We start from the raw sequence: 139,914 nt of genomic DNA on the forward strand, positions 1-139,914 counted from the left end.
TATAAGTTTACTAATCCATTGTATTAGTGAAAACAAAGCAGTAAAATTTGCATTAGAAACGAAAACTGCCATATTACCTATTATCCAGCAGGTGGCGTTGTTGCAGAGTCGTGGTGAAAACATGGTCCTGTTTCAGTGCCTTAGTAGATGTTAAAAACTGGAAAATGTAAGTTTCTCAACAAAGTAAATGTAATTAAATCAATTCCTGAGACGGAACCAGAAACCCAGAATCCAGGGGTAGAGAAGAGCAATCTGGAAGTCGCTTATGCCTCCACGTGACAGAGTCACCCTGAGGGGTTGCAGCTTTCAGCAACCGCGTGCTCTGGTTCGTGCCACTTAAGAGCTGTACTTGCAAGGGAGATTTAAAAATGACTCAGAAAAGAGCAAACCACGGGGGCAGAGACTATGCGGGCCTTTGGAGATTAAATCCACGTGGGGAGTCCAAGGCCGCCGCTGCAAGGCACAGGCGGCAGCTGAGGAAGGGAGGGCTCCTGCCTAGCCAAACTCGCGGCTGCCAAGCCGAACTCGCGGCTGCCAAGCCGAACTTGTGGCTGCCAAGCCGAACTCGCGGCTGCGAGCTGGGAAAGGAGAGGTTCTGAAACCAAACGTTGGGTGCCAAAATGAAGGCGTAAGTCACAAACAATGCCACACCAATTCGGGGTTATGATTATTAGGGTGGTATTTATTTAAAGGGGAAAAAACTTACAGATCACTGTCCCAGGCAACAGCCCTCTACGCAACCAGGAAAGGAGTCTAGTCACCGGCGGAGCAGGAAGTGAAGAAAGAGAGGAGAGGGAAGTGGCTGCTTTTTTAAAGGGAGAGAAACCATGCCCCAATGGGCTGGTACCTCAGCGGTGAGAGGCTGGAGGAGTGGGAGGACCTCCCGCAACAGTTGTTGCTGCACATTGATGAATATTCTTTTCTTTCTGGGGTGTGTTTGGCCCAGTTTGTGAGTTTAACTCAAAGTATAAAACCTACAACTATTAAAATCCAACCATCAACTATGGGATATTTCAAATCAGTAGCCGATTTACTGGTGTAATGAGAGGAAAAGCCGAAGAGCAATGAATAGCTTTGGGATACCCTGTAGCCATAAGACAAGGCAGGTTTAGAGGGCTATCAAGCATCCCACCTGCTCATAATTTCTAGAGCAGAGATTCTTTGCAAGGGACACACTGAAGAAAGCATCAGGAACCTGGGGAGACTATGTTATATTATAGAAAGTCATTGTTAAGCACATCAAAATTAGCCAAGGAAGACATTAAGCTTAGAGCTTAGAGTCATGATAGAATGCCCCGCCTACTAATTAGAGGGACTTTAGTTCTGCCTCCAAAATCACTGAATGAATAAACAAAATGAATAGAAGCTTGCAATATATCTCAGAGACAAGCATTCTAAGACCCTCAGCACCTCCATAAAGCCTGAGTTTGGTGGCACACATTTTTAAGACCAATACTGGGCAGTCTGAGACAGGTGGATCCACGGGACTCTCTCACCAACGAGCAGAATCTAATCTGTAATCTAATTTCTGGGCAGACCCTGTATCAAAAACAATAACCATTCCGTAGGCTGTTCTCTGAATTCTACATACACAAACACAAATGTGCAGGCTCATTGGTGCACATTCCTCCACACACATCGACACACGTGTGCAATTAATCAAAACATAAAGATCTGGTATCATGTAAACTTAGTGGAATTTCTAAACCTATTCTCACATGCACTCACCTGTACACAGACAAATAACTAAAATTAATAGAAATAAATATTTCTAAGTGATTATCATTTATAACATTAATGTTTCCGGAATATGTACTATTTTATTGTAGGTCATCTCATTTTTGTATTTTGTTCTGAAGATTTCCATTCTCACTGTTTATGTAGGGGTAGTTATGGATATTGTTATAGGGTCATTTAAACAAAATGAATTTTATTATACAAATTTCTAGCATCTACTTAAATAATGACCATCTGACAGAGTACCATGAAGTACTTGCATTTTGTCCAACTGGCATTTATTCATATGTGTTGATGTACTTTTAGTGTTGAGATAGCATATAATGAATTACTAATATGATATTTTTGTTTTTTAACTTTTTAGAATGCATATCCAAACAATCTATTTCTTAGATATTATATCATCTAATAAAATAACATAGATCTATGTATTTAAGATGAAACATTTTAACAAGAATAAAACAAGTTTATAACAGGATTGAGGCCTGGGATGGTACAACTTAAACTCATACAATTGCAGAAGCAATATATAATTTGTGGTGCATGAATAAAATTGGCCCATGTTTTTTTTATTCTTCGAGTATGGGAACAGAACTGGAGACTTGCTACATTTTAGTCCAACACTCTAGGCAGTGAACTATTAATTCCTACTCTACTAAACTTGGTTAGTAAAATTTTCAAGAGAAAAGAGATTGTAGACCATTTTTAAGCCTACTTAGCCTGTCTTTAAAGGCATAGTATAGACATATCTACAGTCATTGAAAGGTCTTAGAAACTATAGCGAAAGAGGAATATCACTCCAAGTTTGCCTGCTAAGAGTGCTGGAGTAAATAGCAACCTCTGGACAACACTCTTCTTGGCTGTAAATCTATGCTGTAGGTCCACGTAGAGTTATATCATGCACATAAGTACTCACATAGAAACATGTAAAGATTTTACAATTATACGCAAATTGGTAATTATTTAAAACTGCATCCATAGTAACTAATATTGACCTGGATTTTCATAAATAGTGAATAAAACTGCAGCAGCACTATTCTTGTCATGTGAAGACACCACACTTAAGTCTTGATTCTTTTCTTTTTAAGGTTTATTTATTTATTATGTTTACAGTTTCTATCTGCATGCGAGAAAAGGGAACCAGATCTTATTATAGATGGCTGTGAGTCAGTATATGATTGCTTGGAATTGAACTTAAGATTATGGAGACCAGTCAGTGCTCTTAACCCTGACCCATCTCTCCAGCCAAAAATATTAAGTTTTAGAGCACATGGCTCCTTTTATTTTCCTGGTCATAAATTCCTAGGAAGAGCTTTATTCAACCAAGGTTTGTTCATTATTGTCTTTCTTAAAGTATTAATTTATTTTTATGTATGTGGGTGTTTTTCATGCATATAGGACTGTGTACCACTTGTGTGCCTGGTACCTGTGGAAGCCAGAAGAAAGCTTCCATTTCCTGGAATGGGAGTTACAGATCCCTGAAAGCTGCCATGTGGGTGCTGAAAATCATGTTCTCTGTAAGAGCATCCCGGTCTATTAGCCACTGAGCAATCTGTTCAGGCCCTGTTTTTCTTCAGGATAAATGTCCAAAGGTAAGTCCAAGTGACAGTTCCAGCATGTTCTATTTTCCAGAATGAGAATAAAGAGGAACTTCCCTCATTGTAGCTGACAGTCCCACAGTCTCCAGTGCATCCTCCTTACTACAATATGTTCTCTACTTTTTAATCAGTGCTGGAATCCTAAGAACACACTGCAACTTAAGTATATCCCAACACCCAGGAACTCTAAAACTGAAAAATAAAATGACTTACAGTGTGTCATCAGGATAGAATCTAGAGAGACTGTCTCCAATAATCACAGGTGCATGGTAGCTTGAAATGCACTTTTTTGTATAGACTGCTCAGTGTCACTGAAGAAAGCTGCCTGGATCCTAACTAAAATGGGTTCTGTAACAATCCTTGTCATTCCACAGCCCTGTCTTTCAGTTTTGCTCCAGGATGACATCACTGAATCCATAAAATGTGCAAAGATTATTGTGCAAACACCACAAGCCATTAGAGCATTATATGTTAGAACTTTGGAAGGAGAAATTGCTAGTTCTGTTGATTTATGCTAGTCTTTCTGAGGCCCAAGTGTGATACAGGGCACCGCAGGTACAGGTGGGGCCTTTAGCAACATCATTGGTTTTAGGGAATTTCTCTAGATTGTGAGAATTCCCACATTTGACTACTCCCTCATCAAGCCTTCAGATTATTTGTAGATCAGTTCACTGTACCATGCGTGTGATGTCACATTGACATTGAGCATCTGTGCTCTGCTCATAGTCTGGAGAGACTCAAACTGCCATGTACACAGAGCTCTATCAGTTAGTAGTTTCTGGGTACAGCTCTAGCCTGTATTTCACATTAGATCTTGGCCCAGATGATAATCTTCCTAGTGTCAGTGGTAACACTATTTCTTTTCCCTGCCCCAAGGTTTTAGTATGTGTGTGACAGAAGAGTTCAGTGCAATCATTTCTTCCCTGTTTCACTTTTCCCCACACGTATCCATGGAGAACGCACTGTGAAAACCGAGATCTCACCAAGTATCTTCAGAAACGCACACTGTAACCACTGTGTGTTTCCACTGCAGGTCATTCTCTCTCTTTATTGCTCTGCCAGTAGTTACAGGAAAGGCCACACTTCCTTGGTTTCTTCTTCAAACACGCATGCTCTAAACAGAAACAGGAGCAAAAAGGAGGCTGTTTCCTAAGAGGCTTATGCTGACAACTGTATTCCCTGTTTTAAGCAAAGCCTCCGTTTTGTTTTTGTTTTTTTTTTTTTCAAGATAACCAATGCATCAGATTCTGGTGACAGTGGTCTAGCACTTTGGTCATCAAAGATTCTCAATACATCAGTTCTTCACCTATGAAGTAATTCACATTAAGTTTCGTCACAATTAATCTTCATGTCTCCCTGTTCAAAAGAATTAAAACAGTTATTTACAGGAAACAAGATATTCTTGGGTAAAATGGCAGCTGTTTGAGCTCCAACGTCTTGTATGTAAGCCCAGCTCCCAGATAGTTAGAACAGCCACTGTGTGGGGGCAAGGTGGGTTATTAAAGGAACAGAACTCTGAGTGGATACAACTGAGACTACCTCAACTCTGAAACTTCTCCTCATGAAGAGGAGACCTTTTTAAAAAGTATTTTCTCAGAACTCACCCATTTACACTGCTTAAAAAACAAATTCTCAAGTCATGTGTCAGCCTGTTTTAACCGTTGAGAGAATGGCCCTATTCCTTTTGCTGATCATGAAGTACTCAGGACAGATTAGTGTCTGTGCTAGCCATTAACTTTCTTAAAGTAGCTTCTTGCAAATCAGATAACTCTGAGGCAGATGAGCTTGGATCAGCAAAACTAAGAGCATTGTAAAAGCTACAAATTGCATTAAATCATTTCAATGCATACCTTGTCTGTGTTTATTCTCATATTCTCTGGGGAAATTGTTTATATATTGCGAAAAAAAAGATGGCACTCTCAATATGATCTTCTTCCTCACATGTAATTAGCCAGCATCTACATCCTCACCTACACCTAAACAGCATCTATATCCTCAGCTACACATAACCAATGTTTACATCCTCACCTACACATAACAAGCATCAACTAGCCCAGCTACACATAACAAGCATCTAAATCCTCACCTACATAAAGCCTGAGGCTCTATTGTCATCTACAGATAGCCATTGATTTCATCCATATCAACACATATCAACTGCTTATAACTTCACCTACATAGAGTCATTGCCTACACTCTCAAAATATACATGCATCCAGATGAATATTGATGTTGGATTCCCCTCCGTATGCTATAAACATACGGACTTTGATTACCACTGGTTAATAAAGAAGCTGGTTTGGCCTATGGTGCAGCAGAATGTAACAAGGCAGGAAATCTAAGCAGAGACAGAGGAGGAAAGAAGCCCAAATCAAGGAGATGCCATGTAGCTGCCTGAGAAGCAAGACATAAGAAGCCGGAAGCCTCATCGTAAAATATAAAATGACAGAAATAGGTTAATTTAAGAGATAAAATTGAGCTAGAAATATGCCTGAGTCATCAGCAAAACAGTATTGTAATTAATATAGTTTTGTGTGAATATTTAGGTCTGGGTGGTCAGGAAATGAAAAGAAGTCTCTGTTTACAAATGATGCCCACTGTCTAAGCACGGATTGACATAAGACTGAAAAAGCTTAAGAAAAAAAAGGAATTTTAGTCCCACAAAAATGGAGCCAAACATGCCTTCTTTATAGCTGAATTTTTTTTTATGGACACGGTTTGCTGGTGCAAACAGGGGTGAGATTCTTTAAAATTAAAAACAGGATTCTGCTTAGTGCTCGTAGCACAAGTGGTTCTGGTTCTTTAAGGAGGCCTTACTATGGAGTATTTCAATGGGGTTAGTGGGCAGCATGCTGCAAGTTACTTGGTGATGGTGTGGGGCAACTGTTTCAAAGATTGGGGTGATAAGCATGGTTCACAGAGCAAGTGGTAAATTGACCTCTGTCATGTTGGAAAGTCAAGCAAGGTGGACAAACAGGCACAGAGCCACTCTGCTCCCTGCCATGACACTTAAAAATTTAAAACAGTGATCAGAAAAAGATTTCAGATACACAATAGAACAGATTTAGCCATCAATGACCTCTAAATTGGACAGAGTATGTTTTTTAAGCGTCTCTACCACCCATTTGGGACATCACATCTTCGAGTTGTCCTCCTTTTTTTACTCTCAAAACTTTATTATACTCTGCTAAACACAACTCTCACAACTCTGTTTATCTCTACAGGTTTTGAGTGCTTGGACACTGGGACCTTGAAATCCAGGACTTCTCAAAAGAGTGGGACTAAGGCTGTTTTCTTCACACCTGTTATCATTCCCTAACGGGATACAATCTGCGGGGTCTCTCAACCCTTGGAAAATATGTCCTCCCTATTTGTCGACTGAATAGTAAACACACACACACACACACACACACACACACACACAAGTACATTCAAATAAACGCACACACACACAGATGCACATTTTCCTTTTAAGTTTTGTTTTTGACATTGATTTCTGGTGTCTTTGTTTTTATTTAGATTTAGACACTCTTCTTTCAATTTTACGTTTTGGTTCTTAGGGAGTGCATGCATACGTGCCTGCATACCGAATTTCCATCATAGATTGTGTATCAATTATTTATGTTCCTAGGTGTCCAAAAGTCTATGTATTTTTGTCTTCATATAAATCTATATTTGGGCCTCTCTCTCTCTCTCTCTCCCCCCTCTCTACATGTAACAGAATCTAGAAATTATGAATAAACTTAGACGCCAAGGATCTATGTATCGATATACTCAATCTTTATTATGATATGTATACTTCTTAAAATAAATAAATAAATAGATAGATAGATAAATAAATAAATATCCATATTTAGAGAGAAAGGTATGGGAGCCCATTTGCATAAGAAGAGGACTGCCCCAATCCTACATCCACACGTGTGTTCAAACAAAACCCTCTGGTGCTAGTTGTGTGCTTTCACAGTCGACACGTCTTGTATGGCGACAGGGAAAAATGTCTAAGGTGTGAAAGCTGAGGGGAAGGAGTCATGTCCAAGGCCAGCAAGAGGCTGGCTGTGAAGTTTCCCAGGTCAAGGAATAGTTCTTTCAAGGGTGGGGCCGGCACTCCTTAAGGGTGTGGCAGCGGAGTTGAGGAGAGGCTGAAATCAACATCCATCTATCCAGTCTTGATTGAAAATTCACTGCAGGTGTGAATGAAGACGTTCAGTGCGTCTGTCTGCAAAAGGGTCCCAAAGGAAGCTAAAGGCAAAGGTCTGAGGTCTTGGGGCTCCTTTTTCTTTGCTTTGAAGCCAAGGCCTTGAGCACTTGAGTCCTTGGCTAGCAGACAGTTGGGTGTTGGGGAATTTCCAAAGTGGAGTGATTCCCCTGGGAAGCCATGGTCTGTTGTCTATGTGGTCTAAGGCACTCCCAAAGAGGTTGAACCTGAGTTGGCTCTTGGGGCCTGGCTGGATTTGGAGTTGGGTGGGTCCCTGGGGATTGGAGGTGGCTGTCCAGGCTTCTCTGGGAAGAGAGCAGCCATGAGTTAGGACCAAGGGATCATTTGGCAATCCTGAGCTGGCTATTGGGCTTGCCTGTTGTAAGAGAGGGGAGAGAGCAGATCTGCTCCTGAGTGAGCAGTTGCCAGCAATCCCGGGGCAGAGAGCATCCTCAGTTCACCTCCTAGAATACCTGTTCTTGTAATCTCTGAGGGACTTGGCCATGAGAGGGGCGCTTTTCTTCAGCTGGGTCTTGTTGCTGGGGCCCAAGGGCAGGCAGGGAGCCCTCTGCTGTGGGCCAGGGGCCAAGGCTCCAGGAAGATTGTTCTCTTTGGAGGGGGCTCCCCCTCCCCCTGCGTGTCCAGAGGCAGCCTGCTGGCTTTGGCTGGCGACATGGGCAGGGAAGGGGATCATCTGGGTCTGGAGAGCTTGGCTCTTCTTGGCTTGGGCCCTTTGGATGCGCTCTCTCAGGCCTTGCAGCATGAGCTCGCGGGCCTCCTGCTGCTGGAGGTGTGTCTGCCTCTCAGCCTGGGCCTGAGTCTTCTGGCCATGGCAGATCTGGGGCCTGCACACCTCCTCTTGTGCCTCTGCCGGTTGGCTGGAGCAGTTGGGCTTAGCAAGGCACACTTGGTGCAGTTTGGGCAGGAGACGAGGGCCAGGGACGCGACCCGAACAGACTGGGGTTTTCGAGTTCACCCTGCAGGCCCAAGGGGCGGCTTCTTGCTTGCTCTGCAAGGAAGAAGAGTCCTGGCCATGCGAGGGAAAGCAGGCTTGGCGACTGGAGCTCAGCTCTGGAAAGCGACTGGCAGGCAGGAGACTCTGCTCCTTGCAGTTTGGAGACTGGCTCCGAGGAACCTTGGCTCCACCACTCTGGGCCTGAGCTTTCCAAGGGCGTTTCCTCTTCTTCCCCTTGCCCAGACGCAGTGTCCCGGAAGAAGAAGGGCAGTCATAGTTGAGGCAAGCCTCGAAAGAACCGGCCGGGTACGAGTCCGGGTTCCTCTGTGGGCTCCTCCTGCTGCCCCCCACGACCTCTCTGGCATCTCCCGCACGTGCCCGAGAAGCAGCAGGCTCATGCGCCTTGTCCTCTGCTGCGGGCTTTCGGGGTGCCTGCTCTCTTGTCAGTCTCATCTGCAAGGCAAGGTCCTGTGGCTCCGCCTCGGCCTGGCGCTCCAAGGGTGACCTCTCTGACCACTTGGAGGCAAAGTCCTTGGCAAAGGGGAACAGGAGCTGCTCTCTCCTCAGCAGCTCGATGGTCTGCCTGAAGCCAATCTCCGCCAGGGTGTCGCACAGGATGGGCACTGAAGAGAGTTCCTTCAGGGTTTTGTAGAGTTTGTCTGGCTCTGTCTCTGTGTGCAGGCGCTCCCGCAACTTCCGCAGGGCTTTTAGGTGCTTGGCGGACCCCTCCATCTCCAATGTGGGGACTGGACCTTCGGGGGCAAGCGAAAGCAGCACGCTCCCTCCAGTGCTCTAGAACCCTGCCTGGGGACGCGCTTAGCACTCTGCAGGCAGAGGACAGGACCCAGGACCTCTGGGCTGGCCCTACTGTCAGCTGCCTCTCTTTCACCTCTGTGCAGGGCTGCTCTGCTCACCTTTATTGGAAGCTGGTGGGTGGGGAAAGCGTCCTCACACCTGCCCAACCAACCAGCAGCCTAGGCTGCTTCTCCTGGACACGCCCTTTTCCTGCTTACAGCTCCGCTAGACACGCCCACTCTTCAGCTCCTGCCTGCCTCCCCCTGCTTCCCAAAACCCCATGGCCACTGAAGTCTGCCCCCCTCACTCCATCTCTCCCCCACCCCCACCCCCCACCGCCGCACACACACTTACTGCTGAGCCCTAACACTTGGGAGCCTCTTTAAGTCCTCTGGTCTGTCACACATCTGCTGACTCTCCAGCAAGTCAGATCAACAGTGCGGAATGCCCCCCCCCCCCCATGCATTTACACACTCACACAGCAGGAACAAGAAAAGGATGGAATCCCATCTCCTGCCTGTTTCTGGGCAATGCAAAATGGCTAGGGTGGCACCTCACCTGAGCCTCATTAAGGCAAGAGCTTTTCCTTGCTGACCTTGAAGTTCACAAGACTTGTGTTCCATCAACTGTCAAGCAGAACAGGCAGTCTCCTTCTTCCCCCAACTTGTAATGCTTGCCCCACAGGCCAGTTGCACAAAGATGGCTAAAGCAGGTGCATATACAAGTACCCTGGACACCACCACTTTTCATTGTGCTTTCCCACTTGACCTGTGGCTCTTTATTTCCAAATTTATCCTGTTATTCCAATTCATTCTCTCTCTTTCTGTTTGTCCCTCCTTGTCTGGCTGGCTGCCTGGCTCTTCTCCTTTTGTCCTCATTGTCTCTCCTAAGCACACTCGAGCGCGCGCACACACACAAACACACACACAGGTAGACACGTTAAGCGTTTCTACCACCCATTCGGTACATCACATCTTCCAGTTGTCCTCCTTTCTCTTATTCTCAAAACTTTGTTATACTCTGCTAAACACAACTCTGTTTATCTCTACAGGTTTTGAGTGCTTGGACACTGGGACCTTGAAATCCAGGACTTCTCAAAAGAGTGGGACTAAGGCTGTTTTCTTCACACCTGTTATCATTCCCTAACGGGATACAATCTGCGGGGTTCTCAACCCTTGGAAAATATGTCCTCCCTATTTGTCTACTGAATAGAAAACACACACACACACACACACACACACACAAGCACATTCAAATAAACGCGCACACACACAGATGCACATTTTCCTTTTAAGTTTTGTTTTTGACATTGATTTCCGGTGTCTTTGTTTTTATTTAGATTTAGACACTCTTCTTTCAATTTTACCTTTTGGTTCTTGGGGAGTGCATGCATACATGCCTGCATGCCGAATTTTCATCATAGATTGTGTATCAATTATTTATGTTCCTAGGTGTCCAAAAGTCTATGTATTTTTGTCTTTATATAAATCTATATTTGGGCCCCTCTCTCTCTCTCTCTCTCTCTCTCTCTCTCTCTCTCCCCTCTCTAGATGTAACAGAATCTAGAAATTATGAATAAACTTAGACGCCAAGGATCTATGTATCGATATACTCAATCTTTATTACGATATGTATACTTCTTAAAATAAATAAATAAATAGATAGATAAATAAATAAATAAATATCCATATTTAGAGAGAAAGGTATAGGAGCCCCTTTGCATAAGAAGAGGACTGCCCCAATCCTACATCCACACGTGTGTTCAAACAAAACCCTCTGGTGCTAGTTGTGTGCTTTCACAGTCGACACGGCTTGTATGGCGACATGGAAAAATGTCTAAGGTGTCAAAGCTGAGGGGACTGAGTCATGTCCAAGGCCAGCAAGAGGCTGGCTGTGAAGTGTCCCAGGTCAAGGAATAGTTCTTTCAAGGGTGGGGCCGCCACTCCCGAAGGGTGTGGCGGGGGAGTTGAGGAGAGGCTGAAATCAACATCCATCTATCCAGTCTTGATTGAAAATTCACTGCAGGTGTGAATGAAGACGTTCAGTGCGTCTGTCTGCAAAAGGGTCCCAAAGGAAGCTAAAGGCAAAGGTCTGAGGTCTTGGGGCTCCTCTTTCTTTGCTTTGAAGCCAAGGCCTTGAGCACTTGAGTCCTTGGCTAGCAGACAGTTGGGTGTTGGGGAATTTCCAAAGTGGAGTGATTCCCCTGGGAAGCCATGGTCTGTTGGCTATGAGATCTAAGGCACTCCCAAAGAGGTTGAACCTGAGTTGGCTCTTGGGGCCTGGCTGGATTTGGAGTTGGGTGGGTCCCTGGGGATTGGAGGTGGCTGTCCAGGCTTCTCTGGGAAGAGAGCAGCCATGAGTTAGGAGCAAGGGATCATTTGGCAATCCTGAGCTGGCTATTGGGCTTGCCTGTTGTAAGAGAGGGGAGAGAGCAGATCTGCTCCTGAGTGAGCAGTTGCCAGCAATCCCGGGGCAGAGAGCATCCTCAGTTCACCTCCTAGAATACCTGTTCTTGTAATCTCTGAGGGACTTGGCCATGAGAGGGGCGCTTTTCTTCAGCTGGGTCTTGTTGCTGGGGCCCAAGGGCAGGCAGGGAGCCCTCTGCTGTGGGCCAGGGGCCAAGGCTCCAGGAAGATTGTTCTCTTTGGAGGGGGCTCCCCCTCCCCCTGCGTGTCCAGAGGCAGCCTGCTGGCTTTGGCTGGCGACATGGGCAGGGAAGGGGATCATCTGGGTCTGGAGAGCTTGGCTCTTCTTGGCTTGGGCCCTTTGGATGCGCTCTCTCAGGCCTTGCAGCATGAGCTCGCGGGCCTCCTGCTGCTGGAGGTGTGTCTGCCTCTCAGCCTGGGCCTGAGTCTTCTGGCCATGTCAGATCTGGGGCCTGCACACCTCCTCTTGTGCCTCTGCCGGTTGGCTGGAGCAGTTGGGCTTAGCAAGGCACCCTTGGTGCAGTTTGGGCAGGAGACGAGGGCCAGGGACGCGACCCGAACAGACTGGGGTTTTCGAGTTCACCCTGCAGGCCCAAGGGGCGGCTTCTTGCTCGCTCTGCAAGGAAGAAGAGTCCTGGCCATGCGAGGGAAAGCAGGCTTGGCGACTGGAGCTCAGCTCTGGAAAGCGACTGGCAGGCAGGAGACTCTGCTCCTTGCAGTTTGGAGACTGGCTCCGAGGAACCTTGGCTCCACCACTCTGGGCCTCAGCTTTCCAGGGGCGTTTCCTCTTCTTCCCCTTGCCCAGAAGCAGTGTCCCGGAAGAAGAAGGGCAGTCATAGTTGAGGCAAGCCTCGAAAGAACCGGCCGGGTACGAGTCCGGGTTCCTCTGTGGGCTCCTCCTGCTGCCCCCCACGACCTCTCTGGCATCTCCCGCACGTGCCCGAGAAGCAGCAGGCTCATGCGCCTTGTCCTCTGCTGCGGGCTTTCGGGGTGCCTGCTCTCTTGTCAGTCTCATCTGCAAGGCAAGGTCCTGTGGCTCCGCCTCGGCCTGGCGCTCCAAGGGTGACCTCTCTGACCACTTGGAGGCAAAGTCCTTGGCAAAGGGGAACAGGAGCTGCTCTCTCCTCAGCAGCTCGATGGTCTGCCTGAAGCCAATCTCCGCCAGGGTGTCGCACAGGATGGGCACTGAAGAGAGTTCCTTCAGGGTTTTGTAGAGTTTGTCTGGCTCTGTCTCTGTGTGCAGGCGCTCCCGCAACTTCCGCAGGGCTTTTAGGTGCTTGGCGGACCCCTCCATCTCCAATGTGGGGACTGGACCTTCGGGGGCAAGCGAAAGCAGCACGCTCCCTCCAGTGCTCTAGAACCCTGCCTGGGGACGCGCTTAGCACTCTGCAGGCAGAGGACAGGACCCAGGACCTCTGGGCTGGCCCTACTGTCAGCTGCCTCTCTTTCACCTCTGTGCAGGGCTGCTCTGCTCACCTTTATTGGAAGCTGGTGGGTGGGGAAAGCGTCCTCACACCTGCCCAACCAACCAGCAGCCTAGGCTGCTTCTCCTGGACACGCCCTTTTCCTGCTTACAGCTCCGCTAGACACGCCCACTCTTCAGCTCCTGCCTGCCTCCCCCTGCTTCCCAAAACCCCATGGCCACTGAAGTCTGCCCCCCTCACTCCATCTCTCCCCCACCCCCACCCCCCACCGCCGCACACACACTTACTGCTGAGCCCTAACACTTGGGAGCCTCTTTAAGTCCTCTGGTCTGTCACACATCAGCTGACTCTCCAGCAAGTCAGGTCATCAGTGGGGAATGCCCCCCCCCCCCATGCATTTACACACTCACACAGCAGGAACAAGAAAAGGATGGAATCCCATCTCCTGCCTGTTTCTGGGCAATGCAAAATGGCTAGGGTGGCACCTCACCTGAGCCTCATTAAGGCAAGAGCTTTTCCTTGCTGACCTTGAAGTTCACAAGACTTGTGTTCCATCAACTGTCAAGCAGAACAGGCAGTCTCCTTCTTCCCCCAACTTGTAATGCTTGCCCCACAGCCCAGTTGCACAAAGATGGCTAAAGCAGGTGCATATACAAGTACCCTGGACACCACCACTTTTCATTGTGCTTTCCCACTTGACCTGTGGCTCTTTATTTCCAAATTTATCCTGTTATTCCAATTCATTCTCTCTCTTTCTGTTTGTCCCTCCTTGTCTGGCTGGCTGCCTGGCTCTTCTCCTTTTGTCCTCATTGTCTCTCCTAAGCACACTCGAGCGCGCGCACACACACAAACACACACACAGGTAGGCACGTTAAGTGTTTCTACCACCCATTCGGTATATCACATCTTCCAGTTGTCCTCCTTTCTCTTATTCTCAAAACTTTGTTATACTCTGCTAAACACAACTCTGTTTATCTCTACAGGTTTTGAGTGCTTGGACACTGGGACCTTGAAATCCAGGACTTCTCAAAAGAGTGGGACTAAGGCTGTTTTCTTCACACCTGTTATCATTCCCTAACGGGATACAATCTGCGGGGTTCTCAACCCTTGGAAAATATGTCCTCCCTATTTGTCTACTGAATAGAAAACACACACACACACACACACACACACACAAGCACATTCAAATAAACGCGCACACACACAGATGCACATTTTCCTTTTAAGTTTTGTTTTTGACATTGATTTCCGGTGTCTTTGTTTTTATTTAGATTTAGACACTCTTCTTTCAATTTTACCTTTTGGTTCTTGGGGAGTGCATGCATACATGCCTGCATGCCGAATTTTCATCATAGATTGTGTATCAATTATTTATGTTCCTAGGTGTCCAAAAGTCTATGTATTTTTGTCTTTATATAAATCTATATTTGGGCCCCTCTCTCTCTCTCTCTCTCTCTCTCTCTCTCCCCTCTCTAGATGTAACAGAATCTAGAAATTATGAATAAACTTAGACGCCAAGGATCTATGTATCGATATACTCAATCTTTATTACGATATGTATACTTCTTAAAATAAATAAATAAATAGATAGATAAATAAATAAATAAATATCCATATTTAGAGAGAAAGGTATAGGAGCCCCTTTGCATAAGAAGAGGACTGCCCCAATCCTACATCCACACGTGTGTTCAAACAAAACCCTCTGGTGCTAGTTGTGTGCTTTCACAGTCGACACGGCTTGTATGGCGACATGGAAAAATGTCTAAGGTGTCAAAGCTGAGGGGACTGAGTCATGTCCAAGGCCAGCAAGAGGCTGGCTGTGAAGTGTCCCAGGTCAAGGAATAGTTCTTTCAAGGGTGGGGCCGCCACTCCCGAAGGGTGTGGCGGGGGAGTTGAGGAGAGGCTGAAATCAACATCCATCTATCCAGTCTTGATTGAAAATTCACTGCAGGTGTGAATGAAGACGTTCAGTGCGTCTGTCTGCAAAAGGGTCCCAAAGGAAGCTAAAGGCAAAGGTCTGAGGTCTTGGGGCTCCTCTTTCTTTGCTTTGAAGCCAAGGCCTTGAGCACTTGAGTCCTTGGCTAGCAGACAGTTGGGTGTTGGGGAATTTCCAAAGTGGAGTGATTCCCCTGGGAAGCCATGGTCTGTTGGCTATGAGATCTAAGGCACTCCCAAAGAGGTTGAACCTGAGTTGGCTCTTGGGGCCTGGCTGGATTTGGAGTTGGGTGGGTCCCTGGGGATTGGAGGTGGCTGTCCAGGCTTCTCTGGGAAGAGAGCAGCCATGAGTTAGGAGCAAGGGATCATTTGGCAATCCTGAGCTGGCTATTGGGCTTGCCTGTTGTAAGAGAGGGGAGAGAGCAGATCTGCTCCTGAGTGAGCAGTTGCCAGCAATCCCGGGGCAGAGAGCATCCTCAGTTCACCTCCTAGAATACCTGTTCTTGTAATCTCTGAGGGACTTGGCCATGAGAGGGGCGCTTTTCTTCAGCTGGGTCTTGTTGCTGGGGCCCAAGGGCAGGCAGGGAGCCCTCTGCTGTGGGCCAGGGGCCAAGGCTCCAGGAAGATTGTTCTCTTTGGAGGGGGCTCCCCCTCCCCCTGCGTGTCCAGAGGCAGCCTGCTGGCTTTGGCTGGCGACATGGGCAGGGAAGGGGATCATCTGGGTCTGGAGAGCTTGGCTCTTCTTGGCTTGGGCCCTTTGGATGCGCTCTCTCAGGCCTTGCAGCATGAGCTCGCGGGCCTCCTGCTGCTGGAGGTGTGTCTGCCTCTCAGCCTGGGCCTGAGTCTTCTGGCCATGTCAGATCTGGGGCCTGCACACCTCCTCTTGTGCCTCTGCCGGTTGGCTGGAGCAGTTGGGCTTAGCAAGGCACCCTTGGTGCAGTTTGGGCAGGAGACGAGGGCCAGGGACGCGACCCGAACAGACTGGGGTTTTCGAGTTCACCCTGCAGGCCCAAGGGGCGGCTTCTTGCTCGCTCTGCAAGGAAGAAGAGTCCTGGCCATGCGAGGGAAAGCAGGCTTGGCGACTGGAGCTCAGCTCTGGAAAGCGACTGGCAGGCAGGAGACTCTGCTCCTTGCAGTTTGGAGACTGGCTCCGAGGAACCTTGGCTCCACCACTCTGGGCCTCAGCTTTCCAGGGGCGTTTCCTCTTCTTCCCCTTGCCCAGAAGCAGTGTCCCGGAAGAAGAAGGGCAGTCATAGTTGAGGCAAGCCTCGAAAGAACCGGCCGGGTACGAGTCCGGGTTCCTCTGTGGGCTCCTCCTGCTGCCCCCCACGACCTCTCTGGCATCTCCCGCACGTGCCCGAGAAGCAGCAGGCTCATGCGCCTTGTCCTCTGCTGCGGGCTTTCGGGGTGCCTGCTCTCTTGTCAGTCTCATCTGCAAGGCAAGGTCCTGTGGCTCCGCCTCGGCCTGGCGCTCCAAGGGTGACCTCTCTGACCACTTGGAGGCAAAGTCCTTGGCAAAGGGGAACAGGAGCTGCTCTCTCCTCAGCAGCTCGATGGTCTGCCTGAAGCCAATCTCCGCCAGGGTGTCGCACAGGATGGGCACTGAAGAGAGTTCCTTCAGGGTTTTGTAGAGTTTGTCTGGCTCTGTCTCTGTGTGCAGGCGCTCCCGCAACTTCCGCAGGGCTTTTAGGTGCTTGGCGGACCCCTCCATCTCCAATGTGGGGACTGGACCTTCGGGGGCAAGCGAAAGCAGCACGCTCCCTCCAGTGCTCTAGAACCCTGCCTGGGGACGCGCTTAGCACTCTGCAGGCAGAGGACAGGACCCAGGACCTCTGGGCTGGCCCTACTGTCAGCTGCCTCTCTTTCACCTCTGTGCAGGGCTGCTCTGCTCACCTTTATTGGAAGCTGGTGGGTGGGGAAAGCGTCCTCACACCTGCCCAACCAACCAGCAGCCTAGGCTGCTTCTCCTGGACACGCCCTTTTCCTGCTTACAGCTCCGCTAGACACGCCCACTCTTCAGCTCCTGCCTGCCTCCCCCTGCTTCCCAAAACCCCATGGCCACTGAAGTCTGCCCCCCTCACTCCATCTCTCCCCCACCCCCACCCCCCACCGCCGCACACACACTTACTGCTGAGCCCTAACACTTGGGAGCCTCTTTAAGTCCTCTGGTCTGTCACACATCAGCTGACTCTCCAGCAAGTCAGGTCATCAGTGGGGAATGCCCCCCCCCCCCATGCATTTACACACTCACACAGCAGGAACAAGAAAAGGATGGAATCCCATCTCCTGCCTGTTTCTGGGCAATGCAAAATGGCTAGGGTGGCACCTCACCTGAGCCTCATTAAGGCAAGAGCTTTTCCTTGCTGACCTTGAAGTTCACAAGACTTGTGTTCCATCAACTGTCAAGCAGAACAGGCAGTCTCCTTCTTCCCCCAACTTGTAATGCTTGCCCCACAGCCCAGTTGCACAAAGATGGCTAAAGCAGGTGCATATACAAGTACCCTGGACACCACCACTTTTCATTGTGCTTTCCCACTTGACCTGTGGCTCTTTATTTCCAAATTTATCCTGTTATTCCAATTCATTCTCTCTCTTTCTGTTTGTCCCTCCTTGTCTGGCTGGCTGCCTGGCTCTTCTCCTTTTGTCCTCATTGTCTCTCCTAAGCACACTCGAGCGCGCGCACACACACAAACACACACACAGGTAGGCACGTTAAGTGTTTCTACCACCCATTCGGTATATCACATCTTCCAGTTGTCCTCCTTTCTCTTATTCTCAAAACTTTGTTATACTCTGCTAAACACAACTCTGTTTATCTCTACAGGTTTTGAGTGCTTGGACACTGGGACCTTGAAATCCAGGACTTCTCAAAAGAGTGGGACTAAGGCTGTTTTCTTCACACCTGTTATCATTCCCTAACGGGATACAATCTGCGGGGTTCTCAACCCTTGGAAAATATGTCCTCCCTATTTGTCTACTGAATAGAAAACACACACACACACACACACACACACACACACAAGCACATTCAAATAAACGCGCACACACACAGATGCACATTTTCCTTTTAAGTTTTGTTTTTGACATTGTTTTCCGGTGTCTTTGTTTTTATTTAGATTTAGACACTCTTCTTTCAATTTTACCTTTTGGTTCTTGGGGAGTGCATGCATACATGCCTGCATGCCGAATTTTCATCATAGATTGTGTATCAATTATTTATGTTCCTAGGTGTCCAAAAGTCTATGTATTTTTGTCTTTATATAAATCTATATTTGGGCCTCTCTCTCTCTCTCTCTCTCTCTCTCTCTCCCCTCTCTAGATGTAACTGAATCTAGAAATTATAAATAAACTTAGACGCCAAGGATCTATGTATCGATATACTCAATCTTTATTACGATATGTATACTTCTTAAAATAAATAAATAGATAGATAAATAAATAAATAAATATCCATATTTAGAGAGAAAGGTATAGGAGCCCCTTTGCATAAGAAGAGGACTGCTCCAATCCTACATCCACACGTGTGTTCAAACAAAACCCTCTGGTGCTAGTTGTGTGCTTTCACAGTCGACACGGCTTGTATGGCGACATGGAAAAATGTCTAAGGTGTCAAAGCTGAGGGGACTGAGTCATGTCCAAGGCCAGCAAGAGGCTGGCTGTGAAGTGTCCCAGGTCAAGGAATAGTTCTTTCAAGGGTGGGGCCGCCACTCCCGAAGGGTGTGGCGGGGGAGTTGAGGAGAGGCTGAAATCAACATCCATCTATCCAGTCTTGATTGAAAATTCACTGCAGGTGTGAATGAAGACGTTCAGTGCGTCTGTCTGCAAAAGGGTCCCAAAGGAAGCTAAAGGCAAAGGTCTGAGGTCTTGGGGCTCCTCTTTCTTTGCTTTGAAGCCAAGGCCTTGAGCACTTGAGTCCTTGGCTAGCAGACAGTTGGGTGTTGGGGAATTTCCAAAGTGGAGTGATTCCCCTGGGAAGCCATGGTCTGTTGGCTATGAGATCTAAGGCACTCCCAAAGAGGTTGAACCTGAGTTGGCTCTTGGGGCCTGGCTGGATTTGGAGTTGGGTGGGTCCCTGGGGATTGGAGGTGGCTGTCCAGGCTTCTCTGGGAAGAGAGCAGCCATGAGTTAGGAGCAAGGGATCATTTGGCAATCCTGAGCTGGCTATTGGGCTTGCCTGTTGTAAGAGAGGGGAGAGAGCAGATCTGCTCCTGAGTGAGCAGTTGCCAGCAATCCCGGGGCAGAGAGCATCCTCAGTTCACCTCCTAGAATACCTGTTCTTGTAATCTCTGAGGGACTTGGCCATGAGAGGGGCGCTTTTCTTCAGCTGGGTCTTGTTGCTGGGGCCCAAGGGCAGGCAGGGAGCCCTCTGCTGTGGGCCAGGGGCCAAGGCTCCAGGAAGATTGTTCTCTTTGGAGGGGGCTCCCCCTCCCCCTGCGTGTCCAGAGGCAGCCTGCTGGCTTTGGCTGGCGACATGGGCAGGGAAGGGGATCATCTGGGTCTGGAGAGCTTGGCTCTTCTTGGCTTGGGCCCTTTGGATGCGCTCTCTCAGGCCTTGCAGCATGAGCTCGCGGGCCTCCTGCTGCTGGAGGTGTGTCTGCCTCTCAGCCTGGGCCTGAGTAGTCTGGCCATGGCAGATCTGGGGCCTGCACTCCTCCTCTTGTGCCTCTGCCGGTTGGCTGGAGCAGTTGGGCTTAGCAAGGCACCCTTGGTGCAGTTTGGGCAGGAGACGAGGGCCAGGGACGCGACCCGAACAGACTGGGGTTTTCGAGTTCACCCTGCAGGCCCAAGGGGCGGCTTCTTGCTCGCTCTGCATGGAAGAAGAGTCCTGGCCATCTGGGGGCAAGCAGGCTTGGCGACTGGAGCTCAGCTCTGGAAAGCGACTGGCAGGCAGGAGACTCTGCTCCTTGCAGTTTGGAGACTGGCTCCGAGGAACCTTGGCTCCACCACTCTGGGCCTCAGCTTTCCAGGGGCGTTTCCTCTTCTTCCCCTTGCCCAGACGCAGTGTCCCGGAAGAAGAAGGGCAGTCATAGTTGAGGCAAGCCTCGAAAGAACCGGCCGGGTACGAGTCCGGGTTCCTCTGTGGGCTCCTCCTGCTGCCCCCCACGACCTCTCTGGCATCTCCCGCACGTGCCCGAGAAGCAGCAGGCTCATGCGCCTTGTCCTCTGCTGCGGGCTTTCGGGGTGCCTGCTCTCTTGTCAGTCTCATCTGCAAGGCAAGGTCCTGTGGCTCCGCCTCGGCCTGGCGCTCCAAGGGTGACCTCTCTGACCACTTGGAGGCAAAGTCCTTGGCAAAGGGGAACAGGAGCTGCTCTCTCCTCAGCAGCTCGATGGTCTGCCTGAAGCCAATCTCCGCCAGGGTGTCGCACAGGATGGGCACTGAAGAGAGTTCCTTCAGGGTTTTGTAGAGTTTGTCTGGCTCTGTCTCTGTGTGCAGGCGCTCCCGCAACTTCCGCAGGGCTTTTAGGTGCTTGGCGGACCCCTCCATCTCCAATGTGGGGACTGGACCTTCAGGGGCAAGCGAAAGCAGCATGCTCCCTCCAGTGCTCTAGAACCCTGCCTGGGGACGCGCTTAGCACTCTGCAGGCAGAGGACAGGACCCAGGACCTCTGGGCTGGCCCCACTGTCAGCTGCCTCTCTTTCACCTCTGTGCAGGGCTGCTCTGCTCACCTTTATTGGAAGCTGGTGGGTGGGGAAAGCGTCCTCACACCTGCCCAACCAACCAGCAGCCTAGGCTGCTTCTCCTGGACACGCCCTTTTCCTGCTTACAGCTCCGCTAGACACGCCCACTCTTCAGCTCCTGCCTGCCTCCCCCTGCTTCCCAAAACCCCATGGCCACTGAAGTCTGCCCCCCTCACTCCATCTCTCCCCCACCCCCACCCCCCACCGCAGCACACACACTTACTGCTGAGCCCTAACACTTGGGAGCCTCTTTAAGTCCTCTGGTCTGTCACACATCTGCTGACTCTCCAGCAAGTCAGATCAACAGTGGGGAATGCCCCCCCCCCCATGCATTTACACACTCACACAGCAGGAACAAGAAAAGGATGGAATCCCATCTCCTGCCTGTTTCTGGGCAATGCAAAATGGCTAGGGTGGCACCTCACCTGAGCCTCATTAAGGCAAGAGCTTTTCCTTGCTGACCTTGAAGTTCACAAGACTTGTGTTCCATCAACTGTCAAGCAGAACAGGCAGTCTCCTTCTTCCCCCAACTTGTAATGCTTGCCCCACAGCCCAGTTGCACAAAGATGGCTAAAGCAGGTGCATATACAAGTACCCTGGACACCACCACTTTTCATTGTGCTTTCCCACTTGACCTGTGGCTCTTTATTTCCAAATTTATCCTGTTATTCCAATTCATTCTCTCTCTTTCTGTTTGTCCCTCCTTGTCTGGCTGGCTGCCTGGCTCTTCTCCTTTTGTCCTCATTGTCTCTCCTAAGCACACTCGAGCGCGCGCACACACACAAACACACACACAGGTAGACACGTTAAGCGTTTCTACCACCCATTCGGTATATCACATCTTCCAGTTGTCCTCCTTTCTCTTATTCTCAAAACTTTGTTATACTCTGCTAAACACAACTCTGTTTATCTCTACAGGTTTTGAGTGCTTGGACACTGGGACCTTGAAATCCAGGACTTCTCAAAAGAGTGGGACTAAGGCTGTTTTCTTCACACCTGTTATCATTCCCTAACGGGATACAATCTGCGGGGTTCTCAACCCTTGGAAAATATGTCCTCCCTATTTGTCTACTGAATAGAAAACACACACACACACACACACACACACACACAAGCACATTCAAATAAACGCGCACACACACAGATGCACATTTTCCTTTTAAGTTTTGTTTTTGACATTGTTTTCCGGTGTCTTTGTTTTTATTTAGATTTAGACACTCTTCTTTCAATTTTACCTTTTGGTTCTTGGGGAGTGCATGCATACATGCCTGCATGCCGAATTTTCATCATAGATTGTGTATCAATTATTTATGTTCCTAGGTGTCCAAAAGTCTATGTATTTTTGTCTTTATATAAATCTATATTTGGGCCTCTCTCTCTCTCTCTCTCTCTCTCTCTCTCTCTCTCTCTCTCTCCCCTCTCTAGATGTAACAGAATCTAGAAATTATGAATAAACTTAGACGCCAAGGATCTATGTATCGATATGCTCAATCTTTATTACGATATGTATACTTCTTAAAATAAATAAATAAATAGATAGATAAATAAATAAATAAATATCCATATTTAGAGAGAAAGGTATAGGAGCCCCTTTGCATAAGAAGAGGACTGCCCCAATCCTACATCCACACGTGTGTTCAAACAAAACCCTCTGGTGCTAGTTGTGTGCTTTCACAGTCGACACGGCTTGTATGGCGACATGGAAAAATGTCTAAGGTGTCAAAGCTGAGGGGACTGAGTCATGTCCAAGGCCAGCAAGAGGCTGGCTGTGAAGTGTCCCAGGTCAAGGAATAGTTCTTTCAAGGGTGGGGCCGCCACTCCCGAAGGGTGTGGCGGGGGAGTTGAGGAGAGGCTGAAATCAACATCCATCTATCCAGTCTTGATTGAAAATTCACTGCAGGTGTGAATGAAGACGTTCAGTGCGTCTGTCTGCAAAAGGGTCCCAAAGGAAGCTAAAGGCAAAGGTCTGAGGTCTTGGGGCTCCTCTTTCTTTGCTTTGAAGCCAAGGCCTTGAGCACTTGAGTCCTTGGCTAGCAGACAGTTGGGTGTTGGGGAATTTCCAAAGTGGAGTGATTCCCCTGGGAAGCCATGGTCTGTTGGCTATGAGATCTAAGGCACTCCCAAAGAGGTTGAACCTGAGTTGGCTCTTGGGGCCTGGCTGGATTTGGAGTTGGGTGGGTCCCTGGGGATTGGAGGTGGCTGTCCAGGCTTCTCTGGGAAGAGAGCAGCCATGAGTTAGGAGCAAGGGATCATTTGGCAATCCTGAGCTGGCTATTGGGCTTGCCTGTTGTAAGAGAGGGGAGAGAGCAGATCTGCTCCTGAGTGAGCAGTTGCCAGCAATCCCGGGGCAGAGAGCATCCTCAGTTCACCTCCTAGAATACCTGTTCTTGTAATCTCTGAGGGACTTGGCCATGAGAGGGGCGCTTTTCTTCAGCTGGGTCTTGTTGCTGGGGCCCAAGGGCAGGCAGGGAGCCCTCTGCTGTGGGCCAGGGGCCAAGGCTCCAGGAAGATTGTTCTCTTTGGAGGGGGCTCCCCCTCCCCCTGCGTGTCCAGAGGCAGCCTGCTGGCTTTGGCTGGCGACATGGGCAGGGAAGGGGATCATCTGGGTCTGGAGAGCTTGGCTCTTCTTGGCTTGGGCCCTTTGGATGCGCTCTCTCAGGCCTTGCAGCATGAGCTCGCGGGCCTCCTGCTGCTGGAGGTGTGTCTGCCTCTCAGCCTGGGCCTGAGTCTTCTGGCCATGTCAGATCTGGGGCCTGCACACCTCCTCTTGTGCCTCTGCCGGTTGGCTGGAGCAGTTGGGCTTAGCAAGGCACCCTTGGTGCAGTTTGGGCAGGAGACGAGGGCCAGGGACGCGACCCGAACAGACTGGGGTTTTCGAGTTCACCCTGCAGGCCCAAGGGGCGGCTTCTTGCTCGCTCTGCAAGGAAGAAGAGTCCTGGCCATGCGAGGGAAAGCAGGCTTGGCGACTGGAGCTCAGCTCTGGAAAGCGACTGGCAGGCAGGAGACTCTGCTCCTTGCAGTTTGGAGACTGGCTCCGAGGAACCTTGGCTCCACCACTCTGGGCCTCAGCTTTCCAGGGGCGTTTCCTCTTCTTCCCCTTGCCCAGACGCAGTGTCCCGGAAGAAGAAGGGCAGTCATAGTTGAGGCAAGCCTCGAAAGAACCGGCCGGGTACGAGTCCGGGTTCCTCTGTGAGCTCCTCCTGCTGCCCCCCACGACCTCTCTGGCATCTCCCGCACGTGCCCGAGAAGCAGCAGGCTCATGCGCCTTGTCCTCTGCTGCGGGCTTTCGGGGTGCCTGCTCTCTTGTCAGTCTCATCTGCAAGGCAAGGTCCTGTGGCTCCGCCTCGGCCTGGCGCTCCAAGGGTGACCTCTCTGACCACTTGGAGGCAAAGTCCTTGGCAAAGGGGAACAGGAGCTGCTCTCTCCTCAGCAGCTCGATGGTCTGCCTGAAGCCAATCTCCGCCAGGGTGTCGCACAGGATGGGCACTGAAGAGAGTTCCTTCAGGGTTTTGTAGAGTTTGTCTGGCTCTGTCTCTGTGTGCAGGCGCTCCCGCAACTTCCGCAGGGCTTTTAGGTGCTTGGCGGACCCCTCCATCTCCAATGTGGGGACTGGACCTTCAGGGGCAAGCGAAAGCAGCATGCTCCCTCCAGTGCTCTAGAACCCTGCCTGGGGACGCGCTTAGCACTCTGCAGGCAGAGGACAGGACCCAGGACCTCTGGGCTGGCCCCACTGTCAGCTGCCTCTCTTTCACCTCTGTGCAGGGCTGCTCTGCTCACCTTTATTGGAAGCTGGTGGGTGGGGAAAGCGTCCTCACACCTGCCCAACCAACCAGCAGCCTAGGCTGCTTCTCCTGGACACGCCCTTTTCCTGCTTACAGCTCCGCTAGACACGCCCACTCTTCAGCTCCTGCCTGCCTCCCCCTGCTTCCCAAAACCCCATGGCCACTGAAGTCTGCCCCCCTCACTCCATCTCTCCCCCACCCCCACCCCCCACCGCAGCACACACACTTACTGCTGAGCCCTAACACTTGGGAGCCTCTTTAAGTCCTCTGGTCTGTCACACATCTGCTGACTCTCCAGCAAGTCAGATCAACAGTGGGGAATGCCCCCCCCCCATGCATTTACACACTCACACAGCAGGAACAAGAAAAGGATGGAATCCCATCTCCTGCCTGTTTCTGGGCAATGCAAAATGGCTAGGGTGGCACCTCACCTGAGCCTCATTAAGGCAAGAGCTTTTCCTTGCTGACCTTGAAGTTCACAAGACTTGTGTTCCATCAACTGTCAAGCAGAACAGGCAGTCTCCTTCTTCCCCCAACTTGTAATGCTTGCCCCACAGCCCAGTTGCACAAAGATGGCTAAAGCAGGTGCATATACAAGTACCCTGGACACCACCACTTTTCATTGTGCTTTCCCACTTGACCTGTGGCTCTTTATTTCCAAATTTATCCTGTTATTCCAATTCATTCTCTCTCTTTCTGTTTGTCCCTCCTTGTCTGGCTGGCTGCCTGGCTCTTCTCCTTTTGTCCTCATTGTCTCTCCTAAGCACACTCGAGCGCGCGCACACACACAAACACACACACAGGTAGACACGTTAAGCGTTTCTACCACCCATTCGGTATATCACATCTTCCAGTTGTCCTCCTTTCTCTTATTCTCAAAACTTTGTTATACTCTGCTAAACACAACTCTGTTTATCTCTACAGGTTTTGAGTGCTTGGACACTGGGACCTTGAAATCCAGGACTTCTCAAAAGAGTGGGACTAAGGCTGTTTTCTTCACACCTGTTATCATTCCCTAACGGGATACAATCTGCGGGGTTCTCAACCCTTGGAAAATATGTCCTCCCTATTTGTCTACTGAATAGAAAACACACACACACACACACACACACACACAAGCACATTCAAATAAACGCGCACACACACAGATGCACATTTTCCTTTTAAGTTTTGTTTTTGACATTGTTTTCCGGTGTCTTTGTTTTTATTTAGATTTAGACACTCTTCTTTCAATTTTACCTTTTGGTTCTTGGGGAGTGCATGCATACATGCCTGCATGCCGAATTTTCATCATAGATTGTGTATCAATTATTTATGTTCCTAGGTGTCCAAAAGTCTATGTATTTTTGTCTTTATATAAATCTATATTTGGGCCTCTCTCTCTCTCTCTCTCTCTCTCTCTCCCCTCTCTAGATGTAACAGAATCTAGAAATTATGAATAAACTTAGACGCCAAGGATCTATGTATCGATATGCTCAATCTTTATTACGATATGTATACTTCTTAAAATAAATAAATAAATAGATAGATAAATAAATAAATAAATATCCATATTTAGAGAGAAAGGTATAGGAGCCCCTTTGCATAAGAAGAGGACTGCCCCAATCCTACATCCACACGTGTGTTCAAACAAAACCCTCTGGTGCTAGTTGTGTGCTTTCACAGTCGACACGGCTTGTATGGCGACATGGAAAAATGTCTAAGGTGTCAAAGCTGAGGGGACTGAGTCATGTCCAAGGCCAGCAAGAGGCTGGCTGTGAAGTGTCCCAGGTCAAGGAATAGTTCTTTCAAGGGTGGGGCCGCCACTCCCGAAGGGTGTGGCGGGGGAGTTGAGGAGAGGCTGAAATCAACATCCATCTATCCAGTCTTGATTGAAAATTCACTGCAGGTGTGAATGAAGACGTTCAGTGCGTCTGTCTGCAAAAGGGTCCCAAAGGAAGCTAAAGGCAAAGGTCTGAGGTCTTGGGGCTCCTCTTTCTTTGCTTTGAAGCCAAGGCCTTGAGCACTTGAGTCCTTGGCTAGCAGACAGTTGGGTGTTGGGGAATTTCCAAAGTGGAGTGATTCCCCTGGGAAGCCATGGTCTGTTGGCTATGAGATCTAAGGCACTCCCAAAGAGGTTGAACCTGAGTTGGCTCTTGGGGCCTGGCTGGATTTGGAGTTGGGTGGGTCCCTGGGGATTGGAGGTGGCTGTCCAGGCTTCTCTGGGAAGAGAGCAGCCATGAGTTAGGAGCAAGGGATCATTTGGCAATCCTGAGCTGGCTATTGGGCTTGCCTGTTGTAAGAGAGGGGAGAGAGCAGATCTGCTCCTGAGTGAGCAGTTGCCAGCAATCCCGGGGCAGAGAGCATCCTCAGTTCACCTCCTAGAATACCTGTTCTTGTAATCTCTGAGGGACTTGGCCATGAGAGGGGCGCTTTTCTTCAGCTGGGTCTTGTTGCTGGGGCCCAAGGGCAGGCAGGGAGCCCTCTGCTGTGGGCCAGGGGCCAAGGCTCCAGGAAGATTGTTCTCTTTGGAGGGGGCTCCCCCTCCCCCTGCGTGTCCAGAGGCAGCCTGCTGGCTTTGGCTGGCGACATGGGCAGGGAAGGGGATCATCTGGGTCTGGAGAGCTTGGCTCTTCTTGGCTTGGGCCCTTTGGATGCGCTCTCTCAGGCCTTGCAGCATGAGCTCGCGGGCCTCCTGCTGCTGGAGGTGTGTCTGCCTCTCAGCCTGGGCCTGAGTAGTCTGGCCATGGCAGATCTGGGGCCTGCACTCCTCCTCTTGTGCCTCTGCCGGTTGGCTGGAGCAGTTGGGCTTAGCAAGGCACCCTTGGTGCAGTTTGGGCAGGAGACGAGGGCCAGGGACGCGACCCGAACAGACTGGGGTTTTCGAGTTCACCCTGCAGGCCCAAGGGGCGGCTTCTTGCTCGCTCTGCATGGAAGAAGAGTCCTGGCCATCCGGGGGCAAGCAGGCTTGGCGACTGGAGCTCAGCTCTGGAAAGCGACTGGCAGGCAGGAGACTCTGCTCCTTGCAGTTTGGAGACTGGCTCCGAGGAACCTTGGCTCCACCACTCTGGGCCTCAGCTTTCCAGGGGCGTTTCCTCTTCTTCCCCTTGCCCAGACGCAGTGTCCCGGAAGAAGAAGGGCAGTCATAGTTGAGGCAAGCCTCGAAAGAACCGGCCGGGTACGAGTCCGGGTTCCTCTGTGGGCTCCTCCTGCTGCCCCCCACGACCTCTCTGGCATCTCCCGCACGTGCCCGAGAAGCAGCAGGCTCATGCGCCTTGTCCTCTGCTGCGGGCTTTCGGGGTGCCTGCTCTCTTGTCAGTCTCATCTGCAAGGCAAGGTCCTGTGGCTCCGCCTCGGCCTGGTGCTCCAAGGGTGACCTCTCTGACCACTTGGAGGCAAAGTCCTTGGCAAAGGGGAACAGGAGCTGCTCTCTCCTCAGCAGCTCGATGGTCTGCCTGAAGCCAATCTCCGCCAGGGTGTCGCACAGGATGGGCACTGAAGAGAGTTCCTTCAGGGTTTTGTAGAGTTTGTCTGGCTCTGTCTCTGTGTGCAGGCGCTCCCGCAACTTCCGCAGGGCTTTTAGGTGCTTGGCGGACCCCTCCATCTCCAATGTGGGGACTGGACCTTCAGGGGCAAGCGAAAGCAGCACGCTCCCTCCAGTGCTCTAGAACCCTGCCTGGGGACGCGCTTAGCACTCTGCAGGCAGAGGACAGGACCCAGGACCTCTGGGCTGGCCCCACTGTCAGCTGCCTCTCTTTCACCTCTGTGCAGGGCTGCTCTGCTCACCTTTATTGGAAGCTGGTGGGTGGGGAAAGCGTCCTCACACCTGCCCAACCAACCAGCAGCCTAGGCTGCTTCTCCTGGACACGCCCTTTTCCTGCTTACAGCTCCGCTAGACACGCCCACTCTTCAGCTCCTGCCTGCCTCCCCCTGCTTCCCAAAACCCCATGGCCACTGAAGTCTGCCCCCCTCACTCCATCTCTCCCCCACCCCCACCCCCCACCGCAGCACACACACTTACTGCTGAGCCCTAACACTTGGGAGCCTCTTTAAGTCCTCTGGTCTGTCACACATCTGCTGACTCTCCAGCAAGTCAGATCAACAGTGGGGAATGCCCCCCCCCCCCATGCATTTACACACTCACACAGCAGGAACAAGAAAAGGATGGAATCCCATCTCCTGCCTGTTTCTGGGCAATGCAAAATGGCTAGGGTGGCACCTCACCTGAGCCTCATTAAGGCAAGAGCTTTTCCTTGCTGACCTTGAAGTTCACAAGACTTGTGTTCCATCAACTGTCAAGCAGAACAGGCAGTCTCCTTCTTCCCCCAACTTGTAATGCTTGCCCCACAGGCCAGTTGCACAAAGATGGCTAAAGCAGGTGCATATACAAGTACCCTGGACACCACCACTTTTCATTGTGCTTTCCCACTTGACCTGTGGCTCTTTATTTCCAAATTTATCCTGTTATTCCAATTCATTCTCTCTCTTTCTGTTTGTCCCTCCTTGTCTGGCTGGCTGCCTGGCTCTTCTCCTTTTGTCCTCATTGTCTCTCCTAAGCACACTCGAGCGCGCGCACACACACAAACACACACACAGGTAGACACGTTAAGCGTTTCTACCACCCATTCGGTATATCACATCTTCCAGTTGTCCTCCTTTCTCTTATTCTCAAAACTTTGTTATACTCTGCTAAACACAACTCTGTTTATCTCTACAGGTTTTGAGTGCTTGGACACTGGGACCTTGAAATCCAGGACTTCTCAAAAGAGTGGGACTAAGGCTGTTTTCTTCACACCTGTTATCATTCCCTAACGGGATACAATCTGCGGGGTTCTCAACCCTTGGAAAATATGTCCTCCCTATTTGTCTACTGAATAGAAAACACACACACACACACACACACACACACAAGCACATTCAAATAAACGCGCACACACACAGATGCACATTTTCCTTTTAAGTTTTGTTTTTGACATTGTTTTCCGGTGTCTTTGTTTTTATTTAGATTTAGACACTCTTCTTTCAATTTTACCTTTTGGTTCTTGGGGAGTGCATGCATACATGCCTGCATGCCGAATTTTCATCATAGATTGTGTATCAATTATTTATGTTCCTAGGTGTCCAAAAGTCTATGTATTTTTGTCTTTATATAAATCTATATTTGGGCCTCTCTCTCTCTCTCTCTCTCTCTCTCTCTCTCCCCTCTCTAGATGTAACAGAATCTAGAAATTATGAATAAACTTAGACGCCAAGGATCTATGTATCGATATGCTCAATCTTTATTACGATATGTATACTTCTTAAAATAAATAAATAAATAGATAGATAAATAAATAAATAAATATCCATATTTAGAGAGAAAGGTATAGGAGCCCCTTTGCATAAGAAGAGGACTGCCCCAATCCTACATCCACACGTGTGTTCAAACAAAACCCTCTGGTGCTAGTTGTGTGCTTTCACAGTCGACACGGCTTGTATGGCGACATGGAAAAATGTCTAAGGTGTCAAAGCTGAGGGGACTGAGTCATGTCCAAGGCCAGCAAGAGGCTGGCTGTGAAGTGTCCCAGGTCAAGGAATAGTTCTTTCAAGGGTGGGGCCGCCACTCCCGAAGGGTGTGGCGGGGGAGTTGAGGAGAGGCTGAAATCAACATCCATCTATCCAGTCTTGATTGAAAATTCACTGCAGGTGTGAATGAAGACGTTCAGTGCGTCTGTCTGCAAAAGGGTCCCAAAGGAAGCTAAAGGCAAAGGTCTGAGGTCTTGGGGCTCCTCTTTCTTTGCTTTGAAGCCAAGGCCTTGAGCACTTGAGTCCTTGGCTAGCAGACAGTTGGGTGTTGGGGAATTTCCAAAGTGGAGTGATTCCCCTGGGAAGCCATGGTCTGTTGGCTATGAGATCTAAGGCACTCCCAAAGAGGTTGAACCTGAGTTGGCTCTTGGGGCCTGGCTGGATTTGGAGTTGGGTGGGTCCCTGGGGATTGGAGGTGGCTGTCCAGGCTTCTCTGGGAAGAGAGCAGCCATGAGTTAGGAGCAAGGGATCATTTGGCAATCCTGAGCTGGCTATTGGGCTTGCCTGTTGTAAGAGAGGGGAGAGAGCAGATCTGCTCCTGAGTGAGCAGTTGCCAGCAATCCCGGGGCAGAGAGCATCCTCAGTTCACCTCCTAGAATACCTGTTCTTGTAATCTCTGAGGGACTTGGCCATGAGAGGGGCGCTTTTCTTCAGCTGGGTCTTGTTGCTGGGGCCCAAGGGCAGGCAGGGAGCCCTCTGCTGTGGGCCAGGGGCCAAGGCTCCAGGAAGATTGTTCTCTTTGGAGGGGGCTCCCCCTCCCCCTGCGTGTCCAGAGGCAGCCTGCTGGCTTTGGCTGGCGACATGGGCAGGGAAGGGGATCATCTGGGTCTGGAGAGCTTGGCTCTTCTTGGCTTGGGCCCTTTGGATGCGCTCTCTCAGGCCTTGCAGCATGAGCTCGCGGGCCTCCTGCTGCTGGAGGTGTGTCTGCCTCTCAGCCTGGGCCTGAGTCTTCTGGCCATGGCAGATCTGGGGCCTGCACTCCTCCTCTTGTGCCTCTGCCGGTTGGCTGGAGCAGTTGGGCTTAGCAAGGCACCCTTGGTGCAGTTTGGGCAGGAGACGAGGGCCAGGGACGCGACCCGAACAGACTGGGGTTTTCGAGTTCACCCTGCAGGCCCAAGGGGCGGCTTCTTGCTCGCTCTGCAAGGAAGAAGAGTCCTGGCCATCCGGGGGCAAGCAGGCTTGGCGACTGGAGCTCAGCTCTGGAAAGCGACTGGCAGGCAGGAGACTCTGCTCCTTGCAGTTTGGAGACTGGCTCCGAGGAACCTTGGCTCCACCACTCTGGGCCTCAGCTTTCCAGGGGCGTTTCCTCTTCTTCCCCTTGCCCAGATGCAGTGTCCGGGAAGAAGAAGGGCAGTCATAGTTGAGGCAAGCCTCGAAAGAACCGGCCGGGTACGAGTCCGGGTTCCTCTGTGGGCTCCTCCTGCTGCCCCCCACGACCTCTCTGGCATCTCCCGCACGTGCCCGAGAAGCAGCAGGCTCATGCGCCTTGTCCTCTGCTGCGGGCTTTCGGGGTGCCTGCTCTCTTGTCAGTCTCATCTGCAAGGCAAGGTCCTGTGGCTCCGCCTCGGCCTGGCGCTCCAAGGGTGACCTCTCTGACCACTTGGAGGCAAAGTCCTTGGCAAAGGGGAACAGGAGCTGCTCTCTCCTCAGCAGCTCGATGGTCTGCCTGAAGCCAATCTCCGCCAGGGTGTCGCACAGGATGGGCACTGAAGAGAGTTCCTTCAGGGTTTTGTAGAGTTTGTCTGGCTCTGTCTCTGTGTGCAGGCGCTCCCGCAACTTCCGCAGGGCTTTTAGGTGCTTGGCGGACCCCTCCATCTCCAATGTGGGGACTGGACCTTCGGGGGCAAGCGAAAGCAGCACGCTCCCTCCAGTGCTCTAGAACCCTGCCTGGGGACGCGCTTAGCACTCTGCAGGCAGAGGACAGGACCCAGGACCTCTGGGCTGGCCCCACTGTCAGCTGCCTCTCTTTCACCTCTGTGCAGGGCTGCTCTGCTCACCTTTATTGGAAGCTGGTGGGTGGGGAAAGCGTCCTCACACCTGCCCAACCAACCAGCAGCCTAGGCTGCTTCTCCTGGACACGCCCTTTTCCTGCTTACAGCTCCGCTAGACACGCCCACTCTTCAGCTCCTGCCTGCCTCCCCCTGCTTCCCAAAACCCCATGGCCACTGAAGTCTGCCCCCCTCACTCCATCTCTCCCCCACCCCCACCCCCCACCGCCGCACACACACTTACTGCTGAGCCCTAACACTTGGGAGCCTCTTTAAGTCCTCTGGTCTGTCACACATCAGCTGACTCTCCAGCAAGTCAGGTCAACAGTGGGGAATGCCCCCCCCCCCCAATGCATTTACACAGTCACACAGCAGGAACAAGAAAAGGATGGAATCCCATCTCCTGCCTGTTTCTGGGCAATGCAAAATGGCTAGGGTGGCACCTCACCTGAGCCTCATTAAGGCAAGAGCTTTTCCTTGCTGACCTTGAAGTTCACAAGACTTGTGTTCCATCAACTGTCAAGCAGAACAGGCAGTCTCCTTCTTCCCCCAACTTGTAATGCTTGCCCCACAGGCCAGTTGCACAAAGATGGCTAAAGCAGGTGCATATACAAGTACCCTGGACACCACCACTTTTCATTGTGCTTTCCCACTTGACCTGTGGCTCTTTATTTCCAAATTTATCCCGTTATTCCAATTCATTCTCTCTCTTTCTGTTTGTCCCTCCTTGTCTGGCTGGCTGCCTGGCTCTTCTCCTTTTGTCCTCATTGTCTCTCCTAAGCACACTCGAGCGCGCGCACACACACAAACACACACACAGGTAGACACGTTAAGCGTTTCTACCACCCATTCGGTATATCACATCTTCCAGTTGTCCTCCTTTCTCTTATTCTTAAAACTTTGTTATACTCTGCTAAACACAACTCTGTTTATCTCTACAGGTTTTGAGTGCTTGGACACTGGGACCTTGAAATCCAGGACTTCTCAAAAGAGTGGGACTAAGGCTGTTTTCTTCACACCTGTTATCATTCCCTAACGGGATACAATCTGCGGGGTTCTCAACCCTTGGAAAATATGTCCTCCCTATTTGTCTACTGAATAGAAAACACACACACACACACACACACACACACACACAAGCACATTCAAATAAACGCGCACACACACAGATGCACATTTTCCTTTTAAGTTTTGTTTTTGACATTGATTTCCGGTGTCTTTGTTTTTATTTAGATTTAGACACTCTTCTTTCAATTTTACCTTTTGGTTCTTGGGGAGTGCATGCATACATGCCTGCATGCCGAATTTTCATCATAGATTGTGTATCAATTATTTATGTTCCTAGGTGTCCAAAAGTCTATGTATTTTTGTCTTTATATAAATCTATATTTGGGCCTCTCTCTCTCTCTCTCTCTCTCTCTCTCTCCCCTCTCTAGATGTAACAGAATCTAGAAATTATGAATAAACTTAGACGCCAAGGATCTATGTATCGATATGCTCAATCTTTATTACGATATGTATACTTCTTAAAATAAATAAATAAATAGATAGATAAATAAATAAATAAATATCCATATTTAGAGAGAAAGGTATAGGAGCCCCTTTGCATAAGAAGAGGACTGCCCCAATCCTACATCCACACGTGTGTTCAAACAAAACCCTCTGGTGCTAGTTGTGTGCTTTCACAGTCGACACGGCTTGTATGGCGACATGGAAAAATGTCTAAGGTGTCAAAGCTGAGGGGACTGAGTCATGTCCAAGGCCAGCAAGAGGCTGGCTGTGAAGTGTCCCAGGTCAAGGAATAGTTCTTTCAAGGGTGGGGCCGCCACTCCCGAAGGGTGTGGCGGGGGAGTTGAGGAGAGGCTGAAATCAACATCCATCTATCCAGTCTTGATTGAAAATTCACTGCAGGTGTGAATGAAGACGTTCAGTGCGTCTGTCTGCAAAAGGGTCCCAAAGGAAGCTAAAGGCAAAGGTCTGAGGTCTTGGGGCTCCTCTTTCTTTGCTTTGAAGCCAAGGCCTTGAGCACTTGAGTCCTTGGCTAGCAGACAGTTGGGTGTTGGGGAATTTCCAAAGTGGAGTGATTCCCCTGGGAAGCCATGGTCTGTTGGCTATGAGATCTAAGGCACTCCCAAAGAGGTTGAACCTGAGTTGGCTCTTGGGGCCTGGCTGGATTTGGAGTTGGGTGGGTCCCTGGGGATTGGAGGTGGCTGTCCAGGCTTCTCTGGGAAGAGAGCAGCCATGAGTTAGGAGCAAGGGATCATTTGGCAATCCTGAGCTGGCTATTGGGCTTGCCTGTTGTAAGAGAGGGGAGAGAGCAGATCTGCTCCTGAGTGAGCAGTTGCCAGCAATCCCGGGGCAGAGAGCATCCTCAGTTCACCTCCTAGAATACCTGTTCTTGTAATCTCTGAGGGACTTGGCCATGAGAGGGGCGCTTTTCTTCAGCTGGGTCTTGTTGCTGGGGCCCAAGGGCAGGCAGGGAGCCCTCTGCTGTGGGCCAGGGGCCAAGGCTCCAGGAAGATTGTTCTCTTTGGAGGGGGCTCCCCCTCCCCCTGCGTGTCCAGAGGCAGCCTGCTGGCTTTGGCTGGCGACATGGGCAGGGAAGGGGATCATCTGGGTCTGGAGAGCTTGGCTCTTCTTGGCTTGGGCCCTTTGGATGCGCTCTCTCAGGCCTTGCAGCATGAGCTCGCGGGCCTCCTGCTGCTGGAGGTGTGTCTGCCTCTCAGCCTGGGCCTGAGTCTTCTGGCCATGGCAGATCTGGGGCCTGCACTCCTCCTCTTGTGCCTCTGCCGGTTGGCTGGAGCAGTTGGGCTTAGCAAGGCACCCTTGGTGCAGTTTGGGCAGGAGACAAGGGCCAGGGACGCGACCCGAACAGACTGGGGTTTTCGAGTTCACCCTGCAGGCCCAAGGGGCGGCTTCTTGCTCGCTCTGCAAGGAAGAAGAGTCCTGGCCATCCGGGGGCAAGCAGGCTTGGCGACTGGAGCTCAGCTCTGGAAAGCGACTGGCAGGCAGGAGACTCTGCTCCTTGCAGTTTGGAGACTGGCTCCGAGGAACCTTGGCTCCACCACTCTGGGCCTCAGCTTTCCAGGGGCGTTTCCTCTTCTTCCCCTTGCCCAGATGCAGTGTCCGGGAAGAAGAAGGGCAGTCATAGTTGAGGCAAGCCTCGAAAGAACCGGCCGGGTACGAGTCCGGGTTCCTCTGTGGGCTCCTCCTGCTGCCCCCCACGACCTCTCTGGCATCTCCCGCACGTGCCCGAGAAGCAGCAGGCTCATGCGCCTTGTCCTCTGCTGCGGGCTTTCGGGGTGCCTGCTCTCTTGTCAGTCTCATCTGCAAGGCAAGGTCCTGTGGCTCCGCCTCGGCCTGGCGCTCCAAGGGTGACCTCTCTGACCACTTGGAGGCAAAGTCCTTGGCAAAGGGGAACAGGAGCTGCTCTCTCCTCAGCAGCTCGATGGTCTGCCTGAAGCCAATCTCCGCCAGGGTGTCGCACAGGATGGGCACTGAAGAGAGTTCCTTCAGGGTTTTGTAGAGTTTGTCTGGCTCTGTCTCTGTGTGCAGGCGCTCCCGCAACTTCCGCAGGGCTTTTAGGTGCTTGGCGGACCCCTCCATCTCCAATGTGGGGACTGGACCTTCGGGGGCAAGCGAAAGCAGCACGCTCCCTCCAGTGCTCTAGAACCCTGCCTGGGGACGCGCTTAGCACTCTGCAGGCAGAGGACAGGACCCAGGACCTCTGGGCTGGCCCCACTGTCAGCTGCCTCTCTTTCACCTCTGTGCAGGGCTGCTCTGCTCACCTTTATTGGAAGCTGGTGGGTGGGGAAAGCGTCCTCACACCTGCCCAACCAACCAGCAGCCTAGGCTGCTTCTCCTGGACACGCCCTTTTCCTGCTTACAGCTCCGCTAGACACGCCCACTCTTCAGCTCCTGCCTGCCTCCCCCTGCTTCCCAAAACCCCATGGCCACTGAAGTCTGCCCCCCTCACTCCATCTCTCCCCCACCCCCACCCCCCACCGCCGCACACACACTTACTGCTGAGCCCTAACACTTGGGAGCCTCTTTAAGTCCTCTGGTCTGTCACACATCAGCTGACTCTCCAGCAAGTCAGGTCAACAGTGGGGAATGCCCCCCCCCCCCAATGCATTTACACAGTCACACAGCAGGAACAAGAAAAGGATGGAATCCCATCTCCTGCCTGTTTCTGGGCAATGCAAAATGGCTAGGGTGGCACCTCACCTGAGCCTCATTAAGGCAAGAGCTTTTCCTTGCTGACCTTGAAGTTCACAAGACTTGTGTTCCATCAACTGTCAAGCAGAACAGGCAGTCTCCTTCTTCCCCCAACTTGTAATGCTTGCCCCACAGGCCAGTTGCACAAAGATGGCTAAAGCAGGTGCATATACAAGTACCCTGGACACCACCACTTTTCATTGTGCTTTCCCACTTGACCTGTGGCTCTTTATTTCCAAATTTATCCTGTTATTCCAATTCATTCTCTCTCTTTCTGTTTGTCCCTCCTTGTCTGGCTGGCTGCCTGGCTCTTCTCCTTTTGTCCTCATTGTCTCTCCTAAGCACACTCGAGCGCGCGCACACACACAAACACACACACAGGTAGACACGTTAAGCGTTTCTACCACCCATTCGGTATATCACATCTTCCAGTTGTCCTCCTTTCTCTTATTCTTAAAACTTTGTTATACTCTGCTAAACACAACTCTGTTTATCTCTACAGGTTTTGAGTGCTTGGACACTGGGACCTTGAAATCCAGGACTTCTCAAAAGAGTGGGACTAAGGCTGTTTTCTTCACACCTGTTATCATTCCCTAACGGGATACAATCTGCGGGGTTCTCAACCCTTGGAAAATATGTCCTCCCTATTTGTCTACTGAATAGAAAACACACACACACACACACACACACACACACAAGCACATTCAAATAAACGCGCACACACACAGATGCACATTTTCCTTTTAAGTTTTGTTTTTGACATTGATTTCCGGTGTCTTTGTTTTTATTTAGATTTAGACACTCTTCTTTCAATTTTACCTTTTGGTTCTTGGGGAGTGCATGCATACATGCCTGCATGCCGAATTTTCATCATAGATTGTGTATCAATTATTTATGTTCCTAGGTGTCCAAAAGTCTATGTATTTTTGTCTTTATATAAATCTATATTTGGGCCTCTCTCTCTCTCTCTCTCTCTCTCTCTCTCTCCCCTCTCTAGATGTAACAGAATCTAGAAATTATGAATAAACTTAGACGCCAAGGATCTATGTATCGATATGCTCAATCTTTATTACGATATGTATACTTCTTAAAATAAATAAATAAATAGATAGATAAATAAATAAATAAATATCCATATTTAGAGAGAAAGGTATAGGAGCCCCTTTGCATAAGAAGAGGACTGCCCCAATCCTACATCCACACGTGTGTTCAAACAAAACCCTCTGGTGCTAGTTGTGTGCTTTCACAGTCGACACGGCTTGTATGGCGACATGGAAAAATGTCTAAGGTGTCAAAGCTGAGGGGACTGAGTCATGTCCAAGGCCAGCAAGAGGCTGGCTGTGAAGTGTCCCAGGTCAAGGAATAGTTCTTTCAAGGGTGGGGCCGCCACTCCCGAAGGGTGTGGCGGGGGAGTTGAGGAGAGGCTGAAATCAACATCCATCTATCCAGTCTTGATTGAAAATTCACTGCAGGTGTGAATGAAGACGTTCAGTGCGTCTGTCTGCAAAAGGGTCCCAAAGGAAGCTAAAGGCAAAGGTCTGAGGTCTTGGGGCTCCTCTTTCTTTGCTTTGAAGCCAAGGCCTTGAGCACTTGAGTCCTTGGCTAGCAGACAGTTGGGTGTTGGGGAATTTCCAAAGTGGAGTGATTCCCCTGGGAAGCCATGGTCTGTTGGCTATGAGATCTAAGGCACTCCCAAAGAGGTTGAACCTGAGTTGGCTCTTGGGGCCTGGCTGGATTTGGAGTTGGGTGGGTCCCTGGGGATTGGAGGTGGCTGTCCAGGCTTCTCTGGGAAGAGAGCAGCCATGAGTTAGGAGCAAGGGATCATTTGGCAATCCTGAGCTGGCTATTGGGCTTGCCTGTTGTAAGAGAGGGGAGAGAGCAGATCTGCTCCTGAGTGAGCAGTTGCCAGCAATCCCGGGGCAGAGAGCATCCTCAGTTCACCTCCTAGAATACCTGTTCTTGTAATCTCTGAGGGACTTGGCCATGAGAGGGGCGCTTTTCTTCAGCTGGGTCTTGTTGCTGGGGCCCAAGGGCAGGCAGGGAGCCCTCTGCTGTGGGCCAGGGGCCAAGGCTCCAGGAAGATTGTTCTCTTTGGAGGGGGCTCCCCCTCCCCCTGCGTGTCCAGAGGCAGCCTGCTGGCTTTGGCTGGCGACATGGGCAGGGAAGGGGATCATCTGGGTCTGGAGAGCTTGGCTCTTCTTGGCTTGGGCCCTTTGGATGCGCTCTCTCAGGCCTTGTAGCATGAGCTCACGGGCCTCCTGCTGCTGGAGGTGTGTCTGCCTCTCAGCCTGGGCCTGAGTAGTCTGGCCATGGCAGATCTGGGGCCTGCACTCCTCCTCTTGTGCCTCTGCCGGTTGGCTGGAGCAGTTGGGCTTAGCAAGGCACCCTTGGTGCAGTTTGGGCAGGAGACAAGGGCCAGGGACGCGACCCGAACAGACTGGGGTTTTCGAGTTCACCCTGCAGGCCCAAGGGGCGGCTTCTTGCTCGCTCTGCAAGGAAGAAGAGTCCTGGCCATCCGGGGGCAAGCAGGCTTGGCGACTGGAGCTCAGCTCTGGAAAGCGACTGGCAGGCAGGAGACTCTGCTCCTTGCAGTTTGGAGACTGGCTCCAAGGAACCTTGGCTCCACCACTCTGGGCCTCAGCTTTCCAGGGGCGTTTCCTCTTCTTCCCCTTGCCCAGACGCAGTGTCCTGGAAGAAGAAGGGCAGTCATAGTTGAGGCAAGCCTCGAAAGAACCGGCCGGGTATGAGTCCGGGTTCCTCTGTGGGCTCCTCCTGCTGCCCCCCACGACCTCTCTGGCATCTCCCGCACGTGCCCGAGAAGCAGCAGGCTCATGCGCCTTGTCCTCTGCTGCGGGCTTTCGGGGTGCCTGCTCTCTTGTCAGTCTCATCTGCAAGGCAAGGTCCTGTGGCTCCGCCTCGGCCTGGCGCTCCAAGGGTGACCTCTCTGACCACTTGGAGGCAAAGTCCTTGGCAAAGGGGAACAGGAGCTGCTCTCTCCTCAGCAGCTCGATGGTCTGCCTGAAGCCAATCTCCGCCAGGGTGTCGCACAGGATGGGCACTGAAGAGAGTTCCTTCAGGGTTTTGTAGAGTTTGTCTGGCTCTGTCTCTGTGTGCAGGCGCTCCCGCAACTTCCGCAGGGCTTTTAGGTGCTTGGCGGACCCCTCCATCTCCAATGTGGGGACTGGACCTTCGGGGGCAAGCGAAAGCAGCACGCTCCCTCCAGTGCTCTAGAACCCTGCCTGGGGACGCGCTTAGCACTCTGCAGGCAGAGGACAGGACCCAGGACCTCTGGGCTGGCCCCACTGTCAGCTGCCTCTCTTTCACCTCTGTGCAGGGCTGCTCTGCTCACCTTTATTGGAAGCTGGTGGGTGGGGAAAGCGTCCTCACACCTGCCCAACCAACCAGCAGCCTAGGCTGCTTCTCCTGGACACGCCCTTTTCCTGCTTACAGCTCCGCTAGACACGCCCACTCTTCAGCTCCTGCCTGCCTCCCCCTGCTTCCCAAAACCCCATGGCCACTGAAGTCTGCCCCCCTCACTCCATCTCTCCCCCACCCCCACCCCACACCGCCGCACACACACTTACTGCTGAGCCCTAACACTTGGGAGCCTCTTTAAGTCCTCTGGTCTGTCACACATCTGCTGACTCTCCAGCAAGTCAGATCAACAGTGGGGAATGCCCCCCCCCCATGCATTTACACACTCACACAGCAGGAACAAGAAAAGGATGGAATCCCATCTCCTGCCTGTTTCTGGGCAATGCAAAATGGCTAGGGTGGCACCTCACCTGAGCCTCATTAAGGCAAGAGCTTTTCCTTGCTGACCTTGAAGTTCACAAGACTTGTGTTCCATCAACTGTCAAGCAGAACAGGCAGTCTCCTTCTTCCCCCAACTTGTAATGCTTGCCCCACAGGCCAGTTGCACAAAGATGGCTAAAGCAGGTGCATATACAAGTACCCTGGACACCACCACTTTTCATTGTGCTTTCCCACTTGACCTGTGGCTCTTTATTTCCAAATTTATCCTGTTATTCCAATTCATTCTCTCTCTTTATGTTTGTCCCTCCTTGTCTGGCTGGCTGCCTGGCTCTTCTCCTTTTGTCCTCATTGTCTCTCCTAAGCACACTCGAGCGCGCGCACACACACAAACACACACACAGGTAGACACGTTAAGCGTTTCTACCACCCATTCGGTACATCACATCTTCCAGTTGTCCTCCTTTCTCTTATTCTCAAAACTTTGTTATACTCTGCTAAACACAACTCTGTTTATCTCTACAGGTTTTGAGTGCTTGGACACTGGGACCTTGAAATCCAGGACTTCTCAAAAGAGTGGGACTAAGGCTGTTTTCTTCACACCTGTTATCATTCCCTAACGGGATACAATCTGCGGGGTTCTCAACCCTTGGAAAATATGTCCTCCCTATTTGTCTACTGAATAGAAAATACACACACACACACACACACACAAGCACATTCAAATAAACGCGCACACACACAGATGCACATTTTCCTTTTAAGTTTTGTTTTTGACATTGATTTCCGGTGTCTTTGTTTTTATTTAGATTTAGACACTCTTCTTTCAATTTTACCTTTTGGTTCTTGGGGAGTGCATGCATACATGCCTGCATGCCGAATTTTCATCATAGATTGTGTATCAATTATTTATGTTCCTAGGTGTCCAAAAGTCTATGTATTTTTGTCTTTATATAAATCTATATTTGGGCCTCTCTCTCTCTCTCTCTCTCTCTCTCTCTCTCTCTCTCCCCTCTCTAGATGTAACAGAATCTAGAAATTATGAATAAACTTAGACGCCAAGGATCTATGTATCGATATGCTCAATCTTTATTACGATATGTATACTTCTTAAAATAAATAAATAAATAGATAGATAAATAAATAAATAAATATACATATTTAGAGAGAAAGGTATAGGAGCCCCTTTGCATAAGAAGAGGACTGCCCCAATCCTACATCCACACGTGTGTTCAAACAAAACCCTCTGGTGCTAGTTGTGTGCTTTCACAGTCGACACGGCTTGTATGGCGACATGGAAAAATGTCTAAGGTGTCAAAGCTGAGGGGACTGAGTCATGTCCAAGGCCAGCAAGAGGCTGGCTGTGAAGTGTCCCAGGTCAAGGAATAGTTCTTTCAAGGGTGGGGCCGCCACTCCCGAAGGGTGTGGCGGGGGAGTTGAGGAGAGGCTGAAATCAACATCCATCTATCCAGTCTTGATTGAAAATTCACTGCAGGTGTGAATGAAGACGTTCAGTGCGTCTGTCTGCAAAAGGGTCCCAAAGGAAGCTAAAGGCAAAGGTCTGAGGTCTTGGGGCTCCTCTTTCTTTGCTTTGAAGCCAAGGCCTTGAGCACTTGAGTCCTTGGCTAGCAGACAGTTGGGTGTTGGGGAATTTCCAAAGTGGAGTGATTCCCCTGGGAAGCCATGGTCTGTTGGCTATGAGATCTAAGGCACTCCCAAAGAGGTTGAACCTGAGTTGGCTCTTGGGGCCTGGCTGGATTTGGAGTTGGGTGGGTCCCTGGGGATTGGAGGTGGCTGTCCAGGCTTCTCTGGGAAGAGAGCAGCCATGAGTTAGGAGCAAGGGATCATTTGGCAATCCTGAGCTGGCTATTGGGCTTGCCTGTTGTAAGAGAGGGGAGAGAGCAGATCTGCTCCTGAGTGAGCAGTTGCCAGCAATCCCGGGGCAGAGAGCATCCTCAGTTCACCTCCTAGAATACCTGTTCTTGTAATCTCTGAGGGACTTGGCCATGAGAGGGGCGCTTTTCTTCAGCTGGGTCTTGTTGCTGGGGCCCAAGGGCAGGCAGGGAGCCCTCTGCTGTGGGCCAGGGGCCAAGGCTCCAGGAAGATTGTTCTCTTTGGAGGGGGCTCCCCCTCCCCCTGCGTGTCCAGAGGCAGCCTGCTGGCTTTGGCTGGCGACATGGGCAGGGAAGGGGATCATCTGGGTCTGGAGAGCTTGGCTCTTCTTGGCTTGGGCCCTTTGGATGCGCTCTCTCAGGCCTTGCAGCATGAGCTCGCGGGCCTCCTGCTGCTGGAGGTGTGTCTGCCTCTCAGCCTGGGCCTGAGTCTTCTGGCCATGTCAGATCTGGGGCCTGCACACCTCCTCTTGTGCCTCTGCCGGTTGGCTGGAGCAGTTGGGCTTAGCAAGGCACCCTTGGTGCAGTTTGGGCAGGAGACGAGGGCCAGGGACGCGACCCGAACAGACTGGGGTTTTCGAGTTCACCCTGCAGGCCCAAGGGGCGGCTTCTTGCTCGCTCTGCATGGAAGAAGAGTCCTGGCCATCCGGGGGCAAGCAGGCTTGGCGACTGGAGCTCAGCTCTGGAAAGCGACTGGCAGGCAGGAGACTCTGCTCCTTGCAGTTTGGAGACTGGCTCCGAGGAACCTTGGCTCCACCACTCTGGGCCTCAGCTTTCCAGGGGCGTTTCCTCTTCTTCCCCTTGCCCAGACGCAGTGTCCGGGAAGAAGAAGGGCAGTCATAGTTGAGGCAAGCCTCGAAAGAACCGGCCGGGTACGAGTCCGGGTTCCTCTGTGGGCTCCTCCTGCTGCCCCCCACGACCTCTCTGGCATCTCCCGCACGTGCCCGAGAAGCAGCAGGCTCATGCGCCTTGTCCTCTGCTGCGGGCTTTCGGGGTGCCTGCTCTCTTGTCAGTCTCATCTGCAAGGCAAGGTCCTGTGGCTCCGCCTCGGCCTGGCGCTCCAAGGGTGACCTCTCTGACCACTTGGAGGCAAAGTCCTTGGCAAAGGGGAACAGGAGCTGCTCTCTCCTCAGCAGCTCGATGGTCTGCCTGAAGCCAATCTCCGCCAGGGTGTCGCACAGGATGGGCACTGAAGAGAGTTCCTTCAGGGTTTTGTAGAGTTTGTCTGGCTCTGTCTCTGTGTGCAGGCGCTCCCGCAACTTCCGCAGGGCTTTTAGGTGCTTGGCGGACCCCTCCATCTCCAATGTGGGGACTGGACCTTCGGGGGCAAGCGAAAGCAGCACGCTCCCTCCAGTGCTCTAGAACCCTGCCTGGGGACGCGCTTAGCACTCTGCAGGCAGAGGACAGGACCCAGGACCTCTGGGCTGGCCCCACTGTCAGCTGCCTCTCTTTCACCTCTGTGCAGGGCTGCTCTGCTCACCTTTATTGGAAGCTGGTGGGTGGGGAAAGCGTCCTCACACCTGCCCAACCAACCAGCAGCCTAGGCTGCTTCTCCTGGACACGCCCTTTTCCTGCTTACAGCTCCGCTAGACACGCCCACTCTTCAGCTCCTGCCTGCCTCCCCCTGCTTCCCAAAACCCCATGGCCACTGAAGTCTGCCCCCCTCACTCCATCTCTCCCCCACCCCCACCCCCCACCGCCGCACACACACTTACTGCTGAGCCCTAACACTTGGGAGCCTCTTTAAGTCCTCTGGTCTGTCACACATCTGCTGACTCTCCAGCAAGTCAGATCAACAGTGGGGAATGCCCCCCCCCCCATGCATTTACACACTCACACAGCAGGAACAAGAAAAGGATGGAATCCCATCTCCTGCCTGTTTCTGGGCAATGCAAAATGGCTAGGGTGGCACCTCACCTGAGCCTCATTAAGGCAAGAGCTTTTCCTTGCTGACCTTGAAGTTCACAAGACTTGTGTTCCATCAACTGTCAAGCAGAACAGGCAGTCTCCTTCTTCCCCCAACTTGTAATGCTTGCCCCACAGGCCAGTTGCACAAAGATGGCTAAAGCAGGTGCATATACAAGTACCCTGGACACCACCACTTTTCATTGTGCTTTCCCACTTGACCTGTGGCTCTTTATTTCCAAATTTATCCTGTTATTCCAATTCATTCTCTCTCTTTCTGTTTGTCCCTCCTTGTCTGGCTGGCTGCCTGGCTCTTCTCCTTTTGTCCTCATTGTCTCTCCTAAGCACACTCGAGCGCGCGCACACACACAAACACACACACAGGTAGACACGTTAAGCGTTTCTACCACCCATTCGGTATATCACATCTTCCAGTTGTCCTCCTTTCTCTTATTCTCAAAACTTTGTTATACTCTGCTAAACACAACTCTGTTTATCTCTACAGGTTTTGAGTGCTTGGACACTGGGACCTTGAAATCCAGGACTTCTCAAAAGAGTGGGACTAAGGCTCTTTTCTTCACACCTGTTATCATTCCCTAACGGGATACAATCTGCGGGGTTCTCAACCCTTGGAAAATATGTCCTCCCTATTTGTCTACTGAATAGAAAACACACACACACACACACACACACACACACACACAAGCACATTCAAATAAACGCGCACACACACAGATGCACATTTTCCTTTTAAGTTTTGTTTTTGACATTGATTTCCGGTGTCTTTGTTTTTATTTAGATTTAGACACTCTTCTTTCAATTTTACCTTTTGGTTCTTGGGGAGTGCATGCATACATGCCTGCATGCCGAATTTTCATCATAGATTGTGTATCAATTATTTATGTTCCTAGGTGTCCAAAAGTCTATGTATTTTTGTCTTTATATAAATCTATATTTGGGCCTCTCTCTCTCTCTCTCTCTCTCTCTCTCTCCCCTCTCTAGATGTAACTGAATCTAGAAATTATGAATAAACTTAGACGCCAAGGATCTATGTATCGATATACTCAATCTTTATTACGATATGTATACTTCTTAAAATAAATAAATAAATAGATAGATAAATAAATAAATAAATATCCATATTTAGAGAGAAAGGTATAGGAGCCCCTTTGCATAAGAAGAGGACTGCCCCAATCCTACATCCACACGTGTGTTCAAACAAAACCCTCTGGTGCTAGTTGTGTGCTTTCACAGTCGACACGGCTTGTATGGCGACATGGAAAAATGTCTAAGGTGTCAAAGCTGAGGGGACTGAGTCATGTCCAAGGCCAGCAAGAGGCTGGCTGTGAAGTGTCCCAGGTCAAGGAATAGTTCTTTCAAGGGTGGGGCCGCCACTCCCGAAGGGTGTGGCGGGGGAGTTGAGGAGAGGCTGAAATCAACATCCATCTATCCAGTCTTGATTGAAAATTCACTGCAGGTGTGAATGAAGACGTTCAGTGCGTCTGTCTGCAAAAGGGTCCCAAAGGAAGCTAAAGGCAAAGGTCTGAGGTCTTGGGGCTCCTCTTTCTTTGCTTTGAAGCCAAGGCCTTGAGCACTTGAGTCCTTGGCTAGCAGACAGTTGGGTGTTGGGGAATTTCCAAAGTGGAGTGATTCCCCTGGGAAGCCATGGTCTGTTGGCTATGAGATCTAAGGCACTCCCAAAGAGGTTGAACCTGAGTTGGCTCTTGGGGCCTGGCTGGATTTGGAGTTGGGTGGGTCCCTGGGGATTGGAGGTGGCTGTCCAGGCTTCTCTGGGAAGAGAGCAGCCATGAGTTAGGAGCAAGGGATCATTTGGCAATCCTGAGCTGGCTATTGGGCTTGCCTGTTGTAAGAGAGGGGAGAGAGCAGATCTGCTCCTGAGTGAGCAGTTGCCAGCAATCCCGGGGCAGAGAGCATCCTCAGTTCACCTCCTAGAATACCTGTTCTTGTAATCTCTGAGGGACTTGGCCATGAGAGGGGCGCTTTTCTTCAGCTGGGTCTTGTTGCTGGGGCCCAAGGGCAGGCAGGGAGCCCTCTGCTGTGGGCCAGGGGCCAAGGCTCCAGGAAGATTGTTCTCTTTGGAGGGGGCTCCCCCTCCCCCTGCGTGTCCAGAGGCAGCCTGCTGGCTTTGGCTGGCGACATGGGCAGGGAAGGGGATCATCTGGGTCTGGAGAGCTTGGCTCTTCTTGGCTTGGGCCCTTTGGATGCGCTCTCTCAGGCCTTGCAGCATGAGCTTGCGGGCCTCCTGCTGCTGGAGGTGTGTCTGCCTCTCAGCCTGGGCCTGAGTAGTCTGGCCATGGCAGATCTGGGGCCTGCACTCCTCCTCTTGTGCCTCTGCCGGTTGGCTGGAGCAGTTGGGCTTAGCAAGGCACCCTTGGTGCAGTTTGGGCAGGAGACAAGGGCCAGGGACGCGACCCGAACAGACTGGGGTTTTCGAGTTCACCCTGCAGGCCCAAGGGGCGGCTTCTTGCTTGCTCTGCAAGGAAGAAGAGTCCTGGCCATCCGGGGGCAAGCAGGCTTGGCGACTGGAGCTCAGCTCTGGAAAGCGACTGGCAGGCAGGAGACTCTGCTCCTTGCAGTTTGGAGACTGGCTCCGAGGAACCTTGGCTCCACCACTCTGGGCCTCAGCTTTCCAGGGGGGTTTCCTCTTCTTCCCCTTGCCCAGACGCAGTGTCCGGGAAGAAGAAGGGCAGTCATAGTTGAGGCAAGCCTCGAAAGAACCGGCCGGGTACGAGTCCGGGTTCCTCTGTGGGCTCCTCCTGCTGCCCCCCACGACCTCTCTGGCATCTCCCTCACGTGCCCGAGAAGCAGCAGGCTCATGCGCCTTGTCCTCTGCTGCGGGCTTTCGGGGTGCCTGCTCTCTTGTCAGTCTCATCTGCAAGGCAAGGTCCTGTGGCTCCGCCTCGGCCTGGCGCTCCAAGGGTGACCTCTCTGACCACTTGGAGGCAAAGTCCTTGGCAAAGGGGAACAGGAGCTGCTCTCTCCTCAGCAGCTCGATGGTCTGCCTGAAGCCAATCTCCGCCAGGATGTCGCACAGGATGGGCACTGAAGAGAGTTCCTTCAGGGTTTTGTAGAGTTTGTCTGGCTCTGTCTCTGTGTGCAGGCGCTCCCGCAACTTCCGCAGGGCTTTTAGGTGCTTGGCGGACCCCTCCATCTCCAATGTGGGGACTGGACCTTCGGGGGCAAGCGAAAGCAGCACGCTCCCTCCAGTGCTCTAGAACCCTGCCTGGGGACGCGCTTAGCACTCTGCAGGCAGAGGACAGGACCCAGGACCTCTGGGCTGGCCCCACTGTCAGCTGCCTCTCTTTCACCTCTGGGCAGGGCTGCTCTGCTCACCTTTATTGGAAGCTGGTGGGTGGGGAAAGCGTCCTCACACCTGCCCAACCAACCAGCAGCCTAGGCTGCTTCTCCTGGACACGCCCTTTTCCTGCTTACAGCTCCGCTAGACACGCCCACTCTTCAGCTCCTGCCTGCCTCCCCCTGCTTCCCAAAACCCCATGGCCACTGAAGTCTGCCCCCCTCACTCCATCTCTCCCCCACCCCCACCCCCCACCGCCGCACACACACTTACTGCTGAGCCCTAACACTTGGGAGCCTCTTTAAGTCCTCTGGTCTGTCACACATCTGCTGACTCTCCAGCAAGTCAGATCAACAGTGGGGAATGCCCCCCCCCCATGCATTTACACACTCACACAGCAGGAACAAGAAAAGGATGGAATCCCATCTCCTGCCTGTTTCTGGGCAATGCAAAATGGCTAGGGTGGCACCTCACCTGAGCCTCATTAAGGCAAGAGCTTTTCCTTGCTGACCTTGAAGTTCACAAGACTTGTGTTCCATCAACTGTCAAGCAGAACAGGCAGTCTCCTTCTTCCCCCAACTTGTAATGCTTGCCCCACAGGCCAGTTGCACAAAGATGGCTAAAGCAGGTGCATATACAAGTACCCTGGACACCACCACTTTTCATTGTGCTTTCCCACTTGACCTGTGGCTCTTTATTTCCAAATTTATCCTGTTATTCCAATTCATTCTCTCTCTTTCTGTTTGTCCCTCCTTGTCTGGCTGGCTGCCTGGCTCTTCTCCTTTTGTCCTCATTGTCTCTCCTAAGCACACTCGAGCGCGCGCACACACACAAACACACACACAGGTAGACACGTTAAGTGTTTCTACCACCCATTCGGTATATCACATCTTCCAGTTGTCCTCCTTTCTCTTATTCTCAAAACTTTGTTATACTCTGCTAAACACAACTCTGTTTATCTCTACAGGTTTTGAGTGCTTGGACACTGGGACCTTGAAATCCAGGACTTCTCAAAAGAGTGGGACTAAGGCTGTTTTCTTCACACCTGTTATCATTCCCTAACGGGATACAATCTGCGGGGTTCTCAACCCTTGGAAAATATGTCCTCCCTATTTGTCTACTGAATAGAAAACACACACACACACACACACACACACACACACAAGCACATTCAAATAAACGCGCACACACACAGATGCACATTTTCCTTTTAAGTTTTGTTTTTGACATTGATTTCCGGTGTCTTTGTTTTTATTTAGATTTAGACACTCTTCTTTCAATTTTACCTTTTGGTTCTTGGGGAGTGCATGCATACATGCCTGCATGCCGAATTTTCATCATAGATTGTGTATCAATTATTTATGTTCCTAGGTGTCCAAAAGTCTATGTATTTTTGTCTTTATATAAATCTATATTTGGGCCTCTCTCTCTCTCTCTCTCTCTCTCTCTCTCTCTCTCTCCCCTCTCTAGATGTAACTGAATCTAGAAATTATGAATAAACTTAGACGCCAAGGATCTATGTATCGATATACTCAATCTTTATTACGATATGTATACTTCTTAAAATAAATAAATAAATAGATAGATAAATAAATAAATAAATATCCATATTTAGAGAGAAAGGTATAGGAGCCCCTTTGCATAAGAAGAGGACTGCCCCAATCCTACATCCACACGTGTGTTCAAACAAAACCCTCTGGTGCTAGTTGTGTGCTTTCACAGTCGACACGGCTTGTATGGCGACATGGAAAAATGTCTAAGGTGTCAAAGCTGAGGGGACTGAGTCATGTCCAAGGCCAGCAAGAGGCTGGCTGTGAAGTGTCCCAGGTCAAGGAATAGTTCTTTCAAGGGTGGGGCCGCCACTCCCGAAGGGTGTGGCGGGGGAGTTGAGGAGAGGCTGAAATCAACATCCATCTATCCAGTCTTGATTGAAAATTCACTGCAGGTGTGAATGAAGACGTTCAGTGCGTCTGTCTGCAAAAGGGTCCCAAAGGAAGCTAAAGGCAAAGGTCTGAGGTCTTGGGGCTCCTCTTTCTTTGCTTTGAAGCCAAGGCCTTGAGCACTTGAGTCCTTGGCTAGCAGACAGTTGGGTGTTGGGGAATTTCCAAAGTGGAGTGATTCCCCTGGGAAGCCATGGTCTGTTGGCTATGAGATCTAAGGCACTCCCAAAGAGGTTGAACCTGAGTTGGCTCTTGGGGCCTGGCTGGATTTGGAGTTGGGTGGGTCCCTGGGGATTGGAGGTGGCTGTCCAGGCTTCTCTGGGAAGAGAGCAGCCATGAGTTAGGAGCAAGGGATCATTTGGCAATCCTGAGCTGGCTATTGGGCTTGCCTGTTGTAAGAGAGGGGAGAGAGCAGATCTGCTCCTGAGTGAGCAGTTGCCAGCAATCCCGGGGCAGAGAGCATCCTCAGTTCACCTCCTAGAATACCTGTTCTTGTAATCTCTGAGGGACTTGGCCATGAGAGGGGCGCTTTTCTTCAGCTGGGTCTTGTTGCTGGGGCCCAAGGGCAGGCAGGGAGCCCTCTGCTGTGGGCCAGGGGCCAAGGCTCCAGGAAGATTGTTCTCTTTGGAGGGGGCTCCCCCTCCCCCTGCGTGTCCAGAGGCAGCCTGCTGGCTTTGGCTGGCGACATGGGCAGGGAAGGGGATCATCTGGGTCTGGAGAGCTTGGCTCTTCTTGGCTTGGGCCCTTTGGATGCGCTCTCTCAGGCCTTGCAGCATGAGCTTGCGGGCCTCCTGCTGCTGGAGGTGTGTCTGCCTCTCAGCCTGGGCCTGAGTAGTCTGGCCATGGCAGATCTGGGGCCTGCACTCCTCCTCTTGTGCCTCTGCCGGTTGGCTGGAGCAGTTGGGCTTAGCAAGGCACCCTTGGTGCAGTTTGGGCAGGAGACGAGGGCCAGGGACGCGACCCGAACAGACTGGGGTTTTCGAGTTCACCCTGCAGGCCCAAGGGGCGGCTTCTTGCTTGCTCTGCAAGGAAGAAGAGTCCTGGCCATCCGGGGGCAAGCAGGCTTGGCGACTGGAGCTCAGCTCTGGAAAGCGACTGGCAGGCAGGAGACTCTGCTCCTTGCAGTTTGGAGACTGGCTCCGAGGAACCTTGGCTCCACCACTCTGGGCCTCAGCTTTCCAGGGGGGTTTCCTCTTCTTCCCCTTGCCCAGACGCAGTGTCCGGGAAGAAGAAGGGCAGTCATAGTTGAGGCAAGCCTCGAAAGAACCGGCCGGGTACGAGTCCGGGTTCCTCTGTGGGCTCCTCCTGCTGCCCCCCACGACCTCTCTGGCATCTCCCGCACGTGCCCGAGAAGCAGCAGGCTCATGCGCCTTGTCCTCTGCTGCGGGCTTTCGGGGTGCCTGCTCTCTTGTCAGTCTCATCTGCAAGGCAAGGTCCTGTGGCTCCGCCTCGGCCTGGCGCTCCAAGGGTGACCTCTCTGACCACTTGGAGGCAAAGTCCTTGGCAAAGGGGAACAGGAGCTGCTCTCTCCTCAGCAGCTCGATGGTCTGCCTGAAGCCAATCTCCGCCAGGGTGTCGCACAGGATGGGCACTGAAGAGAGTTCCTTCAGGGTTTTGTAGAGTTTGTCTGGCTCTGTCTCTGTGTGCAGGCGCTCCCGCAACTTCCGCAGGGCTTTTAGGTGCTTGGCGGACCCCTCCATCTCCAATGTGGGGACTGGACCTTCGGGGGCAAGCGAAAGCAGCACGCTCCCTCCAGTGCTCTAGAACCCTGCCTGGGGACGCGCTTAGCACTCTGCAGGCAGAGGACAGGACTCAGGACCTCTGGGCTGGCCCCACTGTCAGCTGCCTCTCTTTCACCTCTGTGCAGGGCTGCTCTGCTCACCTTTATTGGAAGCTGGTGGGTGGGGAAAGCGTCCTCACACCTGCCCAACCAACCAGCAGCCTAGGCTGCTTCTCTTGGACACGCCCTTTTCCTGCTTACAGCTCCGCTAGACACGCCCACTCTTCAGCTCCTGCCTGCCTCCCCCTGCTTCCCAAAACCCCATGGCCACTGAAGTCTGCCCCCCTCACTCCATCTCTCCCCCACCCCCACCCCCCACCGCCGCACACACACTTACTGCTGAGCCCTAACACTTGGGAGCCTCTTTAAGTCCTCTGGTCTGTCACACATCTGCTGACTCTCCAGCAAGTCAGATCAACAGTGGGGAATGCCCCCCCCCCCATGCATTTACACACTCACACAGCAGGAACAAGAAAAGGATGGAATCCCATCTCCTGCCTGTTTCTGGGCAATGCAAAATGGCTAGGGTGGCACCTCACCTGAGCCTCATTAAGGCAAGAGCTTTTCCTTGCTGACCTTGAAGTTCACAAGACTTGTGTTCCATCAACTGTCAAGCAGAACAGGCAGTCTCCTTCTTCCCCCAACTTGTAATGCTTGCCCCACAGCCCAGTTGCACAAAGATGGCTAAAGCAGGTGCATATACAAGTACCCTGGACACCACCACTTTTCATTGTGCTTTCCCACTTGACCTGTGGCTCTTTATTTCCAAATTTATCCTGTTATTCCAATTCATTCTCTCTCTTTCTGTTTGTCCCTCCTTGTCTGGCTGGCTGCCTGGCTCTTCTCCTTTTGTCCTCATTGTCTCTCCTAAGCACACTCGAGCGCGCACACACACACAAACACACACACAGGTAGGCACGTTAAGCGTTTCTACCACCCATTCGGTACATCACATCTTCCAGTTGTCCTCCTTTCTCTTATTCTCAAAACTTTGTTATACTCTGCTAAACACAACTCTGTTTATCTCTACAGGTTTTGAGTGCTTGGACACTGGGACCTTGAAATCCAGGACTTCTCAAAAGAGTGGGACTAAGGCTGTTTTCTTCACACCTGTTATCATTCCCTAACGGGATACAATCTGCGGGGTTCTCAACCCTTGGAAAATATGTCCTCCCTATTTGTCTACTGAATAGAAAACACACACACACACACACACACACACAAGCACATTCAAATAAACGCGCACACACACAGATGCACATTTTCCTTTTAAGTTTTGTTTTTGACATTGATTTCCGGTGTCTTTGTTTTTATTTAGATTTAGACACTCTTCTTTCAATTTTACCTTTTGGTTCTTGGGGAGTGCATGCATACATGCCTGCATGCCGAGTTTTCATCATAGATTGTGTATCAATTATTTATGTTCCTAGGTGTCCAAAAGTCTATGTATTTTTGTCTTTATATAAATCTATATTTGGGCCTCTCTCTCTCTCTCTCTCTCTCTCTCTCTCTCTCTCCCCTCTCTAGATGTAACAGAATCTAGAAATTATGAATAAACTTAGACGCCAAGGATCTATGTATCGATATGCTCAATCTTTATTACGATATGTATACTTCTTAAAATAAATAAATAAATAGATAGATAAATAAATAAATAAATATCCATATTTAGAGAGAAAGGTATAGGAGCCCCTTTGCATAAGAAGAGGACTGCCCCAATCCTACATCCACACGTGTGTTCAAACAAAACCCTCTGGTGCTAGTTGTGTGCTTTCACAGTCGACACGGCTTGTATGGCGACATGGAAAAATGTCTAAGGTGTCAAAGCTGAGGGGACTGAGTCATGTCCAAGGCCAGCAAGAGGCTGGCTGTGAAGTGTCCCAGGTCAAGGAATAGTTCTTTCAAGGGTGGGGCCGCCACTCCCGAAGGGTGTGGCGGGGGAGTTGAGGAGAGGCTGAAATCAACATCCATCTATCCAGTCTTGATTGAAAATTCACTGCAGGTGTGAATGAAGACGTTCAGTGCGTCTGTCTGCAAAAGGGTCCCAAAGGAAGCTAAAGGCAAAGGTCTGAGGTCTTGGGGCTCCTCTTTCTTTGCTTTGAAGCCAAGGCCTTGAGCACTTGAGTCCTTGGCTAGCAGACAGTTGGGTGTTGGGGAATTTCCAAAGTGGAGTGATTCCCCTGGGAAGCCATGGTCTGTTGGCTATGAGATCTAAGGCACTCCCAAAGAGGTTGAACCTGAGTTGGCTCTTGGGGCCTGGCTGGATTTGGAGTTGGGTGGGTCCCTGGGGATTGGAGGTGGCTGTCCAGGCTTCTCTGGGAAGAGAGCAGCCATGAGTTAGGAGCAAGGGATCATTTGGCAATCCTGAGCTGGCTATTGGGCTTGCCTGTTGTAAGAGAGGGGAGAGAGCAGATCTGCTCCTGAGTGAGCAGTTGCCAGCAATCCCGGGGCAGAGAGCATCCTCAGTTCACCTCCTAGAATACCTGTTCTTGTAATCTCTGAGGGACTTGGCCATGAGAGGGGCGCTTTTCTTCAGCTGGGTCTTGTTGCTGGGGCCCAAGGGCAGGCAGGGAGCCCTCTGCTGTGGGCCAGGGGCCAAGGCTCCAGGAAGATTGTTCTCTTTGGAGGGGGCTCCCCCTCCCCCTGCGTGTCCAGAGGCAGCCTGCTGGCTTTGGCTGGCGACATGGGCAGGGAAGGGGATCATCTGGGTCTGGAGAGCTTGGCTCTTCTTGGCTTGGGCCCTTTGGATGCGCTCTCTCAGGCCTTGCAGCATGAGCTCGCGGGCCTCCTGCTGCTGGAGGTGTGTCTGCCTCTCAGCCTGGGCCTGAGTCTTCTGGCCATGGCAGATCTGGGGCCTGCACACCTCCTCTTGTGCCTCTGCCGGTTGGCTGGAGCAGTTGGGCTTAGCAAGGCACCCTTGGTGCAGTTTGGGCAGGAGACGAGGGCCAGGGACGCGACCCGAACAGACTGGGGTTTTCGAGTTCACCCTGCAGGCCCAAGGGGCGGCTTCTTGCTCGCTCTGCAAGGAAGAAGAGTCCTGGCCATCCGGGGGCAAGCAGGCTTGGCGACTGGAGCTCAGCTCTGGAAAGCGACTGGCAGGCAGGAGACTCTGCTCCTTGCAGTTTGGAGACTGGCTCCGAGGAACCTTGGCTCCACCACTCTGGGCCTCAGCTTTCCAGGGGCGTTTCCTCTTCTTCCCCTTGCCCAGACGCAGTGTCCGGGAAGAAGAAGGGCAGTCATAGTTGAGGCAAGCCTCGAAAGAACCGGCCGGGTACGAGTCCGGGTTCCTCTGTGGGCTCCTCCTGCTGCCCCCCACGACCTCTCTGGCATCTCCCGCACGTGCCCGAGAAGCAGCAGGCTCATGCGCCTTGTCCTCTGCTGCGGGCTTTCGGGGTGCCTGCTCTCTTGTCAGTCTCATCTGCAAGGCAAGGTCCTGTGGCTCCGCCTCGGCCTGGCGCTCCAAGGGTGACCTCTCTGACCACTTGGAGGCAAAGTCCTTGGCAAAGGGGAACAGGAGCTGCTCTCTCCTCAGCAGCTCGATGGTCTGCCTGAAGCCAATCTCCGCCAGGGTGTCGCACAGGATGGGCACTGAAGAGAGTTCCTTCAGGGTTTTGTAGAGTTTGTCTGGCTCTGTCTCTGTGTGCAGGCGCTCCCGCAACTTCCGCAGGGCTTTTAGGTGCTTGGCGGACCCCTCCATCTCCAATGTGGGGACTGGACCTTCGGGGGCAAGCGAAAGCAGCACGCTCCCTCCAGTGCTCTAGAACCCTGCCTGGGGACGCGCTTAGCACTCTGCAGGCAGAGGACAGGACCCAGGACCTCTGGGCTGGCCCTACTGTCAGCTGCCTCTCTTTCACCTCTGTGCAGGGCTGCTCTGCTCACCTTTATTGGAAGCTGGTGGGTGGGGAAAGCGTCCTCACACCTGCCCAACCAACCAGCAGCCTAGGCTGCTTCTCCTGGACACGCCCTTTTCCTGCTTACAGCTCCGCTAGACACGCCCACTCTTCAGCTCCTGCCTGCCTCCCCCTGCTTCCCAAAACCCCATGGCCACTGAAGTCTGCCCCCCTCACTCCATCTCTCCCCCACCCCCACCCCCCACCGCCGCACACACACTTACTGCTGAGCCCTAACACTTGGGAGCCTCTTTAAGTCCTCTGGTCTGTCACACATCTGCTGACTCTCCAGCAAGTCAGATCAACAGTGGGGAATGCCCCCCCCCATGCATTTACACACTCACACAGCAGGAACAAGAAAAGGATGGAATCCCATCTCCTGCCTGTTTCTGGGCAATGCAAAATGGCTAGGGTGGCACCTCACCTGAGCCTCATTAAGGCAAGAGCTTTTCCTTGCTGACCTTGAAGTTCACAAGACTTGTGTTCCATCAACTGTCAAGCAGAACAGGCAGTCTCCTTCTTCCCCCAACTTGTAATGCTTGCCCCACAGGCCAGTTGCACAAAGATGGCTAAAGCAGGTGCATATACAAGTACCCTGGACACCACCACTTTTCATTGTGCTTTCCCACTTGACCTGTGGCTCTTTATTTCCAAATTTATCCTGTTATTCCAATTCATTCTCTCTCTTTCTGTTTGTCCCTCCTTGTCTGGCTGGCTGCCTGGCTCTTCTCCTTTTGTCCTCATTGTCTCTCCTAAGCACACTCGAGCGCGCGCACACACACAAACACACACACAGGTAGACACGTTAAGCGTTTCTACCACCCATTCGGTACATCACATCTTCCAGTTGTCCTCCTTTCTCTTATTCTCAAAACTTTGTTATACTCTGCTAAACACAACTCTGTTTATCTCTACAGGTTTTGAGTGCTTGGACACTGGGACCTTGAAATCCAGGACTTCTCAAAAGAGTGGGACTAAGGCTGTTTTCTTCACACCTGTTATCATTCCCTAACGGGATACAATCTGCGGGGTTCTCAACCCTTGGAAAATATGTCCTCCCTATTTGTCTACTGAATAGAAAACACACACACACACACACACACACACACAAGCACATTCAAATAAACGCGCACACACACAGATGCACATTTTCCTTTTAAGTTTTGTTTTTGACATTGATTTCCGGTGTCTTTGTTTTTATTTAGATTTAGACACTCTTCTTTCAATTTTACCTTTTGGTTCTTGGGGAGTGCATGCATACATGCCTGCATGCCGAATTTTCATCATAGATTGTGTATCAATTATTTATGTTCCTAGGTGTCCAAAAGTCTATGTATTTTTGTCTTTATATAAATCTATATTTGGGCCTCTCTCTCTCTCTCTCTCTCTCTCTCTCTCTCTCCCCTCTCTAGATGTAACAGAATCTAGAAATTATGAATAAACTTAGACGCCAAGGATCTATGTATCGATATGCTCAATCTTTATTACGATATGTATACTTCTTAAAATAAATAAATAAATAGATAGATAAATAAATAAATAAATATCCATATTTAGAGAGAAAGGTATAGGAGCCCCTTTGCATAAGAAGAGGACTGCCCCAATCCTACATCCACACGTGTGTTCAAACAAAACCCTCTGGTGCTAGTTGTGTGCTTTCACAGTCGACACGGCTTGTATGGCGACATGGAAAAATGTCTAAGGTGTCAAAGCTGAGGGGACTGAGTCATGTCCAAGGCCAGCAAGAGGCTGGCTGTGAAGTGTCCCAGGTCAAGGAATAGTTCTTTCAAGGGTGGGGCCGCCACTCCCGAAGGGTGTGGCGGGGGAGTTGAGGAGAGGCTGAAATCAACATCCATCTATCCAGTCTTGATTGAAAATTCACTGCAGGTGTGAATGAAGACGTTCAGTGCGTCTGTCTGCAAAAGGGTCCCAAAGGAAGCTAAAGGCAAAGGTCTGAGGTCTTGGGGCTCCTCTTTCTTTGCTTTGAAGCCAAGGCCTTGAGCACTTGAGTCCTTGGCTAGCAGACAGTTGGGTGTTGGGGAATTTCCAAAGTGGAGTGATTCCCCTGGGAAGCCATGGTCTGTTGGCTATGAGATCTAAGGCACTCCCAAAGAGGTTGAACCTGAGTTGGCTCTTGGGGCCTGGCTGGATTTGGAGTTGGGTGGGTCCCTGGGGATTGGAGGTGGCTGTCCAGGCTTCTCTGGGAAGAGAGCAGCCATGAGTTAGGAGCAAGGGATCATTTGGCAATCCTGAGCTGGCTATTGGGCTTGCCTGTTGTAAGAGAGGGGAGAGAGCAGATCTGCTCCTGAGTGAGCAGTTGCCAGCAATCCCGGGGCAGAGAGCATCCTCAGTTCACCTCCTAGAATACCTGTTCTTGTAATCTCTGAGGGACTTGGCCATGAGAGGGGCGCTTTTCTTCAGCTGGGTCTTGTTGCTGGGGCCCAAGGGCAGGCAGGGAGCCCTCTGCTGTGGGCCAGGGGCCAAGGCTCCAGGAAGATTGTTCTCTTTGGAGGGGGCTCCCCCTCCCCCTGCGTGTCCAGAGGCAGCCTGCTGGCTTTGGCTGGCGACATGGGCAGGGAAGGGGATCATCTGGGTCTGGAGAGCTTGGCTCTTCTTGGCTTGGGCCCTTTGGATGCGCTCTCTCAGGCCTTGCAGCATGAGCTCGCGGGCCTCCTGCTGCTGGAGGTGTGTCTGCCTCTCAGCCTGGGCCTGAGTCTTCTGGCCATGGCAGATCTGGGGCCTGCACACCTCCTCTTGTGCCTCTGCCGGTTGGCTGGAGCAGTTGGGCTTAGCAAGGCACCCTTGGTGCAGTTTGGGCAGGAGACGAGGGCCAGGGACGCGACCCGAACAGACTGGGGTTTTCGAGTTCACCCTGCAGGCCCAAGGGGCGGCTTCTTGCTCGCTCTGCATGGAAGAAGAGTCCTGGCCATCCGGGGGCAAGCAGGCTTGGCGACTGGAGCTCAGCTCTGGAAAGCGACTGGCAGGCAGGAGACTCTGCTCCTTGCAGTTTGGAGACTGGCTCCGAGGAACCTTGGCTCCACCACTCTGGGCCTCAGCTTTCCAGGGGCGTTTCCTCTTCTTCCCCTTGCCCAGACGCAGTGTCCGGGAAGAAGAAGGGCAGTCATAGTTGAGGCAAGCCTCGAAAGAACCGGCCGGGTACGAGTCCGGGTTCCTCTGTGGGCTCCTCCTGCTGCCCCCCACGACCTCTCTGGCATCTCCCGCACGTGCCCGAGAAGCAGCAGGCTCATGCGCCTTGTCCTCTGCTGCGGGCTTTCGGGGTGCCTGCTCTCTTGTCAGTCTCATCTGCAAGGCAAGGTCCTGTGGCTCCGCCTCGGCCTGGCGCTCCAAGGGTGACCTCTCTGACCACTTGGAGGCAAAGTCCTTGGCAAAGGGGAACAGGAGCTGCTCTCTCCTCAGCAGCTCGATGGTCTGCCTGAAGCCAATCTCCGCCAGGGTGTCGCACAGGATGGGCACTGAAGAGAGTTCCTTCAGGGTTTTGTAGAGTTTGTCTGGCTCTGTCTCTGTGTGCAGGCGCTCCCGCAACTTCCGCAGGGCTTTTAGGTGCTTGGCGGACCCCTCCATCTCCAATGTGGGGACTGGACCTTCGGGGGCAAGCGAAAGCAGCACGCTCCCTCCAGTGCTCTAGAACCCTGCCTGGGGACGCGCTTAGCACTCTGCAGGCAGAGGACAGGACCCAGGACCTCTGGGCTGGCCCCACTGTCAGCTGCCTCTCTTTCACCTCTGTGCAGGGCTGCTCTGCTCACCTTTATTGGAAGCTGGTGGGTGGGGAAAGCGTCCTCACACCTGCCCAACCAACCAGCAGCCTAGGCTGCTTCTCCTGGACACTCCCTTTTCCTGCTTACAGCTCCGCTAGACACGCCCACTCTTCAGCTCCTGCCTGCCTCCCCCTGCTTCCCAAAACCCCATGGCCACTGAAGTCTGCCCCCCTCACTCCATCTCTCCCCCACCCCCACCCCCCACCGCCGCACACACACTTACTGCTGAGCCCTAACACTTGGGAGCCTCTTTAAGTCCTCTGGTCTGTCACACATCTGCTGACTCTCCAGCAAGTCAGATCAACAGTGGGGAATGCCCCCCCCCCATGCATTTACACACTCACACAGCAGGAACAAGAAAAGGATGGAATCCCATCTCCTGCCTGTTTCTGGGCAATGCAAAATGGCTAGGGTGGCACCTCACCTGAGCCTCATTAAGGCAAGAGCTTTTCCTTGCTGACCTTGAAGTTCACAAGACTTGTGTTCCATCAACTGTCAAGCAGAACAGGCAGTCTCCTTCTTCCCCCAACTTGTAATGCTTGCCCCACAGGCCAGTTGCACAAAGATGGCTAAAGCAGGTGCATATACAAGTACCCTGGACACCACCACTTTTCATTGTGCTTTCCCACTTGACCTGTGGCTCTTTATTTCCAAATTTATCCTGTTATTCCAATTCATTCTCTCTCTTTCTGTTTGTCCCTCCTTGTCTGGCTGGCTGCCTGGCTCTTCTCCTTTTGTCCTCATTGTCTCTCCTAAGCACACTCGAGCGCGCGCACACACACAAACACACACACAGGTAGACACGTTAAGCGTTTCTACCACCCATTCGGTACATCACATCTTCCAGTTGTCCTCCTTTCTCTTATTCTCAAAACTTTGTTATACTCTGCTAAACACAACTCTGTTTATCTCTACAGGTTTTGAGTGCTTGGACACTGGGACCTTGAAATCCAGGACTTCTCAAAAGAGTGGGACTAAGGCTGTTTTCTTCACACCTGTTATCATTCCCTAACGGGATACAATCTGCGGGGTTCTCAACCCTTGGAAAATATGTCCTCCCTATTTGTCTACTGAATAGAAAACACACACACACACACACACACACACACACAAGCACATTCAAATAAACGCGCACACACACAGATGCACATTTTCCTTTTAAGTTTTGTTTTTGACATTGATTTCCGGTGTCTTTGTTTTTATTTAGATTTAGACACTCTTCTTTCAATTTTACCTTTTGGTTCTTGGGGAGTGCATGCATACATGCCTGCATGCCGAATTTTCATCATAGATTGTGTATCAATTATTTATGTTCCTAGGTGTCCAAAAGTCTATGTATTTTTGTCTTTATATAAATCTATATTTGGGCCTCTCTCTCTCTCTCTCTCTCTCTCTCTCTCTCTCTCTCTCTCCCCTCTCTAGATGTAACAGAATCTAGAAATTATGAATAAACTTAGACGCCAAGGATCTATGTATCGATATGCTCAATCTTTATTACGATATGTATACTTCTTAAAATAAATAAATAAATAGATAGATAAATAAATAAATAAATATCCATATTTAGAGAGAAAGGTATAGGAGCCCCTTTGCATAAGAAGAGGACTGCCCCAATCCTACATCCACACGTGTGTTCAAACAAAACCCTCTGGTGCTAGTTGTGTGCTTTCACAGTCGACACGGCTTGTATGGCGACATGGAAAAATGTCTAAGGTGTCAAAGCTGAGGGGACTGAGTCATGTCCAAGGCCAGCAAGAGGCTGGCTGTGAAGTGTCCCAGGTCAAGGAATAGTTCTTTCAAGGGTGGGGCCGCCACTCCCGAAGGGTGTGGCGGGGGAGTTGAGGAGAGGCTGAAATCAACATCCATCTATCCAGTCTTGATTGAAAATTCACTGCAGGTGTGAATGAAGACGTTCAGTGCGTCTGTCTGCAAAAGGGTCCCAAAGGAAGCTAAAGGCAAAGGTCTGAGGTCTTGGGGCTCCTCTTTCTTTGCTTTGAAGCCAAGGCCTTGAGCACTTGAGTCCTTGGCTAGCAGACAGTTGGGTGTTGGGGAATTTCCAAAGTGGAGTGATTCCCCTGGGAAGCCATGGTCTGTTGGCTATGAGATCTAAGGCACTCCCAAAGAGGTTGAACCTGAGTTGGCTCTTGGGGCCTGGCTGGATTTGGAGTTGGGTGGGTCCCTGGGGATTGGAGGTGGCTGTCCAGGCTTCTCTGGGAAGAGAGCAGCCATGAGTTAGGAGCAAGGGATCATTTGGCAATCCTGAGCTGGCTATTGGGCTTGCCTGTTGTAAGAGAGGGGAGAGAGCAGATCTGCTCCTGAGTGAGCAGTTGCCAGCAATCCCGGGGCAGAGAGCATCCTCAGTTCACCTCCTAGAATACCTGTTCTTGTAATCTCTGAGGGACTTGGCCATGAGAGGGGCGCTTTTCTTCAGCTGGGTCTTGTTGCTGGGGCCCAAGGGCAGGCAGGGAGCCCTCTGCTGTGGGCCAGGGGCCAAGGCTCCAGGAAGATTGTTCTCTTTGGAGGGGGCTCCCCCTCCCCTTGCGTGTCCAGAGGCAGCCTGCTGGCTTTGGCTGGCGACATGGGCAGGGAAGGGGATCATCTGGGTCTGGAGAGCTTGGCTCTTCTTGGCTTGGGCCCTTTGGATGCGCTCTCTCAGGCCTTGCAGCATGAGCTCGCGGGCCTCCTGCTGCTGGAGGTGTGTCTGCCTCTCAGCCTGGGCCTGAGTCTTCTGGCCATGGCAGATCTGGGGCCTGCACACCTCCTCTTGTGCCTCTGCCGGTTGGCTGGAGCAGTTGGGCTTAGCAAGGCACCCTTGGTGCAGTTTGGGCAGGAGACGAGGGCCAGGGACGCGACCCGAACAGACTGGGGTTTTCGAGTTCACCCTGCAGGCCCAAGGGGCGGCTTCTTGCTCGCTCTGCAAGGAAGAAGAGTCCTGGCCATCCGGGGGCAAGCAGGCTTGGCGACTGGAGCTCAGCTCTGGAAAGCGACTGGCAGGCAGGAGACTCTGCTCCTTGCAGTTTGGAGACTGGCTCCGAGGAACCTTGGCTCCACCACTCTGGGCCTCAGCTTTCCAGGGGCGTTTCCTCTTCTTCCCCTTGCCCAGACGCAGTGTCCCGGAAGAAGAAGGGCAGTCATAGTTGAGGCAAGCCTCGAAAGAACCGGCCGGGTACGAGTCCGGGTTCCTCTGTGGGCTCCTCCTGCTGCCCCCCACGACCTCTCTGGCATCTCCCGCACGTGCAGCAGGCTCATGCGCCTTGTCCTCTGCTGCGGGCTTTCGGGGTGCCTGCTCTCTTGTCAGTCTCATCTGCAAGGCAAGGTCCTGTGGCTCCGCCTCGGCCTGGCGCTCCAAGGGTGACCTCTCTGACCACTTGGAGGCAAAGTCCTTGGCAAAGGGGAACAGGAGCTGCTCTCTCCTCAGCAGCTCGATGGTCTGCCTGAAGCCAATCTCCGCCAGGGTGTCGCACAGGATGGGCACTGAAGAGAGTTCCTTCAGGGTTTTGTAGAGTTTGTCTGGCTCTGTCTCTGTGTGCAGGCGCTCCCGCAACTTCCGCAGGGCTTTTAGGTGCTTGGCGGACCCCTCCATCTCCAATGTGGGGACTGGACCTTCGGGGGCAAGCGAAAGCAGCACGCTCCCTCCAGTGCTCTAGAACCCTGCCTGGGGACGCGCTTAGCACTCTGCAGGCAGAGGACAGGACCCAGGACCTCTGGGCTGGCCCCACTGTCAGCTGCCTCTCTTTCACCTCTGGGCAGGGCTGCTCTGCTCACCTTTATTGGAAGCTGGTGGGTGGGGAAAGCGTCCTCACACCTGCCCAACCAACCAGCAGCCTAGGCTGCTTCTCCTGGACACGCCCTTTTCCTGCTTACAGCTCCGCTAGACACGCCCACTCTTCAGCTCCTGCCTGCCTCCCCCTGCTTCCCAAAACCCCATGGCCACTGAAGTCTGCCCCCCTCACTCCATCTCTCCCCCACCCCCACCCCCCACCGCCGCACACACACTTACTGCTGAGCCCTAACACTTGGGAGCCTCTTTAAGTCCTCTGGTCTGTCACACATCTGCTGACTCTCCAGCAAGTCAGATCAACAGTGGGGAATGCCCCCCCCCATGCATTTACACACTCACACAGCAGGAACAAGAAAAGGATGGAATCCCATCTCCTGCCTGTTTCTGGGCAATGCAAAATGGCTAGGGTGGCACCTCACCTGAGCCTCATTAAGGCAAGAGCTTTTCCTTGCTGACCTTGAAGTTCACAAGACTTGTGTTCCATCAACTGTCAAGCAGAACAGGCAGTCTCCTTCTTCCCCCAACTTGTAATGCTTGCCCCACAGCCCAGTTGCACAAAGATGGCTAAAGCAGGTGCATATACAAGTACCCTGGACACCACCACTTTTCATTGTGCTTTCCCACTTGACCTGTGGCTCTTTATTTCCAAATTTATCCTGTTATTCCAATTCATTCTCTCTCTTTCTGTTTGTCCCTCCTTGTCTGGCTGGCTGCCTGGCTCTTCTCCTTTTGTCCTCATTGTCTCTCCTAAGCACACTCGAGCGCGCGCACACACACAAACACACACACAGGTAGACACGTTAAGCGTTTCTACCACCCATTCGGTACATCACATCTTCCAGTTGTCCTCCTTTCTCTTATTCTCAAAACTTTGTTATACTCTGCTAAACACAACTCTGTTTATCTCTACAGGTTTTGAGTGCTTGGACACTGGGACCTTGAAATCCAGGACTTCTCAAAAGAGTGGGACTAAGGCTGTTTTCTTCACACCTGTTATCATTCCCTAACGGGATACAATCTGCGGGGTTCTCAACCCTTGGAAAATATGTCCTCCCTATTTGTCTACTGAATAGAAAACACACACACACACACACACACACACACAAGCACATTCAAATAAACGCGCACACACACAGATGCACATTTTCCTTTTAAGTTTTGTTTTTGACATTGATTTCCGGTGTCTTTGTTTTTATTTAGATTTAGACACTCTTCTTTCAATTTTACCTTTTGGTTCTTGGGGAGTGCATGCATACATGCCTGCATGCCGAATTTTCATCATAGATTGTGTATCAATTATTTATGTTCCTAGGTGTCCAAAAGTCTATGTATTTTTGTCTTTATATAAATCTATATTTGGGCCTCTCTCTCTCTCTCTCTCTCTCTCTCTCTCTCTCTCTCTCCCCTCTCTAGATGTAACAGAATCTAGAAATTATGAATAAACTTAGACGCCAAGGATCTATGTATCGATATGCTCAATCTTTATTACGATATGTATACTTCTTAAAATAAATAAATAAATAGATAGATAAATAAATAAATAAATATCCATATTTAGAGAGAAAGGTATAGGAGCCCCTTTGCATAAGAAGAGGACTGCCCCAATCCTACATCCACACGTGTGTTCAAACAAAACCCTCTGGTGCTAGTTGTGTGCTTTCACAGTCGACACGGCTTGTATGGCGACATGGAAAAATGTCTAAGGTGTCAAAGCTGAGGGGACTGAGTCATGTCCAAGGCCAGCAAGAGGCTGGCTGTGAAGTGTCCCAGGTCAAGGAATAGTTCTTTCAAGGGTGGGGCCGCCACTCCCGAAGGGTGTGGCGGGGGAGTTGAGGAGAGGCTGAAATCAACATCCATCTATCCAGTCTTGATTGAAAATTCACTGCAGGTGTGAATGAAGACGTTCAGTGCGTCTGTCTGCAAAAGGGTCCCAAAGGAAGCTAAAGGCAAAGGTCTGAGGTCTTGGGGCTCCTCTTTCTTTGCTTTGAAGCCAAGGCCTTGAGCACTTGAGTCCTTGGCTAGCAGACAGTTGGGTGTTGGGGAATTTCCAAAGTGGAGTGATTCCCCTGGGAAGCCATGGTCTGTTGGCTATGAGATCTAAGGCACTCCCAAAGAGGTTGAACCTGAGTTGGCTCTTGGGGCCTGGCTGGATTTGGAGTTGGGTGGGTCCCTGGGGATTGGAGGTGGCTGTCCAGGCTTCTCTGGGAAGAGAGCAGCCATGAGTTAGGAGCAAGGGATCATTTGGCAATCCTGAGCTGGCTATTGGGCTTGCCTGTTGTAAGAGAGGGGAGAGAGCAGATCTGCTCCTGAGTGAGCAGTTGCCAGCAATCCCGGGGCAGAGAGCATCCTCAGTTCACCTCCTAGAATACCTGTTCTTGTAATCTCTGAGGGACTTGGCCATGAGAGGGGCGCTTTTCTTCAGCTGGGTCTTGTTGCTGGGGCCCAAGGGCAGGCAGGGAGCCCTCTGCTGTGGGCCAGGGGCCAAGGCTCCAGGAAGATTGTTCTCTTTGGAGGGGGCTCCCCCTCCCCTTGCGTGTCCAGAGGCAGCCTGCTGGCTTTGGCTGGCGACATGGGCAGGGAAGGGGATCATCTGGGTCTGGAGAGCTTGGCTCTTCTTGGCTTGGGCCCTTTGGATGCGCTCTCTCAGGCCTTGCAGCATGAGCTCGCGGGCCTCCTGCTGCTGGAGGTGTGTCTGCCTCTCAGCCTGGGCCTGAGTCTTCTGGCCATGGCAGATCTGGGGCCTGCACACCTCCTCTTGTGCCTCTGCCGGTTGGCTGGAGCAGTTGGGCTTAGCAAGGCACCCTTGGTGCAGTTTGGGCAGGAGACGAGGGCCAGGGACGCGACCCGAACAGACTGGGGTTTTCGAGTTCACCCTGCAGGCCCAAGGGGCGGCTTCTTGCTCGCTCTGCAAGGAAGAAGAGTCCTGGCCATCCGGGGGCAAGCAGGCTTGGCGACTGGAGCTCAGCTCTGGAAAGCGACTGGCAGGCAGGAGACTCTGCTCCTTGCAGTTTGGAGACTGGCTCCGAGGAACCTTGGCTCCACCACTCTGGGCCTCAGCTTTCCAGGGGCGTTTCCTCTTCTTCCCCTTGCCCAGACGCAGTGTCCGGGAAGAAGAAGGGCAGTCATAGTTGAGGCAAGCCTCGAAAGAACCGGCCGGGTACGAGTCCGGGTTCCTCTGTGGGCTCCTCCTGCTGCCCCCCACGACCTCTCTGGCATCTCCCGCACGTGCCCGAGAAGCAGCAGGCTCATGCGCCTTGTCCTCTGCTGCGGGCTTTCGGGGTGCCTGCTCTCTTGTCAGTCTCATCTGCAAGGCAAGGTCCTGTGGCTCCGCCTCGGCCTGGCGCTCCAAGGGTGACCTCTCTGACCACTTGGAGGCAAAGTCCTTGGCAAAGGGGAACAGGAGCTGCTCTCTCCTCAGCAGCTCGATGGTCTGCCTGAAGCCAATCTCCGCCAGGGTGTCGCACAGGATGGGCACTGAAGAGAGTTCCTTCAGGGTTTTGTAGAGTTTGTCTGGCTCTGTCTCTGTGTGCAGGCGCTCCCGCAACTTCCGCAGGGCTTTTAGGTGCTTGGCGGACCCCTCCATCTCCAATGTGGGGACTGGACCTTCGGGGGCAAGCGAAAGCAGCACGCTCCCTCCAGTGCTCTAGAACCCTGCCTGGGGACGCGCTTAGCACTCTGCAGGCAGAGGACAGGACCCAGGACCTCTGGGCTGGCCCTACTGTCAGCTGCCTCTCTTTCACCTCTGTGCAGGGCTGCTCTGCTCACCTTTATTGGAAGCTGGTGGGTGGGGAAAGCGTCCTCACACCTGCCCAACCAACCAGCAGCCTAGGCTGCTTCTCCTGGACACGCCCTTTTCCTGCTTACAGCTCCGCTAGACACGCCCACTCTTCAGCTCCTGCCTGCCTCCCCCTGCTTCCCAAAACCCCATGGCCACTGAAGTCTGCCCCCCTCACTCCATCTCTCCCCCACCCCCACCCCCCACCGCCGCACACACACTTACTGCTGAGCCCTAACACTTGGGAGCCTCTTTAAGTCCTCTGGTCTGTCACACATCTGCTGACTCTCCAGCAAGTCAGATCAACAGTGGGGAATGCCCCCCCCCATGCATTTACACACTCACACAGCAGGAACAAGAAAAGGATGGAATCCCATCTCCTGCCTGTTTCTGGGCAATGCAAAATGGCTAGGGTGGCACCTCACCTGAGCCTCATTAAGGCAAGAGCTTTTCCTTGCTGACCTTGAAGTTCACAAGACTTGTGTTCCATCAACTGTCAAGCAGAACAGGCAGTCTCCTTCTTCCCCCAACTTGTAATGCTTGCCCCACAGGCCAGTTGCACAAAGATGGCTAAAGCAGGTGCATATACAAGTACCCTGGACACCACCACTTTTCATTGTGCTTTCCCACTTGACCTGTGGCTCTTTATTTCCAAATTTATCCTGTTATTCCAATTCATTCTCTCTCTTTCTGTTTGTCCCTCCTTGTCTGGCTGGCTGCCTGGCTCTTCTCCTTTTGTCCTCATTGTCTCTCCTAAGCACACTCGAGCGCGCGCACACACACAAACACACACACAGGTAGACACGTTAAGCGTTTCTACCACCCATTCGGTACATCACATCTTCCAGTTGTCCTCCTTTCTCTTATTCTCAAAACTTTGTTATACTCTGCTAAACACAACTCTGTTTATCTCTACAGGTTTTGAGTGCTTGGACACTGGGACCTTGAAATCCAGGACTTCTCAAAAGAGTGGGACTAAGGCTGTTTTCTTCACACCTGTTATCATTCCCTAACGGGATACAATCTGCGGGGTTCTCAACCCTTGGAAAATATGTCCTCCCTATTTGTCTACTGAATAGAAAACACACACACACACACACACAAGCACATTCAAATAAACGCGCACACACACAGATGCACATTTTCCTTTTAAGTTTTGTTTTTGACATTGATTTCCGGTGTCTTTGTTTTTATTTAGATTTAGACACTCTTCTTTCAATTTTACCTTTTGGTTCTTGGGGAGTGCATGCATACATGCCTGCATGCCGAATTTTCATCATAGATTGTGTATCAATTATTTATGTTCCTAGGTGTCCAAAAGTCTATGTATTTTTGTCTTTATATAAATCTATATTTGGGCCTCTCTCTCTCTCTCTCTCTCTCTCTCTCTCTCTCTCCCCTCTCTAGATGTAACAGAATCTAGAAATTATGAATAAACTTAGACGCCAAGGATCTATGTATCGATATGCTCAATCTTTATTACGATATGTATACTTCTTAAAATAAATAAATAAATAGATAGATAAATAAATAAATAAATATCCATATTTAGAGAGAAAGGTATAGGAGCCCCTTTGCATAAGAAGAGGACTGCCCCAATCCTACATCCACACGTGTGTTCAAACAAAACCCTCTGGTGCTAGTTGTGTGCTTTCACAGTCGACACGGCTTGTATGGCGACATGGAAAAATGTCTAAGGTGTCAAAGCTGAGGGGACTGAGTCATGTCCAAGGCCAGCAAGAGGCTGGCTGTGAAGTGTCCCAGGTCAAGGAATAGTTCTTTCAAGGGTGGGGCCGCCACTCCCGAAGGGTGTGGCGGGGGAGTTGAGGAGAGGCTGAAATCAACATCCATCTATCCAGTCTTGATTGAAAATTCACTGCAGGTGTGAATGAAGACGTTCAGTGCGTCTGTCTGCAAAAGGGTCCCAAAGGAAGCTAAAGGCAAAGGTCTGAGGTCTTGGGGCTCCTCTTTCTTTGCTTTGAAGCCAAGGCCTTGAGCACTTGAGTCCTTGGCTAGCAGACAGTTGGGTGTTGGGGAATTTCCAAAGTGGAGTGATTCCCCTGGGAAGCCATGGTCTGTTGGCTATGAGATCTAAGGCACTCCCAAAGAGGTTGAACCTGAGTTGGCTCTTGGGGCCTGGCTGGATTTGGAGTTGGGTGGGTCCCTGGGGATTGGAGGTGGCTGTCCAGGCTTCTCTGGGAAGAGAGCAGCCATGAGTTAGGAGCAAGGGATCATTTGGCAATCCTGAGCTGGCTATTGGGCTTGCCTGTTGTAAGAGAGGGGAGAGAGCAGATCTGCTCCTGAGTGAGCAGTTGCCAGCAATCCCGGGGCAGAGAGCATCCTCAGTTCACCTCCTAGAATACCTGTTCTTGTAATCTCTGAGGGACTTGGCCATGAGAGGGGCGCTTTTCTTCAGCTGGGTCTTGTTGCTGGGGCCCAAGGGCAGGCAGGGAGCCCTCTGCTGTGGGCCAGGGGCCAAGGCTCCAGGAAGATTGTTCTCTTTGGAGGGGGCTCCCCCTCCCCTTGCGTGTCCAGAGGCAGCCTGCTGGCTTTGGCTGGCGACATGGGCAGGGAAGGGGATCATCTGGGTCTGGAGAGCTTGGCTCTTCTTGGCTTGGGCCCTTTGGATGCGCTCTCTCAGGCCTTGCAGCATGAGCTCGCGGGCCTCCTGCTGCTGGAGGTGTGTCTGCCTCTCAGCCTGGGCCTGAGTCTTCTGGCCATGGCAGATCTGGGGCCTGCACACCTCCTCTTGTGCCTCTGCCGGTTGGCTGGAGCAGTTGGGCTTAGCAAGGCACCCTTGGTGCAGTTTGGGCAGGAGACGAGGGCCAGGGACGCGACCCGAACAGACTGGGGTTTTCGAGTTCACCCTGCAGGCCCAAGGGGCGGCTTCTTGCTCGCTCTGCAAGGAAGAAGAGTCCTGGCCATCCGGGGGCAAGCAGGCTTGGCGACTGGAGCTCAGCTCTGGAAAGCGACTGGCAGGCAGGAGACTCTGCTCCTTGCAGTTTGGAGACTGGCTCCGAGGAACCTTGGCTCCACCACTCTGGGCCTCAGCTTTCCAGGGGCGTTTCCTCTTCTTCCCCTTGCCCAGACGCAGTGTCCGGGAAGAAGAAGGGCAGTCATAGTTGAGGCAAGCCTCGAAAGAACCGGCCGGGTACGAGTCCGGGTTCCTCTGTGAGCTCCTCCTGCTGCCCCCCACGACCTCTCTGGCATCTCCCGCACGTGCCCGAGAAGCAGCAGGCTCATGCGCCTTGTCCTCTGCTGCGGGCTTTCGGGGTGCCTGCTCTCTTGTCAGTCTCATCTGCAAGGCAAGGTCCTGTGGCTCCGCCTCGGCCTGGCGCTCCAAGGGTGACCTCTCTGACCACTTGGAGGCAAAGTCCTTGGCAAAGGGGAACAGGAGCTGCTCTCTCCTCAGCAGCTCGATGGTCTGCCTGAAGCCAATCTCCGCCAGGGTGTCGCACAGGATGGGCACTGAAGAGAGTTCCTTCAGGGTTTTGTAGAGTTTGTCTGGCTCTGTCTCTGTGTGCAGGCGCTCCCGCAACTTCCGCAGGGCTTTTAGGTGCTTGGCGGACCCCTCCATCTCCAATGTGGGGACTGGACCTTCGGGGGCAAGCGAAAGCAGCACGCTCCCTCCAGTGCTCTAGAACCCTGCCTGGGGACGCGCTTAGCACTCTGCAGGCAGAGGACAGGACCCAGGACCTCTGGGCTGGCCCTACTGTCAGCTGCCTCTCTTTCACCTCTGTGCAGGGCTGCTCTGCTCACCTTTATTGGAAGCTGGTGGGTGGGGAAAGCGTCCTCACACCTGCCCAACCAACCAGCAGCCTAGGCTGCTTCTCCTGGACACGCCCTTTTCCTGCTTACAGCTCCGCTAGACACGCCCACTCTTCAGCTCCTGCCTGCCTCCCCCTGCTTCCCAAAACCCCATGGCCACTGAAGTCTGCCCCCCTCACTCCATCTCTCCCCCACCCCCACCCCCCACCGCCGCACACACACTTACTGCTGAGCCCTAACACTTGGGAGCCTCTTTAAGTCCTCTGGTCTGTCACACATCTGCTGACTCTCCAGCAAGTCAGATCAACAGTGGGGAATGCCCCCCCCCATGCATTTACACACTCACACAGCAGGAACAAGAAAAGGATGGAATCCCATCTCCTGCCTGTTTCTGGGCAATGCAAAATGGCTAGGGTGGCACCTCACCTGAGCCTCATTAAGGCAAGAGCTTTTCCTTGCTGACCTTGAAGTTCACAAGACTTGTGTTCCATCAACTGTCAAGCAGAACAGGCAGTCTCCTTCTTCCCCCAACTTGTAATGCTTGCCCCACAGGCCAGTTGCACAAAGATGGCTAAAGCAGGTGCATATACAAGTACCCTGGACACCACCACTTTTCATTGTGCTTTCCCACTTGACCTGTGGCTCTTTATTTCCAAATTTATCCTGTTATTCCAATTCATTCTCTCTCTTTCTGTTTGTCCCTCCTTGTCTGGCTGGCTGCCTGGCTCTTCTCCTTTTGTCCTCATTGTCTCTCCTAAGCACACTCGAGCGCGCGCACACACACAAACAAACACACAGGTAGACACGTTAAGCGTTTCTACCACCCATTCGGTACATCACATCTTCCAGTTGTCCTCCTTTCTCTTATTCTCAAAACTTTGTTATACTCTGCTAAACACAACTCTGTTTATCTCTACAGGTTTTGAGTGCTTGGACACTGGGACCTTGAAATCCAGGACTTCTCAAAAGAGTGGGACTAAGGCTGTTTTCTTCACACCTGTTATCATTCCCTAACGGGATACAATCTGCGGGGTTCTCAACCCTTGGAAAATATGTCCTCCCTATTTGTCTACTGAATAGAAAACACACACACACACACACACACACACACACACAAGCACATTCAAATAAACGCGCACACACACAGATGCACATTTTCCTTTTAAGTTTTGTTTTTGACATTGATTTCCGGTGTCTTTGTTTTTATTTAGATTTAGACACTCTTCTTTCAATTTTACCTTTTGGTTCTTGGGGAGTGCATGCATACATGCCTGCATGCCGAATTTTCATCATAGATTGTGTATCAATTATTTATGTTCCTAGGTGTCCAAAAGTCTATGTATTTTTGTCTTTATATAAATCTATATTTGGGCCTCTCTCTCTCTCTCTCTCTCTCTCTCTCTCTCTCTCTCCCCTCTCTAGATGTAACAGAATCTAGAAATTATGAATAAACTTAGACGCCAAGGATCTATGTATCGATATGCTCAATCTTTATTACGATATGTATACTTCTTAAAATAAATAAATAAATAGATAGATAAATAAATAAATAAATATCCATATTTAGAGAGAAAGGTATAGGAGCCCCTTTGCATAAGAAGAGGACTGCCCCAATCCTACATCCACACGTGTGTTCAAACAAAACCCTCTGGTGCTAGTTGTGTGCTTTCACAGTCGACACGGCTTGTATGGCGACATGGAAAAATGTCTAAGGTGTCAAAGCTGAGGGGACTGAGTCATGTCCAAGGCCAGCAAGAGGCTGGCTGTGAAGTGTCCCAGGTCAAGGAATAGTTCTTTCAAGGGTGGGGCCGCCACTCCCGAAGGGTGTGGCGGGGGAGTTGAGGAGAGGCTGAAATCAACATCCATCTATCCAGTCTTGATTGAAAATTCACTGCAGGTGTGAATGAAGACGTTCAGTGCGTCTGTCTGCAAAAGGGTCCCAAAGGAAGCTAAAGGCAAAGGTCTGAGGTCTTGGGGCTCCTCTTTCTTTGCTTTGAAGCCAAGGCCTTGAGCACTTGAGTCCTTGGCTAGCAGACAGTTGGGTGTTGGGGAATTTCCAAAGTGGAGTGATTCCCCTGGGAAGCCATGGTCTGTTGGCTATGAGATCTAAGGCACTCCCAAAGAGGTTGAACCTGAGTTGGCTCTTGGGGCCTGGCTGGATTTGGAGTTGGGTGGGTCCCTGGGGATTGGAGGTGGCTGTCCAGGCTTCTCTGGGAAGAGAGCAGCCATGAGTTAGGAGCAAGGGATCATTTGGCAATCCTGAGCTGGCTATTGGGCTTGCCTGTTGTAAGAGAGGGGAGAGAGCAGATCTGCTCCTGAGTGAGCAGTTGCCAGCAATCCCGGGGCAGAGAGCATCCTCAGTTCACCTCCTAGAATACCTGTTCTTGTAATCTCTGAGGGACTTGGCCATGAGAGGGGCGCTTTTCTTCAGCTGGGTCTTGTTGCTGGGGCCCAAGGGCAGGCAGGGAGCCCTCTGCTGTGGGCCAGGGGCCAAGGCTCCAGGAAGATTGTTCTCTTTGGAGGGGGCTCCCCCTCCCCTTGCGTGTCCAGAGGCAGCCTGCTGGCTTTGGCTGGCGACATGGGCAGGGAAGGGGATCATCTGGGTCTGGAGAGCTTGGCTCTTCTTGGCTTGGGCCCTTTGGATGCGCTCTCTCAGGCCTTGCAGCATGAGCTCGCGGGCCTCCTGCTGCTGGAGGTGTGTCTGCCTCTCAGCCTGGGCCTGAGTCTTCTGGCCATGGCAGATCTGGGGCCTGCACACCTCCTCTTGTGCCTCTGCCGGTTGGCTGGAGCAGTTGGGCTTAGCAAGGCACCCTTGGTGCAGTTTGGGCAGGAGACGAGGGCCAGGGACGCGACCCGAACAGACTGGGGTTTTCGAGTTCACCCTGCAGGCCCAAGGGGCGGCTTCTTGCTCGCTCTGCAAGGAAGAAGAGTCCTGGCCATCCGGGGGCAAGCAGGCTTGGCGACTGGAGCTCAGCTCTGGAAAGCGACTGGCAGGCAGGAGACTCTGCTCCTTGCAGTTTGGAGACTGGCTCCGAGGAACCTTGGCTCCACCACTCTGGGCCTCAGCTTTCCAGGGGCGTTTCCTCTTCTTCCCCTTGCCCAGACGCAGTGTCCGGGAAGAAGAAGGGCAGTCATAGTTGAGGCAAGCCTCGAAAGAACCGGCCGGGTACGAGTCCGGGTTCCTCTGTGGGCTCCTCCTGCTGCCCCCCACGACCTCTCTGGCATCTCCCGCACGTGCCCGAGAAGCAGCAGGCTCATGCGCCTTGTCCTCTGCTGCGGGCTTTCGGGGTGCCTGCTCTCTTGTCAGTCTCATCTGCAAGGCAAGGTCCTGTGGCTCCGCCTCGGCCTGGCGCTCCAAGGGTGACCTCTCTGACCACTTGGAGGCAAAGTCCTTGGCAAAGGGGAACAGGAGCTGCTCTCTCCTCAGCAGCTCGATGGTCTGCCTGAAGCCAATCTCCGCCAGGGTGTCGCACAGGATGGGCACTGAAGAGAGTTCCTTCAGGGTTTTGTAGAGTTTGTCTGGCTCTGTCTCTGTGTGCAGGCGCTCCCGCAACTTCCGCAGGGCTTTTAGATGCTTGGCGGACCCCTCCATCTCCAATGTGGGGACTGGACCTTCGGGGGCAAGCGAAAGCAGCACGCTCCCTCCAGTGCTCTAGAACCCTGCCTGGGGACGCGCTTAGCACTCTGCAGGCAGAGGACAGGACCCAGGACCTCTGGGCTGGCCCTACTGTCAGCTGCCTCTCTTTCACCTCTGTGCAGGGCTGCTCTGCTCACCTTTATTGGAAGCTGGTGGGTGGGGAAAGCGTCCTCACACCTGCCCAACCAACCAGCAGCCTAGGCTGCTTCTCCTGGACACGCCCTTTTCCTGCTTACAGCTCCGCTAGACACGCCCACTCTTCAGCTCCTGCCTGCCTCCCCCTGCTTCCCAAAACCCCATGGCCACTGAAGTCTGCCCCCCTCACTCCATCTCTCCCCCACCCCCACCCCCCACCGCCGCACACACACTTACTGCTGAGCCCTAACACTTGGGAGCCTCTTTAAGTCCTCTGGTCTGTCACACATCTGCTGACTCTCCAGCAAGTCAGATCAACAGTGGGGAATGCCCCCCCCCATGCATTTACACACTCACACAGCAGGAACAAGAAAAGGATGGAATCCCATCTCCTGCCTGTTTCTGGGCAATGCAAAATGGCTAGGGTGGCACCTCACCTGAGCCTCATTAAGGCAAGAGCTTTTCCTTGCTGACCTTGAAGTTCACAAGACTTGTGTTCCATCAACTGTCAAGCAGAACAGGCAGTCTCCTTCTTCCCCCAACTTGTAATGCTTGCCCCACAGGCCAGTTGCACAAAGATGGCTAAAGCAGGTGCATATACAAGTACCCTGGACACCACCACTTTTCATTGTGCTTTCCCACTTGACCTGTGGCTCTTTATTTCCAAATTTATCCTGTTATTCCAATTCATTCTCTCTCTTTCTGTTTGTCCCTCCTTGTCTGGCTGGCTGCCTGGCTCTTCTCCTTTTGTCCTCATTGTCTCTCCTAAGCACACTCGAGCGCGCGCACACACACAAACACACACACAGGTAGACACGTTAAGCGTTTCTACCACCCATTCGGTACATCACATCTTCCAGTTGTCCTCCTTTCTCTTATTCTCAAAACTTTGTTATACTCTGCTAAACACAACTCTGTTTATCTCTACAGGTTTTGAGTGCTTGGACACTGGGACCTTGAAATCCAGGACTTCTCAAAAGAGTGGGACTAAGGCTGTTTTCTTCACACCTGTTATCATTCCCTAACGGGATACAATCTGCGGGGTTCTCAACCCTTGGAAAATATGTCCTCCCTATTTGTCTACTGAATAGAAAACACACACACACACACACACACACACACACAAGCACATTCAAATAAACGCGCACACACACAGATGCACATTTTCCTTTTAAGTTTTGTTTTTGACATTGATTTCCGGTGTCTTTGTTTTTATTTAGATTTAGACACTCTTCTTTCAATTTTACCTTTTGGTTCTTGGGGAGTGCATGCATACATGCCTGCATGCCGAATTTTCATCATAGATTGTGTATCAATTATTTATGTTCCTAGGTGTCCAAAAGTCTATGTATTTTTGTCTTTATATAAATCTATATTTGGGCCTCTCTCTCTCTCTCTCTCTCTCTCTCTCTCTCTCTCTCTCTCCCCTCTCTAGATGTAACAGAATCTAGAAATTATGAATAAACTTAGACGCCAAGGATCTATGTATCGATATGCTCAATCTTTATTACGATATGTATACTTCTTAAAATAAATAAATAAATAGATAGATAAATAAATAAATAAATATCCATATTTAGAGAGAAAGGTATAGGAGCCCCTTTGCATAAGAAGAGGACTGCCCCAATCCTACATCCACACGTGTGTTCAAACAAAACCCTCTGGTGCTAGTTGTGTGCTTTCACAGTCGACACGGCTTGTATGGCGACATGGAAAAATGTCTAAGGTGTCAAAGCTGAGGGGACTGAGTCATGTCCAAGGCCAGCAAGAGGCTGGCTGTGAAGTGTCCCAGGTCAAGGAATAGTTCTTTCAAGGGTGGGGCCGCCACTCCCGAAGGGTGTGGCGGGGGAGTTGAGGAGAGGCTGAAATCAACATCCATCTATCCAGTCTTGATTGAAAATTCACTGCAGGTGTGAATGAAGACGTTCAGTGCGTCTGTCTGCAAAAGGGTCCCAAAGGAAGCTAAAGGCAAAGGTCTGAGGTCTTGGGGCTCCTCTTTCTTTGCTTTGAAGCCAAGGCCTTGAGCACTTGAGTCCTTGGCTAGCAGACAGTTGGGTGTTGGGGAATTTCCAAAGTGGAGTGATTCCCCTGGGAAGCCATGGTCTGTTGGCTATGAGATCTAAGGCACTCCCAAAGAGGTTGAACCTGAGTTGGCTCTTGGGGCCTGGCTGGATTTGGAGTTGGGTGGGTCCCTGGGGATTGGAGGTGGCTGTCCAGGCTTCTCTGGGAAGAGAGCAGCCATGAGTTAGGAGCAAGGGATCATTTGGCAATCCTGAGCTGGCTATTGGGCTTGCCTGTTGTAAGAGAGGGGAGAGAGCAGATCTGCTCCTGAGTGAGCAGTTGCCAGCAATCCCGGGGCAGAGAGCATCCTCAGTTCACCTCCTAGAATACCTGTTCTTGTAATCTCTGAGGGACTTGGCCATGAGAGGGGCGCTTTTCTTCAGCTGGGTCTTGTTGCTGGGGCCCAAGGGCAGGCAGGGAGCCCTCTGCTGTGGGCCAGGGGCCAAGGCTCCAGGAAGATTGTTCTCTTTGGAGGGGGCTCCCCCTCCCCTTGCGTGTCCAGAGGCAGCCTGCTGGCTTTGGCTGGCGACATGGGCAGGGAAGGGGATCATCTGGGTCTGGAGAGCTTGGCTCTTCTTGGCTTGGGCCCTTTGGATGCGCTCTCTCAGGCCTTGCAGCATGAGCTCGCGGGCCTCCTGCTGCTGGAGGTGTGTCTGCCTCTCAGCCTGGGCCTGAGTCTTCTGGCCATGGCAGATCTGGGGCCTGCACACCTCCTCTTGTGCCTCTGCCGGTTGGCTGGAGCAGTTGGGCTTAGCAAGGCACCCTTGGTGCAGTTTGGGCAGGAGACGAGGGCCAGGGACGCGACCCGAACAGACTGGGGTTTTCGAGTTCACCCTGCAGGCCCAAGGGGCGGCTTCTTGCTCGCTCTGCAAGGAAGAAGAGTCCTGGCCATCCGGGGGCAAGCAGGCTTGGCGACTGGAGCTCAGCTCTGGAAAGCGACTGGCAGGCAGGAGACTCTGCTCCTTGCAGTTTGGAGACTGGCTCCGAGGAACCTTGGCTCCACCACTCTGGGCCTCAGCTTTCCAGGGGCGTTTCCTCTTCTTCCCCTTGCCCAGACGCAGTGTCCGGGAAGAAGAAGGGCAGTCATAGTTGAGGCAAGCCTCGAAAGAACCGGCCGGGTACGAGTCCGGGTTCCTCTGTGGGCTCCTCCTGCTGCCCCCCACGACCTCTCTGGCATCTCCCGCACGTGCCCGAGAAGCAGCAGGCTCATGCGCCTTGTCCTCTGCTGCGGGCTTTCGGGGTGCCTGCTCTCTTGTCAGTCTCATCTGCAAGGCAAGGTCCTGTGGCTCCGCCTCGGCCTGGCGCTCCAAGGGTGACCTCTCTGACCACTTGGAGGCAAAGTCCTTGGCAAAGGGGAACAGGAGCTGCTCTCTCCTCAGCAGCTCGATGGTCTGCCTGAAGCCAATCTCCGCCAGGGTGTCGCACAGGATGGGCACTGAAGAGAGTTCCTTCAGGGTTTTGTAGAGTTTGTCTGGCTCTGTCTCTGTGTGCAGGCGCTCCCGCAACTTCCGCAGGGCTTTTAGGTGCTTGGCGGACCCCTCCATCTCCAATGTGGGGACTGGACCTTCGGGGGCAAGCGAAAGCAGCACGCTCCCTCCAGTGCTCTAGAACCCTGCCTGGGGACGCGCTTAGCACTCTGCAGGCAGAGGACAGGACCCAGGACCTCTGGGCTGGCCCCACTGTCAGCTGCCTCTCTTTCACCTCTGTGCAGGGCTGCTCTGCTCACCTTTATTGGAAGCTGGTGGGTGGGGAAAGCGTCCTCACACCTGCCCAACCAACCAGCAGCCTAGGCTGCTTCTCCTGGACACGCCCTTTTCCTGCTTACAGCTCCGCTAGACACGCCCACTCTTCAGCTCCTGCCTGCCTCCCCCTGCTTCCCAAAACCCCATGGCCACTGAAGTCTGCCCCCCTCACTCCATCTCTCCCCCACCCCCACCCCCCACCGCCGCACACACACTTACTGCTGAGCCCTAACACTTGGGAGCCTCTTTAAGTCCTCTGGTCTGTCACACATCTGCTGACTCTCCAGCAAGTCAGATCAACAGTGGGGAATGCCCCCCCCCCATGCATTTACACACTCACACAGCAGGAACAAGAAAAGGATGGAATCCCATCTCCTGCCTGTTTCTGGGCAATGCAAAATGGCTAGGGTGGCACCTCACCTGAGCCTCATTAAGGCAAGAGCTTTTCCTTGCTGACCTTGAAGTTCACAAGACTTGTGTTCCATCAACTGTCAAGCAGAACAGGCAGTCTCCTTCTTCCCCCAACTTGTAATGCTTGCCCCACAGGCCAGTTGCACAAAGATGGCTAAAGCAGGTGCATATACAAGTACCCTGGACACCACCACTTTTCATTGTGCTTTCCCACTTGACCTGTGGCTCTTTATTTCCAAATTTATCCTGTTATTCCAATTCATTCTCTCTCTTTCTGTTTGTCCCTCCTTGTCTGGCTGGCTGCCTGGCTCTTCTCCTTTTGTCCTCATTGTCTCTCCTAAGCACACTCGAGCGCGCGCACACACACAAACACACACACAGGTAGACACGTTAAGCGTTTCTACCACCCATTCGGTACATCACATCTTCCAGTTGTCCTCCTTTCTCTTATTCTCAAAACTTTGTTATACTCTGCTAAACACAACTCTGTTTATCTCTACAGGTTTTGAGTGCTTGGACACTGGGACCTTGAAATCCAGGACTTCTCAAAAGAGTGGGACTAAGGCTGTTTTCTTCACACCTGTTATCATTCCCTAACGGGATACAATCTGCGGGGTTCTCAACCCTTGGAAAATATGTCCTCCCTATTTGTCTACTGAATAGAAAACACACACACACACACACACACACACACACACACAAGCACATTCAAATAAACGCGCACACACACAGATGCACATTTTCCTTTTAAGTTTTGTTTTTGACATTGATTTCCGGTGTCTTTGTTTTTATTTAGATTTAGACACTCTTCTTTCAATTTTACCTTTTGGTTCTTGGGGAGTGCATGCATACATGCCTGCATGCCGAATTTTCATCATAGATTGTGTATCAATTATTTATGTTCCTAGGTGTCCAAAAGTCTATGTATTTTTGTCTTTATATAAATCTATATTTGGGCCTCTCTCTCTCTCTCTCTCTCTCTCTCTCTCCCCTCTCTAGATGTAACAGAATCTAGAAATTATGAATAAACTTAGACGCCAAGGATCTATGTATCGATATGCTCAATCTTTATTACGATATGTATACTTCTTAAAATAAATAAATAAATAGATAGATAAATAAATAAATAAATATCCATATTTAGAGAGAAAGGTATAGGAGCCCCTTTGCATAAGAAGAGGACTGCCCCAATCCTACATCCACACGTGTGTTCAAACAAAACCCTCTGGTGCTAGTTGTGTGCTTTCACAGTCGACACGGCTTGTATGGCGACATGGAAAAATGTCTAAGGTGTCAAAGCTGAGGGGACTGAGTCATGTCCAAGGCCAGCAAGAGGCTGGCTGTGAAGTGTCCCAGGTCAAGGAATAGTTCTTTCAAGGGTGGGGCCGCCACTCCCGAAGGGTGTGGCGGGGGAGTTGAGGAGAGGCTGAAATCAACATCCATCTATCCAGTCTTGATTGAAAATTCACTGCAGGTGTGAATGAAGACGTTCAGTGCGTCTGTCTGCAAAAGGGTCCCAAAGGAAGCTAAAGGCAAAGGTCTGAGGTCTTGGGGCTCCTCTTTCTTTGCTTTGAAGCCAAGGCCTTGAGCACTTGAGTCCTTGGCTAGCAGACAGTTGGGTGTTGGGGAATTTCCAAAGTGGAGTGATTCCCCTGGGAAGCCATGGTCTGTTGGCTATGAGATCTAAGGCACTCCCAAAGAGGTTGAACCTGAGTTGGCTCTTGGGGCCTGGCTGGATTTGGAGTTGGGTGGGTCCCTGGGGATTGGAGGTGGCTGTCCAGGCTTCTCTGGGAAGAGAGCAGCCATGAGTTAGGAGCAAGGGATCATTTGGCAATCCTGAGCTGGCTATTGGGCTTGCCTGTTGTAAGAGAGGGGAGAGAGCAGATCTGCTCCTGAGTGAGCAGTTGCCAGCAATCCCGGGGCAGAGAGCATCCTCAGTTCACCTCCTAGAATACCTGTTCTTGTAATCTCTGAGGGACTTGGCCATGAGAGGGGCGCTTTTCTTCAGCTGGGTCTTGTTGCTGGGGCCCAAGGGCAGGCAGGGAGCCCTCTGCTGTGGGCCAGGGGCCAAGGCTCCAGGAAGATTGTTCTCTTTGGAGGGGGCTCCCCCTCCCCTTGCGTGTCCAGAGGCAGCCTGCTGGCTTTGGCTGGCGACATGGGCAGGGAAGGGGATCATCTGGGTCTGGAGAGCTTGGCTCTTCTTGGCTTGGGCCCTTTGGATGCGCTCTCTCAGGCCTTGCAGCATGAGCTCGCGGGCCTCCTGCTGCTGGAGGTGTGTCTGCCTCTCAGCCTGGGCCTGAGTCTTCTGGCCATGGCAGATCTGGGGCCTGCACACCTCCTCTTGTGCCTCTGCCGGTTGGCTGGAGCAGTTGGGCTTAGCAAGGCACCCTTGGTGCAGTTTGGGCAGGAGACGAGGGCCAGGGACGCGACCCGAACAGACTGGGGTTTTCGAGTTCACCCTGCAGGCCCAAGGGGCGGCTTCTTGCTCGCTCTGCAAGGAAGAAGAGTCCTGGCCATCCGGGGGCAAGCAGGCTTGGCGACTGGAGCTCAGCTCTGGAAAGCGACTGGCAGGCAGGAGACTCTGCTCCTTGCAGTTTGGAGACTGGCTCCGAGGAACCTTGGCTCCACCACTCTGGGCCTCAGCTTTCCAGGGGCGTTTCCTCTTCTTCCCCTTGCCCAGACGCAGTGTCCGGGAAGAAGAAGGGCAGTCATAGTTGAGGCAAGCCTCGAAAGAACCGGCCGGGTACGAGTCCGGGTTCCTCTGTGGGCTCCTCCTGCTGCCCCCCACGACCTCTCTGGCATCTCCCGCACGTGCCCGAGAAGCAGCAGGCTCATGCGCCTTGTCCTCTGCTGCGGGCTTTCGGGGTGCCTGCTCTCTTGTCAGTCTCATCTGCAAGGCAAGGTCCTGTGGCTCCGCCTCGGCCTGGCGCTCCAAGGGTGACCTCTCTGACCACTTGGAGGCAAAGTCCTTGGCAAAGGGGAACAGGAGCTGCTCTCTCCTCAGCAGCTCGATGGTCTGCCTGAAGCCAATCTCCGCCAGGGTGTCGCACAGGATGGGCACTGAAGAGAGTTCCTTCAGGGTTTTGTAGAGTTTGTCTGGCTCTGTCTCTGTGTGCAGGCGCTCCCGCAACTTCCGCAGGGCTTTTAGGTGCTTGGCGGACCCCTCCATCTCCAATGTGGGGACTGGACCTTCGGGGGCAAGCGAAAGCAGCACGCTCCCTCCAGTGCTCTAGAACCCTGCCTGGGGACGCGCTTAGCACTCTGCAGGCAGAGGACAGGACCCAGGACCTCTGGGCTGGCCCCACTGTCAGCTGCCTCTCTTTCACCTCTGTGCAGGGCTGCTCTGCTCACCTTTATTGGAAGCTGGTGGGTGGGGAAAGCGTCCTCACACCTGCCCAACCAACCAGCAGCCTAGGCTGCTTCTCCTGGACACGCCCTTTTCCTGCTTACAGCTCCGCTAGACACGCCCACTCTTCAGCTCCTGCCTGCCTCCCCCTGCTTCCCAAAACCCCATGGCCACTGAAGTCTGCCCCCCTCACTCCATCTCTCCCCCACCCCCACCCCCCACCGCCGCACACACACTTACTGCTGAGCCCTAACACTTGGGAGCCTCTTTAAGTCCTCTGGTCTGTCACACATCTGCTGACTCTCCAGCAAGTCAGATCAACAGTGGGGAATGCCCCCCCCCCATGCATTTACACACTCACACAGCAGGAACAAGAAAAGGATGGAATCCCATCTCCTGCCTGTTTCTGGGCAATGCAAAATGGCTAGGGTGGCACCTCACCTGAGCCTCATTAAGGCAAGAGCTTTTCCTTGCTGACCTTGAAGTTCACAAGACTTGTGTTCCATCAACTGTCAAGCAGAACAGGCAGTCTCCTTCTTCCCCCAACTTGTAATGCTTGCCCCACAGGCCAGTTGCACAAAGATGGCTAAAGCAGGTGCATATACAAGTACCCTGGACACCACCACTTTTCATTGTGCTTTCCCACTTGACCTGTGGCTCTTTATTTCCAAATTTATCCTGTTATTCCAATTCATTCTCTCTCTTTCTGTTTGTCCCTCCTTGTCTGGCTGGCTGCCTGGCTCTTCTCCTTTTGTCCTCATTGTCTCTCCTAAGCACACTCGAGCGCGCGCACACACACAAACACACACACAGGTAGACACGTTAAGCGTTTCTACCACCCATTCGGTACATCACATCTTCCAGTTGTCCTCCTTTCTCTTATTCTCAAAACTTTGTTATACTCTGCTAAACACAACTCTGTTTATCTCTACAGGTTTTGAGTGCTTGGACACTGGGACCTTGAAATCCAGGACTTCTCAAAAGAGTGGGACTAAGGCTGTTTTCTTCACACCTGTTATCATTCCCTAACGGGATACAATCTGCGGGGTTCTCAACCCTTGGAAAATATGTCCTCCCTATTTGTCTACTGAATAGAAAACACACACACACACACACACACACACACACACACAAGCACATTCAAATAAACGCGCACACACACAGATGCACATTTTCCTTTTAAGTTTTGTTTTTGACATTGATTTCCGGTGTCTTTGTTTTTATTTAGATTTAGACACTCTTCTTTCAATTTTACCTTTTGGTTCTTGGGGAGTGCATGCATACATGCCTGCATGCCGAATTTTCATCATAGATTGTGTATCAATTATTTATGTTCCTAGGTGTCCAAAAGTCTATGTATTTTTGTCTTTATATAAATCTATATTTGGGCCTCTCTCTCTCTCTCTCTCTCTCTCTCTCTCCCCTCTCTAGATGTAACAGAATCTAGAAATTATGAATAAACTTAGACGCCAAGGATCTATGTATCGATATGCTCAATCTTTATTACGATATGTATACTTCTTAAAATAAATAAATAAATAGATAGATAAATAAATAAATAAATATCCATATTTAGAGAGAAAGGTATAGGAGCCCCTTTGCATAAGAAGAGGACTGCCCCAATCCTACATCCACACGTGTGTTCAAACAAAACCCTCTGGTGCTAGTTGTGTGCTTTCACAGTCGACACGGCTTGTATGGCGACATGGAAAAATGTCTAAGGTGTCAAAGCTGAGGGGACTGAGTCATGTCCAAGGCCAGCAAGAGGCTGGCTGTGAAGTGTCCCAGGTCAAGGAATAGTTCTTTCAAGGGTGGGGCCGCCACTCCCGAAGGGTGTGGCGGGGGAGTTGAGGAGAGGCTGAAATCAACATCCATCTATCCAGTCTTGATTGAAAATTCACTGCAGGTGTGAATGAAGACGTTCAGTGCGTCTGTCTGCAAAAGGGTCCCAAAGGAAGCTAAAGGCAAAGGTCTGAGGTCTTGGGGCTCCTCTTTCTTTGCTTTGAAGCCAAGGCCTTGAGCACTTGAGTCCTTGGCTAGCAGACAGTTGGGTGTTGGGGAATTTCCAAAGTGGAGTGATTCCCCTGGGAAGCCATGGTCTGTTGGCTATGAGATCTAAGGCACTCCCAAAGAGGTTGAACCTGAGTTGGCTCTTGGGGCCTGGCTGGATTTGGAGTTGGGTGGGTCCCTGGGGATTGGAGGTGGCTGTCCAGGCTTCTCTGGGAAGAGAGCAGCCATGAGTTAGGAGCAAGGGATCATTTGGCAATCCTGAGCTGGCTATTGGGCTTGCCTGTTGTAAGAGAGGGGAGAGAGCAGATCTGCTCCTGAGTGAGCAGTTGCCAGCAATCCCGGGGCAGAGAGCATCCTCAGTTCACCTCCTAGAATACCTGTTCTTGTAATCTCTGAGGGACTTGGCCATGAGAGGGGCGCTTTTCTTCAGCTGGGTCTTGTTGCTGGGGCCCAAGGGCAGGCAGGGAGCCCTCTGCTGTGGGCCAGGGGCCAAGGCTCCAGGAAGATTGTTCTCTTTGGAGGGGGCTCCCCCTCCCCTTGCGTGTCCAGAGGCAGCCTGCTGGCTTTGGCTGGCGACATGGGCAGGGAAGGGGATCATCTGGGTCTGGAGAGCTTGGCTCTTCTTGGCTTGGGCCCTTTGGATGCGCTCTCTCAGGCCTTGCAGCATGAGCTCGCGGGCCTCCTGCTGCTGGAGGTGTGTCTGCCTCTCAGCCTGGGCCTGAGTCTTCTGGCCATGGCAGATCTGGGGCCTGCACACCTCCTCTTGTGCCTCTGCCGGTTGGCTGGAGCAGTTGGGCTTAGCAAGGCACCCTTGGTGCAGTTTGGGCAGGAGACGAGGGCCAGGGACGCGACCCGAACAGACTGGGGTTTTCGAGTTCACCCTGCAGGCCCAAGGGGCGGCTTCTTGCTCGCTCTGCAAGGAAGAAGAGTCCTGGCCATCCGGGGGCAAGCAGGCTTGGCGACTGGAGCTCAGCTCTGGAAAGCGACTGGCAGGCAGGAGACTCTGCTCCTTGCAGTTTGGAGACTGGCTCCGAGGAACCTTGGCTCCACCACTCTGGGCCTCAGCTTTCCAGGGGCGTTTCCTCTTCTTCCCCTTGCCCAGACGCAGTGTCCGGGAAGAAGAAGGGCAGTCATAGTTGAGGCAAGCCTCGAAAGAACCGGCCGGGTACGAGTCCGGGTTCCTCTGTGGGCTCCTCCTGCTGCCCCCCACGACCTCTCTGGCATCTCCCGCACGTGCCCGAGAAGCAGCAGGCTCATGCGCCTTGTCCTCTGCTGCGGGCTTTCGGGGTGCCTGCTCTCTTGTCAGTCTCATCTGCAAGGCAAGGTCCTGTGGCTCCGCCTCGGCCTGGCGCTCCAAGGGTGACCTCTCTGACCACTTGGAGGCAAAGTCCTTGGCAAAGGGGAACAGGAGCTGCTCTCTCCTCAGCAGCTCGATGGTCTGCCTGAAGCCAATCTCCGCCAGGGTGTCGCACAGGATGGGCACTGAAGAGAGTTCCTTCAGGGTTTTGTAGAGTTTGTCTGGCTCTGTCTCTGTGTGCAGGCGCTCCCGCAACTTCCGCAGGGCTTTTAGGTGCTTGGCGGACCCCTCCATCTCCAATGTGGGGACTGGACCTTCGGGGGCAAGCGAAAGCAGCACGCTCCCTCCAGTGCTCTAGAACCCTGCCTGGGGACGCGCTTAGCACTCTGCAGGCAGAGGACAGGACCCAGGACCTCTGGGCTGGCCCCACTGTCAGCTGCCTCTCTTTCACCTCTGTGCAGGGCTGCTCTGCTCACCTTTATTGGAAGCTGGTGGGTGGGGAAAGCGTCCTCACACCTGCCCAACCAACCAGCAGCCTAGGCTGCTTCTCCTGGACACGCCCTTTTCCTGCTTACAGCTCCGCTAGACACGCCCACTCTTCAGCTCCTGCCTGCCTCCCCCTGCTTCCCAAAACCCCATGGCCACTGAAGTCTGCCCCCCTCACTCCATCTCTCCCCCACCCCCACCCCCCACCGCCGCACACACACTTACTGCTGAGCCCTAACACTTGGGAGCCTCTTTAAGTCCTCTGGTCTGTCACACATCTGCTGACTCTCCAGCAAGTCAGATCAACAGTGGGGAATGCCCCCCCCCCATGCATTTACACACTCACACAGCAGGAACAAGAAAAGGATGGAATCCCATCTCCTGCCTGTTTCTGGGCAATGCAAAATGGCTAGGGTGGCACCTCACCTGAGCCTCATTAAGGCAAGAGCTTTTCCTTGCTGACCTTGAAGTTCACAAGACTTGTGTTCCATCAACTGTCAAGCAGAACAGGCAGTCTCCTTCTTCCCCCAACTTGTAATGCTTGCCCCACAGGCCAGTTGCACAAAGATGGCTAAAGCAGGTGCATATACAAGTACCCTGGACACCACCACTTTTCATTGTGCTTTCCCACTTGACCTGTGGCTCTTTATTTCCAAATTTATCCTGTTATTCCAATTCATTCTCTCTCTTTCTGTTTGTCCCTCCTTGTCTGGCTGGCTGCCTGGCTCTTCTCCTTTTGTCCTCATTGTCTCTCCTAAGCACACTCGAGCGCGCGCACACACACAAACACACACACAGGTAGACACGTTAAGCGTTTCTACCACCCATTCGGTACATCACATCTTCCAGTTGTCCTCCTTTCTCTTATTCTCAAAACTTTGTTATACTCTGCTAAACACAACTCTGTTTATCTCTACAGGTTTTGAGTGCTTGGACACTGGGACCTTGAAATCCAGGACTTCTCAAAAGAGTGGGACTAAGGCTGTTTTCTTCACACCTGTTATCATTCCCTAACGGGATACAATCTGCGGGGTTCTCAACCCTTGGAAAATATGTCCTCCCTATTTGTCTACTGAATAGAAAACACACACACACACACACACACACACACACACACAAGCACATTCAAATAAACGCGCACACACACAGATGCACATTTTCCTTTTAAGTTTTGTTTTTGACATTGATTTCCGGTGTCTTTGTTTTTATTTAGATTTAGACACTCTTCTTTCAATTTTACCTTTTGGTTCTTGGGGAGTGCATGCATACATGCCTGCATGCCGAATTTTCATCATAGATTGTGTATCAATTATTTATGTTCCTAGGTGTCCAAAAGTCTATGTATTTTTGTCTTTATATAAATCTATATTTGGGCCTCTCTCTCTCTCTCTCTCTCTCTCTCTCTCTCTCCCCTCTCTAGATGTAACAGAATCTAGAAATTATGAATAAACTTAGACGCCAAGGATCTATGTATCGATATGCTCAATCTTTATTACGATATGTATACTTCTTAAAATAAATAAATAAATAGATAGATAAATAAATAAATAAATATCCATATTTAGAGAGAAAGGTATAGGAGCCCCTTTGCATAAGAAGAGGACTGCCCCAATCCTACATCCACACGTGTGTTCAAACAAAACCCTCTGGTGCTAGTTGTGTGCTTTCACAGTCGACACGGCTTGTATGGCGACATGGAAAAATGTCTAAGGTGTCAAAGCTGAGGGGACTGAGTCATGTCCAAGGCCAGCAAGAGGCTGGCTGTGAAGTGTCCCAGGTCAAGGAATAGTTCTTTCAAGGGTGGGGCCGCCACTCCCGAAGGGTGTGGCGGGGGAGTTGAGGAGAGGCTGAAATCAACATCCATCTATCCAGTCTTGATTGAAAATTCACTGCAGGTGTGAATGAAGACGTTCAGTGCGTCTGTCTGCAAAAGGGTCCCAAAGGAAGCTAAAGGCAAAGGTCTGAGGTCTTGGGGCTCCTCTTTCTTTGCTTTGAAGCCAAGGCCTTGAGCACTTGAGTCCTTGGCTAGCAGACAGTTGGGTGTTGGGGAATTTCCAAAGTGGAGTGATTCCCCTGGGAAGCCATGGTCTGTTGGCTATGAGATCTAAGGCACTCCCAAAGAGGTTGAACCTGAGTTGGCTCTTGGGGCCTGGCTGGATTTGGAGTTGGGTGGGTCCCTGGGGATTGGAGGTGGCTGTCCAGGCTTCTCTGGGAAGAGAGCAGCCATGAGTTAGGAGCAAGGGATCATTTGGCAATCCTGAGCTGGCTATTGGGCTTGCCTGTTGTAAGAGAGGGGAGAGAGCAGATCTGCTCCTGAGTGAGCAGTTGCCAGCAATCCCGGGGCAGAGAGCATCCTCAGTTCACCTCCTAGAATACCTGTTCTTGTAATCTCTGAGGGACTTGGCCATGAGAGGGGCGCTTTTCTTCAGCTGGGTCTTGTTGCTGGGGCCCAAGGGCAGGCAGGGAGCCCTCTGCTGTGGGCCAGGGGCCAAGGCTCCAGGAAGATTGTTCTCTTTGGAGGGGGCTCCCCCTCCCCCTGCGTGTCCAGAGGCAGCCTGCTGGCTTTGGCTGGCGACATGGGCAGGGAAGGGGATCATCTGGGTCTGGAGAGCTTGGCTCTTCTTGGCTTGGGCCCTTTGGATGCGCTCTCTCAGGCCTTGCAGCATGAGCTCGCGGGCCTCCTGCTGCTGGAGGTGTGTCTGCCTCTCAGCCTGGGCCTGAGTAGTCTGGCCATGGCAGATCTGGGGCCTGCACTCCTCCTCTTGTGCCTCTGCCGGTTGGCTGGAGCAGTTGGGCTTAGCAAGGCACCCTTGGTGCAGTTTGGGCAGGAGACGAGGGCCAGGGACGCGACCCGAACAGACTGGGGTTTTCGAGTTCACCCTGCAGGCCCAAGGGGCGGCTTCTTGCTCGCTCTGCAAGGAAGAAGAGTCCTGGCCATCCGGGGGCAAGCAGGCTTGGCGACTGGAGCTCAGCTCTGGAAAGCGACTGGCAGGCAGGAGACTCTGCTCCTTGCAGTTTGGAGACTGGCTCCGAGGAACCTTGGCTCCACCACTCTGGGCCTCAGCTTTCCAGGGGCGTTTCCTCTTCTTCCCCTTGCCCAGAGGCAGTGTCCAGGAAGAAGAAGGGCAGTCGTAGATGAGGCAAGCCTCGAAAGAACCGGCTGGGTACGAGTCCGGGTTCCTCTGTGGGCTCCTCCTGCTGCCCCCCACGACCTCTGAGGGACTTGGCCATGAGAGGGGCTCTTTTTTTCAGCTGGTTCCTGTTGCTGGGGACCAAGGCCAAAGCTGCAGGAAAGCTGTTCTCTTTGAAGAGGCATCCCCTCTCTTTGTGCATCCAGAGGCATCATGCTGGCTTTGTCTGGAGATTTGGGCAGGTTCTGATGGTCTGTGACATGAGCTGGGAGCCTTTCTCCCACTTGGTCTTTTGCTGTTGCCTAAGGGCTTGTGGGACTGTCCTAGAATTCTCTCATTCTCTGTCTCTTTCTCTGTCTCTCTCTCTCTCTCTCTCTGTTTCTCTCTCTTTGTGAGTGTCTGTCTGTCTGTCCTTCTGTCTTTCTGTTTCTTTTTCTCTCTCTTTTTCTTCATTTCTGTCTGTCTGTCTTTTGTCTCTCAGTCTTTTCTCCTTTTTGTCTTCACTTCCACTCATCCTCACACTCACACTCACACAGCTAGGCACGTCAAGCATTTCCATCCTCTTTAGGAACATTTCCTTTCCTTTTTTCCTCATTTCTGTTTTTTTTAAAATTTTCGTATTCTTTTCCTCACACACCTGTGTTTTTTTCTAAATGTTTTTATTGTTTTAATTGTGTTTGAATAGGACATCTGACAAGATATTGTAGACTAGGAATTCCTATGTATATTATCTCCACTGCTAATAGCAAGGACATGAAGTGTTAACCTTCAGGTATATGTAGAACGTGTGGCAAAGGTGGACATTTGACCATGGAATGCAGATCAACAACAGAGAGGCAAAGCAACCCCATACCAATACAAAAATCCTTGTCTGGCCTTTCACAGGCCCTCATGCCTAAAGTGGCCCAGTCCTTCCCAGTAACTGGGAAGACATGGCTCACTAGAAAAATTAAAAAATCTAGAGCCTTTTGTAAAAGACCATATTGTTCTAGATGATGGCATAAACATGGAGAATAAGTCTAAAATTCCAAAATTCAATAGGAAACCTATATTGTGGCAGATCTTTTAAATGATCAAAGACCAAACTAAGAGTGCATATAAGTGTCTTTGTAATTTTTGGTTTGATAGACACAGGTGCAGATATGAGTATCATTACTCTAGAATCTTGGTATTCAAATTGGCCTCTTAAAGAAGCAGACGTGAAATTACTAGAAATTGGAACCATATCTCAACTTAAACAAAGCCCTTGATGGGTCGCCTACATTGGGCCAGAATTTCCGAGAGGGCAGCTGAGGCCATATGTGGCTAATATTGCAGTAAATTTATTGGATCATGACCTGCTACCACAATAACATTCTTGCAGTCCCAGAAACTCTTAATTCTGGGAAGGAAGTTATAAGGTACTATACACAAAGGCTACCAGCCATTCAGACTTACATGAACATCAAGCAACTAGCAAACTTTTAGAGGTACCAACAGCCCTACTTTTAAAATAGTTAACTGAGAAACCCATATGTGTTCAGCAGTGGCCTCTAGCTAAAGATAACTCTCAGGCTTTAGAACAGGTGGTACAAGAGCTAGTAGATGCTTACCATATTGAAGACTCATCCAAGCCTTGGAATTCTCCTGTATTTGGTGTGAAATATAAATCTTGTAAATGGTGAATGGTGACGGATCTCAGAGCTGTCAATAAGGTAATTTAACATATGGGCCATCTACAATCTGGAATAGCTCCGCCTTCTCTATTACCAAAAGAATGGCCTCTTATTGTTATTGATTTGAAAGATTTTTTTTCTTCACTATACCTTTACAAGAAAAGGATAGATAAAAATTTGACTTCACATTGCCTATTTATAATAATTCTCAGCCTACTATGAGATATCAATAGACTATCCTTCCACAAAAAATGCTCAATAGCTCCACCCTGTGCCAATCCTTTGCCAGTTAGCCATTGGAAATGATATATAAGAAATTTTTAAGTCAATAATCTACCATTAAATGGATGATATTTTGCTATCTGATTCAAATAAAAATACTTTAGAAAGGATGTTTGAAGAAATAAAGAATGTCTTGCCAAATGGGGCTTTCAAATTGCTCCTGAAATGATTTAAAGAGGAGATTCTGTTAATTACCTAGGTTACAAAATAGGCTTACAGAAAATTAGAACACAAAAAGCACGAATTAGGAGATATTGGTTGTGGACTCTTAATGACTTTCAGAGATTATTGGGAGACATTTCCAGTCTACAACCAGCTGTTGTGATAATACCTGATCTAATAATTCATTGAAACAAAACATTAGATGGTGATAGACTTGATTAGTCCCAGAGAATTAACAGCTGAAGCAGAAAAGGAATTGACAATTGTTGAGGAGAAATTACAGGAGGCACATGTGGATTGGGTGAATCCAAATTTTAATTGTATTCAAGTCGTATTGCCTTCCAGAATTTCTCCTACAGTAATTTTAATGCAGAGGGATGATATTATCTTAGAATGGATATTATTACCACATAAACCAAGTAAAAAAATTAAAACCTTATGTGGAAAAAGTCTCTGAATTAATTATAAAAGGTAAATTGATATTTTGTCAATTAGCAGGTATAGGCCCAGCAGAGATTATACTGCCTTTCACTACTGATGAAATAAAAAGGTTATAGGAAGACAATGAACCATGGCAAAGAGCTTGTGTTAATTTTTTGGGAGAAATGAATAGCAATTATCTTAAAGAAAAGACTTAACCTTATAAAAAAAAACTTACTGGATCCTTCCCCGAATTGTACGAGATGCTGCAATAAATGGAGCCCATTCCTTTTATATTGATGCAACCGAATCAGAGAAGACAGAGAGGCAGGATACAAATCAGAAAAAATTAAGTATGGTGGAACAAAGCCCTTATATTTTTGTGTAGAATGTAGAATTATATGCAATTCTCATGGTGGTAAGAGATTTTAAAGAACCTCTTAATATATTTACTCATTTTCGGTTCTTTGTCATTTTGAAACCACTGAATTTATAGCAGATAATACAGAATTGACTTTATTATTAATCTAGGTGCAAGACATACTCAGGAATAGGCTTTGCCATATATACACAACACATATCCTATTCCATATGTATCTGCCTGGTCCTCTAGCAAAAGGTAATGCAGAAATTGATCAAGTATTGATTGAAAGCATGTTGCAGGCCTCAGAATTATATAAAAATCATGTCAATAGAAAAGATTTAAGGAACTATTTTACTAATACATGGAAACAAGCAAAGAGAATAAAACGATGCCCTACTTGCTATTTTTATTTTCTTAATATTTATTTTTTTATTAAAAATTTCACCTCCTCCCCTCCTCCAATTTCCCTCCTCCTCTCCCCATTTCCTATCCCCTTTCTCTCCAGTCCAAAAAGCAGTCAGGATTCCCTGCCCTGTGAGAAGTCCAAGGTCCACTCCCTCCATCCAGGTCTAGGGAGGTGAGCATCCAAATAGACTGGGCTCAAACAAAGCCAGTACACGCAGCAGAATCAAAACCCAGTGGCATTGTCCTTGGCTTCTCAGTCAGCCCTCCTTGTCAGCCACATTCAGAGATTCCGGTTTGATCACATGCTCCATCAGTCCCAGTCCAACTGGCCTTGATGAGCTCCCATTAGATCAGCCTCACCAACTCAGTGGGTGTTCACACCCCTCAAGGTCCTGACTTACTTGATTATGTTCTCCCTCCTTCTGCTCCTCATTTGGACCTTGGGAGTTCATTCCAGTGCTCCAGTGTGGGTCTCTGTCTCTATCTCCATCCATTGCCAGATGAAGGTTTTATGGTGATATGCAAGATATTCATCATTGTGGCTATAGGATAGGGCCAGTTCAGGCACCCTCTCCTCAGCTGCCCAAGGAACAAACTGGGGAACATCTCCTTGGACACCTGCGAACCCCTCTAAAGTCAAGTCTCTTGCCAACCCTAAAATGGTTCCCTAAATTAAGATATATACTTCCTTACTCCCATATCCACCCGTTCTCCATCCCAACCATCTCATTGTCCCAAGATCTCCCCACCCTCCCCTTCTTACTTCTCTCTCCCCAACTCCCCTTAGCCTCACCCAAACTCTACCCCAAGCTCCCAATTTTTGACGGGCAATCTTGTCTACTTCAAATATCCTAGAGGATAACTATATGTTTTTCTTTGGGCTCACCTTCTTATTTAGCTTCTCTAGGATCACAAATTATATGCTCAATGTCCTTTATTTATTGCTAGAATCCACTTATGAGTGAGTACATACCATATTCATCTTTTTAGGTCTGGGTTACCTCACTCAAGATAGTGTTTTCTATTTCTGTCCATTTGCATGGAAAATTCAAGATGCCATTGTTTTTTTTTTCCACTGAGAAGTACTCTAATGCATATATATTCTACACTTTCCCCATCCATTCTTCCATTGAGGGGCATCTAAGTTGTTTCCAGTTCTGGCTATTACAAATAATACTGCTATGAATATAGTTGAACAAATGCATTTGTCATATGATAGGGCATCTCTTGGGTATATTCCCAAGAGTGGTATTGCTGGATCCTGGGGTAGGTTGATCCCGATTTACCTGAGAAACTGCCAAACTGATTTCCAAAGTGGTTGCACAAGTTTGCTTTCCCACCAGCAATGGATGAGTGTTCTCCTTACTCCACATCCTCTCTAGCAAAGGCTATCATTGGTGTTTTTGATTTTAGCCATTCTGACAGGTGTAAGATGATATCTCAAAGTTGCATTTCCCTGATCACTAAGGAGGTTGAGCATGATCTTAATTGTCTTTTGGCCATTTAAACTTCTGTTGAGAATTCTCTGTTTAGTTCAGTGCCCCATTTTTTTAATTGGGTTAATTAACATTTTAAAGTCTAGTTTCTTACATTCTTTATGTATTTTGGAGATCAGAGCTTTGTCTGTTGTGAAGTTGGTGAAGATCTTCTCCCAATCAGTAGGTTGCCTTTTTGTCTTAATGACAGTGTCCTTTGTTTTACAGAAACTTTTCAGTTTTAGGAGGTACCATTTATTCATTTTTTTCCATTATTGTCTGTGCTACTCGGGTTCTATGTAAGAAGTGGTCCCTGTGCCCATGTGTTGTAGACTACTTCCCACTTTTTCTTCTATCAGTTTCAGTGTAGTCAGATTAATATTGAGGTCTTTAATCCATTTGGACTTGAGTTTTGTGCATGGTGATAGATATGGATCTATATTCATTCTTCCACAGGTTGACATCCAGTTATGCCACCACAATTTGATGAAGATGCTCTCTTTCTTCCATTGTATACTTTTAGCTGCTTTGGTGAATGTAGTAATTGGAGGCGGCAGGGCTGCGTTACCAGAACCCCGGCCGTCTGCTCGGCTAGCTTATGCTCCGAAATAACAACACACAAACTGTATTCTTTGAAACACTGCTTGGCCCTTTAGCTCTAGCCCTTACTGGCTTATTCTGATATCCCGATCAACCCATCTATAACAAACTGTGAGAACTGGTCTTACCAGGAAGATTCTAGCCTATGTCCATCCTGGGTCGGATCCTGTGCATCTGCCTGGGAGCTGGGAGCATGACGTCTCTCTGAGGCATCTGCTCCCGAGAGGAAAGCTGAGGAATCTGAGCTCACTTTTTCTTCCTTCCAGCGTTCTGTTCTGTTTACTCCTCCCACCTATCTTCTAACCAATAAAATGGGCCAAGGCAGTTCCTTTATTAGCCAATGACCTTCGTCCATCATTTCCCCTTTTTCTGTTTAAACACAAAAAAGGCTTTAACTTTAACATAGCAAAATTACATATAACAAAACAGTTATCAAATAAAAGTTACAATAATCTTTATCATAACTAAGGAAAACTATAACTAACTATTCTTAACTCCATCAAAGACTCCAGAAAGATACAATACTACCTAAGCAAACAAGAAATCAGAGCAAGAAACAAATGTATTTTTCTAAGTCATCAAGATAAAGTCTTAAAATTTTATCTAATCTAGCAACCAGTAAAGAATTTTTTTCTTTCCCAGTGGAAAAAAAAATCTAGAAATGACAGAGACATCTCGCTGCCTGGACAGTCACCCAAAGTTCCTCTGTATCATTGGGACATCCATCTTCAGCCTTCAGGCCCATGGTATCCAGCAGACATTTCCATAAAGCAGGAAAATTCAAAGTCAGTTCAGTCACTATCTGTTGTGTCCTGCAGAATGTCTCGCAGACTCTTTCATGAATCAGGAACCCCAAAAGATCATCTCACCTTAGGCAAGTTCAGTAGTCCTCTCTCTGTGGGTTCTCTGTGTCCAGTTTATGCAATAGTCCAGGCAAGAGCAGTTTCTTGCCCAAATGGCTATCAAACTCCATAACGAGCCTCTTCGATGCCCATCTTCCTCTTTTTTTTTTTTTTTTGGTTTTTCGAGACAGGGTTTCTCTGTGGCTTTGGAGCCTGTCCTGGAACTAGCTCTGTAGACCAGGCTGGTCTCAAACTCACAGAGATCCGCCTGCCTCTGCCTCCTGAGTGCTGGGATAAAAGGCGTGCGCCACCACCGCCCGGCCCCATCTTCCTCTTGAAGTAGATTGGTGCTGCCAGGAGCAGAGTGTCTCATGGTCATGAAAAGTCCTAAGTTATTAAAACATTTAAAATGCCATATTCTATAATCTTTGAAAGATATGAAGAATGCCTATCTAAGATATATCTATGCACATCTAGAAAATCTTAACTAACATGACTACAAACTTGAATATTATGATTATCTATTAACAAGCTATATATATATATGTATATATATATATATATATATATTACATTTTAAGTGAACTACACAATCACAATATCTTAATCAATAGCAGAAATATGCATATACATATAACAAAATTGACCTTAAAATCCATACCAATGCAGGTTATTCATACCTATATCATTTTCCCCTTTAAATATAAAAGAACATTTATAAACATTTTTTGGGAATATGGGCACAGTTATTTCTCTCCAAACTGCTTCCTGCTGAATGGGGGCGTCGTTAATTAGGTCTTTCATGGTATAACCTGTGTGCTAGTTTCATCTCAGTTGGCAGTTGAGTGAAGCAATTTTCTGAAGGTGTTCACACTAACCCTTCAGGAGGGCGTGGTCCATCATATCATATCGGGATAAATGCAATCCACAAGGTCTGTTCCTCTGTGAAAACAAAAGAAGAATCTCTTTTCCAAAGTATCATATCCTTAGATCCAAATTCAAAATATCTATGTTGGATTAGTTCAGCAGCATTTATAAACAAATATCTTTTAGTAGCTTTTGCTCTTTCCTCAGCATTCAAACAATTCAAAGAGAGCATAATAGCATACAGTATCAAAATTCTCTGTTTATTTTCCATCTTTGTACGTTTTATTTTAACCTCTATTTTGTTTATTTTTACTTTTATTTTTTTTTTTTGCTTTTTGAGACGGGTTCTCTGTATCTTTGACCTGGAATAACCCTGTAGACCAGGCTGTACTTAAACTCTCAGAGATCCGCCTGTCTCTGCCTCCCAGGCATTGGGATTAAAGGTGTAGGCTACTACATCTTGAACTCACAGAGATCTGTTTGTCTCTGCCTTCTAGGCACTGGGATTAAAGGCGTGTGCTACCACACCTTGAAGTCACAGAGGTCAATCTCCCTCTGCCTCCCAAGTATTGGGATTAAAGGTGTGTACTACCACACACAACAACTCTCTTCCTTTTTTTTGTTTTTTACTTTAAGAACTTCAACTTTTAGTCTGCATATATTTTTAACACACTGTAAACCATTTAAAAATTTTCTTTGTTTTTGAATCTCTCTTTACTGTATATCTCTCTTTTTCTGACCACATGAGTCTTTAATTTACCAAGCAATATCAGTAGGATTAAAGGCGTGGCTTTGCCAGCTAGATGTAGCCCATTCCTTAGCTTTCCAGCCTCATGGCTGAGGTACTGGCTGTAACCATGTTTACTGCCACAACTCTATGGCATTTCAAGGTCCCTGCCGGCAAGCGAGCTTCAGCAGCCTGTGCTTGCAAACCACACGAACCGCCTGTGTATAAGAGTCAGAGTTTGCCCTGACAAGACAGTCCAGAAAACTGGCATTTTTAAACAGCGCAGCTTTTTTCCTGCTACGGCTGAAAACCGAAAAGCATTCATTCAGCTTTTCGTCAACACCATTTAAGTGTTTCGTGGCAGGACCTCTTAATGAGCTGCAGGGTTTTGCAGCTAAAGCTGAGTCAGGAAGCCTCTATTAAATTGCAGCTACCAAGAAAACATGCTCTTCTCTTTCCCAAGCTTTCTCAGGCTTTCAGTGGATTCAGTTGTCCACACATCTGGGCACCAATCTGTAGTAATAGGGGCGGCGGGGCTGTGTTCCCAGCACCTTGGCCGCCTGCTCGGCTAGCTTATGCTCCGAAATAACAACACACAAACTGTATTCATTTAAACACTGCTTGGCCCTTTAGCTCTAGCCCTTACTGGCTTATTCTGATATCCTGATCAACCCATTTCTAATAAACTGTAGCACCAGTCTTACAGGGAAGATTCTAGCCTATGTCCATCCTGGGTTGGATCGCGTGCATCTGCCTGGGAGCTGGGAGCATGGCATCTCTCTGAGGCATCTGCTCCCGAGAGGAGAGCTGTGGAGTCTGAGCTCACTTCCTCTTCCTCCCAGCGTTCTGTTCTGTTTACTCCTCCCACCTATCTTCTAACCAATAAAATGGGCCAACGCAGTTCCTTTATTAGCCAATGACCTTCGTCCATCAGTTGAAAATCAAGTGTTCATAGGTTTGTGGGTTAATATCCGGGCCTTCTATTCGATTCCATTGCTCGACTTCTCTGTTTTTATGCCAATACCAAGCTGTTTTCAAAACTGTAGCTCTGTAATAGAGTTTGAAGTCAGGGATGGGGGATGGTAATGCCTCTACAAGTTCCTTTATTGTATAAGATTGTTTTGGCTATCCTGGGTTTTTTGTTTTTTCATATAAAGTTGATTATTGCTCTCTCAAGGTCTGTGAAGAATTTTGTTGGAATTTTGATGGGGATTGTGTTGAATCTCTATAGATTGCCTTTGGTAGAATTACCATTTTTACTATGTTGATCCTACCCATCCAAGATCATGGGAGGTCTTTACATTTTCTGGTGTCCTATTCCATTTCTTTCTTCAGTGCCTTAAAGTTCTTGTCAAATAGATCTTTCACTTCCTTGGTTATAGTTACCACAAGATACTTTATGCTTTTTCTGGCAATCATAAAAGATGAAATTTCTCTGAATTCCCTCTCTGCTTCTCTATCCTTTGTATAAGAGGACTACTGATTTTTTTTTAGTGGATCTTGTATCCTGCCACATCACTGAAGTTATTTATCACCTGTAGGAGTTCTTTGGTAGAGTTTTTGGGGTCGCTAATGTACACTATCATATCATCTGCAAATAACAAAAGTTTGACTTCTTCCTTTCCGATTCGAATCCCCTTGATCTTTTTATGTTGTCTTACTGCTATTGCTAGAACTTCAAGAACTATGTTGAAGAGATATGGAGAGAGAGGACAGGCTTGTTGTGTTCTTGATTTTAATGGAATGGCTTTGAGTTTCTATTTAATTTGATATTAGCTGTTGGCTTGCTATATGTTGCTTTTATTATATTTAGGTATGATCCTTGTATCACTAACCTCTCCAAAACCTTTATCATAAAGAGGTGTTGAATTTTGTCAAATGCTTTTTCCACATCTAATGAAATGATCATATTTTTTTTTCTTTCAGTTTATTTATATGATGGATTACATTGATAGATTTTCGTATGTCAAACCAACCCTGCATCTCTGGGAAGGCACCTACTTGATCATAATGGATAATTTTTTTAATGTGTTTTTGGATTCTGTTTGCCAGAATTTTACTGAGAATTTTTGCATCCATGTTCATGAGTGAGACTGGTCTGTACTTCTCTTTCTTGGTTGAGCCTTTGTGTGGTTTTGAAATCAGGGTGACTGTAGCTTCATAAAAAGAGTTTGGCAATGACTTCTGATTCTATTATGTGAAACACATTAAGGAGTATATGTATCAGCTCTTCTTGCAAGTTCTGATAAAATTCTGCAGTAAAACCATCAGGTCCTGGCCTTTTTTTTGTTTGGGAGGTTTTTTTATGACAGCTTCTATTTCCTCACGACTTATAGGTCTATTTAAATTGTTCACCTGGTCTTGATTTAATTTTGGTAAATGGTACTTATCTAAAAACAAGTCCATTTCTTTTACATTTTCCAACTTTATGGCATATAAGCTTTTGTAGTAAGACCTAATGATTCTCTGAATTTCCTCAGTGTCTGTTGTTATGTCCTCCTCTTCATTTCTGATCTTGTTAATTTGCATATTCTCTCTCTGCCTTTTGATTAGTTCGGATAAAGGTTTGTCAATCTTGTTGACTTTCTCAAAGAACCATCTATTTGTTTCATTGATTCTTTGGATTGCTTTCTGTGTTTATATTTTGTTGATTTCAGCACTCAGTTTGACTATTTCCATTCTTCTACCCCTCCTAGGTGAGTCTGCTTCTTTTCTTTTCTACAGCTTTCAGCTTCAGCTGTGCTGTTAAGTCTCCAATGTGAGCTCTCTCCGTTTTTTTTTTGTTGTTGTTTTGTTTTTTTTGTTTTTTTTTTTTTTTTTTTTGTTAATGTGGGCACTTGGAGCCATGAAGTTTCCTCTTAGCACTGCTTTCATAGTATCCCATAGGTTTGGGTATGTTGTGTCTTTCTTTTTGTTGAATTCATGGAAGACTTTAAGTTCTTTCTTTATTTCTTCCCTGACCCAGGGGTGGTTCAGTAGTTGACTTTAAGCTTCCATGAGTTTGTAGGCTTCCTGGCAGTAAAATTATTGTTTAATTCTAACTTTATTCCATGGTGATCTGAAAAGACACAGGTGGTTACTAATATTGTTTTTGTATCTGTGGAAGTTTGCTTTGTTACCGAGTATGTGGTCAATTTTCGAGAAGCTTCCATGAGATGCTGAAAAGAAGGTATAAATACTTGTGTGGAATGTTCTATAGATGTCTGTTAAGTCCATTTGATTCATTACCTCTATTAATTCTCTTATTTCTCTGTTAGGTTTCTGTCTGATTGACCTGTCCATTGGTAAGAGAGCAATGTTGAAGTCTCCTACTATTAGTGTGTGTTGTTTGATGTCTGCCTTGAGTTCTAGTAATGTTTCTTTTACATAAGTGGGTGCTTTTATATTAGGGGCATAAATATTTAGGCTTGAGACTTCATCCTGCTATGAGTATAAAATGTCCATCTCCATCTCTTCAGATTGATTTTAGTTTGAGGTCAATTTTGTTAGAGATTAGTATGGCCACACCCACTTGTTTCTTAGGTCTATTTGATTGAAAAACCTTTCCCAATCCCTTTAATCTGAGTAGATGTCGGTCTTTGAGGTTGAGTTGTGTTTCTTGTAAACAGCAGAATATTGGATCCTGTTTTTGCATCCAATCTCTTAGACTGTGCCTTTTTATAGGTGAATTGAGTCCATTGATATTAAGTGATATTAATTACCAGTAGTTGTTAACTCTGTTTTTTTTTGTGGTAGAGTTCGTGTGTTTCCCTTCTTTGAGTTGTGCTGGTGAAGGGTCACTAGATGTCTGGGTTATTGTAGGCATTGTTGGATTCCTTGGGTTGTGATTTTCCCTCTATTACTTTCTAGAAGACTGGATTTGTGGCTATGCATTATTTAAATTTGTTTTTATCCTGGAATATTTTGTTTTCTCCATTGATAGTGAACAAAAACTTGACTGGGTATAGTACTCTGGGCTTACATCCATGGCAGCACATCTATCCAGGACCTTCTGGCTTTCACGGTTTCCATTGAGAAGTTGGGTGTAAGTCTGATAGGTTTATCTTTATACATTATTTGACCTTTTTCCTTTGCAGATGTTAATATTCTTTCTTTATTCAGTATGTTTTGTGTTTTGATTATTATATGGTGAGGGGATTTTTTTTTTGATCCAGTTCTGTGTGCTTCTTGAACTTTCATAGGAATATCTCTCTTTAAGTTGGGAAAGTTTTCTTCTATAATTTTGTTGAATATATTTTCTGGGCCTTTGATCTGTAATTCTTCTTCTTCTACCCCTATTATCCTTAGATTTGATCTTTTTATTGTGTTCCAGATTTCCTCGATGTTTTGTGATGAGAATTTGTTGGATTTGCTGTTTCCTTTGATCAGTGTGTTTATTTTCTCTATGGTGTCTTCAGCATCTGAGATTCTTTCTTCTATCTCTTGTATTCTGTTGGTTTGCTTGTCTCTGTTCATTTACCTAGATTTTCCATATCCAGTCGGCCCTCAGTTTTTGTTTTCTTCATTGCCTCCATTTCAGTTTTCAAGTCTTAAACTGTTTCCATTATCTATTTGATTGTTTTTACTTGGTTTCCTAGGGTATCTTTTACGGGTCTACTCATTTCTTCAAACTTTTTGTTATTCTTCTCATCCATTTCTTTAAGGGAGTTTTTCACATCCTGTTTAAGGGACTCTATTGCTTTCATAATGTCAATTTTTTCTACTTCTTCTGGATTAGGGTGTTCAAGTCTTCCTGTTGTATGTTTGCTGGGTTCTGGTGTTATCATGTTGTTTTTCAGATTGTTGGAGGAATTCTTGCATTGGCACCTGCCCATCTCTTCCTTCAAATTCTCTCAGATGGATCTTCTGGTACAGACTCAGGGCTCCTTGATGGCCAGGGACCTTGCAGACAAAAGGCTTAGCTTGCTGCCTACAGGCTTAGTTAAACAAAGGAACTCCCGCTGGTTGCACTCACCACCCCATCCCAGCCCCCAAACAGGCTGAGTTGGGGTATATTATGACCCTGAAGAAGGGAAGGGGTACCTGGGAGCAAGCTGGGATAGGATAGGAAGACAGAGGCAGTAGCTGGGGAGAGAAGCCCCTGAAGAATTACCAGGAAGTTTAGGGATTGAGGAATGTCTATGCTCCCTATCCTTGGCTTCTGCCACTGGTCAGGAACACACTCACCCCTCTGATGCATCTTCTGGTACAGGATCAGGGCCCCTTGCTGGCCAGGGACCTCACAGGCAAAAGGCCTAGCTTTGTGCCTGCAGACTTAGTTAAATAAAAGAACTCCAGCCTGGTTACTCTCACCACTCCTTCCCAGACCCCAAACAGGCTGAGCTGGGTGTCTTATGGTTACTCTTTCTATAAACAAACACCACTACCTGCAGGAACTAGCCCTATGGGTACTCAAAGGAATAAAATCTAGCAGATCAATGTGTATTAATTTGCAGAATTTGGAAAATTAAAATATGTACACCACACTATTGACACTTATTCAGATTTTCAGTGGGAAAATGTGTTAAGCTCATAAAATTCTGATTCATTAATTACAGGTTTATTAGAAGTTATGACCATCATGGATATACCTGTACAATATTAGGCAGATAATGGTCCAACATAAGTCTCTAGGAAAATTAAACAGTTTTTCTTATTATAATAGTAATCATATTACAGGTATACCACATAATCCTACAGGTCAGACAGTTATAGAAAGAGCAAGTGCAACTGTAAAGGATATGTTAAACATACAGAAAGGGGTGGAAATGCCCTCAGAAATATGCTGTTTAAATAAAAATTCAGAGTTTCTGTCTCATGTCAGGAGCCATGATATGGGACTAAAAAAAAGAATTTAGAAATAATTTTACTTTTCTTCATATCTTTTTTGCCTCTATCATGCCTTTCATTAAATATATATATATATACATATATATGTATATATCTGTATATGTATATATACATAATCTTTAAGTTTTCCACAAGAACAACGAATTTTCCTGCAGTAATCTTTGAAGTCCAGGAAGAAGATGGGGCCCCACAACAATAACTCCACCTTGTTAATATGATGCCATGATGCTGATAGCACTACTACAAGTCATGTTTTGGGTACCAACTGCTCAAGATGGTTCCAACTTGGTTAGCTGAAATGGTGCACTTTTTTTTTTTTACAATGTTCTGGTCAGACCTTCACCAAATAGACTATTTGCAATTATACAAGATGTTAATCTTGGAATATCATTTTACTTTCACAGGATCCCTTAGAAAGAACATCACCCACATGACAGCTGGAAATAATTCCAGAAGACGACGTCCCCTCTCCCAATAAAGTTTGTCCTCAGGTTTAGGGAGATCATTTAGGGGTTGATTATAATTGGGGGAATTCTATGGGCTCAGAGATCTGTTTGAAATAAAAGGGGAAAGTTGAATGGGATAATAGATTGGTATGAGCTTTCTCACCTTAATAATAATAGTGAGTAATAGGGTAAAAACTTGTGAGTTATTATTTATAGGCAATTACATTGGTATAGATTCTTTTATATTGATACAAAGTTAAATTATAATGAATATTTTATGCATGCATGCTTTTACCTTCACTTAAAACATTTTATACATAGATACATATTTATCATATTGCAATGTATATTTCTACCTCTGATCAAGATACTTATTCACTGCTTACATTTTGAGGTAATTGTCCTCATTCATTGAACAATTGTTTATTGTCTTTGTCTTTAAGTTATATAGGTATTAATAATTATAGATAAATAGTCATTTATGTTTGTCATAGTTATAGCTAGGCTAGTCAGGTTCTTTAGATACACAGAGATTATATTCTGCATAGATAGGTCATATTATATCACTTCAAAGAGCTGTAGAATATGGCATTTATATAACTTAGGGTTCTGTTGAAGTGAGACACGATTGCTCCTGGCAGCACCAATCTATTCCTGAGAGAATGTTGAGCACTGAATACACTCAATTTGAGCTTGTTTTCTTCTTAGCAAAACTGGCCTTTGAACAAAGATATGCCCATGCCTCAAACACTGACAAGCTATATGATATCCAGAAATGGATAAGTAGGATGGTCAAATCTTGACAAAACAGGGCAAGAGAGTTTTTAAAAATTTCCTGCCTCTGAAAATAGTCTGTCAGTTACTCTAGGCCTTAGCCAAAGTTGGTTGCTTCAATCTTGCAAATGAGATTTTGGGTGATTGCCCAGGTAGCCAGGTGTCTCTGTCATTTGTTGTACTTATTAGAAGTTGTTTGATTGCACTTCCTGCTTACTCAAGTAATATTATTTCCCTTCTCAGATCGTTGGTGGGGTTGAAAACTACATAGTTGTAGTTATCTTCCTCTCATGACTTAGCCAAGTTATTTATTATACTAGTTAGGATACGATAATTATTGAATCCATTTGTTCTTATTGTATATAATTTGGTATTAGGCTTAGAACTCTCTTATTTAAACAAAAGAGGGAAGAAGTATTACAGCCAGTAGTTACCCGGCCCATAGGGGCATGGCCTCTTATACTATGTAAGCCAATGTAGAGCATGCGACTGCTCTCCTTTCAGGCCCCCCTGTTTAGCTTTTGGGATTCAGTTTCTAATCACTGTTCAAGCAGAGGATTTTAATTTGAAGTCTACCCCTAAATAAATAACCATTTCTTTCTTTCTTTTTTATTTTTGAGACAGGGTTTCTCTGTAGCTTTTTTGGTTCCTGTCCTGGAACTAGCTCTTCTAGCCCAGGCTGGCCTTGAACTCACAGAGATCTACTTGCCTCTGCCTCCCATGTGGATCTGTCTACAGCCCTGTCACAAAGAAAAATAAAGGCAAATATCTGAGGTCTTAGTGCTTGTCGTTCTTCTATTTTAAGCCAATATCTCATATTTTTAAAGGCAAAATCCAATGTGAATTATTTCCTCTGGGAAGCAATAGTTTTCTTGGTATTTTCTAGGTGCCCAAGGAGTATGTAAATCACTTGGCGGTCTATGGAGCCAGCAGGAAAGTCTGTACAGGGTCTTGGAGAGTCCTGTTCTGGCCATAGGCTGGAGCAGGATTCCAGAGGCAGTTGTTGAAAAGACCAGGATTTCTGCTTCTCTGATGGAGCTTTAGAGAGTTGCTCTGGTCCAGAGTATCGGGAGCAATTCCAGGGCAGAGATCATCCTCAGTTCACCTCTAACAGAACCTCTTTTTGTGTTTTTTGAGGGGCATTGACATGAGCTTCACAGATATCTTGGGTCTTTTCCCTGCTGCCTAAGGGCAGTCAGAGATTTTTTTGTTGCAGGTGAGAGGCAGAGAGCTCTGGGAGACTGTACTATTTGGTGACCACCCCTCAATGTCCAAACTCTTCTTTGAGGTCTGGGCTTGTGGCCTCTTTTTAGTGATCATCTTGGTTTGTTGACATTCTTGTATCTTGACTGGTATACTTTGTGTAATCAGGTCTATGTTGTTTATTTGTATGAAATATTCAGTCACTCTAACAGGGAGGCAGTCAGAATATAGTCCTCCATATTGTGAGTCCCTATATTCCAACCTTCCTCCTATAGAAGTACTTTGTAAGGAACCAGAAACAGAACTTTGAGTTATAACTTTCTAAACCATAAAACAATTCTCTTAGTCAGATATATCCACTGTAATACAACCACCATAATACAGGCAACTCTTCAAAAGAAATACTGCCTTGAGAGAGAACTCTAGAAAGAAGAAACGCAGAGTAGCCAACAAGACTTTGAGGAAGCAGGATGGGTAGTAAGGAGATGAGGTAATGCCACAAATACAGAATATAGATTAATAAAAATTGGCTGACTTAAGTCATAAGATGTAGTTGAGAACAAGACTAAGATAAGGCTAAGCTTTCATAACTAATAGTAAAAATAAATTAATAATTATTAATAATAAAAAAGAAAGAAAGGCTGCCTTATATCCTGTTCAAGTTAGGAAATGGTTATTATTACAATTGTATTGTATTGGCATCATTGTTTCTTTGAGTAGTTATGGTACCAATAGAGTCATGGGCTTAATTTCTTGGGTCATAAAGAGAGGCAGTATTATGATATGTGGCCTTTTGTGGAAGTGTGTTACTGTTGGGGCTTGCTTTGAGGCGTTATCAAACAAGCTCAGTGCTACGTTGCACACAGTCAACTTCTACTACCTGTGAATCAAGATGTAGACTTCTCAGCTCATACTCCAACACCATGTCTGCCTGCATGTTACTGTGCTTTTCACCATGTCGATAATTCACTACTCCTCTGAAACTGTAAGCCAGCCCCAATTAAATTTTTTCCTTTATAATGTTACTCTCATCATGGTGTCTCTTCACAATAAAAATTCTAACCAAGGTAGTTTCTTTTGCTTTTCTAAAATCAGAAAAATTGCTAGATGGAGACCACACATAGTCTCTTCTTCCTGAGTGATCAATATATAGAGAGTCCCCCTTTTCAAATAAACTTAAATAAATTTCATTTCTCTGATGTCATTTTACAAATGCATAATTGACAGACTTAAAACTATCAATTTTTGATAAAGTGAAGGCTACTTCTGAGGTAACCCTGTCAAAAAAACTCTCGAACTTTTCCATTAGCTTTCTAGATATATTGCTTCCCCATTGTCAGAAAATAAGATGTTACTAGAAACAAATGGTTGTATTTTTAGGCTCCTTGTTCCCATACTCCATAGCAAAAGAGGTGAGGAATGAAATGGAACAAATTAAAACATACATTTTCCATGAAATGTGCTTAGCATTTTGGTCTGCAACTGCAAATAAATTAATACCATGAAAAAAGAAATCATCATGGGTTCTTATAGAAGGAAGTAGAAATTGGCTTTATTTATTAGCTAATGTTTATCACCAGAGTATAATGAATCTTATATGTTTTCTGTCCGTGGTCTTTGACAAGTAACACAGTATTTCTTTTGACAGATCATGCACATTGAGTACATAAAAAATATATTACATTTTGAAATGCTACAATTGTTTTACTGTCATTTCCTAGGTGAAGATTAAGCATCTTTTCCCCTCTGAAGTTTCAACATATTCTTCCACAGAAGTTTCATCATCTTTCCCCAAAGAAATTAGAACAATTTTCCCAGGAAAGTTTGGACATATTTTACATGTGAAGTTTCAGCATAGCTTAATTTTTTCCTCATGTGTTTTTGTGAACATACTCAATGTGAAAATTAAAACTCAAAAAGACAATTTCAAAGCAGAAATGAAAGCAAGTAACATCTGAAAAACTAATTGGGGCTTCTTTTTCTTTATTGGGGCCCACTATCAATACTATCTCCTTAGCTGTTCTTCAGGCAATAAAAAGGAGTTCAACCATGGTTGCATTGACAGTGATGCTTATTGCTGCATATTCCCCATATTGCATTTTTCAGCACAATTAAATTTCTTTGAAGGAACAGGGACACACTTCTCCTGAACACGTGTGTGTTTTGTACAACCTTCTATACCATCTCATCAGGTACCAGCATTAGGTATAGGTATCCCAATATGGTTGTCCATTTCCCAACAGGCAACCTATCAATGTGAGTGCAAAGCACACATGTATTTTATTTTGTGGAAAGTTCAAATTCCTCTCTACTAGACCTATGCTCAACAAGGTATCCATCCAAAGAGAATAGGTTCTCAAAAAGGCAGTACAATCAGTAGGGATAAATCCTGGTGTCACAACCAGAGGCCCTTCAGTTTGCCCCAGCCATACAACTATCATTCACATTTAGAAGGACTAGTTTGAACCTATGCTAGTTCCTTCCCTGTCTGAATGGAGTTAGTGAGCTCCCATTTGGTAAACTCTTTCATAGGGTGTTCCCATCATGGTCTTGACTTCTTTGTTCATATTCTTGTTCTTCCCACTCTTCAACTGGACTTTGTTAGCTCAGTTCAGTGTTCCCTTGTTGGTCTCTACCTGTGTTTCCATCAGTTGTTGGATGAAGGTTCTATGGTGACATTTAAGATATTCATCAATCTGATTACAGAGAAAGGCCAGTTCAAGCACCCTCTCCACTTTTTCTGAGGGTCTTAGCAGGAGTCATACTTGTGAATACCTGGGATTTTCTCTAGTGCCAGGTTTCTTGCTAGTCCCATATCTTGCTCCTCAAAATATCTTTTTTTCTTGCTCTCATCTCTGTCCATCCTCCATCTCGATTCTCCTGTTCCCTCAAGTTCTCCTCCCACCTCTACTTCTCCCCCCTTCCCCTTTCACCCTCTCTTCTATCCCATTTTCATGCTCTCAATTTTGTCAGGTGATCTTGTCTAGTTTGCCTTTCCAGGTGGACCTATGTATGTATGTGTTTCTTAGGGATCCCATTGTTACTTAGCTTCACATTTTCTTTATTCATTCTTTTATTGAGGGGCATCTAGGTTGTTTTTCGGTTCTGGCTATTACAAATAATGCTGCTATGAACATTTCTACTTAGCTTCTCTAGGATCATGAACTGTAAGCTCAATATCCTTTGCTTTACAATTAGTATCCACTTAAAAGTGAGGCCATAACATGTTCATCTTTCTATGTCTGAGTTTCCTCATTCAGGCTGGATTTTTCTAGTTCCATTCATTTGCATGCACATTTCAAGATGTTATTGACTTTTACTGCTGAGTAGTACTCTATTATGTAAATGTGTCACATTTTCTTTATCCATTCTTTGATTGAGGGACATCTAGATTGTTTCCAACTTCTTGCTATTACAAATAATGCTGCTATGAACAAATTTGAACAGATGGCTTTGTAGTATGATTGAGCATCTTTTTGGTATGTTCCCAAGAGTGGTATTGCAGGATCTTAAAGTAGGTTGATTCCAAATTTTCTGAGAAATTTTCATACTGATATCCAACGTGGCAGTACCCACCAGCAATGGAGGAGTGTTCACAGAAAGAAATTAATTTAAGATATAAGAGCTAGTTAGAAATATTTCTGAGTCATCAACCAAAGAGTGTTGTAATTAATATAGTTTTTGCATGATTATTCAGGTCTGGGTAGCCAGGAAATGAACAGTCTCTGTTTACATAAATAGTAAAATTACATATAAGAAAACAAGCATCAAGCAAGATTACAGTTAGAAAAGTTTTGTGAGTCTAAAATTTCACATCTAAGTTATCTTCTATGATAACCATGAAAAACTATAACTATCTGTCTCAAAGGCCATAAAAGACCCCAGAAGGATACAATATTACCTAAGTAAACAGGACGTGCATTTTAAGAAACTTCAAAAGCTCTAGAATTGAGAGTGATATCTCACTGATAGGGCAGTCACCCAAAGTTCTTCTGTAATATTGGAGCATCCATTTTCAACCTACAGGCCCACAATATCCAGCAGACTTTTCTATGAAGCAGCAACTATGAAAGACTCTTTTGCCTATATTGGCAATTTGTCAGCCACATTCTTCTCTGTCCTGCAGAATGTCTGGAAGACTCTTGTCTGAAGCAGGAGACCTGAATGTCTCACCTTCTTTAGCCAACTTTAGAAGTCATTTTTCTATGGGTACTTCATGCCCCGTTTATATAGCACACCATCAAGCAGTCGAGGCAAGAGCATTTTCTTGCCCAAATGGCTAGCCTTTTCACATTGAAAGCAAATTCCATAACGAGTTTCTTCATTGCCTATAAATCTCCCTAAAGTAATGGTGCTGCCAGAGGCAGATATGTCTCAGTGTCAAGAAAAGTCTAAATTCCTCAAATACTTTAAATAATGTATTCTGTCGGTCTTTGATGTGTTGAAGATTATCTAACTGAAATATATCTCTATTTCTAGAAAACCTAACTAACATTACTACAAATTTGACTATTAGAAATGACTACTAATCTATAATTTTTAAATATACTTTAACTTTTTAAATGAGCTATGTAAACATAATACCTTAAACAAGAGTAGAAATATATATGCACAGTGTAACAAAATTGACCTTAAATTTTTATCAGTGGACCATGATCCATACCAATGCACAGAATTCATCTCTATATTGTCTCCGCCCATTTTTAGAAAAAGATTTACTGTGGCCATTTATCACTTATAATCAACCACCTTTAAAGGAAAACAAACATTTGTAAATAATCATTTTACTTTTTAATATTTATTTTATTCTTTGCTCCTTTAATCGATACCTGGTTGTACTCTTTTGTATTGCTTTTACTATATCTTTAAATCCTTTATTTTTTACTTTTTTTAATTGAAAACAATTTCTGTCTCCTCCCTACCTCCCATTTCCCTATTTCTCCCCCCACTCCTCTCCCCTCCCCCCATTCCTCTTCCCCTCCCCCCACTCCTTTCCCCCTCCCTCTCCAGTCCGAAGGGCAGTCAGGGTTCCCTGCCCTGTGGGAAGTCCAAGGTTCTACCCCCTCCATCCAGGTCTAGGAAGGTGAGCATCCAAACAGGCTAGGCTCCCATAAAGCCAGTTCATGCAGTAGGATCAAAACCCAGTGCCATTGTCCTTGGTTTCTCATCAGCCCTCATTGTCCACACCTTCAGAGAGTCCGGTTTGATCACATGCTTTCTCCGTCCCAGTCAAGCTGGCCTTGGTGAGCTCCCAATAGATCAGCCCCGCTGTCTCAGGGGTGGGTGCACCCCTCACGGTCCTGACTTCCTTGCTCATGTTCTCCCTCCTTCTGCTCTTCATTGGGACCTTGGGAGCTCAGTCCGGTGCTCCGGTGTGGGTCTCTATCTCTATCTCCATCCAACGCCAGATGAAGGTTTTATGGTGATATGCAAGATATTCATCAGTATGGCTATAGGATACGGCCATTTCAGGTTTCCTCTCCTCAGCTGCCCAAGGAACTAACTGGGGACATTTCCCTGGACACTTGATAGCCCCTCTGGAGTCAAGTCTCTTGCCAACCCTAAAATGGCTTCCTTAATTAGGATATATACTTCCCTGCTCCCATATCCACCCTTCCTTTATCCCAATCATCCCATTTCCCCAAGCTCCCCCCATCCTCCCCTTCTCACTTTTCTCTCCCCATTTCCCCTTACCCCCATTGCTGGAGGGAATGCAAACTTGTGCAGCCACTTTGCAAATCAGTGTGGCGGTTTCTCAGGAAATTGGGGATTAACCTACTCCAGGACCCAGCAATACCACTCTTGGGAATATACCCAAGAGATGCCCTATCATATTACAAAAGATTTGTTCAACTATGTTCATAGCAGCATTATCTGTAATAGCCAGAAACTGGAAACAACCCAGATGCCCTTCAATGGAAGAATGGATGAAGAAAGTGTGGAACATATACATACTAGAATACTACCCAGCAGTAAAAAACAATGACATCTTGAATTTTGCATGCAAATGGATGGAAATAGAAAACACTATCCTGAGTGAGGTAACCCAGACCCAAAAAGATGAACATGGGATGTACTCACTCATACTTGGGTTCTAGCCATAAATAAAGGACATTGAGCCTATAATTTCTGATCCTAGAGAAGCTAAATAAGAAGGTGAACCCACAGAAAAACAGATAGTCAGCCTCCTGGATATTGGAAGTGGACAAGATTGCCAGACAAAAATTGGGAACTTGGGGTGCGGTGGGATGGGGGTAAGGGGAAATCCCTTGTTTTTGAAAGCTATATGTTTTCTTTCATAACTGTCTATACTCTTTTCCTCTCTCGCCCAAGCTTATGTACATTTTTAAAAACATACTGTGTCTCATTTAGAGGTCTTTGCTGGAATCTGTCCTATTGTATATCTGAAATCTTTTTCTGATCTCTGTTTTAAATTTTTAAGTGGGCATGGTAGGGACCAGAGTGGCTGCTGTGCCTGTTGGTCCATCCTGCTTGATTTTACAAAATGACAGAGGTCCATTTACCACCAGCTCTGTGAGCCATGTTTATCACTCCAACTCTTGGAAGCAGTTGCCCCACTCCATCACCTAGTAATTTGCAGCATGCTGCCCACTAACCCCATTGAAGTACTCCACGGTAAAACCTCCAGAAAGAACCAGAACCATTTTTGCCACCATCACAAACCAGGAAGCTGTTTCTTAAAGGAGTCTCACCTCTGTTTGCAAACAGCAAACAGGCTATATATATATATAAAAAAAAGCAGCTATGAAAAAGCCGTGTTTGGCTCCCATTTTTGTGGGTCTAAAAGTTCTCTTTTTTTAAGCTTTTTTAGAATTTATGTGGGCCCATGCCCTAGACGTTGAGCATCATTTGTAAACAAAGACTCCTTTTTCATTTACTTGCTACCAAGTCCCAAATAATCACACCAAAACACCATTACAATACTGTTTTGACTGATGATTCAGCATATTTCTAGCTAATTCTTATATCTTAAATTAACACATTTCTGCCATTTTATATTTTACCATGATGCTTATGGTTTCTTACCTCTTGCTTCTCAGGCATCTATGTGTGGAATCCTTGGCTCTGCTTTCTTTCCTCATCTATCTCTGCTTGGATTTCCTACCTTGTTATAGTTTGCTTCGCCATAGGCAAAGCAGCTTCTTTAATAACCAATAGTAAAAAAACATTTTCATAGCACACAGAGGGGAAATCTCACAACAATAGTCATCTGGTTGCATATAGATGCTGAGGGAGCAGGCAATGACTTTGTGTAGGTGAGGTTATAAGCAGTTGATATGTGTTGATATGGATCAAGGCAATAGCTATCTGTAGACGACAATATAGCCTCAGGCTTTATGTAGGTGAGGTTTTAGATGCTTGTGTAAATGTGGATGTAGATGTTGGTTACCATTCCTTTAGCGCCACAAGATTGTCAAAGATTTGCTATTAGTATTCCTTCAGTTAATTTCAGACAGCCAATGAGGAGCTATTAGTGGAATATTTTACCCCAGGGCATGTTGAATAGTGCTACTTTATGCCAGAAATTCATAGCTCAAGCTATACAAAAAGTTAGAAATCAATTTCCACAAGTGTATGTTATTCATTACATGGATGACACTCTGCTGGCTCATAGAGATGAGGATACTTTACTAGAGACATATGGATTGTTACAACAGAGCCTAAGCTATGCAGGGTTAATTATTGCTCCTGAGAAAGTACAGAGACACCCGTCTTTTCAATATCTAGGTCACATGTTATACCCCAAAGAAATTAAGCCTCAGAAGATAGAAAATAGGAAGGATGACTTAAAAACTCTTAATGACTTTCAAAGGTTGTTAGGAAATATACAATGCCTAAGGCCTTATATAATGTTTCCTACAGGAGACCTCGAGCCTCTAAATGAAATACTTAAAGGAGACAGTGATCCAAATTCTAGCAGGCAGCTTTCAGAAGCTGCTAGACACTCTCACAGATAGAGCAGGCTATACAGGAAGCGCAGGTGTGCCATATCTATTACAGCCAAACATGGCAGGCATGTATTTTATCTTCAAGACTGGCTCCTACAGCAGTCTTATGGCAGAATGGACCACTTTTATGGCTGCATCTGCCTGCATCACCAGTAAAAGTATTAAATCCTTATTTTGAAGCAATAGCATGTTTAGCACAGAAGAGCAAAATGGAATCTAAGAAATATTTTGGCAAAGAACCAGCTGTAATCAATGTTCCTTACACTAAGCAGCAAATTGAATGGTTATTTCAAAATAGTGATTCATGGGCAATTTTAATAATCTTTTACCAGCTGACCAGTTACTACAGTTCACTCAACAGCATTCATTCATTTTTCCTAAAATAGTATCAAAGAATTCCTTAAAGGATGTTTTCTTTGTTTTCACTGATGGTTCATTTAATGGAAATGCTGATTATGTAGTCAATGGTGAAGGACACGTGGTACAGACAGAACTGGATTCAGTTCAAATAGTTGAGCTGTGGGCTGTAGCTCTAATATTTAAGAATTTTGCTAATAAGTCTTTTAATCTATATTCTGATAGCCGGTATATTTATGATGCATTTCAAATCTTAGAAACAGTGCCATATATAGGAACTAGTAATGAACAAGATAAGATATTATTTTAGCAGATGCAGGAAGCCATACAATGTAGAAAGTTACCATGTTTTATGGGACACATCAGAGCTCATTCAAGTCTTCCTCATCTGTTAGCTGAAGGTAATGCTCTAGCTGATGAACTTACAAAAATAATTGCTATATCACAGGTTGAACATGCATGCTTTGCACCATCAAAACAGTTTAAGTTTAAGAAAGCAATTTAAGCTGACCAGAGAAGCTGCTTGTCAAATTGTTAAGCAATGTGAAATATGCCCACAATATCTACCTGTGCCTCATTTTGGGGCAAATACCTGAGGACTGTTTCCTAATCATACATGACAAATAGATGTAACTCACATTACTGAGTTTGGAAAATTGAAATATATGTATGTGACAATTGATACATATTCAAAATTCATGATGGCCAAGCACAAACTGGGGAAGCTGTCAAGCATGTAATAACTCATTGCTTGAAATGTTTTTCATGCATGGGAACCCCAAAGGTAATAAAGATGGACAATGGGTCCAAGTATGTTAACAAAGCTTTCAAAGATTTTGTACTCAATGGAATATTGTTCATAAGACTGGTATTCCATATAATCCTCAAGGACAAGGAATTGTGGAGCATGCACATAGCTCCTTGAAAACACAACTGCAAAAAAATAAAGACAGGGGAGTTATATCCTCAGATGCCACACAATGCCTTAAATCATGCACTATTTCTGCTAAACTTTCTAAATACAGATGTCCATGAGTGACCAGCTGCAGACAGATGGTGGCATATTGGTACAAAAACAACATTTGCTAAAGCAAGGTGGAAGGACCCTTACACTGGAATATGGAAAGGACCCAGTCCCATCTTAATATGGGGTCGAAGGCATGTTTGTGTTTTCTCACAGGATGAAAATCAAGCCAGATGGCTTCCAGAGTGACTGATTCGGTGCATTCAGCAGAAGGACAATGGACCTAAGAACAGCTTAGCTGACAACCGCCCAGCAGGACAAACGGAATAAGAAGAGGTCCAGGAGGAACTGGTAATCCAGCCCACAGAGAGGAACCTGATCCGGACCTGCAGCTGCCAACCCCCATCACTGTAGGGAGACTTCAGAAAAAGAGATCCTGCTGAGATCAGCTGACTATGGTGTCTTCAGCTGGCTGTGGTGTATAATCTGTTGCTCTAGAACTAAGATACAAACGGAACATTTGAGTGTTCTTGGTTTATGGGACACAGAACTTATTATGAATAAAATATTAAACCTAAGAACTAAGACCTAAGCTTTCCTCAAGGAAAGAAAGATTCAAAATAAAGAATGACTAAAACCCCTCTTCACTTAACAAGGGGACAGACTAAGGGTTTAACAGCTGCACAGAGACTGAAAATGGGATTTAATAACAGCAAATGGTATACTCTTAGTGATAATGACTTGATATTTACAGCTGCATGTAAGGTGATGGAAAATATCTGGTAATGACCAGTGGTGCTAAATACATTGGTAAATGACCAAAAAGAATATGAAATTATGGTAAAGAAAGAATATGAAATTATGAATAATTAAAGAGTTGATACTGACCAACTAAATATGAAATTATGATAATTGGAGAGCTGGTACTGACCGGCTAAATATGAAATTATGGTATGAAAATTTGGAAGATCGGTATTGACTGATAATTTGGAAAAATCATGATTGTGAATTGTTGCAATTGGAAATTGCTGAAAAAGAGGTTGTGACGGTGAATGTTGAGAGTTGATGCGTATGCTGAGAATGTTAGCTCTATGATGTTCTGTACCAGCAGAAGAAACATTTTCAATTCAGGCGATTCTACTCTCCTTTAAAATAGGAGAATATAGCCTTTGGGAGCATAATTATTCATAAAGCATTATAATATAGCCTGACAAAAAATATGGCTGATACACAGGGGCTGAAAAGTATATTTCTCTCCACTAATCTCTTTTCTTTACAGAGGTCAGCAGTCAATGATGGGTTTAAAGCTTCTCCTCCCCAGATATCTAAGACAGGAAATCTTGCAAAAGCCACTTCCCAAAGACGGGAAAATTTGGTAATAGGAAGAAGACTTTGCCCAAGCCAGGCGCGACCCATCTGTCTTGTTGCAGAAGCATGGGGATTATTAAAATTAATAAGAGAGAGTGGATTGAAGGCCCATATTTCTTTTTTTAAATATTTATTTATTTATTATGTATACAATATTCTGTGTGTATGCCTGCAGGCCAGAAGAGGGCACCAGACTTCATTACAGATGGTTGTGAGCCACCATGTGGTTGCTGGAAATTGAACACAGGACCTTTGGAAGAGCAGGCAATGCTCTTAACCTCTGAGCCATCTCTCCAGCCCTGGCCCATATTTTTATATGGTGTGGCAGTCAGGCTCTGAAGCCATAGGCCCCACCTGAAGTGGTCACATGACACTGCAGAGGCTGTCACTGCCTAACAAAGGGTCAGAATGTTGTTGCTCCTTTCTTTGTAATTTGGAGGATGCCTTATAGAGATGCTGATTCAAGGCTACCTGATAGCTAGCATACACAGCAGACAAGTAGATGTGGACGTGACAAAACGCCATTCACCTGGTTACCAAGGAGACAGGTCTGGTGTATTTTCCCCATTTCTATGTTGGGGCCGATAGGCTCTAACAGAAGGTGAAGATGTAGATGGTGGTTATTTATAGATGAGGATGTAAACACTGGTTATGTGTAGCTGAGGATGTAGATGCTGGATATGTATAGGTGAGGATGTATGCTGGCTAATTACAGGTGAGGAAGTAGACCCTATTGAGAGTGCCATGTTGTTTTCCCCAATATATAAATTTCCCCAGAGAATGTGAGAGTAAACACAGGCAAGTTGTGCATTAAAATGATTTAATGGCAATTTGTAGTTTTTCACAATGCTCTTAATATTGTTGATCAAACTCATCTGTCTCAGAGTTATCTGATTATGCATGAAACTATATTAAGAAAGTTAAATCTGATATGCATGAAGCCACTTTAAGAAAGTTAAGACACTAGTCTGTCCTGAGTACCTCATGATCAGCAAGAAGCATGGGACTAGTCTCTCAAAAGTTAAAACAGGTTGACACATGAGTTGAGGATTTGCTTTTTAAGCAGTGTAAATGGGTCAGATATAAGAAAATATTTTTGAAAGGTCACAGAATTCATGAGGAGAAGTTTCTGAGTTGAGGCAGTCTCAGTTCTATCTACTCAGAGTTCTGTTCCCTTAAAAACCCACTTTGCCCCCACACAGTAGCTGTTCCACCTGTCTGGGTGCTGGGCCTACACACAGCTGCCATTTTACCCAAGAACATCTTGTCTCCTGTAAATAATTGTTATAATTCTTTTAAACAGGGGAGACATGAAGATTAAATCTGACAAAACTTAATGTGAATTACTTTATAGGTGAAGAACTGATGTATCGAGATGTGTTTAATGACCAAAATGCTAGACCACTGTCACCAGCATCTGATGCATTGGTTAGCTGAAAAATGGAGATTTTGCTTAGAACAGGGTATGCAGTCATTAGCCTAAGCCTCTTAGGAAACAGCCTCCTTTTTGCTCCTGTTTCTGTTTAGAGCATGCGTGTTTGAAGAAGAAACCAAGGAAGTGTGGCCTTTCCTGTAACTACTGGCAGAGCAATAAAGAGAGAGAATGACCTGCAGTGGAAACACACAGTGGTTACAGTGTGCGTTTCTGAAGATACTTGGTGAGATCTCGATTTTCACAGTGCGTTCTCCATGGATACGTGTGGGGAAAAGTGAAACAGGGAAGAAATGATTGCACTGAACTCTTCTGTCACACACATACTAAAACCTTGGGGCAGGGAAAAGAAATAGTGTTACCACTGACACTAGGAAGATTATCATCTGGGCCAAGATCTAATGTGAAATACAGGCTAGAGCTGTACCCAGAAACTACTAACTGATAGAGCTCTGTGTACATGGCAGTTTGAGTCTCTCCAGACTATGAGCAGAGCACAGATGCTCAATGTCAATGTGACATCACACGCATGGTACAGTGAACTGATCTACAAATAATCTGAAGGCCTGATGAGGAAGTAGTCAAATGTGGGAATTCTCACAATCTAGAGAAATTCCCTAAAACCAATGATGTTGCTAAAGGCCCCACCTGTACCTGCGGTGCCCTGTATCACACTTGGGCCTCAGAAAGACTAGCATAAATCAACAGAACTAGCAATTTCTCCTTCCAAAGTTCTAACATACCATGCTCTCATGGCTTGTGGTGTTTGCGCAATAATCTTTGCACATTTTATGGATTCAGTGATGTCATCCTGGACCAAAACTGAAAGACAGGGGTGAGGAATGACAAGGACTATTAGAGAACAGGTTTTCAGTTCAGATCCAGGCAGTTTCTTCTGTGACACTGAGCAGTCTATACAAAAAAAGTGCATTCCAAGCTACCATGCATCTGTGATTATTGGAGACAGTCTCAATTCTATCCCGATGACACATTGTAAGTCATTTTATTTTTCAGTTTTAAAGTTCCTGGGTGTTGGAATATACTTAATTGGTAGAGTGTTCTTAGGAATCCAGCACTGATTAAAAAGTTGAGAACATATTGTCGTAATGAGGCATCACTGGAGACTGTGGGACTGTCAGCTACCATGAGGGAAGTTCCTCTTTATTCTCACACTGGAAAGTGGAACATGCTGGAACTGTCACCTGGACTTACCTTTGGAAATTTATCTGAAGAAAAGCAGGGCCTGAACAGATTGCTCAGTGGCTAAGAGACCTGGATGCTCTTACACAGAATTTGATTCCCAGCACCCACATGGCAGCTCTTAAGGATCTGTAATTCCAGTTCCAGGAAATGGAAGCTTTCTTCTGGCTTCCACAGGTACCAAGCACACAAGTGGTACATGGCCCTGTATGCAGGAAAAACACCCACATCCATAAAGATAAATTAATACTTTAAGAAAGACAATAGTGAACAAGCCTTGGTTGAATAAAGCTCTTTCTAGGAATTTATGACCAGAAAAATAAAAGGAGCTCTAAGACTCAAAACTTGGGGCCGAGGAGATGGGTCAGGGTTAAGAGCACTGACTGGCCTCCAGAATCTCGAGTTCAATTCCAAGCAATCATATAGTAGCTCACAGCCATCTATCATAAGATCTGGTGCCCTTGTCTCACATGCAGATAGAAACTGTTAACATAATAAATAAATAAGCCTTAAAAAGAAAAGACTCAAGACTTAAGCATTGTATTTTCAGCATAGAGAATATTGCTGCTGCAGTTTTATTCACTATAATGATAATCCAGGCCAATATTCTATGAATGTAGCTTTAAATGATAACCAACTCATGAACCCATGCAAATATAATTTAATTTGGGTATAACTGTAAAATCTTTACATGTTTCTATGTGAGTACTTATGTGCATGATATGACTCTACATGAACCTACAGCATAGATTTATAGTCTAGAAGAGTGTCGTCCAGAGGTTGCTATTTACTCCAGCACTCTTAGCAGTCAAACTTGGAGTGATATTCCTCTTTCGCTATAGTTTCTAAGACATTTCAATGACTGTAGATACGTCTATACTATGCCTTTAAAGACAGGCTAAGTAGGCTTTAAAATGTCCCAGAATCTCTTTTCTCTTGAAAATATTACTAACCAAGTCTAGCAGAATAGGAATTAATAGTTCACTGCTTAGTGTGCTGGCTGAAAATGTAGCAAGTCTCCAGTTCAGTTCCTATACTGGATGAATAGAACAACATGAACCAATTTTATTCATGCACTATAAATTATATATTGCTTCTGAAATTGTATGAGTTTAAGTTGTACCATCCCAGGCCTCTATCCTGTTAAAAACTTGTTTTTTTCTTGTCAAAAATAAGTTTCATCTTAAATACATAGATCTATGTTATTTTATCAGATGATATAACGTCAAGAAATAGGTTGTTTGCACATGCATTCTAAAGAGTCATAAAATAAACTTTCATATTTGTAATTCACAATAATATCTCTCAACACTGAAAGTACATCAATACATATAAATAAAAGCCAGTTGGATAAATTGCCAGTGACTTAGTGGTACTCTGTCAGATGATCTTTATTATAGTACATACTAGAAATTTGTATAATAAAATTTATTTTGTTTAAATGACCCTATAACAATATCCATAACTACCCGTACATAGACGGTGAGAATGGAAATCTTCAGGAAAAAATACAAAAATAAGGTGGTCTGCAATAACGTAGTACATATTCCAGAAACATTTATGTTATGAAATGACAATCTCCTAGAAATATTTATTTTTAATAATTTTAATTATTTGTCTGTCAACAAGTTAGTGCATGTGAGAATAGGTTTAAAAATTCCACCAAATTTACTTGAAACCCAATCCTTAGTTTTTAAATTTTTATTAATTTAAAATGTGTGTCTATGTGTGTGGTGGTATGTTACGAGTGAATGAGTGTTTGTATGTGTAGAAATCAGAGGACAGTCTAAGGAACGGTTATTGTTTTGTTACAGGGTCTGCACAGAAATTAGATTACAGATCAGAATCTGCTTGTTGGTCAGAGAGCCCCATGGATCTGCCTGTCTCAGAATCCCCAGTGTTGTTCTTAAAATTGTATGCTCAGCTTTTATGTGGGTGCTGAGCGTCTTAGATGACTCTTATCATTGAGATATCTTGCAAGCTTCTGTTTATTTTGTTTATTCATTCAGTGATTTTGGAGGCAGAGCTAAGGTCCTCTGATTGGTAGACAGGGCATTCTATCACCAAACTAGGATCTAAGCCTAATGTCTTTTCTGGCTAATTTTGGTGAGTTTAACAATGAGTTTCTAAAATTCATAAAAGTCTCCCCAGGTTCCTGATGCTTCGTTCAGTGTGTCTCTTGCAAAGAATCTCTGCTCTTGAAAATAAGAGCAGGTGGGATGCGTGATAGCCCTCTAAACCTGCTTTGTCTTACCACTGCAGGGTATCCCACAGCCATTCGATGTTTTTGGATTTTTGCCATCATCACACCAATAGTCGCTACTGATTTGAAATATCCCATAGGTGCTGAGTTTTTTTTCGATAGTTGTGGGTTTCATACTTTGAATTAAACTTACTCGCATACTGGGCCATACACACCCCTAGAAAGAAAAAAAAATCATCAATATGCAGCAACATCAAATGATTCATATTGGATATCAAAATTAGACTCTTAAGCTAACTGTATTTTATAAGTGATTTACTCTGTAAATATAATCATATGATGAAACTATAAAATATGCTACCACTGTTTCAGACCAGGTCTGGCTGTGTTACTCGGGGTTGTCTCTGGTCTCAAGTGATCCTCTCCCTCTACCTTACAAGTACATGGAACAGCAAGTGACTTTCAAATGCCCCAAAGAAAAAATTTTGAGGACAAATCAATTTGACTGAGAACAAACAGAAGAATATTTTTTTGATAAAATACTCAAAGAGATGGACTGAACACAGCTGTGCTCACTTTTATTCCCAGCAATCAGTAGGCAGTGGCCTGTGGATTTGTGGGGATTTGAGGCCAGTCTGGTCTGCTTAGCAAATGACAGGCCACTCAGTCCTATACAGTGAAAGAAAGACTTTACTCCCCAAAATATAGTAGCTGTTTCTTCTATTGCTTTCCCCTCCCACATCTATCTTCAAGATACCTCTGTCTAAAATAGAACCACAAATAGCGGTTAGTTGGATTTAATAAATTAATATCAAATAGATAGGCTAATAGATGTTCCTATGAGAAAAATAAGAATTTCTTCAGAGAAGTGTTTTCATAACCAAGCTGTATTTACATGTCAATTTAGAATTCTTTTTTCTTCTCTGTGTCACTAAGTATCTTACTTTGGCCCAGAACATGCAAAAATTTCTTGCTTCAGTGTCCCATTGCTTGGATTCCAAAATGTGTACCATAAAAAATGGCTGATGAGATTATTGAAAGGAAGAACATTCAAACAAAACAGGCTATTCAGCTACTTTATCCATCCCTTCATTCATTACCCATCTCTTCATCCATTCACACATACACCTGCCTGTTTATTTGCTCGTGGACAAATAGTTGTTGAGTAGTAATCTCTTTTGTCAAATCTAACAAGCACGTTAGTTACATTTGCAGAGATGTAGTAAGCCATGAACAACCTTTCCTCATCCCTGTCTTCCATTTTGCAAAACAAGAGGCCATCCCAGAGTGAAGAAGCATACAACATTGCTTCATTTGCAGTTTCAGAAGACCTCATTTTAGCAGCAACTAGGAAGGGGGGATAGAATCCTTATGCCCTGAACAGGAAGTTTATAAACTTGGAATAATTTTCTCACAGAAGGTCTATACCATGGAAAGAGAAATAAAGACAGAAATCCAGGCTCTCAGAACTCAAGTTGTGAATGAGTCAATTCTCCCACCTTTTCCCAGCCCTGTCTGCACTATTGATTCCGAAGTAACTGGAAAACCCAATGAAACTCCAAGAATACCTTAACATGGCACCATTTCCCTTCCAATATCATCACCCAAGTATCGCTGATAAAAAAAGACAAAAATGTTTTTAATCGAATTAAGGAAAACACACAGGAATCCTAAAAGCTTATTGACTCCTGCTCCCTCTCTTTTTACTCATTGCTTCCTTGTACCTGTTCTCAAAAGGGTTCTTATCTGGATGGATCAAGAGGGTGCTTATATGCATGGATCAAAAGGCTGCTTATCTGGATGAAACAAGAAGAGGCTTACAGTTTTCCAGACTGAATCCCCTGTAGCCCTCCATTCCACTTCTGTTCATAATTCTGGCAAACTCACAGAGTTCATAGACTTTAGCCTGGACAGTGACAAAAAGCAAGAGTAAACCCACGTTAAGGAGAGCCCTCATGCTGCCTGGGAATCTACTCAACAACTACCTAGAGCAGGCAGTTTCAAGTATTTAAGAATCTTTTAAATCCCGGCATCCTCTAGTGGTTTTTGGGCTCTACCTTTTGAGCTTTGTGCAAAGCTGGAAGACCTTATTGATCTACAAACCTCAAAAGCATTTTTATTTTCTCCCAATGTTTGAACAGAGATGTTCTGTTCTATAAATAATTATAAAATGATACCGCTTAATTACTTGGCTCACAAAGAACCAGGAGATAGAATTCCTCCTAAAACATACAGCCCATTTTATTTTATCTTGAATATGAACAATATAAAGAAAAAGAAATTGGTTTTGTTTTTTTACCTAAGGAGTGACTATAAAACAACAGTCTTTTAAAATTGAACTGTTTCATGTGCATTCTCCATTTTGTATTGTCTTTTTCACTTAAAATCATCCTTACTAGACCTTCACACAAAATGAATACTTACTGTGACCCAACTTCCTTAGTTAGTTTCCTTTTCTCGGCTTTCTTGATAATCTGATATATATTTTTATTGATGCCAACCAATGGTTTCATTTCTTTCTGAGATAAGGTTTCATTTGCAACTCTGGCTGGTATGGAAATTGCTGTGTAGACTAGGGTATCCTTGAACTCTTCTGCCTCTTGAGTGCTAGGGTTAAAGACATGTGCTACCATGCATAGCAACCAGGTTTATTTCTTTTTCTTTAAGTTATTTATTTAAGTCATCTCCTAGCATAAGCAAGGGAATAGAATATCAATACAGTGGTCATCATTTGATATAAGAAACAGTGACTTTAAAACTCTGCATCCTTGTGATCCACACTCAAAGTGATAGCTCAAAACACTTCTCTGTGTATTGAGTCTTTCTTGTAAGACTTGGTCTGCCAGTCCCAAATAATGACACAGAGACATACTGTTAATTAAGAAAGCTTGGTCTTTAGCTTAGGCTTGTTCCCAACTAGCTCCCACAACTTAAATTAACCTGTTTCTATTAGTCTACTGTGCCACATGGCTCTTTACTTCTCCTCTGTAGGTCCAACTCCCTCTGTGTCTCAATGGCTTCTCCTACTATGCTAGATATGAACTGTAAGTTCCTCTCTCTACCCAGAAGTTCTACCTCTTCTCACCTGCCTAGTAATTAAACATTCAGATCTTCATTAAAACAAACAGGTGACTTAGGCAAGTGAGGCAAAACATAGGCACTAAGTGTAGACAAATATTCAGCAACGGCAACAACTGTGGGAGAAGTTTTGATCTTCCTTATTCCTCTTCATAGCCCAGTGAAGAAGACTCATATGTGAGTTATGAGGAGAGTATAGTGATCTCCTCCCCAAGGAAGGGCTTGGTTCTGATGCAGAGATAAAAGTAGTGATGAATTTGGATTCCTTCTGTTCTTAACAGTGTGACTTCAGGAAATCTTTTAGCATACTCACTACCCAAGCCAGTGTGAGGAAATAAGAGAGCGCCTTTCATATCAGAGCTGGCTCCTTGTTTTTGGTGGTATTCAAGACTCACCAAATAGTCAAGAGACCCTGCTGTTGGCCAAGTCAGAGGAACAACAAATGGTAGTTGAAATTCCAGGTGTCAGACCACATGAAGAAAACTCTCTGATTGGTCAATCACATTTTGGCAAGGCCACGGAATACAGACCCCGGAATAGTTTTTGTTTCTGTTATTTCTTTACATATCTGCTGCATATCTCTTTCTCTGGTATCTAGCATGGTATGAGTAGATGTGGTTACATCTCCACTGCCAATAATAGTGTGTTTATCTCTTGGAAATACCCCACTGTATTGGGCATTTCTACCTGTAGCTTGTCAAGAAGATGACCCCTCTGTAACCTGTATTGTGTATTTTGATAATAATAATAAAAACCTATACAGAGTTTTAATGAATAAATATAAATGTAAGGATGTGTTTCACAGCAAGGCTGATGAGTTCCAACTTAGGAGCTTCTCATGTTAATGATTTTTAAAAAAGCACCTGAGTGTAGGAGCCAGGCTGGCTCTAATTCTTTTAATGCTAAAAAAGAGGCAATCACATACCATTAACTATACAAAGCTTCAATGTTTTTCCAGATTAAGCCATATGCCTTGTTAATAGTTTTAATATAAAAAAACACCTGAAAAGAAACTAAGTTCACAAGAACAGATAGCTGAGCTGTCTAAGTCATTAGTCTCGTTTGAAAATACAATACAGCCTGATTTTTGCTATCTCCCCATGCTAGGTCTGGTTAATAATCAAAGGTAATGATGACTTCCTTATAAAAATTTCTGATCTCGTTCTCTTGATATTAGCAACTACTAATGAGTGGGTATATACCCTAAAGATTTAAAGTAGAGCTGACTGATTATTTATCATATATAGTTTAGGTATCTGATACATTTAAGATTTTTTTTTAATCAGATTGCTTTTCAAGGTAAGTAATAAAGTAACTGGCCCTTCATTTGTAACTGCAAATGCAGTCTGCCAGTAAAAGACCTGACAAGAAAAGACAAGAAAAAGACTAACCCACACAGTTAGTCTATAACAAGTTTCTTAGGTTTGAATGTATGTGGGATCTTGGAATAACATGTTTTTCACCTGTAATGTGTAAAATGCTAAAGATGTAAGAAAGAATAAAAATATGTTTATATCTCTATGCACTATAATCATTCGCTTGACAACATGAATCTAAGCACATTGCAATTTCTATATTGCTGGAAAAACAATTTGGGACACATAAACTGTACAAAACTTATACAGTAGAAAGAACACAGAAAGAAATAGAAAGAATAGAGAATAAAGAGGGAAGCCATCAAGAGAGAGTGTAAACTCCATATCCATCAGTTGGAGTTTCTCTCTACTTGGCCTTAGAGGGTGCCAATTGTATCTCCAAATCACGGTTTGAGTATCCTTTTCAAAGTGAAAAACAGTGCCAAGTTTTTGGAAAGATTAATTTTGAGTCTTTAACAATATGTACTGAGATGGATTTGGGAAATTCAAAATGATAGAAACCAGATAAAGTTCACTAGCTGTCTCCTCTTTGCCCATACTAACCAGTGCTCCAGAACATGCAGCTGTTATCTGTACAGTTTTATGCAATCTGTTGACCAAACTGATTTTCTTTTTTCTTTTTTTTGATGAATTAATTTTTTTATTATTATTAAAAATTTATGCGTCCTCCCCGCCTCTGCCTCCCATTTCCCTCCCCCTCCCCCGCTTCCCTCCCCCTCCCTCTCCAGCCTCAAGAGCAGTCAGGGTTCCCTGCCCTGTGGGAAGTCCAAGGTCCTTCCCTCTCCATCCAGGTCTAGGAAGGTGAGCACCCAAACAGCCTAGGCTCCCACAAAGCCAGAACATGAAGTAGGATCAAAACCCAGTGCCATTATTCTTGGCTTCTCAGCAGCCCTCAATATCCTTCATGTTCAGAGAGTCCGTTTTTTTCCCATGCTTTTTTAGACCCAGTCCAGCTGGCCTTGGTGAGTTCCCAATAGATCAGCCCCATTGTCTCAGTGTGTGGGTGCACCCCTCGCGGTCCTGACTTCCTTGTTCATGTTCTCTCTCCTTCTGCTCCTCATTTGGACCATGGAAGCGTAGTCCGGTGCTCCAATGTGGGTCTCTGTCTCTATCTCCTTCGATCGCCAGATGAAGGTTTCTATCCCAAACATTTGGCACTTAGGAACTTGTGTTCTCTTGTGGGTTGAATCGTCAAATATTTGCTCAACATCCAAAGCCAAACCACTCACTATTAATGATCCAGTGTGGCTACTTCAAAGGCCAGGGGAGGATCTGATCTCTAAAATTCTTTTTCCTGGAGCAGGAGTTAGAGCCAGTGACAAAATTCAGTTGTAATTTTTGTTTCACTTGAAATAGTGAGCAGGTGACTTAAAAATGTAACAGCAAGCATGCATAACTGGGGGCAGAGTTTTCACTCTGTTTTTGTAGAAAATAATCATTTTACAACTTTTTAAAGGTTCTTTAGTGAATTCAGATAATTTTGCTGTATTACGTTGGGAAAGAATGCACAATGTGTTCATAATTAGTAATTATTCACCTAGTTTCCAAGAATAAGGGAATCATGATTAGCATTGTGTGTTATAGGCCTATGAAGTTGGAATTTGACTGTGAATCTGTCAGGTATTTGATTGTTTCCCCATAGGGGAAACCAATTCCAAAGGTCAAAGGTTTGCCACAATATAGAATTTATTTGGGGCCTGTGTTTGAAGAAGATTCCTGGACACAAGGCTCCAACTTCTCTAATTCATCTAAAAATGGAAAGGGCAGTTACAGTGAACAAGCATGAGTGATATAACCCATACGGGAAAAAGGGAATTTAAAGTGTGGGAAAACAATCCCCATGTGCTCAAAATAGAGATCAAAAGAAGACAGTATAGATCTTTCCCTACATCCTTGAAAACCTGAAGAGAATCTGGATACAGCACAGCAGGGCAGCCCACGGACACCAGAACAGCATAGAAGGCAGTTTAAGAAGTCATTTCAATGCTTCACTCTTCTTTCCCAGGGGGGAGAAGCCACAGAGGAAGAATGGCACAATCACTCTCTGGAGAGGATGAACTAGACACTCTGGATTTGAGACTCAAGGCACAGTTGAAGGACTTGGATGTAGCTCAGTGGTAGAGTGCATCCTAGCCCATGTAGATCTCCAGATGCTGGAGTGTGGTGTTCTCTTCCAGGCAGAAAATGACCATCATCTTGATGTATAACGTAGGTTAGCTTGGTATAAGAGGATCTTCTGTCTATGTGTTAGTTTCATTGTTTGAATAAAGAAAACTGCCTTGGCCTTTGATAGGGCAGCCCTTAGATGGGCGGATAATACAGAACTAAATTCTGGGAGGAAGAAGGCAGTGTGGCAGACTCCATGATGGAGTCTCTCCAAAATGGACACTGGTTTGGACTCATGCCCGTAAGTCACAGTCAAGTGGTGATACACATTAATAGAAATGGGTTAATTAAGATGTGAGAGTTAGCCCATATGATGCTAGAAATAATGGTCCAGGCAGTGTTTAAATGTATACATTTTCTGTTATTATTTTGGGTAAAGCTAGCTGGGTGCTGGGAAGCAGCCCGCCGCTCCTCATTACAACATTAGCTGAGAGGGTATGCTCCATTGTGCAGCTTCCATTGTGTGGTCATTCTTAATGGGTTGGAAGTCAGAGATGCAGCTATCTCTTTAGGTTACTCATGATTCTTTAGAGAATATCTTATTTCTGTTCTGTTTGTAAACACACCAACTCCTTTGTTCACTGAGATGGACTTTGGTGAATTAGACCTTTGATCTGTTGTTGGTGTCCTATATGGCTGAGTTGACCTTTGTTCACATTCTCTCATAAAAAGTTAAAGAAACACAAGTACAGAGAGGCAGGGTGGTCAAAATTGGAATTATAATGCTATAATGCAGGTGGGGCAATAAAATAAAACATTGCATTAAGAGCCCTAAACTAGGACCCATTTCAACATGTCCTCTTGGAACAACTTGATTTCTGCCTGACATAACTACTTGCAGGTAGAATTCAATATGATATCTTTCTGTGATAATCATCTCAAGAAAAAGAGAAAAGACGTTTTGATGCTAATAATTGTGAGTACCAATGAAATGGGCAGTTCTACTCATTTGCCTCTGATGTCACATTCACATGTCACAGATTTACCATTTAGGTGTCTAGTGAAATATTAAGTCACATATCAGAGAATGTGAGTGTCTTTGTTAGTTTTTGTTGATGTTGTTTGTCACCTTGACAGAATAGGCTAGGGTCATCTGCGAAGAGGGAAGCACACTTGAGCAAATGCTACCATCACATTGGCCTGTGACATATTTCATTTACTGATGATAGATGTGCAAGTACCAACTCCATAGACATTGTGTTATTCTTGGGCAGGTGGTTCTGAAATGGTTAAGAAAGCAATCAGAGAAAAACATCAGGAGTAGTCAATAAGCAGCAGTACTCAATGCCTTCTGCATCCCATCTTATCTGCAGTTTGCTTCCTTGAGTTCCTGTCTTTATTTCCCTTAGCAAAGGACTGTAATCAGGACATGTAAGCTAATAAACCCTTTCATTCCCAAGTTGCTTTTGGTCATGGCATTTTGTCATTCTCAGCAAGAGAAAAGTAATGAATACATCAAGAGATCGAATAACTAGTAATAAAACAGACCCATTACTGCACTAAGTCATATGAGAACAATTGGAACATGAGCACTCAGATATTGTCAAGGTATAACCATTCTTGACTTGGCTCTAAGTGACTACTGAGTGAGTAGTGTATACAGTATGGATACCCTGGATAAAGAGCTGACTTATGTGCTGAGCTGAACATGCCAAGACAGTGGAAAACTTTATCCCATGCTTTCTATGACATGGAATTAAAACTTTAGGAATTGTTTACTCATAGAATTTTTCAGTTAGTATGTTCAGATATTATTGGCCATGAATAAGTCTAACTAAAAATAAGAAAATAAATTATAAATGAATAAATCATAAATAAACATCAAATGATAGTAAGTTGATATCCGGGCATGCTCACATTGAGATATGAAATTGAAATCAAAGAGTGAACAAGAAGGACTAAGTAGAGCAGTTTGTGAATAAAGAGGAGAATCAAAGAAGCTGAGATAGAATCATCTAGAAGTATAGCCAGTTTACTTTGCCAATTTGTAGTAAGGATGAGATTTGGCTGTAACATGGATGTAGGTGTGGAGAACCCAACAGAGAAGAGTCCCTAGAAGTATGAAGTGTTTCAGTTTGTGCAGTGCTGCTGAGACGTTAGATAAGAAGAGTAGCCACGCTGACTGGATTAGAACCAAAGGAAATGTTCATCAAAGGAAATGTTCTGGCAATGAGTTTCATCTGATTGAGTACAGAACTCAGATTAGAAAGATGTGAAAAAGGAATGCAGTTGTACTCGTTTGACTGGGGATAGTCCCTGTAATGATAAATGGAAAAAGAAAGAAGTTGGTACATTTTGGTGGGTCCCTCCAAAGTATGGCACTAAAAACATGTCTTATGCAGCAGTTAGAACAAGAGGTTCATAGGGGAGGGAAAGAGAGAAAGAGTGACAGGCCATGTCTGAGTGTGGACATGAGAGATGCAGGCAAACAGACAGATAACAGAGAGAACAGCAAGGAAACAAGAGTAAGAAAAGAAATGAGAGAGGAGCAAAAGGCAAGAGAGCCAGCAGTGCCTGATGGGCACTTTTAAGAAGTACTGCACATGTATGGTTTTCAAGTGTGACTCAGTATCCATCTGGAGTCGATTCTGACTTTTATAAGTCATTTGAGTTCAAGCTTGCCTGCTCTGCTTTTCCCAATAACCTTAGGGCTGTGAGAGATGTCTGGTTTTACCCATGGGAAAGAGAATTTTGCCCATGAGAAAAGAATACTCTATCTAGAAGAAAGAATACTGCTGATGCCAAACCTCAGTAACATCAAGAGAGAAAGTAAGGCTCCTTCTAAGTAGCAAACACAAGTTTGAGAGAAGGCTGTTCAATCAAGGTTAGGTGCTGCAGGAGCTCCTTCTGCTCCTTCAGCCAATAGGTTTTAAGATACCAGCCCACTTGGGCATTGCCTCTTTTGGTTTAAAAAGCAGAAGTAGCCCTTTTCTAGCTCTCTTGCTTCTGGTTGCTGCTTCCAACTGCTAGACTCTGTTCCTGTTCACTCAGAGAGCTGTTGTCTAGGACAGTGATCTGTAACTTTTTTTCTTAAATAAATAACCTTTTTATTAATCATAATTCCAAACTAGTGTGGGGTTGTTTTGTGACTTACATCTTCATCTGGCTTCCATTGAACCTTTGGTTTTAGAATCTCCCGGCTCTATTACCCACTGCCAGCTCAGTATGCACTGAACTAGGCCTTCCCTCAGCCAGCCGCAGCCTGTGCATGGAGTCAGCAGTTCATTTGAATATAGAATTCTCTCGAAGTGGTAGCTTTTCTTTCTGCAAATTGTCTGCAGTTCTTTATATTATCTTATTATTCACCTCAGAATGGCTTCCAGTCCCCCTGTCACTGCACAGTGCACAGAAATTCAGATGGGATATGGGCTTTCCTGGGTGCCTCCTGTTGTCATGTTATCACCGTGCTCCTGTGGCTGTTGACCAATCAGGTACACATAGTTTTGGATTTCTATTAATAACTATCTTTTGATCTAAGCATATCTTTTAGCATTTCACACTAAAATCAGATTCATACCAGTCACATAACTCCATCTGCATCACCAGGCCCAGCTGGGTTAGTTTTGTAGTTGGCCTGTGACATCTACTGGCAGGTTATGGTTATTGCACCTAATCTAGCTAATTAAACCACAAGTAAGATTTAATATCTTAAATATAGATCATAAATTGCTAATTTTCAGAACCTGGAAACAACTTAGATGCACCTCAGTGGAAGAATGGATAAGGAAAGTGTGGCATTAGAGTACTACTCAGCAGTAAAAAATAACGACATCTTGAATTTTGCATGCAAATGGATGGAAATAGAAAACACTATCCTGAGTGAGATAACCCAGACCCGAAAAGATGAATATGGTATGTACTCTCTCATTAGTGGACTCTAGCCATAAACAAAGGTCATAAGCCTATAGTTAACAAGCCTAGAGAAGCCAAATAAAAAGGTAAACCCAAAGAAAAAAATATATAAATCCTCCTGGAAATTGGAAGCAAACAAGATTGCCAGGCAAAGGTTGGGAGCATGGGGGTGGGGGTAAGGGTGGGGGTAAAGTTGGAGGAAGGGGAGAGAGGGAGAGAGAAGGGAGAAAGGAAAGACTGGAGAGAGCTTGGGGGAATGGGAGGGTGGAGATGGAGGAAGGGCAGATATAGGATCAGGGAAGAAGCTATTTACATTAAGAGAGCCATTTTAGGGTTGGCAAGAGACTTGGTACTAGAAGGGATCCCAGGTATCCATGGGGATGTCTCCAGCTAGGTTCTTGGGCAGCAGAGCAGGGAGTTCCTGAGCTGGCGTTGCCCCACTATCACACTGATGATTATCTCGAATATCACCATAGAATCTTCATCCAGTGATGGATGGAGTTAAAGAAAGAGATGCTGATCAGAGCAACGAACTGAGCTCCCAAAGTCCAGTTGAAGATCAGAAGGAGGGAGAAGATGAGCAAGGAAGTCTGGACCAGAAGGGAGGGGTTGGTCCACCCACTGAGACAGTGTGCCTGTTCTAATGGGAGCTCACCAAATCCAGCTTGACCGGGACTGAATGAGCATGTTATCAAACCAGACACTCTGAATGTGGCTGACAGAAAAGCAATCAAACAGGTGAAGCAAACAGTTCAAACAGTTCAAAATTTAAAAACTGAAATAGCAAAATAAAAAAAACCACAAATCAAAGGAATCCTGAAAATAGAAAATCTGGTAAATGAACAGGCACTTCAGGTGCAAGCATAACCAACAGAATGCAAGAGATGGAAGACAGAATCTCAGGAGTTAAAAATATGGTATGAGAAATAGAATCATCAGTCAAAGAAAACATTTAAGCAAACAAAGTTATGACAGGAAACATCCATGAATTCTGGTCCATGAAAAGACCAAACATAAGAATAGTATGGGTAGAAGAAGAAGAATATAAGCTCAAAGGCACAGAAAAGAATTCAACAAAATCATATGAGAAAATTTTCCCAACTTAAAGAATGAAATTCCTATGCAAATATAAGAAACTTACAGAACACCAAACATACTAGAGCCCCCCAAAATGTCACCCACATCACATAATAACCAAAGCATATAATATACAGAATAAAGAAAGAATATTAAGAGCTTCAAAGGAAAAGGGCCAAATAACATGTAAAGGTAGAAAAATCCGAATAACACCTTACATATCAGCAGGAAGGTCCTGGACAGACATAAAGACACTAAGCAATTATGGACGCCAATCCAGACTACTATATCCAGCAAAACTTTTAATCCCCATAGATGGCAAAAGTTATTACATGACAAAAATCACATTTAAGCAATATCTATCTACAAATCCAGCTTCCAGTACACATTTACAAGGAAAACTTAAACCTAAGGGAATTAGTTGTACCCACAAAATGCAGGCAAAAAAGATAATGTCACACCAACAAATCTTAAAGAAGGGAAACCTACACACTACCTCCAAAAAAATAACAGGAATCAACAATCACCGGTCACTAATATCCCTTAATATTAATGAACTCAACTCATCTATAAAAAAGGCATGAACTAACAGAATGGATATGAAAGCAGGTGGCATTCTGCTGCAAACAAGAAACACACCTTAACTTCAAAGACAGGCATTTCCTCTGAGTAAACGGTGAAGAAAAGACTTTCCAATCAAATAGACCTAAAAACCCAGCTGGTGTTGCATCCTAGTATCCAACAAAATAGACGTCAAACTGAAGGTAATCAAAAGAAATGGAGAAGGACATTTCATATTTATCACAGGAAAAATCCATCAAGATGATGTTTCAATCCTGAACGTTTATGCCCCAAATACAAGGACATACAGCTTTTTTAAAATAAAAATTACTGAAACTGAAATTGCACATCAAACCCCACACACGTACAGTGAAAGATTTCAACACCCCACTCTCATTAATGGACAGGTCTGCCAGACAGAAACTTAACAGAGAAACAAGGGAACTATCAGGTGTTATGACTTAAAAGGGATTAAGACATTTATAGAACATTCCACCGAAACAGAAGAGAATTTATTTTCCTCTCAACACCTTATAGAACCTTTGCTAAAAATGACCACATACTTGGTCACAAAACAAATCCCAAGACATTAATAAAAAGGATTGGAATAACCCCTATATCTTATTGGATCACTATGACTTAGAATTAGAATTCACCAATGTAAATTCCAAAAAGCATATAAACTCATGGAAACTGAATAATGCTTAATTGAGTCATCCATGGGTCAAGGAAGAACTAAAGAGAGAAATTGAAGACTGCCTAGAATTCAATGAAAATGAAGGAACAACATACACAAACTTATAGTACACTATGAAAGCAATACTAAGAGAAAAGTTAGTAGCACTAAAAGAATATATAAAGAAGTTGGAGGAATCCCACACTAGTAAATTAGCAGAACTACTGACAGCTCTAGAACAAAAGAAACAAACTCCCCATGGAAGAGTAGATATCAGGAAATAATCAAATTGAGGAATGAAACCAGTAACATAGAATCAAAGGTACCAAAGTCAATAAAATAGACAAATCATTATCCAAACTAAACAAAAGAGAGAATAGTGAACTAAAAAAAATCAGAAATGAAAGGGGATACATAACAACAGACACTGAGGAAATCTATAGAATCATATCATACTTCAAAAACCTGTACTCAACAAAATTGGAAAATTTAAAGGAAATGGACAACTTTCTTGATAGGTTCCATTTACAAAAGTTAAATTTCTATGGGACAGTGGTCTTTTATCCTGTCTCTTTTATTATTTTTAATGAAATACTATTTGGCCAGTAGCCTGGCAGGTAGTCCGAGGGTGGGAGGTGACCAGGCAAAAAGTAAAGGTGGGGTAAAAAGAATGCTGGGAAGAGGGAAGCACAGTCTGCAGTTGTGACCCAGAGGTGGAGGAAGCAAGATATCACTGCCTTGCTAAATAAGGTACTGAGCCATGTGGCCAACACAGGCAAGAATTATGTGCTGACATAAATTATAAGAATTAATTAATAAGAATCATGAGCTACTGGGCCAATCAGTTTATGAGTAATGTAGGCCTGTGTAAAATTTCTTTAGGACTTAACGGCTGCTGGAACCAGGCAGGACAGAAACCTCAGTCAACATTAAATCAAGACCAGATAAATAATTTAAATAGATTCATTGCCCCTAAGGAAAAAGCAGCATTCATTAAAAGTCTCCCAACGAAAAAAGGCCCAGGACAAGATGGGTTCAGCACAGAATTCTACCAGAATTTCAAAGAAGAGCTAATTCCAATACTCTCAATTTTTTTCAGCACAATAGAAACAGAAGGAACATTGCCAAACTTCTTTGATGAGACTGCAATTACCCTGATACCCAAACCACACAAAGATGCAACAAAGAAAGAGAACTATAGACTAATCTCTCTTATGAATATTTATACAAAAATGCTCAAAAATGCTGGCAAAATGAATCAAAATGATGTGGGAGGTGATATATGCTGTGAATATGTTTTATTGCTGTTGGTTAATAAAGAAGCTGCTTTTGACCCATGACTTAACAGAGTAAAGCCAGGCTGGAAAAGATATATAGAAAGAGTAGGCAGAGTCAGGGAGAAGTCATGTAGCCATTGCAGGAGTCAGACATCAGATGCCAGACAGACTTTTGGTAAACCACAATCACGTGGAAATATACAAATTAATAGAAATAAATTAATTTAAGACACAAGACATAGCTGAAAATACGCTAGAGTCATCAGCCTGACAGTGTAGTAATTAATATAGTTTTAGTGGGCTTATTTCAGGTTTGGGTGGCTGAGAACAAACAAGCAGCCTCAGATTACACAAGAGCCACTCAAAAAGAAATCATCCACCAAGATGAAGTAAGATTCGTCCCAGAAATGCAGGGTTGGTTCAGCCTATGGAAATCTGCCAACATAAGCTAGCATGACAACAAACTGAAAAGGAAATCACATGATCATCTCATTAGATGCTGAAAAAGCATTTGAAAAGATGCATGATAAAGGCCTTGGAGAGGTAAGGGATATATGAAACATATCTAAACATATAAAAGCAATTTATAGCAAGTCAACAATTAACATCATGAACTCAGGCTTTCTCAAGGGGAATTTTCCACCATGGAAACAGTAATAATTAAGGCATTTTATTAATCCTATATGATGGTAAAAAAAAATAGTAGCTGGGTGATAGTGGTGCATGCCTTTTTCCCAGCACTTGGGAGGCAGAAGCAGTTGGATCTCTGTGAGTTTGAGACCAGCCTGGTCTACAAGAGCTAGTTCCAGGGCAGGTGCCAAAGCTACAGAGAAACCCTGTCTTGAAAAACCAAAAAAAAAATTAGTGCCTTTATTGATCACATTGGTGGAAATGATAGGTTAGTATTAAAGCAGGGGAAATTTCTCGGTTGTTTCAGATGCCATTTAATGATATTCTTAATCTTTGAATAGCTAGAAACTAAGAGTCTGCCAAGAATATATTTTAAAGTTATTGCTTGATGTTTTAATGGGTGTTAGGCTAAATATAGAGGCAGGCAATAAATGACTACTAAGAGGATTAAAGAAAACCAGAGGTAATTTAGTCCTGAATCTGCATCATTCCAACTCTCCACAAAAACAAAGTTCTATACAGCCAATCTACATATTGGATGATTCATCATAAATATGACTTCAATTTCTAAAGAATTTATAATTTTTATATGTTATAAAATAAAGATCTAATTTTATTTTTCTGCAAGTTGGCACCCTATTTTCCACATTTATATTTAAAAATGTATTTTTATTGTATGTTTTTGAAGGGCTTTATTAGAAACTAGCTGACAGAATCTTATTGGAGTTTTTCCTGAGTTCCCTGTTGGGTCTCACTGGTCTATTCTTATATTTTCCTCTTATTTCATAGTGGTTGAAATAGGAAACAGAATGAATGGTTCAATTTTGTTACAAATATTGCTTTGAGTGTTTGAGATCTTTTATGATCTAAAATCAGTAAAGAAAAGCACTAAAAACTAACACCAAGTACATGTTACCTAATATTCTCTAGCCAAACTTAGTTGAAATGATGCCCAAGGAATTTTATGATTTTCAAGAATTTTTAACTTTAGACTGTGTTAGCATGTCCAGGCCTCATCTACTGAAATTACCAAGAGTTCCCATTTCCTGAGCCTTTGCTCAAAAACAATTCTGACTTTTAATTTTGTCCATATTTGGCAATCTAGTGCAAGTATGAGAACAGGTTATACATAAAAAAGTAGGAGAAAGTCAGAGAAGGGGTGGGGATCAGACTTAAAGCAACTCTGCAATTCTCCTGCAGGACCTCTTTATGGACACTGAACCCATTCTAAATTACGAAGCAAACCTCTAGACCTAAATCTACTACTTCTTAGGAGTTATGTCAGAGAGAAACTCTTCACTACCATGGGAGCTACAATCTCTCTTAACTCATTTTCTTTAACATTTCTCTGAGTTATTAATAACTTTTTTCTAGACACAACTCAAAGAAGACAAACTGATTCTTTTGCAGTCTTTTGCCACAAAATGCTTGTCCGAATACTATCCTAAAAAAATTAATATAAATATTAGAAGGGAGAAAGTTGATGCTTGGTGTGTGCTTTGTCAAATGAATTTGGTTACTTTGAAGAGAGGTGGAGGCAAGTACGCAAAATTGGAATAAAATAACGAATGTGTTCAATGTGTCTTTCTACAATAAGGGTTATACTACACCTGGCAGAGCAATGGAAAGCAGTTAAGTGTTATGATTATAAGGTATAGGAAAGAAAAACAAGAGGTAAAGCAAGCAAGAAAAAAGGAAGGGGTCGAAGAGAAGAGGAATTAGGGAACAAGAAAAGAAAGGCAACATCAAGTTAAAAATGTGTCCGACAGGATATGTTCTTTTTTAAAAAATATAAACTGTTAGTATAAAGAGAAAATGTCAAATATATAAAGTAAAACATGAATGAAAACTGTCATTTTGTCACGCTGTTGGCATGCCTTTGGCTACTGTGATAAAGATGAGAAATTTTATTACATTTGTGTGCCTGTGTGTGTGTGTGGGGGGGGGGGTTATATGTGCAATTTTCAAGACCTGGTTTTCTCCTTACATCATCTGTGTCCTAGAGATTGAACCAAGTTGTCAGGATTGGCAGCAGATAAACGTTCCCACACAGCCATTTTGCTGAAAAGAGATAGAAGCAATTTAAAAAGCCATTTAATACTGTGCAGAAGGTAAGGTGTTAAAACTTATAGTACCAGGAAGTCTAAAGTCCAAGAGAAGCCAAAAGGTATTTAAAAAGATATTAGCTCATATAATAAAAAAACAATAAAAGGGAAAATATGGAGAGAGAGAGAGAGAGAGAGAGAGAGAGAAAGAAAGAAAGAAAGAGGGAGAAGAGAGAGAGAGAAAGAAAGAAGAAAGGGGGAGTGTGTGTGTGTGTGTGTGTGTGTGAGAGAGAGAGAGAGAGAGAGAGAGAGAGAGAGAGAGAGAGACAGAGAGAGAGAGAGAGAGAGACAGAGAGAGAGAGAAGCAGTAGTAGAAGAGGGGAAGAGAAAGATGAGAAGGAGGAGTGTTTTTCTTCAGAAATTCAAAATACATGCCCTATCTAGTCAAGACAACGTTCATTCCACCATGATTTTTCAATTTTTCCCTGAATATCAACAGTTTGACACATGAAAAAGTGTAAAAGAGTATATGAATAAGATATCTCCATCTACACACTTTTCTGCACTCGCAGAAGTGCGGAAACATAAAAGTCCTTCATAGCCATAGATTTTCAATTCCACTAGATGTCAGTATCTGATAATTCTCTGAAAAAGCTTTGGCCTGGCTCTTCTTAAAACATACTTCTCTTAAGCTAAGTAACAAGGTAACCCCCCCCCCCCAAAAAGCATAAATAGATCCACCTGGAAAGGGGAAATACACAAGATGACCTGACAAAATTGTAAGCATGGGGGTGGGGATAAAAGGGAGGGTGGGAGGGAAAGAGGAGGGGAAAAGGGGTAAGAGGTAAGAGGAGAACTTGAGAAAATGGATAGTTGAGATTAAGGGAGAACAGAGGTAAGAACAGAGATGAGGGCAAGGGAAGACAACTTGATTGAGGGAGCTATTATGGGGCTAGTAAGAAAGCTGACGCTAGAGAAATTCCCAAAATTCCACAAGGATGACCCCAGCTAAGACCCTAGGCAATAAAGATGAGGGTGCCCAAAATAGCCTTGTAGTCAGATTGCTGAATATAATAAATGTCACCATAGAATCTTCATCCAGCAACTGATGAAGACAGGAAAAGACCTGCAGTGGAGAACTGGGCTGATGTTGGATTTTTACATATTTTCAAGAATGACATTAACAAAATCTGAGGTTATGTTGACTTCCAATAATATAATAAAATGTATGTATGAATTCATTTAATTTGTTGAAGATAAAATACTGGTTAATGAGCACTAAAATTAAATACTTAAAAAAGAGGAAGCCATAAATTTTAAGTAACTAGAAAGTTCATCAATTATAAGGAATAAACAAATGAGCAAAAATTCACTTGCAAGGAATAGAGCCAGTGACTCTAACCAATTCACCTGTGTGATTCAAAAACTCTATAACTATTGAAAGAAAACTTATAGGAATAAACAAACACATGTTTTTGTATATGTATATGAAGCTTTAAGTTATTTATAAGAAAAGGAATGATTGACATCTAAAATGTCTTTTCTTCTTTTTCAGTTTGTCTCAATTTTCTTTAATAATTACAAAGTTGGGTTTTATATCTATTTACAAATTTAATTATTATAAAATACATATAATAATCTTTGTATGCTCATGGTGAAGAAACGTTCAGATAACCAAAACTGGGCTCTTCTTAATGGCTTTCTTATAAAGAACTAAAGTTCTTTTAAAAACTTAATGTAGTCATTGTTCAACTCATGGTTAGATAGTCAGGTTGCTGAGATTTTACAGGCATAGCTTCTGACATTTCTAGGAGACAAAATTTCATTGAAATCTCCCTTTTCCCATCCTTACCCACTCGAGGTCCACCTGCAAGACCTATTCTATTTCCCATTCCCAAGGAGATCCATGTATTAGCAGCCCCAACCCCTGAGCTTTGCTTATTAACATCTCTGGGTCTGTGAGTTGCAGCATAATTATTCTCTACGTAACAGCTAATGTCCACTTATAAAAGAATACATACAATGTTTGTCTTTCTGGTTCTCTGTTATCTCATTCTGGATGGTTTTTTCTAGTTTCATCCATTTTGCCGGCAAATTTCATGATGTTGTTTTTAACAGCTGTGTAATAATTTATTATGCAAATGCTCCAGAGCATTCTTTATCCATTCTTCAGTTGAAGAACATCTAGGTAGTTTCCAGGTTCTGGTCATCACAAATAAAGCTGCTAAGGACTTAGGTGAGTAGGGTATATGTCCAAGAATGGTATGCTTGGGTCTTGAGATAGATCAATTCCCAATGCCATGAAAAAAATGCCAGATTGATTTCTATAGTGCCAGCACAAGTTTACATTCCCAGCAACATGGAGGAGTACATCTCTTTTCTTACTTAAACTTTCCAGCATGAGAGGTCATTTGTGTTTTGATATAAGCCATTCTGACAGATGTAAGATGGAATCTTAAAGTAGTTTCATTGCATTTTCCTGATGGCTAAGGATGTTGAACAGTTCTTTAAGTTTTTCTCAGCAATTTGAGATTCTGATGTTGACAATTTTCTGTTTAGATCTTTACCCCATTTTCTAATTGGATTATTTGGTTTGTTACTGACTAGTTGCTATGTTCTTTATATATTTTGGATATTAGTCTTCTGTCTGATGAAGTGTTGGTAAAAAAAAAAAATCTTTTCCCATCCTTGTAGGATGACATTTTGTCTGATTGACAGGTGCCTTTGCCTTACAGAAACTTTTCAGTTTCCTGAGGTTCCATTTATTAGTTATTGATCTTAGTGCCTACACTATCAGTGTTCTGTTCAGGATGTTGTCTACTGTGTCATTATGTTCTAGACTATTCACCACTTTCTGTTTTAGTAGGTTCATTTGTATCTGGTTTTATGTTGAGGTATTTGATACACTTGGAGCTGGGTTTTGGGCAGAATGATATATATGGATGTGTTTGAATTCTTCTACATGCTGAATTCCAGCTAGACCAGCACCATTTGTTGAAAATATTTTGCTTTTTACATTGTATATTTCTGGATTCTTTATAAAACTAAGGTGCCCATAATAAGGTGGGTGGATTTACATCTGGGTCTTTGATTCAGTTCAGTTGATTAAATTGTCTGTTTTGATGCCAGTATCATACAGTTTTTATTACTGAAGCTTTGTAGTGCAGCTTTAGATCAGGGCTGGTGATAATCCTAGAAGTTCTTTAATTATACGGGATTGTTATAGTTATCATGGTGTTTTGTTTTTTCTATATGAAGAAAAGTATTGTTCTTTCAATGTCTATAAGGAATTGTATTGGAATTTTAATGGAAATTGCATTGAATCTGTAGATTGCTTTTGGTAAAATGGCCATTTTACTATGTTAATCTTACTAAGTCATATATATGTGAGATCTTTCCACCTTCTGATATCTTCTTCAAATTCTTTCTTCAAAGACTTGGAGTCTTTGTCATATAAGCCTACCACTTGCTTGCATAGACTTACCCCAAGATAATTTATACTATTTGTGAATATTATTATTAT

General features: G+C 46.8%; 17 protein-coding genes across 17 annotated transcripts; all 17 read right to left on the reverse strand.

The window, feature by feature from the left end:
• Positions 1–7,987: 7,987 nt before the first annotated feature.
• Positions 7,988–9,217, reverse strand: LOC121462169 (elongin-A3-like). The gene has a single exon (XM_041673575.1). The coding sequence runs from the start codon at positions 9,215–9,217 to the stop codon at positions 7,988–7,990; it is 1,230 nt and encodes a 409-aa protein (XP_041529509.1).
• Positions 9,218–19,320: 10,103 nt separating this feature from the next.
• LOC121462170 (elongin-A3 member D-like) lies at positions 19,321–20,550 on the reverse strand. The gene has a single exon (XM_041673576.1). It carries the CDS (start codon positions 20,548–20,550, stop codon positions 19,321–19,323), a length of 1,230 nt encoding a protein of 409 aa, XP_041529510.1.
• A 6,329-nt stretch (positions 20,551–26,879) lies between these two features.
• Positions 26,880–28,109, reverse strand: LOC121462221 (elongin-A3 member D-like). The gene has a single exon (XM_041673702.1). The coding sequence runs from the start codon at positions 28,107–28,109 to the stop codon at positions 26,880–26,882; it is 1,230 nt and encodes a 409-aa protein (XP_041529636.1).
• A 2,546-nt stretch (positions 28,110–30,655) lies between these two features.
• LOC121462222 (elongin-A3 member D-like) lies at positions 30,656–31,885 on the reverse strand. Its single transcript, XM_041673704.1, has one exon. It carries the CDS (start codon positions 31,883–31,885, stop codon positions 30,656–30,658), a length of 1,230 nt encoding a protein of 409 aa, XP_041529638.1.
• Positions 31,886–34,434: 2,549 nt separating this feature from the next.
• Positions 34,435–35,664, reverse strand: LOC121462223 (elongin-A3 member D-like). The gene has a single exon (XM_041673705.1). The coding sequence runs from the start codon at positions 35,662–35,664 to the stop codon at positions 34,435–34,437; it is 1,230 nt and encodes a 409-aa protein (XP_041529639.1).
• Positions 35,665–38,213: 2,549 nt separating this feature from the next.
• Positions 38,214–39,443, reverse strand: LOC121462224 (elongin-A3 member D-like). The gene has a single exon (XM_041673706.1). It carries the CDS (start codon positions 39,441–39,443, stop codon positions 38,214–38,216), a length of 1,230 nt encoding a protein of 409 aa, XP_041529640.1.
• Positions 39,444–45,768: 6,325 nt separating this feature from the next.
• LOC121462225 (elongin-A3 member D-like) lies at positions 45,769–46,998 on the reverse strand. The gene has a single exon (XM_041673707.1). It carries the CDS (start codon positions 46,996–46,998, stop codon positions 45,769–45,771), a length of 1,230 nt encoding a protein of 409 aa, XP_041529641.1.
• Positions 46,999–49,552: 2,554 nt separating this feature from the next.
• LOC121462226 (elongin-A3 member D-like) lies at positions 49,553–50,782 on the reverse strand. The gene has a single exon (XM_041673708.1). The coding sequence runs from the start codon at positions 50,780–50,782 to the stop codon at positions 49,553–49,555; it is 1,230 nt and encodes a 409-aa protein (XP_041529642.1).
• Positions 50,783–53,329: 2,547 nt separating this feature from the next.
• LOC121462227 (elongin-A3 member D-like) lies at positions 53,330–54,559 on the reverse strand. Its single transcript, XM_041673709.1, has one exon. The coding sequence runs from the start codon at positions 54,557–54,559 to the stop codon at positions 53,330–53,332; it is 1,230 nt and encodes a 409-aa protein (XP_041529643.1).
• Positions 54,560–57,104: 2,545 nt separating this feature from the next.
• Positions 57,105–58,334, reverse strand: LOC121462228 (elongin-A3 member D-like). The gene has a single exon (XM_041673710.1). The coding sequence runs from the start codon at positions 58,332–58,334 to the stop codon at positions 57,105–57,107; it is 1,230 nt and encodes a 409-aa protein (XP_041529644.1).
• Positions 58,335–60,890: 2,556 nt separating this feature from the next.
• Positions 60,891–62,111, reverse strand: LOC121462230 (elongin-A3-like). The gene has a single exon (XM_041673711.1). It carries the CDS (start codon positions 62,109–62,111, stop codon positions 60,891–60,893), a length of 1,221 nt encoding a protein of 406 aa, XP_041529645.1.
• Positions 62,112–64,662: 2,551 nt separating this feature from the next.
• LOC121462231 (elongin-A3 member D-like) lies at positions 64,663–65,892 on the reverse strand. Its single transcript, XM_041673712.1, has one exon. The coding sequence runs from the start codon at positions 65,890–65,892 to the stop codon at positions 64,663–64,665; it is 1,230 nt and encodes a 409-aa protein (XP_041529646.1).
• A 2,539-nt stretch (positions 65,893–68,431) lies between these two features.
• LOC121462232 (elongin-A3-like) lies at positions 68,432–69,661 on the reverse strand. The gene has a single exon (XM_041673713.1). It carries the CDS (start codon positions 69,659–69,661, stop codon positions 68,432–68,434), a length of 1,230 nt encoding a protein of 409 aa, XP_041529647.1.
• Positions 69,662–72,214: 2,553 nt separating this feature from the next.
• Positions 72,215–73,444, reverse strand: LOC121462233 (elongin-A3 member D-like). Its single transcript, XM_041673715.1, has one exon. The coding sequence runs from the start codon at positions 73,442–73,444 to the stop codon at positions 72,215–72,217; it is 1,230 nt and encodes a 409-aa protein (XP_041529649.1).
• Positions 73,445–75,999: 2,555 nt separating this feature from the next.
• On the reverse strand, positions 76,000–77,229 carry LOC121462234 (elongin-A3 member D-like). The gene has a single exon (XM_041673716.1). It carries the CDS (start codon positions 77,227–77,229, stop codon positions 76,000–76,002), a length of 1,230 nt encoding a protein of 409 aa, XP_041529650.1.
• Positions 77,230–79,777: 2,548 nt separating this feature from the next.
• Positions 79,778–81,007, reverse strand: LOC121462235 (elongin-A3 member D-like). Its single transcript, XM_041673717.1, has one exon. The coding sequence runs from the start codon at positions 81,005–81,007 to the stop codon at positions 79,778–79,780; it is 1,230 nt and encodes a 409-aa protein (XP_041529651.1).
• Positions 81,008–83,555: 2,548 nt separating this feature from the next.
• Positions 83,556–84,785, reverse strand: LOC121462236 (elongin-A3 member D-like). The gene has a single exon (XM_041673718.1). The coding sequence runs from the start codon at positions 84,783–84,785 to the stop codon at positions 83,556–83,558; it is 1,230 nt and encodes a 409-aa protein (XP_041529652.1).
• Between the last annotated feature and the right edge of the window lie 55,129 nt (positions 84,786–139,914).

Source organism: Microtus oregoni, unplaced genomic scaffold, assembly GCF_018167655.1.
Source record: "Microtus oregoni isolate MIOR12 unplaced genomic scaffold, Mior012 000024F_ref0000369, whole genome shotgun sequence".
NCBI lineage: Eukaryota > Metazoa > Chordata > Mammalia > Rodentia > Cricetidae > Microtus > Microtus oregoni.

Bases quoted from the DNA above. Each gene is read 5' to 3' on its own strand.
- LOC121462169 (XM_041673575.1), bottom strand. From the start codon at position 9,217: ATGGAGGGGTCCGCCAAGCACCTAAAAGCCCTGCGGAAGTTGCGGGAG.
- LOC121462170 (XM_041673576.1), bottom strand. From the start codon at position 20,550: ATGGAGGGGTCCGCCAAGCACCTAAAAGCCCTGCGGAAGTTGCGGGAG.
- LOC121462221 (XM_041673702.1), bottom strand. From the start codon at position 28,109: ATGGAGGGGTCCGCCAAGCACCTAAAAGCCCTGCGGAAGTTGCGGGAG.
- LOC121462222 (XM_041673704.1), bottom strand. From the start codon at position 31,885: ATGGAGGGGTCCGCCAAGCACCTAAAAGCCCTGCGGAAGTTGCGGGAG.
- LOC121462223 (XM_041673705.1), bottom strand. From the start codon at position 35,664: ATGGAGGGGTCCGCCAAGCACCTAAAAGCCCTGCGGAAGTTGCGGGAG.
- LOC121462224 (XM_041673706.1), bottom strand. From the start codon at position 39,443: ATGGAGGGGTCCGCCAAGCACCTAAAAGCCCTGCGGAAGTTGCGGGAG.
- LOC121462225 (XM_041673707.1), bottom strand. From the start codon at position 46,998: ATGGAGGGGTCCGCCAAGCACCTAAAAGCCCTGCGGAAGTTGCGGGAG.
- LOC121462226 (XM_041673708.1), bottom strand. From the start codon at position 50,782: ATGGAGGGGTCCGCCAAGCACCTAAAAGCCCTGCGGAAGTTGCGGGAG.
- LOC121462227 (XM_041673709.1), bottom strand. From the start codon at position 54,559: ATGGAGGGGTCCGCCAAGCACCTAAAAGCCCTGCGGAAGTTGCGGGAG.
- LOC121462228 (XM_041673710.1), bottom strand. From the start codon at position 58,334: ATGGAGGGGTCCGCCAAGCACCTAAAAGCCCTGCGGAAGTTGCGGGAG.
- LOC121462230 (XM_041673711.1), bottom strand. From the start codon at position 62,111: ATGGAGGGGTCCGCCAAGCACCTAAAAGCCCTGCGGAAGTTGCGGGAG.
- LOC121462231 (XM_041673712.1), bottom strand. From the start codon at position 65,892: ATGGAGGGGTCCGCCAAGCACCTAAAAGCCCTGCGGAAGTTGCGGGAG.
- LOC121462232 (XM_041673713.1), bottom strand. From the start codon at position 69,661: ATGGAGGGGTCCGCCAAGCACCTAAAAGCCCTGCGGAAGTTGCGGGAG.
- LOC121462233 (XM_041673715.1), bottom strand. From the start codon at position 73,444: ATGGAGGGGTCCGCCAAGCATCTAAAAGCCCTGCGGAAGTTGCGGGAG.
- LOC121462234 (XM_041673716.1), bottom strand. From the start codon at position 77,229: ATGGAGGGGTCCGCCAAGCACCTAAAAGCCCTGCGGAAGTTGCGGGAG.
- LOC121462235 (XM_041673717.1), bottom strand. From the start codon at position 81,007: ATGGAGGGGTCCGCCAAGCACCTAAAAGCCCTGCGGAAGTTGCGGGAG.
- LOC121462236 (XM_041673718.1), bottom strand. From the start codon at position 84,785: ATGGAGGGGTCCGCCAAGCACCTAAAAGCCCTGCGGAAGTTGCGGGAG.